The following is a 121896-nucleotide window of genomic DNA, read 5'->3' as shown; positions in this document are numbered from 1 at the left end:
ACTATCTGTTTATACATAAACACTATTTTTAGTTGCATAAACACTAGTTATAGTTACACGAACACAAGTTGTAATAGCATGAACATCATATATTAGCATCGAAATTTTCTGACAGTGCCCAATTTTCGATATTACTTTTTTGTTTGACTGACAACTTTTTTTCATGTATATTGACAATTTTACCCCTGCTAGATGTTTATAAACATCTAGTAGTTAGAGATTTATCATTTTTCTTCATAAACAGCAAAATCTCTCTTTCATAATATGCAAAATCTCCTATTATCTAAGGTTATTAAATATTTGCTTTTACATATATAAGGTGAAGAGAACACACTCTAGGTTACGGGAAATCGAACCTAACTCATGCTCCCATAACACAAGACTAAAAAGGAGTTTGTGCTAAAAAAAATTAGAAACTTGAAGAATTTGAATTGGAATTGGATCTGAAGAGACTGAAAGTGAAAATTCAAAGACACCCCAAAAAATACCCGCAGAAACCAAAAAGACCCAAAGAACACCCAATTTCAAATCAAACTTGTAGAAGAGAGAGAATTCCACCGAATCCAAAGAACAAGAATAGGAGAGAGAAAAAAAACAATGGCGTCTTCCACTGTACAACCTACAACAACTACTCCAATTACAACAACAACAACAACAACAACAACAACAACATTAAATCCTCACGAAAATCAAAATCAAATTCCAGTGGTACCAAATCTCCCGCCACAACCTCCTTCTTCTTCTTCACTTCCAAATAACAACAATTACAGTAGTAATTTCAACCCAAAGAAGAGAACTTTAGACTATGATTATCTTTTTCAGAGCTCTCCTTACTTCAAGATGCGTATTATTCTTAAAGATCTTCGTCCACTTTTTCTTGAGGTTTGCTTTATTTTACTTACTTTTTAAGTTTGTTTTATTTTCTGTCAATTTTTTTTTTTCTGGGTATGTGTTTTGATCTATTGTTTCTTTGTATAGTGTGGTTTTAGTTTCTGGGTATATTGTGTTAACAAATGGGTATTAGTTAATTTTTTTTGGGTTACTTTTGCTTTTCAGCTGTTGTTTAATTCAGTTGATTTTTTTTTGGGTTTTCTGGGTACTTTGTTGTACTACTTTATTTGCTTAAAAGTTGTGAAATTTAGGTTGTAGCAACTGTTTGTGGAAATGGGTTTTGGTGGGTTTCTTTCTTATTGCGTAAAAGTGAATGTGAGTGAAAAGTGGTGAAAATGCAATTCTAAGTTTACGTAATTTGGAGGTTTTTCACTTTATTATAACTGTTGAATATGTACACGATCATGTTGATCAATGGTCACATAGTATAACCTTGCTAGTTTTCTGTTTGTTATATTGGTTTGATTTAATTAGAACTGTCTTATTGCTATGTATTTGAGTGAGTGCTTGATATTGATATTGGTACTTTGCATATTGGAATTATTTCAAGGAACATGGCCTTTTGTTTTATCCTGAAATGGTACTTGACAAGTTGACACTCTACCTAAAAGATACAAGAATGCAGTTCTTGTCCGAGGATTTGGGGTTTGTTTGTTAGCCTAATCTCGTATCGAGGTTTCAGAGGGTTTTAATGTTGGTGCTTTGGGTTAAAAGGACTGATCTGAGTAATGTAGCTTGTATTTATTGGTATATCTTAGCTGACATAGTATCAATGAAATTCAAGAGTGCAGTTCTCTCCTCTGCCTGCCACCTCCTACTCAAGAGTCAAGTGTCAAGCGTCAAGACCTGATTTTAGTATTGCCATATTGACCATGTTCTAATGATACTTACTTAAGCTAACCCAATGATCCATGCTGTGGAAGCGGAAGTAATTAATAATGAATGCTAGTGAAATTCGAGTGGGGATGAGTTTTTGATCTGAGCTTTCTTTTTCATGAGTATACGTGTTTTGTTTTGGACGAGGTTTTGATATTTTGCTATCAGGTCTGTATATACCGACCTTCACTTTAATAGTTTTTAGTAACTTTCTACACAAGGACCGTTCTTAGGAGCTAATAAAAACATTGCCAATATACATCTTGCTTTCCTTAGTTGTTCACTAATTAATATTCGGCACTGAAGTTACCAAAACAAGGGAAGAAGCAACAGATATAGAGAGAGAACTAGATTTTTATCTGTATATGTTGACATATAAAACCGGATCAGTGTTACCTAATACGACTTAGCCTCCCGGGAACTGTGCTCCGAAAAGGAAAAGTGATATACTTTTGGGCTAATTAACAAATTATGTTGTGAATTGCGTTTCCATACTCATTGTTGTACCATATATAAGGTAATGAAAAATGGACGGTAATGGGTGCCTACGTAATTAAACCTTTCTTTGATGCTCATTACTGCTGTTTTGGCCTTCCCTCATGCTCATGCTTAGTTTTTTTTTATTTGCTGATCTGAAATTTGTCAAGTGTTACACCTTCTGAATATATTTATTATATTTGATTTTTGGTCCAACTACATGAAAAACTTAGCTCTAGGTATCGCTACAATAAAAATAATTCTTGATTCCTTCTACAACTCCAGATACTCTCTTTTTCTTCTTGTTACCTTGACAGAACACCTTTCTCTCTGTTTGGTAGCTTATCAGCATCCTGGTGCATATGCTGTATTCTGTTTGTTTTCACACCCTAATCCTCAATGATTCACTTGGTTAGAACAAATACACCTTTAAACCTGGATGTTCAGTCATCCATGTACTTCATAGAAAGCTATTGTATTGGTTGGAATTGTGATTTGCAGTTATCTTCAATAGGATGCCCTAAATGAACTAAATGACACTTGAACCAGCATTTTGGAAAACAATTCATAATATAACCATTCTCGAGACAAGTTTTATTACTCCACCGTGAAGATTTAATTAGTAGTTTAGTACTGCGTTACTTGACATAAATGGTTCTTGTTTTAGTGTGCCGCTAACTATGACTATGCCATGGCTCTGATGCTACTTCCTCTCCTTGTGTAAGGTTCTCCGTGCCCCTGATCTTCAGAAGTGTGAAGCATCCCGCAGTATTCTAGAGAGTATGATATTTTGTCTTCATCTTTAATTCGGATATTAAAAATCTAGCCTATTTGAAGGACTACTTGGTACTTGTAATGATTCTTATTTCCCCCTTTTAATTAAAAATTTGCAGAAATGAAGCTTATGGTGGATTTATGTAGACAGCAGACAACTGAAAATGTACCTCTAGCTAAAAGTTACAGCAGAGCAGGAAGTGCAGATTTGGCTAGCGAGAGACAGGGTGGCAATCAGAAGCCTGCAGATCAGCCACCTCAAGAAAAGCGCTTCCCAGTTGGAAATAGTCTCGAAAAGCCAATGCATGGCAGTAACCGAATCCCTGGAACATACATTGTTGGTGGTTCCGCATTTGGCTGGAATTTTATCACATTTCATGGAACTAAACCAGAGTATTATGGCAGAACTAAGGAGACATTTCGAGCTGGTAAATGAGTTGTATTCTCAACTGTTGGAAGGAAATTCTTTTTTAGCAAGCCAGCATATGTATCTTGAACAGTTATTTTTAGCCCTTTCACTTCATTTTTGGTGGGGCAAATTTTCGAAAGCTCCCTCCCCTACTTGTCTTTTTTCTTGGATGAATATCAGTCTCGTTGCTGCCCCCATCTCTTGTAAATTGGGTTGGTCTACTTTTGAAGTGAGACTTCCACTGGTAATCAAAGGATGCTGCATCCAATTCACTTGCTGTAGGTGTTTGATATGGTTTGCACTTGTTCTACAATGATCTGGTTTTGCTTTTTGTGTCTAAAATCCAACGCATATCCTAATTTAATTGGTACATGTTGAAATTGATCCAACCTAGCTGGTAATATTAGAAGGGGACTGATGCTTTTTACGTCAAACATAAGCACCTTATCCAATTTGAGAAATGATAAACATCTAATTGCTAGATGTTTGCCAAACATCTAACATTAATGTGGCAACATGTGAGTGGTACACATGTCACTATATTGTTTATTCAAACAAATTACTTTTTCCAATTTTTTAAACTTGTATATCTCAAAAAATATATTTTAGAAAAAAATAAAAAATATACCAATATTCATATATTTTATTCTCTACAAATAGACATCCATCTTGATATAATTTCATCATATTTTTATTTTACTCTTCTCTATCTCTTATTTAGATATGTAAAAAAAAAATACGAACACTATCTGTTTATACACAAACACTAGTGTGAGTTGCATAAACACTAGTTATAGTTACACGAACACTAGTTCTAGTAGCATGAACACTGTATATTAGCATCGGAATCTTCTGACAGTGTCCAATTAAAAAAATACGAACACTATCTGTTTATACATAAACACTATTTTTAGTTGCATAAACACTAGTTATAGTTACACGAACACAAGTTGTAGTAGCATGAACATCATATATTAGCATCGAAATTTTCTGACAGTGCCCAATTTTCGAGATTACTTTTTTGTTTGACTGATAACTTTTTTTCATGTATATTGACAATTTTACCCCTGCTAGATGTTTATAAACATCTAGCAATTAGATGTTTATCATTTCTCAATTTGGATAAGTAGAATCCTAGCAATGTGATTGTATTTTGCTAAGTGCTAGTTACATACTTACGTACAAGCTTGTTTGAGGAAAATGTGGTCCAATTAAATCAAGAAGGGAAATCAAGGAGAAAAAAAATAGAAGCCTCAATATTTTTCGAATGGCCAGTTTAGAACATTGGTGCGCTCCAAAAACTATTATGAACAAAATGTTACGTATTTTGGTATCCATCATAGTGTTGTCGAGTCTCATGCAACATTTAAAACTTTTATGGCCTCTGGGTGGGAAGGCCAGAGGATATTCATCTTATCACTGCTTTCCGAAAGGGGTTCAAAAAAAATAAATTTAGAAAAATTTTGCATCATGTGGAAGTGTCTTCTCCGAGCCAGATCAACAACACTTGAATGATAATATCTGAAGGTCAGATTTTTCTGACATATTTGCAACTATATAACAATATCTCATTTGCAACTACTCCCTTCGTCTTTTATTAGTTTACCTCTTTTGACTTTTGACACTATTCACATATATGACTTTGACTATCTTTTGTAATTTGTATTTAAGGAAAAATATAGTCATGTGAGATCTTGTTGGATTCGTCTCAATGTGTATTATCCAAATATCAACTTTTTGTAATTTTTGCTTATCGAAAATTAGAGATATTAAGGTTCAAATTAGTATCTCAACAAATGTGCCCCAAAGAAAGGGGTAAACTAATAAAAGACGGAGGGAGTATATAACAATATCTCATGTCAAGCAACGCCTTGGGACACTGCGATGGATCAACAACACTTGATGCACCCTCAAATAGAGCAAGTTTTTATGCAGAGAGAACCCTGCTACTCCTATAAAACAAAAAACAGTTTTGACAAATTTTCTTGCCCTAATGTTTCGCCTGAACTTCACTAATTCAGTGATCCGAATGTTTAATATGTTTGAGCTTATTCTTGGATTTCTGACGATTTTGGCTTTGTAGTATTGTGTAAGCATATCTGCTAATGAAGGAATTATGTTCCTTTGGCCTCTGCCACATGCGTGTTTTAGTACAACAGCAAAATATGATGATGTTTTTACATAAGATGATATTTTGAAATAAATCTAAAGATCACATTATAATGTTTTTTCTTATATACAAATTAAGAAATCAAAAATGACCACAAAGAACAAAACAGTATAAATGTGTACCTACGGAAAATTAACATACAACTGTATGTTGGAAAGAAACAAATACAGTCACTACATAGGAAAACCTAAAAAGAATTCCTATAATTAAGCAACTATCTTTAGTATCTTAGGAAATAAAATGTTACCTTCACGACTGGTACAAATCGCTATAGTCCACTCACGTCAACCAATAGTTTAAGAGTTCGCTATTTGGAGAACGATTCTTCACAAATATGCGAAAAGGGACATTTTGGTAAATCCACTTGGTATAACCCACTCGACCACACCCAATTCCACCAGAGAACAAGTTCTGCATATAACTTTTTCAATTTTAAGCATGGCCCCTGCTTTTAAACTGCAGCAAGAGAACATAACTGTACCTGTGAAAGAATATTGAGGCAAACCAGTAGTATTCTGGGAACTGCCTCCATTATACATGAACTTATAAATAAATGGAAATAAGCAAAATTTATCGTGAACTTTCAGTATCTAGATAGAATTAATCTTTATTCACTTAGTTCTTTTTATAACTCTGTGTGTAAGATCTACGAGTGCACGCCTTGACCTTCTAACATCCTCATCATCATTTTCGGGCAGAGACTCTATAGCTTCAGCCGCTAGGTTTGCATGCTTCAATGCTAAGTCCTTTGCTCTTTGTATTCCTTGACTTCTCCCAAGGTAATCCAGAGCCTAAATGCAAAAATAGGTCGTACAAATACATTTAAATATATTCCTCAAAGAATAAATAGAAGTCTACAACTGGCATTTTATCTAGTAACTGAGGACATGCAAGCAAACAAAATTCCTCTTACTGTAAAATCGTAGAGCAAAAAAGGCTACATGCATTGGGTTCTGATACTCTAATGCAAAAGCATTGTCTTTATCTATATGATCATGTGATTACTGAAATACCCAGAGTAAGGCAAATGGGTATAAATCTGCACAGATATTCACCAAACTTCCACACCCTTGTGAAGTTTGTGATAGAGCTAATACAACCCTAATATACCTGAGAGTTGAGACTGACTACTCCTGGACGTCAATTTAACCAAAGAAGACGCCAATAGAGCACAAGACATTGCACTTCAGCCTTTTTCCAAGAGATTGACCAATCAGTTTATTGAGCCAGAATTAAATTCTTTTCCTGAATTGTATAATTATGCTTCTCTGGCCAATTATGTAAACTAAATATACATTTCATCTTATGCAGAGATACCATTTCAAGCAAATCTTTCGCTTTCAGAATCCTATCAAATGTTGTACACTATCTTCTTGCACTGGGATTGGAGTTTTTCCTAGAACCTCATTACATTGCATATGATCTGGTGGGGATCAAAAAGCCATATGCATAAACACAAGTCACAAGATATAAGGAGAACAGTTCGATAATTCAGGGGTTTGGTCAATAGGATGCACGAAATCCAACAAAACGCTTCCTGCCCCTGGAAAGATTGTACTACTCACGAAAGAATACCCGACCGCCATTTAGGTGCAAGGTCCCAACCCCCGAAAATAGTACTTCATAAAGAGAATTTTAAATGTAAAGCTTTAACTACAAAACCAACATATATAAAAGCATTGATATATGCAAATGCACGAACAAGAAACAAAGACTTTGACATAAAGTTCATGCATAAACATACAAGATCTATATCTGCAGGATTGTCGAAGCCTCGCTGCACAACTTCACTTAATTGAGGAAATTCTTCTATAGCAAACAACAAAGGAGCTGTGACGATTCCCTGCAAAAAAATAGCAATATGTAGCACTTTGAGATTGACGAAATGAAAGACAGCAACAATATTCATATTACTCCTGCTGACACAGGGACTGTGGAGGTTCTGAAGCACTCCCACCCTCAAAGTCCAACCCAAAGTTACTAAGAACATTTGGCCTGTCTGGTCTACAGAAACTTTTGATATGTGTGAAAGCAATTCTCTAGAGAAGAACTTAAAGCAAACATCTATAACGCTTTATAATAGAACGAGGAAAAATCATTACATGACGAATATCAGAAAGTGAACCCTTTCCAAGTGATGCCGACGTCCCCGTGAAATCAAGAACATCGTCTATGAGTTGGTATGCCAATCCCTGCAGAAGGAACAAAAAAGATGTGATGAGCAATATCTACTGATATTTTAAAAATTCAAACCTGTTGTCCATCTCAATCCACTAAACTTTAGTATAAATATAATCATACTCAAAACAATTATTTGAGATGAAAAGTATAAATTCTGCTTGCAGCACATATGAATTTACAGATAGCCATCTTAAAACTACTACTGTCATTGAGATTTCCTTCGTGCACTGGTTATGTTTAGAAAGCTTCCACAAGGCTTCAGAGTAAATTATTTAGAAGGCAACATCATCCTCTCAAAAGCCACAATATGCAGCATACACAAACAACACTAGAGTGAAGAAGACATAAGGTTCATACAAATGAAGATTTTCGACATTTTTGCAACGGACTACAAGCTACAACTTAAAGCCAGATATCATTACAAAAAATTATCATTGTTCAACTGCAAATCTTCCATAAGACAGGTTTATTACTAAAAAACACATGGAAAAAAAAATAGCCAACATGCTGGAAGACCTGTCTCAGCTTCTTAACATACACATACACATTAGTTATTCCTGATACAAGCATCTCACTTTAAGAAATATCTATCCCAAAACTCTTCGCTAATATGAAAGGATATTTCTATTCTGTTCAAATCATAATGTACACGGAAAAAATCTCAGTTTTTCTATGATATAAAAGATACAGACAAAGGTATCACCTACCAGATTTTTCCCATAGTCATAAGCTAACGTAGCAGCTTCTGCAGATTGACCTGCAAGAAGAGCAATTGCCTTGCAGCTATTTGAGATCAATGATGCTGTCTTGAAGTAGGTCTTTTCCATGTAATACTCCATGCTGCAAGTTAATCAAAATGTCAGCCCTGCATATAAAGCACAGATCAACTACTTTATTTTTTTCCCCTCCCAACAGGTTGGTTATTAACTTATTATCCACTTCTTATTCTTATTTTGAGGACACTCCCAGAAAGTGGGAACAGAACCAGTGGAGTCAAATTTATTAAAAGGTGATCCTGGTCAAAACACAGAATAATACACGTGAAAAGCTGCCCCTAATTAATTTATTAGTTTTACGGCTTTTATAATAAAAAGGATAAGGAAAATTAAATACGTTAATAACTATTAGCTGCCTAATTTCTCGCCCTGCATCTGCAAAAGTACATCACTATCAATTAGCAATTGACTTTCCTAATTTTTTTAAAAAGAAATAAGTAAATTAATTTGTTTAACAAGAAGATATTGACACTTCAAAATCAAAATATTTTTCTAATTTAAATTGTACATTCTTTTATTATATGTTCTTTTCACAATGACCTTGTTCTTTTACGGATAGAGATTATACTCCCTATGTTTGTCTTAATCCTTCTCACTTTCCTGTATGCGTCTCCCATTTGAACTTAGATTGAATATTAATAAAGTACTAATTGAGACGAATCAAATAAGACCTCACATGACTATATTTTTTCTTATAAATTGAAAGAAATTGAGAAGATTCTAAGTATGAATAGTGCTAAGATTCCAAGTAAGGATAAAAAAAACAGAGGGAGTACATGTTATTAAATATGAACTATGTGTTCTTTTTACCATTAAAAAAATTGCATAAATAAGTTCATGTTCTTTTTAAATGAAAAATAGTATGTTCTTTTGGAGCACCCTCGTGGTGGATAAACCAACATTGGCTGGAAAAGGGGAGAAAAAACCCCAAGCACTACGTTAGCAGCAGCATTGTTCCTTAAATTTATGCCCTCCATATTACAATCGAACCACCAGAAAGGCACACCATAAATGGGAAAAGCCTAAACAAAGCAACATACTTGACGAAAATGCTCAAAGATCTGTCTCCTAAATATTTTCTTCTCTTGCATCATTCCTTTCTTTTTTTTTTTTGAGGGGATCTGTTACATCATTCCTTAAACTTCCTTAATCTTCAAAATTTTACACATGGAACGCAAGAAATAAGTTCGACCAAGAAATAAGAAAGACCACCCTAAGAATGACAACCAATTTTTGTAGACAAAGCATCACGTCAACCCATCCAAATAAAGCATGACTGCAAAAGGTGAACCAAAAAATAACTTCAAGTACAGAACATACTTTAAACGTTGCTCAGATGTCGTTGTCATCTGCATTGTCTCACCAGTAACAAGATGCTCTACGACTTTAGCTAGTAACGTTACGACCTGCACAGCCCATTCTTGTTTTAAAATTTTGCCACATACTTGACTTGCTTACATACCGCGAAACAACCAACAGGAAAGGGGAAAATACAATTTAAAGTCATGTTTTATAAAATATCTAGAAAAACCTAAAACGCTTACCTCGGTATTCTTCAGAGAGGCTAGGGCTACACAAGCCCTAGAGAGCAAGAAATCACCAGCTAGAACTGCCAACTGCACTGTATGGAATAGATGAAGTCAAGGAATATATGATCAAGAATTCATCATAAAGTTACGGAAACACAAACACGTAAAAATCCACATATAAAGAGAAAGAAAGAGTACTTCACCCCCTTCAATATCTCTAGGAAGAATGGAATGAATGGCCCTGTTTGGTAAAGAGAGGTTTGGGGTAAAGTTAGAAGTTTGAGGTCATATTAGAGGATTTGACTAGTCAATCCTCTAATTTGGGTGTTTGGTAAAAAGATGTTTGAAATAACTTTTTGGAATCAAAAAGCACTTTTTGAAAAAGCTGGAGGGAAGAGCTTTTCTATATTAGAGGTTTGAGAATGAAAGAATAATTTACATTTATGTCCTATGGTTCTCTAAAATTACTACCATTACCTAGAAATCCTTAAACCTAACATATTAAGCCAATGTCCTTATTGATCATTTTACACAATCAATTAACAATCAGCTATTAGTTGTCTACCAAATACCTTTATACAAACAGCTAGTCAAATCAGCTAGTCAAATCAGCTAATACAATCAGCTAGTCAAATCACCTAATACAATCAGCTAGTCAAATCACCTAATACAATCAGCTAGTCAAATCACCTAATACAATCAGCTAGTCAAATCAGCTATCCACTAATTGCTCAGCTATCCACTAATTGCCAAACAAGGTATATATCGTACAAGAAAACCCCATTAGATGCACATGATTTCTCCAAAGCAAATTATCATCCCAAATTTCTTGATACATAATTTATGACAAAATTGAAGATGTTCTCCATACTAGAATGGACCTATCCCCTATGATCATTGATCAAAACTATGGTGAGATTGTGATAGTGGGAAGATAACAAAATTTTACTTGGTGGAGTTCTATTGGTTGCCAAGATAATCATTTACTGAATACCCCCCAAAAAACGAGAAGAGTAACCTTTGCATTTGGATGAACTGATGAACAAGTTGAGCAACATCACATAATAGAAAGTGGACGAGACAAATCAATATGTCACTTCCTCATAAATTGAAAAACTTAACATTTGAATTAGGGAGAAGTGAGAACCTAAAGTCAGATAACACGTATGTAAAGTTTAGCAAGGAGACGGTGTCATATATTTCTTTATAGGGAAAAGTAGGCAACCAATCACTTCGCCCTTTTTCTTATGTCCATAAAGGATCCACTTCCTCTTTTTCAAGCCCCGAACCCTTCGTGGATGAAATGGATACCACCATCCACATTATTCTCTCTCCAAGTGTCTGACCGCTCAGTTTTTAACCTAGTTTCAAATCAGAATGCAGGGTAGATCTGATTCATCAGATCGATTCTTGGCCACCTCTGATTTTTCTCCTCCAATTAAGACCCATATCCTACATCCATAAATGGAGTAGAATTGTTTGACTCTAGAAACGGGTCAGATAGGGTAATTGCACCATACTAACATCATAGGCGTCAAATATAATGGTCTTTGGTTGATGTTTGATGTTTGCAAGTACAAATTCTCTTGTTGCCTTCAGCTGAGACCAGCAGAAAAAGAAGGCAGTAGCATTTTGCATATTTACCATTAGGCAGATAGTAAGACTCGCACACTAGGCACCCATTTTACGTATGCAAGAAAATGTCGTAACCATCAAAAAGAGCATAACAAAAGGTGCTGACTGCAGAGTCTATATGAATTTGAAGGGGAAAAAAACAGAGCAACTGATTTATATTATTTTTCAAAAAGCATATAATACATACTACCATCTACAATAACTGTAACCTACCGAATTTTGACATGCTGCACAAGAAGCTGAGAACGTTACCTTATTTCCCATCACTGAGTTCAATGAGCTAACACCACGTCTTGTATCAGCATCATCCAATACATCATCATGAAGAAGGCTTGCCACCTAAGACAACAAAAGAAGCTCACTTGAGACCACAGTAGAACACCAATTCCAACCACGAACCCCTGAAGCCTCTACACAGTGACAAAATTTGGTAATTCACCAGTTGTTAAAATAACAAAAGCATACATTATGTAGAAACGATAAAAAAAAAATTAAGGATAATCAAAGCTGCGTATTCAGAGCCAACCCCCCAATCTTTACATGCTAAAGTCTGAACTACCTGAATGCCAATAAAGCAACAGCTAAAACATAAGTGGATTGTGATGAAATCAAAACGAGCCAATCTCAAACATGTATTTAGATATTGTTAGTTATGATTAAACTTAAAACAACGTTCACTTATTCTTACATACAAAAAGAGATGAGAAAAAAAAAGGTAAAGTAAAGACAGCAGGCTATTACTCGTCAAGTTGCAACAAGAGAGAACCTAACTTGTGCATTTCTCGTCCTTTCTCCTGCAAAAAGCTCCATTTTCCAGAAACTAACCAAAATGTTGGGTAAAGTTCCTTAGACTGAAATTATCCAAAAGCTTTCATGGTTCACAAAGCTCTCATTAAATTGTGTCTTCTCCTAGGTCCCTAACTACATACAAAAGGCATCACAGGCTCCAAATTTTAAGTCCCAGCTAGCAACCACAATGCACAATCCCGTCTGGTTAACTTGGAACTTTGAGAATATAACAAATGAGCAACAATTAATATAAAAGCAGAGGATAAGAAAGGGTAGCAAAAAATAAGGATAACTATAAACCGACATGGATCATCTCTGTGATTTCAGCAATGCACTGCTGTCTTCTACGAAGCTCTGTTTCTACATTATCAAATACTTTAACAGGTGATAGTCTATCAGAAGAGGACATAGATACAGGCAAGTTCAAAGCTGTTGCCATCAACAATAGAACCTGCGCAATGAAGCAGTCAGAAGTCAATATCTTAAGAGAAACATATTTAACATGATAAGGAATCAAGACTACGAAGTCAAACATTGATATGCAAAGCTAGATCAAGTATCAAAAATCCACAATAAGTGAAGATGAAGAAATGACATCTTAAGTCACTCATTGACTTGCTTCATAACACCCACAGGCCACAAGCACACATGATGCTATAAGAACAGATAGTACAGTTTTAACCCTGATTATGAGTCCAATTGTTGGCAACAGATTTCAATTAAGTTAGCTCAGTAATGAAGACCACAAAGTTGACAAATATAACTCTAACCACCAGACTTCACATAACTACCAAAATAACTGGTAAAAAAAGGCAACCAACTTCAGTTTTCAGATTGGGAGATCTCCAGATGAACTCTCATTTGTCAAGCAATCTATGAGCATTAAGTTGCAAAACAGTTCATGGCACACAAATTAACACATACTGTGGGGCGAAAGCGCTTTCCTTCAACTCCCATTTTGAAGAAATATTCAGCAGCAGATGCCAACTTAGGGACCTGCAAGAAGCCAATAAAATAAAAATCACATATGTCCATCTTTTAGTAGACTACTCTCCGTCATAGTACAAATCATTCATCTGAAATACAAATTGAGAATAACAGATGCACCTCTGCGACCACCATTGACCTCAATCTTTCTGCTACAAGGGATAATTCATCAGCAACGAGGGAAAACGGATCTGATTGGTCCTGCAAAAGATATTCAGCAACTTTCAGCATATATGGAGCATCAATAACTAGAATAATTGCATCAGCAGAAAACAACAATCAGTGCCATGTTTTACCCCTTCCCCAAAAAGACCACCTTAGCTTACTCTCAAAAAATGTAATTATAGGGATGCAAGGGGTAGTGTCACCTGGTAAAACTCAATTTCCCAGAAGATTTGAGTTTTCAGTCCCCTCCACTTTGGATAGATCACCACCCTTACCCGACTATACAAGAGACTATAGGTAACCAACCAAAATGGGGCGGCACATAATTGTGGAAGATAGACCCATCTACTAATACTTTTACAAGACACATTTCTATCCATGGAAATATTGAAAAATATACTTGGATAAAGAAATCAGCAAAAGTCACACCTAACCTCAACAGTAGACGTTGCACTTTGATGAATCTGATGTTTGGATTCATGATGGAAACTGGAAGATGTGTTTACTATGGATCCCCAAACATGCTGCACAAGGAAAACCACATGAAGTCAACAAAAACACAATGAAATTTACAATATTTGGTAGTTGAAATTCGTGAAAATAATCGAGCCCATAAAAGATCCAGATTAAGGGACCAACAACCATTATAAGGATAGATATGCTATTTTAAAATACACATATATGTATTACAACGATATAAGTAGATATGGGCATGCAATTGACAGCTTTATCGCCATATACCCCTCTGAATTTGACAATCCAGTAGATACAGCAATGATAATACAAATCACAGGGAACGGCAACATAATATACTAGATATAGCTCCTAATCAAAATCATCAGAGGGGCCTCATGCAACACAAGTAACATTTGGAGATGGTAGCCTCATCCAAAATTCTCATGATGGCATAATGAAACACAAACAGCACATTGGATGCTGAACGCCTCCCTGAAAATCATCCACGAGGGAATAACAAAAATAAACATATTAACTGCAAACTAGAACAGCTCTCAAACTTTGTCAGTAATTCTAACTCATATAGGTGATTCCAAATTTAAGAAGTTGCATTTCTTTATACTCCCTCCTTTTCTTTTTAATTTACTAACTTCACTTTGGAGGGAACCAAGGAGAGAGTACGAAAGTATAAGAAAGAAACTAAAAAGTTAAGAGTGAAAAAACTAAAAAGTGGGTTAAGATATTAAAAAAGTGGATGATATGGGTGGAAAAAGAGGATAAAGTAGATGAAATATGTTACCAAAAATAGAAAAAGCAACAGTGTCTAGATTACAAAGAAACAAACCAAAAAGGAAAGAGTGTAGAATAAAAGAAACGGATGGAGTAACATGTTTCGTTTAAGTGCAAGTAAAATCTATCCTTTGTTTTGTACATTTCAATGTTTTCATTCACTCAAATCTTTTAGTTTCCTCAATCTTATATGAATACTTCTTTTATTTGGAAAAAAAGGAAGGAAGAGGATCTTCTTACAAAGAGCGCTCTTATTCATGTTGAGTCTACTCTAATGCTAAAGCACCATGAAGATAAATAAGGTCCACATACCGTGATACTGAGCCTAATTAACAAAAGCAAGTGAAATCCCCATCTGCTTCAAGAGCTAACAATACCAAATACTCCCTCTGTACCAAAAATATAGTTTCCATATTTCATTTTGGGTACCCCGAAATGTTCTTCAAATTTCCCTTGTTTCCATTTTAGAACATCACTTTTTACTCTCTCTCTCACCTCCTTTTTACATGGGTTTTGGCAGCCCAATATAATGCTCGCTCAATCTCATTGGTTGGATATAACAAAAAGCACTTGTATCTATCTCTCTCCTCCTCTCATGTGCCCACCCATATAATGTGCCCATTCTTTTTCATTTTTAATAATAATAATTCCAAAAAAAACAACTTCACATGCAAATACACCACAATCATTGCTTCCTTAACTCTTGTGGCTAAGACGAAATGAGAACTATATTTTAGGACGAAAAGATAGTATGCTAATACACCAATGCACAAGCAGAATGACCTTCCAATGTGTACTCCCTTGAAATTTTCCATTTATGTTTCTTCCTTTTTTGTTTCCTAGATTAGGTTCATAGAGAAAGCTCCTATCCTACGAGCAAGTTGGGGACAAATGGTATATGCAGATTCATAGACCATCAAACCCCCCATCACCTACCCAGTCCTTTATTTAGTAAGCTTACAAAAAATAAAGGAGTTTTCTTAAATAAAATCTAAGTGGACCTTCTTAAAAACGGAAATGGAAACAAAATAACAAGGGAAAAAAAAATGAAGAACTACAATGGTGGAGAGCCAAATTCCTCTTGCTTATAAAAGCAAAAACAAACAACACAAAAGTGCTTGGCAATCATCTATAAATCATTCAACACTCAATCACTTTAAAAAAGACCCCTATGACCATCTTTTGATATATTTAAAAGAAAAAAAGTTAGCTCATGTGGTGAGTGTTACTCAATTAGCGATTGAAAAATGGGTCCAAGAATATCTCGAATTCCATAGAATTTTAACTTGCAAACTGTAAGCGCTCGGTATTCAATTTTTGGGTTTATTAAACTAGGTGTCTTTTAGTATCAACAACGCGCACGTATTCTGTGTAATGAAAGATTAGTAATTCAACGGGTAGAAGTGTGCTTCAAGCCTATAATTCTATGAGCCCCACCGTTGTTTACAACCTTTTAGGGAAGTTTAGCTGTTTGGTTCACTCAGAGTAAGGAATCTATTACTAATAGAACTATAGAAGAGGTATGGGCATCTCAATCCACAAGGGGGTGGTGTGTATATTGAAAGAGTTTAGGGGATGATAAACCTATGGATATGAGGTTCTGTACCCAAATTGCCTCAACCAAACAGCATATCCATCATTAATAGTATCACCTCCAGTCCTCCATTCCAAAATCCTTCAACCAAACAGACTCTTAGTTCTAATACTGCTTTTCACTCATAAAAATTCCTTATTAACCATTAAGTAAAGCTCTAAAGTCTCAAAAGTTAACATGTACACGATCACCAGAATATACATTGCATCCCGCATTAGCACTGAGATTCACTATAACTACCCAAACAACCAATTATGTCAACCACATCAAAAGAGGAAAACCTCAAAAACTGATACGAGAACAACACGACAGAAACAACCCATCCTTAACATCATTTGACAAGTTATCATATCATGATACTATATAATAATAAAGTAAAACTTCAGATTAATTTGTAAACAATCAGAAATCAGCAAATAAAAATACAAACTATTATTAATATGAGGCAAAAACTACTATTAAAAACGATGCATCATTTCCAAAAACACAACAATAAGCTGAAAAAAAAAGCAGTAAAAGGATTGAAAATGGGTTACCATATACTTAGACGTAAAAGGAGGATTTATAACGACATTAGAGTTGCACAACAATTGATAAGAAGCGGATGAACAAGATTGACGATGTCGAAATGGACTCAACCCGGTCCTCAAAATCCGAGAAAACCCTCTGAAAAATGGCATCTCTCTGATAACAAAACAATCATGAAGAAGAAGTCGGAATGTAAAAAATCGAATCAATTTATCCAATTTATAATCAAACAATCAATAATAAGTCCCCATTATTTATATAATCAATCAATTTCCCCAAATTCGAATTGCAGAAAAATCAAAATCAGCCGACTACAACTTCAATTGAACAGTACAAAACAAAAATGGAGGTAAAAACTTAATCAGATTGTTGTTATGAGTGAAAACAGTGAAGAAAAATTGCAGCAATAAAATTTACCTGAAGATGTGAATCAAATTGTCGAACAATTAGAGAGGTTTCGGTGGAAAAAAAAATAGGAAGATGATTTCAATTAAAAAAAGAAATTGGGAGAAAAGATGAGAAATTGGGGTTTTAGGGGTTTCTTGGGTAAGCCGACACCATTGACATAAAGAGGTGACGACGGCCAAGCTATACCAGTAATTTAATTTCTAACACGAATGTAAGTTGCAATGAAACTCCCTAGTTTACGAATAGTAGTATTACCATGACAATTTGGCTAATTTTGAGGTTTTGTAACATGAGAGGTGAGTGAATGTTTTATTTTGCTAGTTGTCGTATACTCCTCCGTTTCATAATATAGTGTTTGTTTTTTTTTACACGGTTTTCAAGATGTAATTTTGACCTTTAATATTTTCAATTCCGTATTAACAAAAAAAATATCAAAAGTTGATATTATGAAACTACATATTGAGACGAATTTAACAAGATCCCACATGAATACGTTTTTATATATATACAAATGAGAACATTCGGTCAAAAAATTTAAAGTTTGACCCACCAAAAATGAAGTATGCACTATATTATGGGACGGAGGGACTACTATATACTTCCTCCGTTTCTTTTTACTTGCAACAGTTTGACTTTTACACTATTCACCAACTCTACTTAGTTTATGTTTGGTGATTTATAGTTAAGGAAAAACATATTCATGTGGGATCTTGTTAGATTCGTGTGAATGTATATTTTCTGAATATATATACTTTTTATAATTTTTATTTATCGGTAATTAAAGTTATTGATGGTTGAAATTATGCATTGGCAAGCGTGAAAGTCAAACTGTTGTAAGTAAAAAGAAACAGAGGAAGTATTAATCTGTGTGTTATTTGCAAGAATAATAAAGAAATTCTAGTGAGAGAAAATGCTTTAAAAGATGTTAGGGATTTCTAGAAAGAGAAATTGCTCCAAAAGATGCTGGGGATTTCTAAAGAAAGAAAAAAAACGTAAGAATCCTTCGATAACCAAATCCTAATTATTGCCCCACATCTGAATCTCCTTCGAAAACACACACATTTGTGCTTTGACCTCTCAATACTTTATGTGTAGTTGTCTATATAGATTTATCTCCGGTTTATTGATGAAATTTCGATGAACTTTTAAAATGTGTTCATATGTTTTTTATGGTTAGGATTCTTAAAGTACAGATCATCTTTTTCGAAGTAAGAAAGCATATTGTTGCATTAATTATCTTAGTTGCATACGTAAATTCGTCTTTTTTTTCGATTTTGTGTTGCACTCTTTTGTATTAGCCTAGAAAGATCTAGTGTATTGTTACATGCTTTATGAGTGAAAATTCTATTGTACTCCTAATATTATCATCATCACACGAGAGACGAGTTGTAGCACATTTGAGAAGAATCATGCTGTGTAAGTGTGTAACCATTGGACAACTAATTGAGGTATAAACTAAAACTATGTCTATACTGTCTGCCCTCATTACACTAACTTGCAGGTAGTACAGAGGACAATATGGTTGCCTAACTAGTAATACAACTAGAAAAGTTTCGTTTGTGGATCAATTGAATAACAATACTGTCTTACAATAATGAATGTTGTCATTGAAACATTCTATGAATATATGTTAAAAGGAAGGCATTACTCACACAATTCTAACAAGACTAGATAAAGAAAACGGAAGCCATATTTTTCTTCCGTAGATATGAGCTGAAAACACGAGTTTTTTACGTTCAAAACACCACCCAAACCGTGTTTTAACTGTACAAAAATTACAAGTTTATAGGATTTTGATGCCTTGCACTTGCAAACTCTCCAAGGAAAGCTTCTCGCGCTTAATCAATCAACCAGTTAAAAATCGACTGCTGAAAATTTCGGCTGAGTTGAGATGCTGCTGCAAAGTTAAACTTGAAGGCAAAATACTTTTGACAAAAGAATCGCTGCATATCTTTCTACTTTGCAGTTTCCAAAAGATCAGTTCCAGAGGAGAGGAACGAGACGCCTTTCAATCAAGTAACTAAGTGGTGGTATAGTTTGACAGATTATTTAGCATCTGTACCATCCCTTTTCGATTCGAGAGTGGTGCCCTCTTTTAGAGCCTCTTGAGCCTCGTTCTCCATTCCAAGGGCAAAAAGAGCAGATGTTTGAAGATATTGAGCAATGTGCCACACAGGTGAAATCACTTGAGCTTGCATTGCATCTTCCAAAGCTTCCTGTGGCATGTCGCTCATAAGATGTGATAGACTACGACGTGCAAGGACTGTAGGAGAAACCATCCCGCCATCAATGAACTGCGTATACAAAATGAAAAAGACCTCAGAATTGCAGTTGTTACCACGCAATTTCTCAATAGTAATATTTAATGTCAATTTTTAATGTCAATATTTCTTACCGATGCAAATATAACTTAATTTACAGAAATTTTGTTAACTATAGAAATCTTAATATGCGTAGAAGTGGTTGATATGCCTTGTATTTAGAAATGAAGGCAGTATCTCATAAGCTCAGCCTCATACCTAACATACTCTATTTTCGAATATATTTTTTCTTTTAAAATTTGGACCCATACCCACGCACCGACTTTTTTTTTTTTTACTCTGTACACCCTTTATATTCGTGTAACCTAAAACAATGTAACTTAGGTCTGGGACTAAGTGAGCATGAGACAAATAATTAACACATACTCAGGGTTCACTCCCAGAATTCTTATCTAATGCACCTAAGTCAGCTGACATCAATTGATGCAGCAGAACATGTAGGTCTCATCAAACATGCTATAAAGGAAAAACCCACCTGCGTGTATCGTTCTATTGCAGACTTGAAATCTTTCTGCTTGAAGCTACTGTCACCCTTCTTCTTCGATTCCAAAGATTGCTGCATTTGGTCAGTCCACATCTGAAAGGAGAGCTGCAGTATATGGAAATCTTTGATAAGCAACTCACCGTCCCCACCATCCATCAGAAAAGGAAATGTCATTTTTTAAAAAAATCAAAATATATAGTCCAAACATAGGCAGCCTCAATACAACTATACAAGCATTAAGCAGAGTTTTGCTGTATCATAGCAAGTGGAATCTAAGATGGAAAACGATCAAGAACATTGATTTGATCGGTTCGGCAGAATACTAGAACAAGCATGACTGCATGACATCAAACTCTGTGTCTTATTAGACCAGTTTTACACCCATCATTTGAGTCACTTAGGCAATCAAAGAAAACACCACGAGCTAAGAATTTCCATATTATTGCATAGACAAATCATGGAGTTAAACATTTGTAAAACATAATATACGTGCGCCACACCATATTTGACTAGGCATGTATATAATGAGAGCTCCAAGTGATCGAACAGGCCAAATAACAGAAAGGGTTCATTGGCGTGGTGTGGTATCTGTTATGAATGGCTAATAGCCTAATACCCCGCCACATTGTACTGTTTTAACAACCAGTAAATATCCTTTCCGATTTAATGTATATACTTTTCATATTGCATCAAATTAGAGTCACCACACATATTTTAAGATTCAATTTCCCTTCAATAAACTTAATTAAAACAACTGCTTGGATTTCCCCAGAAAACAAGTAGGCACTAAACGAGGATGTCATTTTGCCCACATCAACCCCAAATTCTCGTGTGCTAAGACTGAGGACAGACATGCAAAGAAGTAAAGAACAATCAAGTTAAATATCATCTTAAATGACACCTCAATCTTAAACATATACAAACCTCATTTGTCACTCCTTCATCATCCTTGTACCCAATTGTTTCCAAGATTTCATGAATTGCAGTCAAGTCTCTTCTTACGCATGCCTCACCCATAGCAGACAAAGGTAGGGACGATGCACTGTGAGGGATACCCATTAGAACATGAGAAGGAATCTGCACGTAAAGTGATAGGAAATTATTACTATTTACATGAAACTTGCAAAAGAAGGTGGGTACATTTAAATGGCGACAAGAAGACCTGCAGTATGTTGATATTTACTCATGCCAATGCCCTACTTTGACTGTTAATATTTTTAATTATTGAATAGTAAAACACTAAAGATTGTTAATAAACATTTGAAATAACTTTCACCAACAATATATTATATGATAACATTTGTATTTATATATTAGCTCTGAAATGCGGTCAAAATTAGTATTTGAATAGTACAAAGTTTCCAATGTTGCATATGTTCAGAAACAAAAGTAGTATATATCAGTCGTGAAATTATTTATTCCTGATTAAGCCTTTTCTCATCAGAAAAAGCACAAATCAACGCATTTGGCATGTTTCAAGAGACATTGAAAATTTTCACACTTGCCAAATCATATATATCCCAAGTCAAATTGTGAACATGGTTTCCTCCTACAGCAGTGTTAACTGACCTCAGTTTCCTTCTGAAGAGGGGTCAAAGCTGCAATCAGTGATCTAGTGTTTGGTCGCTCTTGTGGTTCATAATGTAAACATCGGGAAGCAAGCCGTACTAACTCAGTACCATCATCATTGGAAAATTGTCCTTCCAAGCAGGAATCAGTCAACATCTGAAGATTTCGATCCCTTATCAAGTCTAGGGCCTAAACATATAATTAAGCAGGAAATTCAATCAGTCTAACAGTTTAAACACATTTCTTATCACTCGTATCAGTGAATAAGTGATAGACAATATTTTAGCCAGAAGAACAATGTTTCTCCGCCTCAAATTTAAATTATGCAGACAAGGAAAAATATGTTCATCCGGCATATATCACAAAAAGATATAGACAACCATTTCGATAGGCGATAAGAAGATATCGGATAACTTGACAAGAATGAAGAGGAAAGAGATGTATACTTACATGACTTGGTGGGATATGCTTTCCACTAATAAGGTCAAGCAACAGAGTTCCAAAGCTATATATTACACTTTCTGGTGTTATTCTCCCTAAACCATAAGATAACACACATCAATAACTTGATTAGTGTACTCTAGAAAAATAGACAAGCTCAGAGTAGTATCTAAGGGGTAGACTACCTTCTGATCACATCTTTCTATCTTTAATCATAATAAATTAAAAATCCCAATTACTAAAAGATGGAGAAACAGAAAATAAAATTAGGAGGTGCAGGACAGAAAGATGGGGTAGGAGTACCAGGGTGGTCTCTACACCCTCTCCAACTCGGACAACATCCACTACAAGTCTACAACAACAAGACCAAGAATGGAATTTACAACAGACATGCAATCTTACACCTAGAACCAAAATTAGTAGAGAGGTTGTTTCCCATAATCCAGCGTTTTAGGAGGAAAGGGGAAGTACATGGTAGAGGTTCAAAGTTTAAACAGTGATCTAATTAGTATGTTCAGTTCACAACGAAAGGCCAGTAGCCCATGGACAATCCAGTTGACTGACGAAGTGTATATCATCAATAAGCTTTTTAAAGGTGAAAGATTATACTGCCTTTGTTTGGATTAGTTTTTTCATTTGACTTTTGCACTTTTTTTTTTGGCAGTCACTTTGACCTTTAAAAGAAACAAAATACTGAATCCAGTAGACCTTTCCATAGGTGTTAGGACATCAATTAGGGAACTTTCATCTTTGTATACAAACAAAAGAAGGGGGAAGGGAGAACAAAAGTACAGGACCTCCAGTTCTTCATCTTTGTCACTTGAAGCTATAAAGAACAAACTTAAATCTTTTATTTCTATTATCTATTCCCTGATCTTAGATAATAGTTAAAATGTTTGTATCTTGATTTTGTAGAAGAGGAACATCATGAAGGGGTTATGTTCATCCTTCCTTAGAGAATTAGATAAGCATCGTTTAAACTGCAAGTCATCAGTAGGAAGCTAGCAGGTACTAGGTAAATAATACTTGCATTGAAATAATCTTCCTCTCATAATTGCATTTCCATTGGAAGCTTAAATTTGCTCGAGTAAAATATGAGAGAGGAAAAATAATAAAGAAGATAAGAAGGGATATAACATCTCATTCTTTTCATCCATGTCCGAGTAGTCCAAGAAAACTGAAAGCAACAGATCATTCTTCACCTGCTGCTATATTAGCGAATGGGTACTTCACGAATTAAGCACCATCTTGTTCTCTAAATCAGATTCTACCTTCAGTCAATGCTTTACATCATCCTAAAGTAATTCAGTGCAAGAGGTTCAAGTCCATCTTCCCCTTCCAACCCACACTGTCTCTACTTCCAAGAATCTAGACTTGAGAGTACACAATTGATCTAAAAAAACAAAAGCAGAGGCACAACACAGTGAGCTCCATGTCCAAATAATGTATTCTAGCTAATAAAAGTTGCTGCAGGCGGACCATTATAGTTATTTAAAGTTTACTCCATATAGCACATGATTGCCTTATTCTTTCCTTTTTCTGGGAATAGGTAATGCTGTTCATTCTATTGTTATATGTTTATAAAGCTTAATAATTTCATACTTGGTATGTTTTAAATCTGAACACTTAATTGCTCAGTTTTTCAAGTACCCCATCAGCCAAAACATCTAACAGAGAAAACCAAAATCAGTCACAACTAGCAACCTTCTCAACCCTCGATTCCTCCACTTTCAATAAATAACTCGAACAGCCAACAGCTCTGCATACCAGAAACAACTCGACAAAAATAATGCCAGAGATTAATCGATTATACGCCCAATAAACCTATCAAAAGCATACTTCTTAGAGCACTTAAATTTCAACCTTAAACTTCTCAAGCACGACACAATAAGACCAGTAAGAACTAAAGTGAAGATTAGGTTTCCTATTCACCCCCATTCTCCCAGCATTTCTTCTCAAGTTTTAGCAGTTTGATAGAAAGCAAAAGGCAGGAAATAAAGCATGATTCAAAAATATATAAGATCAACAATATCCCTATATATTCAAAAGATTCTCCACAATAACAAACCCCATTGGAGAAAGGGACATGAATTGATTATTTCAGAAGCTAAGTGAAAGAAAAGAGTGAAAAGACAAGATTTACCAGTTCTCAAATACTCTGGAGGAGTAAATGCAAGATTTGTACTATAACTTTTCCCATCTCTGCTATTTTTCATCAAGCCAAAGCAAGAAAGTCTGGGAGTACAATCCTGCAAGTTTTCAGAAAAGGATATGGAAAAATTCCAAAGAAAAAATATCCATTACACAGAAAATCATGTAATAATTTACTTACCCCATCAAACAAAATTCTGTAAGCATTAAGGTCATGATAGAGGGATCGTCCTCTGCTTGTACAATATTCTAAAGCTTGAGCAAGATTTAGGACAACCCTCAACCGCATTGCCCACTTCATTGGCTGTGCATCCCCTGACAAGGTGCGTGGCAATGGACGTTTCAGAATACATATAAAAATATCTCAGACCCTAAAACTCATATAAGAAAGATTCTTGAAGGTGACATATTCCACACTAAGGGTCTTGATTTACCCTTGACAGTGAAGACAAGGAAAGCGATCAAACTTCATATGTAAATCATGTCAAATATGTAAGATGAGAAAAAGTTTCCACATAGCACAGTCTTGATTTCAGAAACACGTCCATTCTTGTCAGATTATGTGCCATCTAGTGTCCTCTGTTCATGACACTAAGGTTATCACAAATGACTAATTTATCGAAGTTTGATAAATTACCAAGCATGCATTTAACAAGCCTTTATGAAGCTGATACAACTAAGAGACACAAATTCGAAGAGTAGGGGGGAGAGGGGATAGCACAGGCCAGATGAGTTTACACCAGGAAACTGAAAGGCACACTTATCGATATCTATTGAAGCATCAAAATTTAAGAAACAAAGTAAGCATTTCGGAAAAATCACTAGAGCAACACAGGCCAAACACTTATACTTACAATGGAAAAGATGTTTTGCAAGGGTACTATTAGGCATGTACTCCGCCACAAGCAGCCTCTCATCATTCTCACAACAACAACCAAGCAGATTTGCCAGCTTCGGGTTCCGGAGCTGACCAACAGACCGTGCTTCATCCTGAATATGGGAAAGAATGATCAGGGAACAATAATTTAGCAAGAAAGAAAATTACCATAAATATGTTTTAGTTAATTAAAAGCACTGTTATGTGAATTATGAAGCATAATAATCAATACTCCCTTCGTTTTTTGTTAGTTTACCCATTTGCTTTTCCAAAGTCATAAGTTTATTAATTTTGACTCTATTTTAACACTGATATATAGCAAAAAAACATTATCATGTGTGATCTTTTTAGATTCGTTCCAAACAACTTTGCACAAATTTTATAGCATATTTAAAGATATTAGCGGTCAAAGGGATGTCTTGGAGACCGTGAAAAGGCAAAGGTGTAATATTAATAAAAAAGAAAGGGAGGGAGGGAGAATGTGCCAGTATCTGGTCACCAAGTAAATTAGCATTTAGAAACAGTATGAGAACTGAAATAAGAGAGGAACATTAAATCTCAACCAAAATTACCAAACATTTGCCATTTCTATTTCCCAAGAGGCTTGGGGAATGCAATTTAAGGAAAGCTGGAGAAAGGAATCTTTTGGAAAAAGGAGAGGACTGTCCATTACGTCCTAACAATTCTCCAGATATATAACCATATCAAAACGTGATTTAGATTCTTAGCTGGGGCCTGGGGGAGGGGAGTTACATTCTTAACAAAGTGAAGCTGCAAACATGGAAACTCAAATCACCAGGTCTTTAGTCTAGTCACTAGTGGTATGTATATCCACCAGCCTATTACTACACATTACATGTCATGAGGCCAGTATCTTCATGCACAAGGATGAATAACTATTTGATACTTCAAATGGTCCTCACAAACAAACAAGATACGATAATCAGCGGAAAGAACCTAACACAATAAGGAAATACAATTAGATAAACAGAGGAAATTATACATACACTGAAATTTTCATTTTGCGCATGTCAATATCATCTCGACTTCTTATTGCAGAAAAAATAGGAACAACAAGAATATAAACAGGTGACAATTCGAAAGATCAGTCAGGCTGACAGCAAAAAATACAATATAAGCCACTGTATGAGTACCCATGTTGAATTCTTGACATTCAAACATGGGTACTAACTACTAACACTTGAGATTTGGACCAATAATATCGAAAGTTTTCATAAAATAGCCAAGTTTGGAACTTAGGCACATACTGGCACAGCAGTGCCTAACACCAACACAAGCCGAGTAACAATCTATATGATGAGGCCAATCTCTAAATTGACTTGGATAAGATTGCCTTAAGACACTGTCATATTGTATCTATGTAGCTATTTCTGAGACACCATAGTGTAATGACAAGCAATTCAAATAATCTTCCTTTTTGAGAAGTAAACAATTTAACATAGGAAAAAGAAAGGTACATGAGATGCCAATCATCCACCATCTCTCATGGTGATGTTGAATAACAATAGTATCTATACAATCAGATTATATCAGTGAATCTAAAACAAATGTAAAGATTCCAAACATGATAACCTATTAAAGCATGATATTTGGAGTGAAGGGTGATAAGAGTGCATCTTTACCAAGAATTGACGAGCATCAGGCCACGCACTTCTATTGAAACGCTTAACGACAACTCTTGTCTGGTTATCTAGTTTCCCTTTATACACCACATTTGGAGCCTTCTCACCATGCTCAGACACAATGTTCTCAACAGCAAAGCCTAATGTGGCATTCTTAAGTTGCTCATATGTGAACTCACGGAACGCAAGTAAACCATGCCCATTATCCTCCTCGTTACCTATCAATAAACCATGACAACCAAAATAAGCATGAAGAAAAGATAAAAGTGAAGATGCTTATAAAATGAGAATCTGCTTGACCCACCAACATCAGGAGCCTCAAGCACTGCTGTCTTATTAGGTGAACCCAAGCAACATGTTCCAAGTTTTGATCCTTGGGATCCCATCTCTACAACAAAAGCTGAAGCACAAGCAGATAATTCACATTAAAATGAAAGCTCTAATCTAAGATGAAGGAATATTCAGAATTTCATCAAAAAAACAAAAAAAAAAGTTTTATTTTCTTCACTCATAAAAAGAAGAAACCCATGACAAACAAAAGGTCATTATGTAGAAAAGTAGACAAAAACTTGGCAAAATTCTTTTCTTCCTCATTCTAGTTTTGTCCCATCAAAGAAGCTTTTTATACTATCACCAAATCAACTCAAGCAACACACAATATCATATGATATGACCTAACTAAAGAAATTCTAAATAGATCAAACAAATTTAGCAATAAATATAGCAACCCAAAATCCATTTACAGTAAAATCCAAATTACATTCAAACAGATTGCTTTCCTATCAATCAAGAAGAGGGTTTCTACAAGTAAAGAGCTGCTCACCTTTTTACACACAATTAAATCCTCTTACTACTCACTTCAGTCCACAGATTTGCTCCCCACAATTCCAAAACCCTAAAAAATTGAAAATTTTGAACATATTATCACACCTAGATCCCCATTTTCCATACCCAGAAAACTTGATCACACTTAAAATCAAATTCAATCAAAAAACAGAAAATGGGTACCTGAGAATCAACAAGCACCCCACTTCAAATAAAGCAAGAACCTTGAAAACTGAACAAACCAAGTTGAATCAGATCAAGTAATCAAACAACTGGGTCATCTAATTTATAAGTGGGGCATTAAATTTGAAGATATACCCAACAAAAAAAATCAAACACAATCTACAGAAATTGGAAGGATTCTGAAACAGAAAAGAAAAAACAGAGAATTATGACTTGAAAATTGGAAGTATTGTCCAAATACAGAGAATTTGAAGAAAAAGTTTCAATCTTGGAGAGTAATTTAGACTAGACTAATATAGAACTAGACTGAATTTCTCTCTCTTATGTTGGTGTTACTCCATTATTATGATGATATGGGTATATGGGTGTTAAATAAAATTCTCTCTCTACTCTTTAAGCTGAAACTAGAAACCAATTGAAGGAAAAAAACACAGTGGTAGGACTAAAGAAAGTGGCTGTAATAATTTTGGGCGTTGATTTAACAGAACGGCGCCAGATAATAATTGAGAGTGGTAATTGGTCAAAACTCAAAAGAGAAGTAGTATTATAGTACTCCTCTAGTCCTCTAGTAGTGTAGGATTTAGGAAGAAGCACAAAAATGAGAATTATTATGAGTAGTAAAAGAAAACGACTTTATGGAGTTGCACGTGGGTTGTACTCAAACTTGAGATTCGGATCTTTACTTCTCAGCTTTTGCATTTTGCTATTATTACCTTTCCTCTAGCCAAAAGGCTAATAGGACATAGGACTATAGGACATTATTAGGATTTTGGAGTTAGGACACTATAGGGCATAGGCTATAGCTTCTATATGAGTAGAAAGTAGAAACACTTAAATGGACCCGATTCACGATAACTTATTGTGTATTGAATGTCGTATGATATAGTCATTTTTTTATATAATATAGTTAGTCTTTGTATGGTATAGTCAGTTTCTATTTGATATAATCGGTTTTTGTATGGTATAATCACTTATAGTCAGCTTCTGTATGATATAGTCGGTTTTTGTATAACATAGTTTTTTTTTTCTAAGATAATCATTTTTTTATGATATAGTCCGGTTGGGTTCATAATACAAGGCTTTCTACTATGGAGTAGTGAAAAAAATTAAAGATAGAAATCAAACTATTAATAGTTGACTAGTTGGTACGTTCTTTCCATCGGAAGAAAATAAGTTTATGCAATACCATCTGTAGTTTATGCAGGAGGGCTGATGAATCAGTGCATCATCTTTTCTTTCTATGTGATTATGCTAATGAAGTATGGCAGGGAGTGTGTAATGCTTTGAGGTTTACAAATGTGAGCAGCAACTTCCATAGCATATTGGAAACAACAAAAAGGAAAGCAAGGTAGAAGAATGGGAAGCTATTTGTTATGGCTGTTACTAAATGCTTTTATGCAATATGGAGGCAACGTAACAGTCAAATTTTCACTAATACTCTTCTTCCAGTTTCTAATGTAATAAGAGATGTGTTATTTAAAATTGCTGTAAGAAGCTCTGATGAGGATAGATGTAGCATGATCATGTAATCTTGTATGATGTAGGGTGGATTATAGCATGCTTGCTAGTGTGATTAGCGCTTGTAATCACCTTTCTTTTGGTAATATATCTCTTCATTTGCCAAAAAAAAAAAAAATAAGTTTTTGTAAAAAAAAATTCACTAAATTTTGACATTTCACTTGTAAACACAAGGTTTAATAAATTTAGATAAGTTTTGAAAAGGAAATGTGAAAATAGCCTATAGTCTAATAGTAGGTTATATTTTTTAAAAAATAAAAAATTTATTAGTGGTGGAGTCGTTTTCGACTCTTTGATGATGAAGTTGTTTGATAGAGAAGTCAAAGAAAAAACACAAGGAAGATGGTGGGGTGGAAACGAAAAAATATTCACTTGTTTTTTTTGTTCTTTGGTGAAAATATATGGTAGTTAATGGGACTATAATTCAAATAAGTTCATTAATATGTGTTCTATCGATTTAATGAAAATATAATACAATTTTCGACCTTTACTTTTTTACATAGGTTTTCTCGATGCTCAATTACAATTAATATTACCTTTTTTCAATCCAAAATATAACTTAAAAAATATGATAATTTGAAAATACATTCTAATGCAAACTAATCTTACAAAATCTAGTTTTTTTTCTTTTTTATCATGTCTGTCTAATTCTACTTTCTTTAGATCATTTGTGGGTGTGTGAAATGATTAGAGGGACTTCACACATCTTTGTAGTGGCTAGATCACGTGTGGGGGTGGAAAAATGACGTGGGAGTTCCAATGTGGTGGTGCCTGCCACGAAGGATTGTGGTGGATGAGAAAGCTAGATGGTGTTATGTTTAACATATTTCAATAGTGAGACAAATATTATTATTTTTCATTGGCTTGTAAATAAAGTCAAATGAATGCATAGGCGTATTAATAGTATATCTTCAGTGAGTCAAAGATGTGTTAATATTGCTAAAACTAATATTCATGCAGTTTTCTACTGCCCATGTGCATATAGCTAGTTAGTGTGGGGGAGTAGGAATAGTGGGATGAATATTTTGGTGGTATGAAATGGGATAATGTCTTGGAATGGGTATATCGGTGCATGAAGTTTTTGAAAGATAATGAGCTTGCAAAGGCTGTGAGTATAGCATGAAGTATGTAGAATGAGACTAATGCGGTTATTCACCACAACATACCTCGTCATTTGGATGAGATTGTTGCTAGTGCTGCTACTTATCTACAAATTTTATCGGCTGAGAAGAGCGTTGAGGTTAATAGGAATATAGGTAGGTGTAAGCAAAAGGAAACAATTGGTTGGAAACATCATGATGAAGCCTCGCTTAAGGTAAATGTTGATGGTGCTACCTTTGGGGATATTGAGGCGGAGTGGGGAGTGGTGATTAGATACAATCAAGGTGTAGCGGTGCGTCTTGGATTCTACAAGCTTAGGATCCAAGTATAACAAAAGCAAATGTAATATTTATAGGCCTTAAGTTGGCATTACAATGTAATGTCGACTCCATAGAAGTGGAATGATTGTCCACAAGTGGTGAAATTGTTCAAAACTAAAGAATACGATGGGTCTTACTTAGGAGTTATTATTACAAAGGTCTTATATTTTGCTTATTTTTTCCTTCACTTTTTGAAGAGGCTAACAAAGCAGCTCATGAGATGGCTCATCCAAGCCCATTAGTTTATTCTACTACAGTTTTAGACAGGAAGGTGTCCAAGTACCATTAATAACGCAATTGTTGCTAGTTTCTACTTAACCGTTTAAAAAACGCTCATAATCTTAGTATTTCCGATAAAGTAAAGGTCCGGACCAGGACCTTACGACTAGGGCGCGACTCCCGAGCATGATGCTCTTGCCAAGCAAGGGTTAATCCTTGGGTTGCCAAGAGGAGGAAGTAGACCATATGATATTGGTATCAAACTACCAATTAAGCTTAAGCTCTTTTGGTAGTTGGTACTGATTTGAAGTGATCATTTTGGCCCAACCCGTTTTTGGACAGAATTTTTCGGCCCGCGGGTCGGTCCCGGCCTGTCCCGTCCGCATTTTTTTGGCTTTGTGCGGGCTTTGGACAAGCCAAAAATGACTTTTTAGTCTATTTTTTTGCCCGGCCCGTTTTGGCTCGCAAAAGCCCGCTAATTCAGGCCCGAAATAGCGGGCTCTGGACATAAAATTTCAGCCCGAATTTCAGCCCTGCCCGGCCCGACTAATGGGTAAAATTTTTTGGCAAGCGGCCCGGCCCATGATCACCTCTAGTACTGATACAAACAAATTTATGGGGCCGTTCCCTCGTCAACTTTGGTTGGACAAGTTGTCTGGGCCGGGTTACTTAACGTCAACGTTCAAAACCCTAAAAAAAAAAAACATGTTTGGGTACCAATTAACCAAATCATAAGAAATTTGGGGGTTTAGGGTTTTTTTCTTCCAAACAACCGCTAATCAGACGAAGAAGAAGAAAATCGAAATTTGAACCGAGAAAATCTCAGAGAAAAGATGTCGAAGAAGAACAATCTTGCTACTCGCAAGAGACAGCATGATTTCGACCTCCGAAGTAATTATTATTATTCTCTCTCATTCTTTCTAACTCAATTTCATCGTTGTTTGAATTGGAATTTCGCCGATTGAAAATTGCGCTAATTTTCGTCGCATTTTTAGGAGAAAAAGAGGCGAAAGAGAAGAAAGCGATGAAGCTTCAAGCGAATAAGAGCAAAATGAAGGTAAATTTGTTACTTATTTGAGTGACATTTCTTTCAAAATAGAAATTTAAGCTTTTGATTATTCAATTTGTTGATATGAGTTTGGAAAATTGTTGTTTGAAGGTTGATGGAAGTGATAAGAAGAAAAAGAAAACAAGTCAATTTCAAGTGAAGAAGAAATTGAAGACAAAATTGACAGCATTGGCGAAAGCTAAAGCTAAACAAGCTATGGAGCTTGATGATTAAGGTTTAGTATTTTTTTTTAGTTATTAAAGAATTAGCAATGAGAAGTTTTGTATGAATTTATGGAGTTTCATATAGTTGAATTTGATAAAATCAAAGCTCAATTTCAATGAAGATAAGTTGATTCATACAAACAATTTTCTTTTTGAATTGCATGATACAATGTTATGTGATTGTGGTGTTGTTACTTGTTATTGTTTAAGTTGCTTCATTTGAGTGTTGGATGGGTATGAATGAGGGTAAGAAATTCAAAGGAAAACCTTCAATTTGTAGTTGCAAATTGATATTGTACTTGTGTGTGAAAGTGTAGCAATTGATATTGTACTTACTTCATTTGTGTGAAAGAGTCAAATAGAACAACAATGAGCTCGAGTAAATCGGTTTAGCGAAAAATAGTGCGTGTATTATGGGATGTTTCAGAAGTTATCTTTACAAAAATGCCGTTGATAGGTGCAAATAGTACATGTATCGGATATAAATTTGTAGTAAACAATCAAGCGAAAGTTATAACGTTTATTCTAGTATCATTGTTTCTAAATCTTATGATCGTTCAAGGCTCGTGGATCCTATTCCCACAACTCCGCAGGATGGAGATCTCAGATCTCCCATCGCGAGTAATAAGTTCTAAAATTCTTATCTTACGTGAACCAAACAATTGGAATATAGTACATCCGTGGCCTGTGGGATACTCGTACCTTGAACTAAAATCTCCTTGAGGAGATCATGCATTCATTCAATTGAGGAATTCTAAGATGCAATTATAAGATTTTACTTACTTCTGCGAGGGCTTTTACACATTCAAAAAGTAAAATAGAGTTCCGCACTTGGACAAGTAGATCAACACCACAACAGAGATTAGATCAGGCTAATTGCATAAAAGAACGAAAAAACTTAAACAAGCATTAGGACTGTGAAGATTCATGTTACGTCTCTAACATGCAAAAACACATCATTGACATACATAGAGCATTAGAGTGCGAAGCATGAAAGCAAATCTGAACAAGTAGGAGGGAGAAGAAGAAGAGACTTTCCATCGGATATTCAATCCAACACAAAAGTTGAAAATTTATTGAATTATTATTTTTCTTGCAATAAAAAATATGCCATCTTTATAGCCTAGGCAAAAGGTTGAGGGAGGCACATCTGATACAAGCTTCTTCACCAAAGAATAATGAACTACAATTAATAAAAAAAACATCTTCCTCGCAACATTTCCTAAATTCCTACCCAACATTTAGATCAAATCTCAAATGCCCAAACAAAAATCAGCTATGGCTACAAAGAGTCCCAGATCACCAACATCAATGCCTTCCCTTTGAAACCACTTGCACTTAAGTTATCATTTCTCCATAAGCCAGCCCTTCAGCTTTCACAAACTTCACATCAGTATTTAGAAAACAAGACAGACCAATGATGATCAAGTAGATCCTAGAAATCAAACTCAATACTTGAACCAATTTTGAAATATACAACAAAGGACTTCATCAACCTCGCTATCCTCAATAACTTCAACAGAACACCACAAACGAATACAGATGGTCAGAGTTAGCGATAAAGCAAAATAGTGCAATTAAAAAAATGAAGTGAGTAAAAAGACGCAAGGAGAACCATTTAAAACAGGCAATATCGAGACTGAAGCATCTCTAATTCAAGAATATAACTAAATAGATTAGATAATCCGCAAACATACCAAAGCTTCCCAGTGCTCTAATTATTGCTGCTGGTTCTGAGGTGGCTGTTGAGGATTTGGAGGAGGTGGCATCCCTGGACGAGGAGGTCCATAAACTGGCACCTGTCCATCAGGGGGTGGTGGCATGCCGGGGCAAGGAGGTGGAGCTTGCATTCCAGGCTTAGGCGGAGGAGGCAGGCCGCGCATCATGGGCGGAGGTGCAGGCATCCCGGGATGCTGGGAATAATGTGGAGGCGGCATCTGGAATGGCCCAGGAGGACCCGAACCAGGCCTTGACCCAGGGGGGTACTGGCCTGGGGGAGGCATCTGAGGTGGGTATCCAGGGATCTGTTAACCCGACGGCCGGATTACAGGAGCACCTGGGTAATTCATTGAAGGAGCGGAGAGTTGAGGGGCTGGAAGTGGTGGCCGAGAGATCTGAGGCTGCATCATGCCTGGGGCTGGACCACCAACACCACGAACTGGACCAGCCAAATCGGGCTAAGCATGAGTAAGAGGTGCCATCGGAATACCTCGTCCAGCAGCTCGGCCAAGACCTGGACCTGCCATGGCAGCAGCACCGATAGACTTGGCACGTGACTCTTCAGGAGGGGGAGGACCTTCAACCTTCATGGAAATGACCTCTTCACCTCTAATGAGGACAAGGCCAAGGGTTCGGCGTTCTTCTCTTCCCTCGTCAGGGTTTGTTTTGTTGGATTTGTTTGCCTTGATGGGAGGAAGCTCTCAAAATTCTTCACAATCGCCGAGAACAAGGTTCATGTGACGAAGTCCATGAATTTTCCATCGAGTTGACGCTCGTCCTGAATAGTGACCCGCATTCTATAGTTGATATACTGGAGCATCTTCGAACTCTTAGACTTCGACATGTTGATCGATTTGCCTTTTCAACTTCTAAATACCAATATGACCTGCACATATGCCTCAAAAGTCTTAAGAGTGCCACAAAGATGCTTCCTTCAAGCAGTTCCAGCAATTCAATCTACACAACTTATAATTTAATGCTTCCTAAGTGTTCATGAAACACACAAATAAATTTACTACCTTTTGCGCACAAACAAATATGAGCTTGTAAAGGATAACAATTGATCTCAAGCGGCTACCTTATCATACAAAAAAGAAAAAACATCACCTTCAACACAAATTCAGCATTGGAGGCAGACATTTATTATTTATGAAATTACATGTAAGCTACAACTTTTGATATCAAATTTCACTTCAAGAATAACCATCAGGCAGGGAGAGTATACCTAAGAATAGTGCAAATAACCAAATTACATCCCTCATTGCCTTCAAATCAAATCTATTCAACTCGAAACCGCTAAAACAGTTGATCTAAAGCAGCTCATTATCTAATTCCTATCGTAAATCACCTAGTACAGAGGTTGAAGGGAACGTCTGGCTCTTAAGCATATCAGTCATAACTAAGTTTCCTCAGCAAGAAAACTGCAGTAAAGTTGAACGCGAGGGAATACAATGATGCACAGCATAGCCGAACACTTAAATAATCCCCTTAAACAAACAAGAGGGCATTTTATTCCTATACAATAGTTCCAGAAACGCTTTGAATTACAAGTTACAACCAATTTTCTGTATCTTCCCCATTCTAGCATTTCACAACTCATTATGTTTATTAATTACCATTAAAAATCATACTTTTTTTTGTTTCACTAAAGCTCTATTTGGTTGGGTGTAAAACATTATCAGTGTTAAATGATTTTCATGAAAAACAATTTACAATAAAAACACAATTCCATAATTAGTTTTCAGTCGTTTAGTTCCATGTAAGAAAAATGATTAAACGAAAGGAAAATAAAACAGAAAATAAGGAGGTAACTAGTTATTAGGCCCGGGCTATGTCCCGGGTAAGAATAAATTTCATTTATTAATATTGTACTTTGATATGATAACACTAAATACAACTTGGTCTAGTGGTTAAAACTTTAGTACATGAACTTGAGGTCACGGGATCAAAACCTATACTATGCAATTTCTAATTTTTTTTATTGTACATGGATTACATGAACTAAAACTCCTTAGGGAGAGCGCCACGTGGCACCGTTCCTGGTTTATGCACGCCTTTTAATATATTAGTATAGATGAGAGGAGTATACAAAGAGAGATAAGGAATAGGAATGGTTTTTCATCATTGATAGATTAATCTTACGCCTAGTAAAAATGATTTTACACTCCTTTGCAAATCAAATAATGTAAAATTGCAGATAATTGTAATACTCCGTATTTTTTAATACTAATTAAGAAAATATAAAAGAATTAATAAAAAGGTATTTTTAATCTATTTACAAATTAATAGGAATAAATTATTGTTAGTATGAATTTGTTAGGAATTTTCGGAGTTTTAAAAGAATAACCTAATCTTCACTTGACCTAGGGTGACTATCTTTTGAAGGGAGTATAAAAAGAAAAGGAAGGGAATTTCAGAAAACCCTAAACCCTATTCTTCTCCCTCTCCCAGCCGACCTTCCCTTTCATTCTCTCTCCTCAGCCGATTTTTCATATCTCTCCTTCTCTCTCTTTCGAATTTTCTTCTCTCTCTTTCAGATTTCTATCTTTCTCTCTCGGATTCTCTCTCAAACCCTCGCTGAAGTTTCCTCTCGCCTCCTCCTTCTAGTCGCCTGCGGTTGTGCGAATTCAGGCGAGGGTGTGGTGCGAAGGGGTCGAAGGTTTTGTGCGGTTCGAGAGTTTGGTGCGAGCAACGAGGGTGTTCGTGTTTGTGGTTCGAGCGCGCGAAGGGTCGGGGTCGTGCGAGTGTAGCCGCGCGACAAAGCTGAGGGTGTGCGAGTGCGGGCGGTGTTCGAGAGGCTGCGAGAAATCGTCGTCGGTATTGTTCGTGGGTTGTGCGAGTTCCGTCGCACGAGGGTGTTCGAAATTTGTTCGTGGTTTGTGCGAGTTCCGTCGCACGAGGGTGTTCGAGAGTTGCGCGAGGATTGTGCGAACCAGCAAGGCTGGTGTGGGTGTCCGTGGGCGACGAGCGAAACCGGGCGAGGCTACTGTGCGCACGTGTGGCGTGGTGCTTCGGTCACCGGAGTTCTTTCGCCGGCGAATTTAGCGGTATACCCTATTATGTACCTAAATTATTATATCAGTTTTATTACTTATATTTACTGTTTTCATAATTAAGTAAGGTTTGTAATTTAATAATTAGTATTTTAGAGTGTTTAGTAAATTATTAGATTGTTTAACCAGTTAAGTTATTGTTCTGTTTTAAGTAAAAATTCTGGTTAGGTTTGTAATTGGAATAAGATAAAAGCAGGAGACGTGTGTATTATTATTAGTTACAATTATTACCGTTTCATGAGTAACCTGTTTCATGAAATCTGACTTTGGGACTTATGACTTACTTTTGGACATGGAACTTACTTTTGGACATGGAACCTACCTTTTTGGACATATGACTTACTTTTGGACATATGACTTACTTTTGGACATATGACTTGACTTTTGGACATAAGACAGGCTGAACTTATGACATTTTGGATGGGTAAAACAGTGGACTAATGTTACTAACTAACTTAGTTACTCACTAACTCTGACTTCTAAAAGACGTTAAATTCACTAGATTAGAATTATAACGAAAGTTCTGGAATAAGGTTTTAACTATTACGTAATTCGAATCGTTAGATCGTTATAGTCTTAGTACGTAGTAGTTGTTAGTGTTATTAAGGACGTAACACTAAAGCTTTGTTTTAACGATTTAGGTCCCAATTTCATAAGCGGCTCGTTCTATTAAGTCAGCGAAAATTCTCCGCTACAAGGTACGTACGCGTACCAGTTTACTTTCAAAGCTTAGTATCATGTTTAGGTTGCAGTTCATGTTATTGGAACCTAGTACCATGATAGGGAACATTTGATTGTGATTGTTTGGTTAGACGTTATAACGTGAAATCAATATGATGCATTGAAATATGTTGCATTGAAATGCGAAGTTCTATCGTAGTGTAACATCAGCATTATTAATCTGATCTATAGAGTAACAAGAGTGTTACTAGGGATAAGATTGAGTTTGGTAATTAAGAGAGTATGTAAATGACTCCTTAAAGTTATAAAAGAATGATTGGTAATAAGAAGATTATGGCGATACTTGTAGTTGGACTCCCTACAAGTATAGAACAATGGGGGAGTGTGGGACTTGTCCTACACTCCTACGCAGGCCTACTGTGACGACAGTAGTGTCCTTATATTTTGATAACTCAAGTAGGCGGAAGGTTCCGTTCGATCTTGGGGGTATGCATACTAAGGTGATGGGTGTGAGACGGAACAAAACCGTATTTGCATTTCATCTAATAGACCAAGTTGTCTATTAAGGATTCAGTAGCCCGTATGATTCTAGTAAGATGACGGTGCCCGTTCGATGCCAAATAATGAAAGATTAAAGGATGTGAGATAACGTAGGATCAATAACAGTTGTAATGTATGCATCATTTATATTCATATAGTTTCAATGGTTCATTACGTACTCAGCATAGCTGACTCTGTGTGTTATTATGTGTTTGTTGTCCTGTGATGATCTATTGACACTTCAATGGGGAGCAGACTAGGTGAGCTGGTGCTGCTGCATGACATCAAGCATAAGGGGGCTAGACTGTAGTTTGGAGTTAACTTTTGGTTTGATTATTACTGAATTTTATAGAACATTGTTACATGGTTTGAGTTTGAATAAAGAGGGGTCAACTATGATTCCGAGTTGTATTTACATTTTCTATTCCGCTGCAATTTGGTTTTGAGACAATGAATTTGAGTTACTGTATTTCTAATTATGCCTTGCGTTCCATCGCGGCGGTAACACTCCCAAAGTCGATGCGACGTAGCTTTAGACGTGTATGGATTTTGGGGGTGTTACAAAACTGGTATCAGAGCCAGAAGCTCCTATTTTCAAAGACGTTTTCGAAACGATTTCAAAATGGGTAGTATGGGCTAGGAGCATATAGATCATGTCATGTGCATTAAGTCATAGGCATGTTATCATTGCACCTTGTTTGTATCTCGAACTTGTATGTGCTCTCTGTGTAATTGAAATGGTGAAAGATTCTTGAAATCTTCAAATGTGACTAGATTAAGAGGGTGTACAAAGATAGGCCTAAATTGATTAGACTCAAAACTTATTTAAGTATAAAAAACTATTTTATTGATCGAAATGAGCATTTACCTCTTTACAAAAACTTAGACTATTCTATTTTGTTTTTACTTTCGCAGATGGTTCACGACATAGGTTGTAAGGACTTTTTGATGAAACAAGTAGGGGAAGACTGGGATATGTGGTTCTTTAAAATGAAGTCTGCTATGGATTACAGAATTATGCAAGGGGAACAGTGGTTACGATCTGAGGGCTCTAGGATACACTTCATGCTTCGTTATGTTCCAGACATAGAGCCATATAGATTTGTTCATCGTAGGTATGGGGATATGTGGACTACAGAGGGGTATTTCAATAGGAATAAGCATACCTACGGATACCAGAACCTCCCTTCCGAAAAGCACTTCCTCACTGACCTTAAATACTACAAGAATGAGTGGAGGGTTCGTGAAACCAGGGGTCAAAACCCTTCTACTTCATCTGAAGGGGAAAGTTCGAGCAATAGGGCCATAGATGGGAATTCTGAGAACCCAGGGGTCATACCTGAACCGCCATCAGCACCTGTGGCAAAGAGGCCAAGATACCAGCCATTTGAGGATGAGTTATTAGCTGATGACTTTCAGAATCTTAGGACAGTCACTTACGTCTCCGATGATGAAAGGAACAATAGGACCTTCATTATAGTGTTGGGTGGAGTCCAGGTTGTACCAGGGTTACATGGGGAGGATGATGATGATGAGCCACCTCCACTAGAGGATGTACCAGTTGAGGAAGAGGACCCTGCTGAGAATGAAGACCCTGTTGAGGATGAGAATCCTGTTCAGGAGGAGGATCCCATTGAGGAGGAGGATCCCATTGAGGAGGAGGATCCCATTGAGGAGGAGGATCCCATCGAGGAAGAGATCCCCGAGGAAGACCAAGGACCCATACTAGAGGATATATTCTTTGAGGACGGCGAGCCTGAGGCAGATGTGATTGACCTTGATGGAGGGATGGAGGATTCTGGATCAGAGGATGAAGCTCACCGCCTTAGCCCATAGTTCTTGTGAGCATATATGTAGGATTAGGATTTTTTTGTTTTATTTTGATCGTTTTTGTTCATTTGTTATGTTAGGGATAATAAGGCTTGCATGCCGATTAGGGAGTAACATTATTTGATTTATATATATATATATATATATATATATATATATATATATATATATATATATATATATATATATATATATATATATATATATATATATATATATATATATATATATATATATATATTGGTATTTCTTTACAAACATTACATTCCATTTTCAATAATAGCGCGTAGTGTTATCTTTTATTGTTAATTATGGCATCTTCTTTTGGATGATTGTAATGCAAGTCAGTACAGACTTAAAGGTGTTCGCAATATATGTTTATATGTTAAATGTGTATTCGTTGAATAAGTTAAAACAAATTATGTGTAAGTCACTGAAATAGCTACTATGTTAATTTCAGCGCAGAATGGTTCGATCGGGAGGCGCCCCTGACACCTCTCTTAACATCGAGCAATCGATACGTGACCTAGTACAGATTACTGCCAACTTAGCCCAAGGTCACAGCCGGGATGGGGACCTATCTGAAAAAGTGGCCCGTAGGAACCCACCTATACTAAATGGAAAAGGGGGACCTGAAGAGTTGGAAAACTGGGTTGGGGAATTTGATAAGCTTTTCTTCACCTTATCCTGTCCTGACGAGAAAACCGTGCCCTTAGCTAGTTACTATCTGCAGGGGGATGCCCATTTCTGGTGGACCCAGGCTAAGGACAACCTTCTCAGCCAACCGGGTTTCGGGTGGGAAACTTTAAAAAGGCCCTAAGAGACAAGTACTACCCTCTGTATCTTAAGAAACAAAAAGCCCAGGAGTTTATGATGCTGGAGCAAGGGAACATGTCTGTCGAGGAGTATTACCGAAAATTTATAGAACTAATGAGGTTTGCCCCAGAGATTGCCCCTACTGAGGAGGCTAAAGCCTCACGTTTTGAATTGGGACTTACCCTTGACCTGCAGGGTAGACTGGGGGGAGATACATTCACCTCTCTGGACCATGTGTTTGGCAAAGCTGCCCACCTTTATGCTATCAGGAAGAGGGAGGAAGGGGGTAAGCTTGGCGAGAAACGTAAGGATAACCCAAACCCTGAGGGCCAAAAGTTTGAGAAAAAGCACAACGGGAACCAGAATAATCAAAACCCTCAGAGAAATTTTGGTAAGGGACCCAACAATAACCCTAATCCCAACAACAACCGCAACAACAACACCAATAACCGCAGACCTGAGCGTGTATATCGGTGTAGAAAGTGCCCTAACAACCATCCTGGTAAGGATTGTGAGGGTAACAAGGTTGAATGCCGGGAATGTGGGAAGATGGGGCATAGAGCCTATGAATGCTATTCGAAAAACAAGCTAAACCCAATGGCCAAAGGAAGGGGAACTATGGGGACAAGCCCCGAAACGGAAATGGTAACGGGAATGGTAACGGGGGAGGAATTACAATGGGAATTCTAACTATTCCAAGCCCGCTACCAACACCAGCAACAAGTCTCTAATGTGAACAATGCAACTAGTTCCCAAGATAAGGGCAAAGGGAAGCTGTACATGATGACGGCTAGAGAAGAAGAGGCTCGTAGAGACGTTGTCACGGGTACATTTTCTATCAACTCCACTCCTGTTAAAGTTTTATTTGATTCTGGAGCATCCTTGTCATTTATTGCCCATGCAACTGTTAGAAATTTAACATTGGTCGAGTCTGAGTCGATTTCTATGCCTATAGTCATTCCATCTGGGGAGACTGTTAACTGTTCTAAAAGATTCCTAAAAGTGCCATTAAAGATAGGTGAGGGATACTTTCCCTCTGATCTGATAGAGTTTAACTTATCGAACCTAGATATCATTCTGGGGATGGATTGGCTTGGGAAGTACATGGCTAAGATAGATTGCGATGCGCAGAAAGTGGAACTAAAGGACCCTTCGGGAAAAGAGTGTCATATAGGAGAATACCTCGAGAACCAGGAATTAAAGTTATCAATGCGTTACAACTTAAGAACTACGTAGACAAGGGTTGGCCCCTATTTATGTGTTCAGTGAGAAGAATGGAGGATGATCCGTTAAGGCCTGAAGATGTGCCCATAGTCCGAGAATTCCAGGATGTCTTTCCTGAGGAAATACCTGGTATGCCTCCAAGGAGAGATGTAGAGTTCACCGTTGACCTAGTACCTGGGACTGGACCCATTTCGAAAGCCCCATATCGGATGGCTCCGGCAGAAATGAATGAGTTAAAGAACCAGTTAGAGGAACTACTAGACAAAGGGTATATTAGACCTAGCATGTCGCCATGGGGAGCACCCGTCTTATTTGTGAAAAAGAAGGATGGTAGCTTGAGGTTATGTATAGACTACCGGGAGTTGAACAATGTCACTGTGAAAAACAAGTATCCATTACCTAGGATTGATGATTTGTTCGACCAACTTCAGGGTGCGGGGATGTTCTCCAAAATGACTTAAGGTCTGGTTACCATCAGTTGAGGATTGTTGATCATGATATACCTAAGACTGCCTTTCGAACCAGATATGGCCACTACGAGTTTACGGTTATGCCTTTTGGGTTAACAATGCACCTGCAGTTTTCATGGACCTTATGAATAGAATTTTCCGACCCTACCTAGACAAATTCGTCGTGTATTCATAGACGATATCCTGATCTATTCTAAGAACAAGGAGGAACATGAGGATCATTTGAGGTCATTTTGCAGACACTTAGGGACAACCAACTTATGCAAAGTTTTCGAAATGTGAATTTTGGTTGGAAAGAGTGTCATTTTTGGGTCATTTTATCTCTAAGGAGGGTGTATCAGTCGATCCTGCGAAAATCAAAGCCGTGAGTGAATGGCCTACCCCAAAGAATGTCACGGATATAAGAAGTTTCTTGGGTTTAGCCGGTTACTATAGGAGATTTGTGAAAGACTTCTCCAAAATAGCAAACCTATGACAAACCTGATGAAGAAGGATTGTAGGTTTACCTGGAATGAGGACAGTGAGAAGGCCTTCCAAACACTCAAAGGAGGTTAACCTCAGCCCCTGTCCTAACCTTGCCTAATGGGAACGAGGATATGATGTGTATAGTGATGCTCCAAAAAGGGTTGGGTTGTGTTCTGATGCAAAACGGGAAAGTTATAGCTTATGCGTCCCGACAGTTGAAGCCATATGAAGTCAATTACCCAACACATGACCTAGAATTGGCCGCCATAGTATTTGCACTCAAAATCTGGAGACACTACCTCTATGGGGTAACCTGCCGTATCTTCACCGATCACAAAAGCCTTAAATATATCTTCACCCAGAAAGACCTCAACATGAGGCGGAGATGGTTAGAGCTCATCAAGGACTATGACTTAGACATCCAATACCATGAGGGTAAAGCCAACGTTGTTGCTGATGCGTTAAGTCGCAAGTCTAGCCATAGCCTGAATACATTAGTCGTTGCCGACAAACTTTGTGAGGAATTCTCTAGACTTCAGATAGAAGTTGTTCATGAAGGGGAGGTAGAAAGATTGCTGAGTGCCCTAACCATCGAACCTAACTTCCTAGAAGAGATAAGGGCGAGTCAACCTGGGGATGTGAAACTTGAGCGAGTCAAGGCAAAGCTTAAGGAGGGCAAAGCAGAGGGGTTTGCGATCCATGAGGATGGAAGCATACGATATAAGGGTAGGTGGTGCGTGCCACAAAAGTGTGAAGAGCTGAAACAAAAGATAATGAGCGAGGGTCATAACACGACGTATTCTGTCCACCCAGGGGGAGATAAGTTGTATAAGGACCTCAAGAAGATGTTTTGGTGGCCTGGTATGAAGAGAGCAGTAGCTGAGTTTGTTTCCAAATGCTTAACATGCCAGAAAGTCAAAAGTGAACACAAGAGACCTCAGGGAAAGATTCAACCCTTAGACATTCCGACATGGAAATGGGACTCGATATCCATGGACTTCGTTGTCGCCTTACCTAGGAGTCGGGGAGGCAATAATACCATTTGGGTGATAGTGGATAGACTAACCAAGACAGCAAGGTTCATACCTATGAAAGATACGTGGAGTATGGAAGCCTTAGCCAAGGCTTATGTGAAAAATGTCATTCGATTGCATGGAGTACCCACAAGTATATATCAGATCGAGATCTCGATTCCTGTCGAATTTCTGGAAAAAGGTCCAGGAAGCATTTGGTAGTGAGCTATTAATGAGTACAGCCTTTCACCCAGCTACCGATGGTCAAACCGAACGAACTATTCAGACCTTAGAGGACATGTTGCGAGCATGTGCTTTAGAATACCAAGGGTCATGGGAAGACCATTTGGACCTCATAGAATTCTCATACAACAACAGCTACCATGCTAGTATTAAGATGGCACCATTTGAAGCTTGTACGGGAGAAAGTGTCGTAGCCCTTTGTGTTGGAACGACATCAGTGAGACTGTAGTGTTAGGACCTGATATGATTCAAGAGACGATGGATCAAGTGCGAGTCATTCAAGAAAAGATTAAGCTGCACAGGACAGGCAAAAATCCTATGCGGACCAGAAGCGAAGGGAGAAAATTTCGAAGTTGGGGAAAAAGTGTTGCTTAAGGTGTTCCCAATGAAAGGAGTGATGCGATTCGGGAAAAAGGGGAAGCTAAGCCCTAAGTTCATAGGACCTATGAGATACTGGCGAGGGTAGGGAAAGTTGCTTATCGCCTGGATTTACCCAACGACTTAGAAAGGGTCCATAACGTGTTTCACGTATCCCAACTCCGGAGATACGTACCTGATGCGTCACATGTCCTTGAACCTGAAAACGTAGAGATAGACGAAACTTGTCCTATGAGGAGAAACCTGTCCAGATCCTAGACCGCAAAGTGCGAAGTACGAGGAATAAGGACGTCAGAATTGTCAAAGTGTTGTGGAGAAATCAAACTACCGAGGAAGCCACATGGGAAGCCGAAGATGCAATGCGTCTGAAGTACCCTGAGCTTTTCCAAGAGGTACGTGAGTTACGGGGACGTAACTTTTCTTTTAAGGGGGGAAGAATGCGATAGAATTTCGCGCTTTCACCCTAAAGTATGTTAATTATGTTGATTATGTTAGTTATATGCTAGTTATGTGTGAAAACTGCTTATCTATTGTGTGAACGTTAGAAAACGCTTGTGAAATTTGGGACTTAGAAGTGCAAAAGATCGTCGTTAAGACGGGCTACCTCAAAGTTTCGGGACGAAACTTCTTTTAAGGGGGAAGCCTGTAATACTCCGTATTTTTTAAAGTACTAATTAAGAAAATATAAAAGAATTAATAAAAAGGTATTTTAATTTATTTACAAATTAATAGGAATAAATTATTGTTAGTATGAATTTGTTAGGAATTTTCGGAGTTTTAAAAGAATAACCTAATCTTCACTTGACCTAGGGTGACTATCTTTTGAAGGGAGTATAAAAAAAAAGGAGGGAATTTCAGAAAACCCTAAACCCTCTTCTTCTCCCTCTCCCAGCCGACCTTCCTTTCATTCTCTCTCCTCAGCCGATTTTTATATCTCTCCTTTCTCTCTTTCGAATTTTCTTCTCTCTCTTTCAGATTTCTATCTTTCTCTTCGGATTCTCTCTCAAACCCTCGCTGAAGTTTCCTCTCGCCTCCTCCTTCTAGTCGCCTGCGGTTGTGCGAATTCAGGCGAGGGTGTGGTGCGAAGGGGTCGAAGGTTTTGTGCGGTTCGAGAGTTTGGTGCGAGCAACGAGGGTGTTCGTGTTTGTGGTTCGAGCGCGCGAAGGGTCGGGGTCGTGCGAGTGTAGCCGCGCGACAAAGCTGAGGGTGTGCGAGTGCTGGGCGGTGTTCGAGAGGCTGCGAGAAATCGTCGTCGGTATTGTTCGTGGGTTGTGCGAGTTCCGTCGCACGAGGGTGTTCGAAATTTGTTCGTGGTTTGTGCGAGTTCCGTCGCACGAGGGTGTTCGAGAGTTGCGCGAGGATTGTGCGAACCAGCAAGGCTGGTGTGGGTGTCCGTGGGACGAGCGAAACCGGGCGAGGCTACTGTGCGACGTGTGGCGTGGTGCTTCGGTCACCGGAGTTCTTTCGCCGGCGAATTTAGCGGTATTCCCTATTATGTACCTAAATTATTATATCAGTTTTATTACTTATATTTACTGTTTTCATAATTAAGTAAGGTTTGTAATTTAATAATTAGTATTTTAGAGTGTTTAGTAAATTATTAGATTGTTTAACCAGTTAAGTTATTGTTCTGTTTTAAGTAAAAATTCTGGTTAGGTTTGTAATTGGAATAAGATAAAAGCAGGAGACGTGTGTATTATTATTAGTTACAATTATTACCGTTTCATGAGTAACCTGTTTCATGAAATCTGACTTTGGGACTTATGACTTACTTTTGGACATGGAACTTACTTTTGGACATGGAACCTACTTTTTGGACATATGACTTACTTTTGGACATATGACTTACTTTTGGACATATGACTTGACTTTTGGACATAAGACAGGCTGAACTTATGACATTTTGGATGGGTAAAACAGTGGACTAATGTTACTAACTAACTTAGTTACTCACTAATCTGACTTCTAAAAGACGTTAAATTCACTAGATTAGAATTATAACGAAAGTTCTGGAATAAGGTTTTAACTATTACGTAATTCGAATCGTTAGATCGTTATGTCTTAGTACGTAGTAGTTGTTAGTGTTATAAGGACGTAACACTAAAGCTTTGTTTTAACGATTTAGGTCCCAATTTCATAAGCGGCTCGTTCTATTAAGTCAGCGAAAATTCTCCGCTACAAGGTACGTACGCGTACCAGTTTACTTTCAAAGCTTAGTATTCATGTTTAGGTTGCAGTTCATGTTATTGGAACCTAGTACCATGATAGGGAACATTTGATTGTGATTGTTTGGTTAGACGTTATAACGTGAAATCAATATGATGCATTGAAATATGTTGCATTGAAATGCGAAGTTCTATCGTAGTGTAACATCAGCATTATTAATCTGATCTATAGAGTAACAAGAGTGTTACTAGGGATAAGATTGAGTTTGGTAATTAAGAGAGTATGTAAATGACTCCTTAAAGTTATAAAAGAATGATTGGTAATAAAAGAAGATTATGGCGATACTTGTAGTTGGACTCCCTACAAGTATAGAACAATGGGGGAGTGTGGGACTTGTCCTACACTCCTACGCAGGCCTACTGTGACGACAGTAGTGTCCTTATATTTTGATAACTCAAGTAGGCGGAAGGTTCCGTTCGATCTTGGGGGTATGCATACTAAGGTGATGGGTGTGAGACGGAACAAAACCGTATTTGCATTTCATCTAATAGACCAAGTTGTCTATTAAGGATTCAGTAGCCCGTATGATTCTAGTAAGATGACGGTGCCCGTTCGATGCCAAATAATGAAAGATTAAAGGATGTGAGATAACGTAGGATCATATAACAGTTGTAATGTATGCATCATTTATATTCATATAGTTTCAATGGTTCATTACGTACTCAGCATAGCTGACTCTGTGTGTTATTATGTGTTTGTTGTCCTGTGATGAACTATTGACACTTCAATGGGGAGCAGACTAGGTGAGCTGGTGCTGCTGCATGACATCAAGCATAAGGGGGCTAGACTGTAGTTTGGAGTTAACTTTTGGTTTGATTATTACTGAATTTTATAGAACATTGTTACATGGTTTGAGTTTGAATAAAGAGGGGTCAACTATGATTCCCGAGTTGTATTTACATTTTCTATTCCGCTGCAATTTGGTTTTGAGACAATGAATTTGAGTTACCGTATTTCTAATTATGCCTTGCGTTCCATCGCGGCGGTAACACTCCCAAAGTCGATGCGACGTAGCTTTAGACGTGTATGGATTTTGGGGGTGTTACAATAATGGACACATGAAGCCAAAAGTAACCACTCCTTACACCCTTTATTTTTCTTTTAAAGAAAAGTTAGCCATAATGCATCAAGAACACAATATGAAGCATCTGATAAAGGACGAGAATTGTCGAAACTAGCATATTAGAAGATCAATCAACCAAAACACAAACGCCTTAAAATCACAAGTAAAGAGACTCTAATTCAAACATCTCCATCCAACCACTTCCAATCAAAGGTAATGCAATCAAGCAAACAAAACACACCCAAATGTCACAAAACTATCACAAAACAACTAGCTCACCAAATCACTCCAAATCGAATCAGCATTGATAAGTGTTAGCAAATTAGGGCAAAAATTTAGCACAAATATTTGTACACAACATAAATCATAGCTAATACAAGAACTAAATCCAAAATGTACGACTCAATAGTTGCAAAAGAGTTGAATTGAACGCAATTAACTTGAATTTTAGGTTTTAGAAGGGAAAAAAATGACGTACCGTTTTTTGAAGGAAAAAAAAAATCTTTGTAAGTCGCCTGGTGATGGGTGAATAGGGAGATGTGGTGAGATGATAGAGATTCAGAGAAACTGTGTCTGCCCTTTAATCTTCTAAACCCTAAACCCTGACTAAACAATGCGATACCAAATTACCAATACCATAAATTCTTTGTAACAAAAGACAATGATCTATTCTGCTCAAAAAGGAGAATGCTCCACAATTGAAAGTTTTTTTTTTTTTGGAGAAATTTGATAAGTTGCGTCACTTGGATGTAGTTAAGGGATTCCATCTTACCAAGGGTAGAAATCCGTTACAAACCTCTTGAATTAGAAGAGATTGTCTAACTACTAAGTTATTAATCATTCTTGATCTAAAAATGTAATTAGGAGGTGTCCATAACCGAATACTCGGTTTTTTGGGTATTTGGATATTCGCGTACCTACATATTTGGATACTTGAAAAGACAGTTCATGACCGGACCCGAAAAATTAGGTACTTCGGGCACTTGAAAAGGTAGTCTATGACCCGACCCGGGTTACATCATAGGGTACCCGACTTTTTTTTTTTTTTTTTTTTAAGCTAGTCACTGCCAAGTGCCAATTAAAGCCCAAAGTTCATAAAATGATGAAAGTGATAACTCTATCATGCCATGATGCCAAAGTGACACTGCCCACTACAATATTCATGCACTGCCAAGCCATATTGCCACTACAATATTCATTCAAATCCAAATATCTAATATATGTGTTAGAGATGGCTAATAGTGTGAGCTCATCCAGACCAGCTCACCTCTTAGGCTGCGCGGGTCGAGCACATCAAAAGCTCGATCCAATCCTGCTTGAACTGTGTGATTGGTGGGTGGGTGGTGGGCCAGATTTTTTGAGCTCAACCTACGAAAGCTCGCAACTAAAATCAACCAGGTTGGTCCACGAAACTGATCCAGCCCGACCCATGAACCAGGCCAGTTCAACCCAAGTAAATTATTCAACCAAATTGCTGATATTTTAATCAAATTATATATATTTTTATCAAATTACACATATTATAATTAAATCTAATTCAAAAATAATGAAATTATTCATTAAAATTAATAATTATATATTTAATTAATTTTAAAAGTTTTATGTAACAATAATGAATGATTTCAATGATTAAATAAATTTTAAAAAACAATTATCATGTTGGCCCGCCAATCCGGTGCAACCCGCTAATCCCATGAATCGCCAGAACCTCTACTCGAATTGTAAAAACAGTAATGGACTAGTGTGGGCTAAGATTTTTCAACCCGTGGACCTGCCCGACCAAACCGTGAATTTCACGGTCCGCTAGGGCGCGTGGGCCAGGCCGCATTAGTGGTCATCGATCTCTAACATGTGTGCGAGTGAGAACGGATTGTGGTCACATTTTAGGGTTTTCCAATTTTTTATGTTTCCTAAGTAAACTAGCAATATCAACATTCTGGAGTGTGAAGGACAGCTGTGGAGTTTGGACTTAAATTAGAAACCCAAAACTCAAAAGCAGCGCTGGTCCAAAAATAATTTATATAATCAGGTAACTGCGTGCATATTAGGTATCACCCAATACTCGACCCAGATTTTCTTGTTTTTACCGGATCAGATACGTGACCCGATAATAAGAAAAACATATTTTGACTCGTTTTTCTTTTTTTGACGAGTCATCAGGTTTTTGGGCCGGATTTTTTTGAACACCCCTAACTATTAGTGGTTCCTGTAATTCAAAGGGCGAAGCATGGACCCCGGTGCATAATAATGTAGATGCACTCGATATGAAAACTGCAATATGTATAAAATGAAACACAACTACGCAAGACTAGAGCAAAGACGCGTTAAATAAAATCAAACAACATAATAAATATGGAGAAAATTTTGGTATCAAATCTGGACAACAAATTTTAAAAATGATAAATCACATACAATTTTTAAAAAAAAAATTATTTACAAGAATTTGTCACATTCAGTATTTTTTTTGACTTGTCTCTCCACTTCTTTACATGCCAATTTTATTACTTATTTTTTTTAGTCAATTGTTGAAGAATACACTGAGTATTTTTTTTTGTTTTTCAAGTACATTTTTTTTTCTGGAGCTCTTATTGGGAATCCCTTAGTAAGAAAAAAGACTTTACTGGACGACCACCTCTCACAAATCACCAACCCAACTACAAAGGTCAGTGCTTGAAAGTAGAGGATTAGAGAATCTCTACTCCCAAACACAAGTAGGTGGGGAGGTTTGAACTTGTGACCTTGAGCCTTGAGGTAATAAGATGAGTTTCCCACCACCCCCACCAAGCTTGGTTGTTTCTCAAGTACATATGCACATGTTATTTTGATAGTGTTATTTGTAGGGCTGTTTAGAGTGCGCTATGAACTGCACCAAACCGCAACCCAAACTGTTTTTTCGTGCTTTTGGTTGGTTTACGGTGTATAAATTGTGGGTTGGTTTGAATGTTTGTAAATCAGGACTGCACCATAAATCATAAATTTATATGGTTTTTAAAAAAATCAAAGTTTGTTTATTTTGAATTTTTTTCTTTTAAAAAATACACACTTGATAAACGCACATGCATACGAGTACACGAGATAATATGACTATACAAGACTACAAGTTAATATGATTATTGAACATTAGGTTAGGATGTTAGGTCTTTGCACTCGTCTATCATCTGCTCCTCTTTGCAATCACTTATCTGCTCCTTTTTTTTGGCTCTCCTTTGTTTATTGTTTGCCAGTTATCTTCTAATTTTGCCTCCCAACAGGAGCTTGTGAATTGTGAAGTCTTTTTTATTTTATTTGAACTCTTTGTATATATTAGTTAGTTTTAGAGAATTATGTATTGGTTTATCAATAACTTTGTACAATTTTTTTAATTCTTAGATTACAAAACTCATGTCGCGGAGGAAAACATGGTTGAACCACACATCAGACTTCATTAAACCGTTATGTGTGGTCAGGTTTAAGCACACGTGCGGTGCGGTTTGGGTTGAAAAAATGTCAAACCGTATATTTGCGTTTTGGATTACATCCCAAACCGCACTAATTCAACCCACGAACACTCCTAGTTATTTGTTTGATTCGTTCATCTCCTTTTCATTTTTATCTCAAGTGTTATATGCACATGTTCTTTTATAATTATTGTAATGTTTTTTGTTTGTTACAATCATGTTCTTTTTATGTTAATTTCATTTTTTTTATAATCTTATATAGTTTTTTTTCTCAGCTCTTATATGTATATGTTATCTATACAAATATATTAAAAGGCGTGCGAAAGAAAGCTTATGTGCCACATGGCACTCTTCTTAAATTCCTTAGGCGAATGCTTTATGTCTATGTGTACTCCTCACTTTAAAAAACATGTGTACGTACACATGACCTTTGAAATGAAAATTAAGAGTTTAACCATCAATACACTATAACTTTGTTGTCTAATTTTTCAAATAAAATATGATAAAGTCTTGTAATAATTATACTTAACTAAAAAGACTTAAACAAGTGTATACATCTATAACACATTAATTGCGTAACTTACAAGAGAATTTTGATGTCATGTTCTCTTACCACAATTCATTTTAAGGTATTATATTCAAATTCAAATCATTCAATTTTTTTACTTATCACGTCGTGACGTAAATATTTCAATTTTTAATGGACAAAAAATACGAAAAGTAGCAAAATAAATTATGAAATTTAATAATAATAACATATTTGTTTATTGTAACCGACCCGATGCATCATCTGAAAAAAAAAACTAGTTATATAATTCGTATGGTGTTCCTTGTTTGATAGCTTTCTGTTGCTTTTATGTTTCTACTCATTTTTTTATTTTCATAATAATTTATTGTTCTTCAAGTATTATACACACGTGTTCTTTTAATATTATATTGATGTTCTTTTTTTTATACGTTCATGTTCTTTTTACGGTTTTATTCATTTTTGATAGTTTTTGTTTCTAACGTATTATATGCACATGTTCTTGTATAATTAGTTTGGTGTTTCTTGTTTTACACATTCATGTTATCTTAATTGTGGTTGCGCCGCGTGCAAAACAATTGCTGACGCAAAAAAGGAAGCTTATTTAATCATCCTACGAAATCAGATTTTTTGATGCTTATTCTTTATCTCATTCGTAAATAACTTACACTTATTCTTTATTATTTTATACGTTTTTTAAATTGTCATCAATTATAAGAGTATTTGGTACCAATCTAGAATGTTAAACTTAGGATTATTGATAGACGCCTATCCAGCCACGTTAGGCCAACAATTAGCAATAGTGGGACAAGTCAAGTAGGAGACCCGACCTATTTGGGCTAGGATGGGTCATCTAGGTTTGGCACACTATTTATATATTATGAAAAAAAAAGGTTTGTCGGACAATAGAAATGAAAACTGTACCACTTAAGTAGGAGACCCGCTCTACTTAACAAAGGATAAGATTTTTAGTCAGATGCGAATATGAAGGGACCATTCTCCACACTCTTCCGATACTCCAATTGACATCAAGAAGTGGATATGTGATATTTGTTGAGATGGGGACTGTGGTGGAGCACGGGGCAAGGTCCTTAAAAGAAAGAAGTGGATGATGAATTGATGATGGTCGATGGATGGATAAAGCTTAAAAAGAAGAGGTGTTTTATCCACGAGCAAAGGAGAAGCCCTTTTCAAATATTTGGATAGACAGACAAGAGTAGACTGGTGTGTGTGTGTTGTGTGAGTCCAATTCTTCTCTTCTCTTCTCTCATATTTCCCCGCCCTTTGTGAAAGTGAAGTGTCATCTTCAGCCTCACACAAATTCACAGTCACATAAACTCTAATTACATCTTCACTGTTAAAGATAGTATAGATAGACTTCCACTTCTTTTAAGCAAAACCACCTACATTCTACCCACTTCAAACAAACAAAAAAAAACCCCCAAAAACAAGAGAACTTGTTAATGGCACTTAATTGATCATTCATAATTCTCAAACCCAGAATTTTTCTTCCTTTTCCTCTAATTTTTAACTCCCTTAAAACCAAAAGCTTTAGTCTTTCTCTGTTTCTTTTGAAAAAACAAAAAAAATTGGTGCTTTTTTCTCTCATTTATGAAATGTTTATATAATACTTAAGTTTTTGTTCTTCTTAATGTGTTTTCATTGATTAATGGAGTTATTAATGTTTGGAATAATTGGTGATGGAGTTGTTAATGGAGCTTCCTGTGCCATTTCCAGGGTTTGCTAACTGGTATGTTCTAGAAACCTTTTGCATTTTTCTTTCCTTTGTTTCTACCTTTGGAATTTAGTGTAGTTTATTTGATTTTTATTTGTGTTGGTTAGAAATAACATACATGCATATCTTGTTTTTTTTGTAATTTTTATTTATTTGTATATTTGAAGTGCTTAGTTTTTCTGTGATTGAGTAGAAGTTTATGTTTGTATTGGTTTTCCTGTACTCATGATACTGTTATATTCTTTTTATTAAAAATTTCATGGCCCAACTCATAAGTCTCTGTAATTTGCAGTATTTGCTCCTCTGCATCAAAAGTCCACTTTCTATCACCCATGAAGGCCAAGGAATATAAGAATTTATTGCTGTTATCTAGGGTTCATTATGCTAATTGTGATTTATATACATGCAGGAGTCTGAACTGAAGATTCAATCAATTTTGCTCTAGAGGCTTGCTTCATAGTATCCAAGCCTTCTTAGAGCAAAGAAGAGAGGGGATTACTGGAGTTCTGAAAATTGTGAAGTTAATTGAGCTTGTGTGAGTGTGTTTTGAATTTCCTTGAACTAAATGCATGGAGAGGGAACCTATGCCAATGTCAGGATCAGGTGGTTATTATATGTCGAGAGGAATGGCCGAGTTACATGGGCCACAAGGTGTTCACTCATTGCCTAATTCTGGCTTGTCTTACCAGTCAAATATTGGGGGTAGCTCAACAGGACAAGGTATGATGATGGAGCCCACTTCGAGCATTATGTCTGATGGTCGTGGTGTAGGTGCACCCTCAATGCAGCCATCTGCTACACCTACACCCATGCGAAGGAAAAGAGGAAGGCCTCGGAAATATGGACTTGATGGAAAGATGTCACTAAATCTCTCCTCGCTATCAGCTGCTCCTAGGGTTATGAACACCTCAACTGAGAAGCGGGGTAGAGGCCGGCCTCCTGGTAGTGGAAGAAAGCAACCATTGGCTCCCTTTGGTAAGATTTTGCTTTTACCAAGAAATCAACTGTCATGTTGTGCTGTTGCTCTTTTTCAAGCAATCTGATCTTAGATGGACTATAGATGATCTCATGATAGTTTTATGTTTGAATGCATTATATTGTTGTTATCTTGTGTTACAGTTTAGTTATTCATTTGCCATGTGATCCACTATAGGTGCCTTAAGAGCTAGGTTCATTGGTTGGTACCTAAGTTTTCGTATTATAGACATGTGGTTCTTTGAGTTGTTAGAGTAAGTCTTGTCGTAACATCGAACATGAGGAATGAAATATCGAGTTTAATTTTAAGCATATGGTAGCTAGAGGACTGTACTTTATGATTAAGAGTTCACCTCATGAGATTCAAAGTGCTCAGAAAGTTGTATGCTAACACTAAATTATGGAGACAACCAATGGACTATGCTACTCGGGGTTTTAGACTCTTTATCATTGCACTTCAATTACCCATGTCGGGTGCTTGACACTCCAATATAGGCACTTGACACTTCATTAACATATTTTTATTACCTTTTTTTTTAAAAAAAATAGTCGTGTCTAACATGAGTTTGCAAAGTCCATGCAGCACCGCTTGTGCTTGATGGTTTCATGAAGTACCAATTGGGTGCCTATTCCAATCCAAGTTCTTTGATTCTGCTATTTTCCATGCAGCAGAAAGTCTGATAGCACCAGAGACCTCGTTTCCAACTCTTGTACTTTGCTTGTCTTGCATCTTGTTGATATCTGTTCTTAAAGCTTATTTCACTTATAAGATTACTAAACAGTTAGTGGTCTTTTGTTCCAGTTGGTAATCTGACAAGAATTTGTCCCATGTAATATATACTAAATGAGTTTTGGCCTTGTTTTGTATGGTGTTGCCTTGTCCATGAAACTACTTAATAGTATTGATGTTTGGCTGCTGTTTCATTTTCTTACCAGGCAAATTGGTGTCTGGTTCAGCTGGTGTGGGTTTTACTCCTCATGTCATCACAGTTGCAACAGGGGAAGTATGCGATCTGCAACTATTATAGTATTATGCATTAGTCATACTCTTTTTCCTGACCAATTATAGTTCAACAAAGGATTTTAATCACAATTTTGCTTCAGTAGTATCAAACCTTTGGTGTAAATTTACAAAATATATATTAATTTTTTTTAACCTGATCTGAAATCAGAGATATTGGTTCACATAAAAGATTGATCTTTATTTTTATTGGAGAAAATTTCAGCTTCTACAAAATGTACATACTCTGATTGCTCTCTCATATCTCACCATCGCTCTCCATATTATGCAGGACATTGCATCAAAACTTTTGGCATTTGCACAACAAGGGCCTAGAGCTGTATGCATATTGTCAGCAAATGGTGCAATCTCCACAGCGGCCCTACGCCAGCCCTCAACTTCCGGTGGCACTATCACATATGAGGTCTTTATCTCATGGTTTAGCTGCTATATTTTGAATTTATTTCAAACCTTTGGGGATATTTTAAAGCACTTAAGATTCTCAGCCATTAGAGCTTCTTACCGAAAGAAGCTTGGAATCATTAGATATGTTACCGTCCTTCCAATAAATGACATCTTGAGATTGTTAATCATGGTGCTTTATATTAGATTGATTTGAACTTGCTTGAAGTCTACTTCATGTCTTAATGTTTTACCGGGTACTAAAAGTTGGCTTGTGTAGGGGCGATTCGACATATTATGCATGTCAGGATCTTTCTTGCTTCTTGGTAATGATGGTTCTCGTGACCGCAGCGGTGGTCTGAGCATTTCACTTGCAAGTCCTGATGGTCGTGTCATTGGTGGAGCCGTTGGTGGAATGCTTATTGCAGCCAGCCCTGTTCAGGTGAGTCTATGATCTTCATTCTCTTGACAAAGCAAACACTGTGATTTTCGTTTCATCCCATTAATGATTAACCTATGTTGCACGAAGCGTGTGAGTTTTAAAAACGGGGCAACCTCAATACCTTGCCATTTTCAGGCTTCATTAGCACATAAATGGCGGGGTTTAAAAACGGGGAAACCTTAGGTCCCAGCCATTTCTAGGCTTCATTAGCATGGAAATGGCTCGGATTATGGAAACGGTGAAACCTCATGCTCTAGGCATTTCCATGCTTTATAGCTGTTGACAGCAGTTAAGCTCTACTTATACAATGGAAATCGGGGACTAATTCCATTTGACAAATTTAGGTAATAGTTGGGAGCTTTTTATGGACTACTACTTCAAAGACGAATCCAAAGGTCAAAGAAGGAAATGAAGGTGGTGAAGATTCAGAGCATTATGCAGTTGACAGTACGATGATGGGCCCGCCAAGCGGTCGGCAAAGCCAAAATCTATCATCTCCTACCAATTCGATGGGTGGCTGGGCTAGTCCACAGACGCTGGACTTGAGAAACTCTCATATGGACATTGATCTGATGCGTGGATGAAAGGGGCAATTACCTTTGTAAATATCTCCTCTTTTGAAGCTACACTAAGTAATGTCTAATCTAACTAGTGTATATCAGAAGCTCAACCCAAGGAAAGGAGTAGGGCTCATTTTAGGCTTGATACTCCCGTTATTTTGACATGAAAATCTTTGTTTCTGTCATTTTCTGAAGACACTGAATATATGTTAGGCTTGCATAATTTACTCATTTACTCATTTACTCATTTACTCATTTACTCATCTTTTAACTGCCAAGTACTCATGTCAGATACCAGATAGTATTATAATTAGAAGCTTGGATTTTGTGCCTCATACAACATACATGCATACATCAACCATTACATGATTAGTACTGCTAATACTAGTAGTCTAGTACTAACTACTACTAATTATTTAACGTAAATGGACCGACTTGTGCACTAAGGGGGAATGGCTACAGTGATACACACAAACTCAAGCGTCAGACCAAGTAATTTGCATAAGGCCGTAACGATGCATGTTAGGGGACACCCCTAGGGCCTTCCAAACAGCCTTAGACGCGTCCACAACATTGTTCTTACAAGGCACTTGGTAGCCATGTTGTTTATCACACCCGCGCGCGCATAGTCACACTGATCCACAACCTTTGCCCTTGTCGTCTTCCCATTGCCGCTGATGACAATCTCCTTGCCACAGCGGAACTTGTGGAACGGGGCTTGTACCACCCTGCTGACAATGCCACCACATGGGTGTCGTTCGAGTGGTAGTTATCATCACACGCTGATTTCCCACATTATCTAAGGAAAAATTTCTTTTTTTATTATTACATTAATTATGAGGACCATTTTACTAGAATTCCTAATTTTCTTTTATTTTGTATCTCTACTATAACTCTATAAGTACGATTGGGTTATCAGGGGTTATAGCCCTCTTAGACCCCTTAATAGCCTCGCTTCTACCCCTCTTAGACCCCTTAATAGCCTTGCTTCTACGTCGAATATATGCTAGCTAGGCTTGCATAATTTACTCATCTTTCAATTGCCAAGTATCGTGTCAGATACAGCTAGTATTAATAAATTCAATCCATTGATTCTGTGCCTCATACATGATACATGCATATATCAACCATATAAATCAGTACTGCTAATACTTAGTAGTCTAGTACTAATAATTATTATTAACATACGTAAAATGGACCAACATATGCACTTAGGAGTATACACAAACTCAAGCATCAGTCCAAGTAATTGGCATCATGCCATAAAGATCTGAGTTACGGGACACCCCTAGGGCCTTCCAAACAGCCTTAGATGCATCCACAATATTGTTCTTACAAGGCAATTGGTAACCATGTTCTTCATCACACCCATTCATAGAGTCACATTCATCCACAACTTTTGCTCTTGTTGTCTTCCCATTTCCTGTGATTACAATCTCCTTGCCACAGCGTGACCTGCCATTGTACCACCCTGTTGACAATGCCACCACAGGAGTGTTGTCCGAGTGGAATTTCTCGTCGCACGCCGATGCGCCGCCTCCGTCTCCACCCTCTTCAAAGCTGTTAAGAGTGAGTGTAGCTTGGGTGCGCTTGGTCACTGGGGGAGAGCACTTGTAGGTGGTGTACGAGCGCCCGGCTTTGCAGCAGTCGGCGCCATTGGGGTCACATTGGTCTGCTGGGGCTTGTATGCCGATCAATGGTTTGCTGGGGTTGCAAGTCTGGGCATTGGTGGTGTGCAGGATGTTAGTAGAGATTGTGAGCAACACTATTATGAAAGCGTAGTAACTCATGATTTTGGTAAAATGTGGTAAGTCAATACTCAATATTGGTTGTGGTGAGTAATGACTGGTGTTTTTGATGCTTGATTGTGCGCCTACTTTGGAGGTATATATAGAGATTTTAGTCACATAATTAATGTCTAATGACACTAGGTGTATCTATTATTTTATTTCACTTGGGCCACTTGGGTTTTTGCGTGGTTTTTGGGTTGGCTGATAAATCAATCAAAACATATTGAGTGGAGCGGGTTCGAAATAATTTATTGTGCATCTAAATTAACTTTATCATATAAAAATTGATTATATTAGAAAAATTGACTATATCACATGAAAATGACTATATTAGAAAATTAACTACCATACAAAAACTGACTATACAAAAGGTGATTATATCAAATGAAAAATGGCTATATCATATGATTTTCGAAGCAGTCCATTCAAGTGTTTTATAAGTCAATAATCAATGTCTCCCTTCATAATAATTGATGTAGGGTGCGTTGTCTTTCCTTATTCCACTCATGTACTTTTATACTTCCTTCGTTTTGTAGGGCGTGTTGTCTTTCCTTATTCCACTCATGTACTTTTATACTCCTCCGTTTTTTAATAGATGTATCATATTGACTTTTTACACTGTTTAGATATCAACTTTGACTATGTTTAGTTACTAACTTAAACAGATAAATGTCATAATTTAATTGTTCATATGTAAATCTTGTATATTATTTTTTTTTACAATTTTTTATAATATAAAATTAAAGTTGTCAGGGATCAAAGATGTGCATCGACAAATATATTCAATCAATATGATGCACTTATTAAGAAAAAGAGGATGTAATATTTAGTGATGACCCATGACCCATAAAATATTTAAAACTCACTAACACTCATGATAAAATATGTTATGAAAGTTTGTGATACACAAACCATAGAATATGTCATGGGATGACAAGTCCCATGACTTAGTCATGAGCTAGCAAATCAATAGTAATTTGACATGTGGAATTAAGTGTGAGAAGACCATACCTCTAGAAATTTACACATTTTTTCTTGAGGGGCTAGAAATTTACACATAGTTAAATGAAATTTATAAGCTATTTTTAGCAACTTACATAACTTTTTTATTAAAAAAAAATCAAATGAGGAATCAACCTCTAAAAGGACAAGAAAAAAATAAATAAAATCAAACAAATATAACCGATGAGGAATTAAGGTGGGAAAACTTGTAAAGTGACGAAACTGCTCCACCACCTTAAGGTGATATTTAGTATTGTACTAACAATTAAAAGAACAATATACAGAGATTTATTGTTATTGATCAATGTCATACATTGACTTTCTAGTGTAGACACTAGACAAGGGGGGGTAACTTACGAGTCACAGACACCTAGACTTTTATTGCGAGAGTTTCTATCTATTCTATACTCCATCGTTTCATTTTAATTGTTACACTATACTCCATCTGTTTTAAATTATAAGGCATATAAATCACTTTTATGCATATTAAGAATTTAGTTAGTTTTAGTTAGATTTGCATAGATAATGAGAATTGACATTAAATACTGTATTGATAATAAAAAATAACCTATAATATTATCTTGATAGTATAAAGTTGTATTTAATTTTACATTGGTAATCGAAAATGCCTTATATTTTGAAACAAAAACTTTTGGCTAAAATGACTTATAATTTGAAACAGAGGGAGTAATATTTTACACTGTTTACAAATTTCACTTTGACCATCCTTTGTGATACATACGCGGATGGAAATATAGTCATGTAGAATCTTATTAGATTCATCATAATATGTATTTTATTAATATGTACTTTTTATAATTTTTACAAATACAAAACTAAAAATATATGTCCTCAAAATTTTACATTGACATACATAAAAAATATAAGTGTATAGATTAAAATGAAAATGAGAGAATACAAGTCAAAAGTCTACGAGTTAGTTACAATGACGTGAAGATGGAAACTTGGGGGGTGCAATGTCAGTCTTGATGGCTTTCTATGACTTTGATTTGTTCTTGGGCCATACTGTCCGGGATGTTTGGTTCACTAGTTTTAGGTATGAGGTATGGGTTTGGAATGAACAAAACCCATACCTAGTGTATGTTTAACTTGTTTCTAAATTTTAAACTCATACCTCAAACCCATAAGGTATGGGGTTTAGAAACCCATGAGGGGAGGTGGGTATGGCTCATACCTTACCTCTAGGTATCAAATAAAAGAAGATTTTTCATTCCTAAATGAAACCAAACACAAGGTATTAAGTATCAAGTTCCAAACCCATACCACCTTGGTTTCATTCCTGATTCCAAACCCATACCATAATATGAACCAAACACCCCCTAACAGCTTTTAACTATGGAAAAAATATAAATGTCGGCATTGCAATTTGCAGGTTTGCTATCAGAGATTTTCTTTTATAGATTTATAGAGAAAGTGGATAATAAATAATTTTCGAACGGTTTTAGACATGTTTTTCAAAATCACGACTCAAGAGTTAAGAGCGAGTGATAATCTAGAAATCTTAGATTATCTTTCATTCTCTTTTCCAATTCGCCTTATTTCACATCCTATATATATGTGTCATAGGTAAAATCAAGTTTGCTTGATGGAGGTGGTGGGAATTCACCTTTATAATCACATATTCGAACCTCACTATCTACATCTACATATGCTTGGAAGTAGGGATTCCCTTATATCCCTTACATGTAGCGTTGACCTGTGTGGAAAAAATCATAAGTAGATGCATTTACTCAATACAGGATTTATTAAATAATATTAAAATCATCAAAATGATTTTAATGCCCTTCTTTTAATATACGGTTTTTTCACCATATACCCCTGACAAATTTTTTTTTGCACCGTATACCCTTTCAACTTTCAAAATTCATCATATACCCCTCACATTTCGAAAAATACATCAACTTACCCTTTTGACTAACGGTGTTAGACTTCCGTTAGTCATTAATCCCTAATCCCCTCTAACCCTAATTAACTAACCTAAATTAAACCCTAATCCCCACCCCTTACCCCACTGCCACATCACCAACACCCCTTCCCCCCACTGCCACATCACCCCCACTGCCACATCACCCCACCCCTTACCCCCACCCCTTACCCACTGCCACATCACCCCCTCCACCCTTACCCACTACCACATCACCCCTCCACCCCACCCCACCCCTTACCCCACCGCCACACTGCCACAACCTCTGAAACCGGCGCACCACCCTAGCACAACCTCTGAGAAACCGGCACACCACCCTCGCACACTCGCACCACCTCGGAAACCCTTTGCACCACCCCGAAAACCCTTCGCACCACCCCAAAAACCCTTCGAACCACCATCGCAACACTCCTTAAACCTCGCACCACCTCGGAAACCCTTTGCACCACCCAACAAAACCCTTTGCACCACCCCAGAAACCCTTCGCACCTCCTCGGAACCCTTCGCACCACCCAACAAAACCCTTCGTACCACCCCAGAAACCCTTCGCACCACCCTCGCAGCACCCCTAAAACCTCTTACCTCCCCGAAAAACTCTTACAATTATTCTCGCACCTCCCAGCCCGATTTCATCCCATAGCCACCAATTGACAGAATACAACTTGACAGGGGGGAGGGGGTTGCGCGATTTTACAGGGGGAGGGTGCGCGAGTTTGCAAGGGAGGTGATGGAAATGGCGGCGGAAGGGGGAAGGGGTTGCGTTGTTGCAGGCGACGGAAGGGGGAAGGGGGTTGCGGCGCTGCGGGTAGCGGAGAGGGAGGGTTCGGCGGTGGTGGGGAGGGGGACTGCAGTGGTGGAGTTGGGGGTGGGGTTGAGGGTGGGGGTAGGGTAGGGGATGGGGTTAGGGTTAGGGTTAGGGTATTAGGGTTAGGGTTAGAGTTAGATTTAGGTTATTTAATTAGGATTAGAGGGTGATTAGGGGTTGAGGACTAACGGAGTTTAACGCCGTTAGTCATTAAGGGTAACTGGATGTATTTTTTCAAAAGTGAGGGGTATATGGTGAATTTGAAAAGTCGAAAGGGTATATGGTGCAAAAAAAAATTTGTCAGGGGTATATGGTGAAAAAACCGTTTAATATATCACCCGTAATTTCTCTCTCCCCACTACCAAAATTTAATAACATTGACTCATAAATATTACCATCCACTCTACTGGTAGTAGATGAACACTGCTACAAATTTTATTCTATCCACCCAGTTTTACCATGTTTATATTCCAATAAGAAACATAAATAACCTTGAAAAAACCCTCGTCATGTGGTTCTTTTCCATAGTCAATTAGTCATACAATGTATAGTGCAGATACTTTACCCATTCTAGCTTTGTATGTGTTAAATTGGAAGTACCGAGAAGAAAAGGGAGGATATTTTTTCGATATCGAGAAAATTTATATTAATTAAAAACTGGAATATAGCCTAATGTTAATATAACCAAATAGAAACAAAAACACTAACAAAAACTACAGTCAACTCATACAAACGTTAAAGAAAATACTAACTATTAGAAGTCCAGTCCGAAGGAAGTTTGTCTTGAACGATGGTGGGTGAGAAAGGGAGGATATCGAAGTTACAGTAAATGAGTAAAGATGATTAAAGGATACACATTATTTTATTTTTTTATGTTTCCTGCACTTGGACAAATTTCTTTTGGTCTTTAGGAACCCCCTAAATGCTTTTAATTTTTATTCACCCTAAGAGAATAAACACCTCACATTGAATTCTTTTAAAGTTCTTCATTGAGGAAAACATGAAACGATTAATCTTAAGTGCAAAGTTTATCTTTATATACAAAATTATAGATCGATCAAGAATATTATAGATAGAAATATGTTGTGAATTTATGGAAAACTTTATGAATCAATCAATGCAATAAATGAGCAATTAATGAATATTTTTTCTAGTTTTAGCTTCATATGCAACCCTAAAGACTGTATATAGTTTTTCCGTTCCTTTTTTTTTGTGGGAAAGATCCAAGCTTGCTGCCTCCTTATTTTTCAGACTCATAGAATTTATCAAGACTGACAATCTAGCACTAAAAATATGATTATATCAGGTGTTCTTATTCCTCGAAAATGAATGAGAAATAGATTTCCTGAAATTCTTGTCATATCATAGCAAGTAATTTTGTACAATTGAGAATGCAGCCACTCGCTTTGTAAATCAGATTCATGCAACAAATGATGTTATACTTAGAAAAGCATTAATCATACAAAATGGTTGTTTGGTTACATACATTGATTACAACAAGAAGTTAAAGCTGCACATACAAATTTTGTAGATATAAAACATGGTAGAATTTACTTGCTTCAACACCAACAAACATAAAGAAGCTACCAATGCACACTCAACTGTCCCTCATTAGCAGAGATCTGTGTTCAAAAATTTTGCACATCAGTAAATCATAGATCTAGTTTAACCTTCAGTTTTCGAGTGATAATGGAGCTTCGGTTCTTTGGTTAATCTTGGAGAAAAAGCTCGTGCAACTCCATGGAAAACACAGCAGCAACGTACCTTTTTGTCGCACGATCAATGAATTTTGTTGGGGCACTTGACACATGACCCAACTTCCTTAGATATTCAGACTTCATCAGACACTGGGAACATTCAAAGACTTGGACTAGAATTCTGCTTTTGCAAATCATAGGCATCGAGTCATAGAAACGCTTCTGAAGTGATTCGAGAAACTCCAGGATCTTAAGGCCGACAGAAAGTAACTCAGAACACCAGTAACATCGGATAGCAGTTACTAGCTGATTAGTTCTGATGGTTTGGTTTGATCTTCGGGAAGAAGCAACCCATTCGGCATCAGGATAGAGCAAAAAGTAGTCTGACTCTATTTTTCGTACCCCGAAATAATGATGACAAAAGTCCCAGTAAATCCTTACATTGTGAGGAGCACTTTACTAGAATTCCTAATTTACATATATCTGGAGGGTCATAATAGTGGTCATTGAAGAGCATTCACCAACACCATAAACAAAAGGAACGACCATCTAACAGGTAGAAAGTAAGGAGGGTTCCATTAGAAGGAAAATGGGCTAACGTGGAGGTCTTTGAGATGGTTCTTTGGACAAATTTAGCAACCAATAATGTTACGCGGACTCAAGTATCCGTGTTGGATCCTCGAGACTTGGACATGGATGGAAATGTGGGATACTTGGACACTTTATTTTGGTCCAAAATCATGAAAAAGTTTTACATAATAGCTAGCCAAGTCAGACACTTGAACATGTAAGGGAAAGAGAGAGTTATTGCTGTTGAAAAATGCAAATTCTTTCCTAGAATATATATGACTATCTATAAAAGCTACTACTAACAATTGTTAGAAGTTAAACTTACAATTGTTAAACGGAATCCAAAATCTATACAGTAATGTTGCAACATAAAAAGAGAGTTATTGGTAGTACTTTTGAGTTTTGTATCACAAGAAGCTCCCTATATTTCTTCCACCATTCACTATAATATCGGGTTTTCTAACCTATGCACCTAGTTGAATGTGGACTGGACAGTTATTGTACAAAAATTACGTATCTTCAGTAAATTTCTCCTGTCAATCCTACTGGTACCATATTATATCATGCTAAAGACTCTTTTTTCCCTCGTTCCATGACCTATAACCTTTTCAAGAAAAATCTTACAGTAATTAGTAATTGAATCACAGAAATCATGCATTCATCCAATTGTTTGGTCATTGATAAGCCGAAAAACTTGAATGTTATTTCACAAAAAAAAAACTTTCACATGATTTCCAGATCCATATACAGAAAATGTGAAAGCATAACACATTCTAGAGTCATTCACTGAGATGGAAACATTTTTTCCAAAAGAGTATCTCTGCTACAGTTGAAGACATTCAGAAAAACAGCTCGTTTTGCATGCACCATCGAACATACTTCTGCATTTCTTATAACCACTAGAGGATCCTTGATACTCTGCAATGCTTCAGAGAGCACATTGCAAAAAGTGCTACCATCTCTTTGAATAAACACTCTTGAAAATGAGTTTGGCAACAATGACAATATATCTGACCTGTTAAAGACGTCGTTGAGTAGCTCCAAATACTTTCCTGAGTTGAGATGAATTAAGCACATCAAAACCAACAATTTCTGTATCAGCAACCCATAACTGTTCTTCACATCAAACCCAACTTGCTTAATCCATTCTTCAGTAACCTGTTTGTTCATCAGAAGCCCATGTATGGTGTAAGCCAAAAAGTCATAAATAGGCTTCAATTCAAAATCACTGAACACGAAGGTTTTTCTGTCGACTTTCCAGTTCAGGTGCACAAGCCATTCAATGACGGACGACCTTGTTGCATATAAGCATCCATTAAAGCAAGGTATCAACACTAGAAGGCGGTCAAGAATGTATACAAAACAAGAAGGCGATACAAAATTAGAACCTTGCACCGGGCTGGATATTGAGTTGTATGCTTCACGTAAAGCATCACAAAGATTCCAAACAAGCTGCATGTGGCCATCTAATGTTTGTGGGCCTGTGCCTGTCACGAGTTCCTTAATCAATTTATTCCAAGAAGAACCAATCTTGAACAAGATTGTAATTTCCTTGAATGTTTTGTTAGTTATCCAACTTGATCCAAGCAATATTATTGCCACCTGAATGACTTGTGAAAATGCTGGTGAAGCTCCCTCTACAGCTACTACCTCGACCATGAGATTCTTTAGTATTGCTTCTTTCAGTCGGTTTCTTGAAGAATTGCTTTGCATAGCAAGGTCTTTTGACAGAAACACCCTCCAAGATAGAGAAAATACATGGCGAAAGTGTTCAGCTAAGAGATCAATGTAATTCATCAGAGAAGGGAAATCATCATTCCTCTGCTCCCGATATCCATCAAGAAACTCTGCAACTTCAATAATGCACATAAAAGTTCTATCGATGCAGTACAAGTCCAAGGAATTTCTGACAGGTAATTTATGGAAGGATTCAAGAGTCTTCAACAACTTCATGCCAACAGAAAGAATCTCGCGACACCAATACCTGTTTGCAGCGTGATCCAGCTGATGAGCATTGATACTTTCCATCTTATCAGATCTTCTGGGTACAACTTCCAACCATTTAGCATCTCGATAGAGAAGAAAATAATCAGCATCCAAGCCATCAAACCGTTTTCTCAGACCAAAGTATTCCAGGCAAAACTTTTCATGATCAGAAAATTCACAATTTGCTGGGGCATTAAGAGAGTCCAGGAACTTTTTCTTTTCTTTGACGTGAAAGTCAAGGAACTTTTTCTTTGTTTTGACGTGAGAGTCAAAGAAATTTTTCTTGTTTTCAACGTGAGAGTCAAGCAACTTCAATAATTTTTCAATCTCCTCTTTCCAAAAGTCCCAGTAGTAAATCATTTTCTCCACAATCCAAATCAATGAAGTCCTTTTTCCAGTAGAAACCTCTAAATTTCTCACTATATCCCCTGCCGATTTATACATTGAAACATCTGTTGCAAGAAGCATGTCCAAAATTCTACGAGCACACAAAATTTCCCCCCGTAAATTATCATGTTCTCGTGACAGCGCAAACTGATTTTGCAACTGAATTAAGCTGAACTCCTCAGTCGACAAGAGCTGGATGTTAGCACAGACCACCTCATAGAAATGGTCTGAACAATTACGAGCATGAGATTTTGCTTTTGATAAAAAATCATTCTTTAATGGAAACTCTTTCAAAGGCCATCCTTTATTACCATCTGCCCACAGACTGCCGGCAAACACAGAGGCGAGATAGAGCTGAGCTGCATCATCATGTTTACCACCTTTCCCTAACATATCTGCCTCAAGTAAGATATTTCCCAATTGCCTTGCGTTTTTTGCAGCTTCTAGAAAATTACCATAATCTGCCTCTAACTCAGTAAGTTTCCCAATGCAACCCAACTTCTTCAGAAAAGTTCGCATTGATATCAGAGAGTTGAAATCTCTAACATAATTCATCATTGCTCGACTATCATGCAGCTTATGGGATTCAAGAGCACAATTGAGAAGAAACTGTTGCTCCCTTGCCTTTAGAGGCTTACTGAGATCTGACAGTTGTTTCCAACTTCGTATGTAATGCAAACCCAGCTTATATAACTTACCCTCTGAGCAAGAATACAAGCATTCATGGTAATAATCTCCCTTAGCGTACACATTAGCAGCAAGTTCATAACATCCAGCCAAGGTGTAACACTGACCAGATCTTTGCAGATCAGATTCTTCGTAATATAATCTGCCTGCGATGCGCAGAGCGGTTGTAACTTGTAAGTAATCAGATAACAAACGTAGTGGCAAAGATAATAAAATTGACAGCCAGAAAAAATATCTTCGAGCAAATTTTTTGAATTTTGTTCAACATCTCAAATATCTTTCTTTCCCTTTCCCTATTTTCCCAAGTTTGTAATGAACTCGATTCTGGACATTTTAATTAATGGAATATAAAGATTTTAATAGTAAACAACGGAAATTTACAGAAATATGTAAAGATAACTATGATGTTTTCGAGTGACTTGACACACTCACAAGCCTAAAAACTAAAAGAACAAATTTTCAGATCGACATGCTTCTCTCCAAGCAAAACTAATTATGTTGTATTTCCAGCATTATCCCTTGCCCTACACCCAATGCATAACAAGTTTTGCGTCATCTCGGATTCTTAATAGGCAACAGCAATATCTGGATCCCAAGATAAGAGATGCTATATGTTTCCATTATTCTGTGTTTTTGTAACAAGTGTTGCTTTAGCTTGTCGAAGGTTTAATTTTGGCTGTAAATCGCTCTTTCAGTGTCAAAACCTCAACAAGCTACAACAAGTAAACAAGACTTTCTTAGAAGGCTAGAAGCAAATAGATCATCAACATATCTTCTTTAGAATTAACCCACTAATCAAACATGGAAACAGGAACAAACACACATTTTCATAATGGAAATTGGAAAGTATTTTCACAGGTTACCAACTTATACCACATATCTCTCTTTCTCTCTCTCTCTCTACACACACACACACACACACACTTGAGAATAGGCTGGAGGAGAGCTAAAAGTTTTACCTGCTCTCTCATAATCTCCAGCATCAAAGTAACAATCAGCTGCTTTATTGATGTTTCTAATGCTTTCAAAAATTTTAGCAGCTTCTCGGAACATTTCCAAAGAGAGCTCCAATCTCCAGCCTTGCAAGTTGTCAGCTTCTGCCTTAAGATGAGAAGCCCTGGCAAAACTATTCCAGTAAAAATCTCCAGCATGTTCAAAACACAATCTTGCGGCCTTGTAGTTGTGCACCTCAAGCATCTGGCAATAGGAATAGTCCCCATCAAAGAGGAACCGAAGAGGGAATATACAAATACGCAAGCCATAAAATCTGGACTACTATTAAATATGCAGAGGCGGCCAGACTTGTTTGCTAAATCAAACCAATCAAAGATAATATGAAACATTGAGAACTGCAAATCTGCAATCATGAGGGACTAAGGTACTTTCTCTAAACAAGCATTTGATCATTCCAGGGGATAATTTTAGGAAAATGATCAGAAGTATTATAGGCTTCCTAAAGAAGGAATCATCAGATCAGACACTCTAAAAAAAGAGGGTTATATAATACAGCATTGCGTCTTCTCAATATGTAAGAGGGGATAATTTAAAAAACAGAAGAAAGAAATTCTAATTGCATAGTTTAAATAATATAACAAACCTTCATACCCCGGCTTCTCCAGTCCTCTAAACTACTTGCAACTATCATAGATCTTGCAAATAAATCATCCAACTTTTCAGATTGAATTAGATTCAACTTTTGCCAGTAGTCAGCCATAGGAGATATAATACCATCTGTGTCTTCACAGATCCATAGCCTTTGCCTTGTACGAGTTATGGCTACATATAATTGTTTCAGCTCATAGCACAAAATATCGTGTCTTGCATTTGTAAAACTTGGATAAGTTTCTGAAATTGATAAGCAGAGCTGTTTCTCCATGTATTCGTATATTATTCTCCATTGTTCTTTTAGTGGTGAAGAACCAAAGAAGTTGTATAATAGCACATCCTGCAACAAGCATAGAGAAGAGTGGTATTCACGGGTCACATTTTCTAATTGCAATAATGAGCAGGTAACTAGAGAAAACATTTAAGTTTGGCTACAGCAGATGACTCATCCAGGTTAAAACTAAAAAGTATCATTACCTCAAATTCCAAGCCTTTGCATTCGAAAATTGTTAGCACAAGGGCCTGTCCTCTGACTTTTTCTACAATTTTGTCCCGAGTATAATCATCTCTTACCATTATCACTTGATCAGATCCAAAGCCAATGCAATTGTTAGTGTGACTTCCTTTGTCTTGAAAGATCCATAGGATGGCATCTTCATGAGTTCCACAATCCAGTAAAATCGGAAGTTCCCCACGTAAGAGACTACTTTCAGGCTTTAACCTATCAATAGATCTGGGAAAGAAATGCTGAATAAGATCAACAACACTCTGAGCTAAATTTACAACTCCAGCATGAGTCCTGAAATTTTGATTTAGATGAAAGATAGGTGATATTGTCCCCTTCTCTTCTCCACATAGAAACTCGGCGTAAAAAAGGCATTTTATATCCTCGAATCTAAAATTAACACCTCTGGCAATTGTCTGCGCAGTGTCACCTGCAAAAACAAAACCTTCTTCAACATTATTACAAATGTATTTAAAGAGAGCGAGCTGCTTCAGGGTTAGATCCTGGACTTCATCAATGTACACAAAATCCATGATCTCGCCCTCATATTTTTCACACTTCAATCGACAATGAAGATCATTCACCAGATCAGCCAAATCAAATTCTCCTCGTACAACCTTCTTTTTCTCATAATCCTCAAATATCTGGTATATCATCTCTCTCTCATCCTCACTAAAATTTGATACCCGGCTCTTAGATAATTGCAGATAACTCTGCAAACTAAGTTTAGCGTCATCACTCTCCCCAAAATGCAGACTACCTTTGATGCAAGAATTTATCTCAGTAAAAACTCTTGAAGGATCAAGCTTTCTTGTGAGCTGTGAGTTGAAATGGGACCAATAAGATGTTCTGAATTTATCATAGGTAACCTCTTTTCTCCTTACTGTCTGAGCAACCAGTCTGGAGTTTGCAATAGACAGGGAGTGGATTTTCCTTATATCTGGAAATCTGTCAAAATATGACAAACCTAAGGTTCTATCAAGCATAAGCAAGAACCTATTCAATGTTAAAACAAGAGGGTAGACATTTGGAGGAATCTCTTCAAAAGAATCTGGTACATCCTTGAAGTTCTCGAATTCATCCAAATCATTCACATCAATAGGGATGAATCCCTCACCAAAGTTCTCACCATTAACAAACCTGTCCAACAACACAGTTAAAAGTATCAGTGATTGCTACACGAGATTCTAGAATATAAGAGAAAATATATTTCTAAAGCTGATTTACGTATGATTTTTCTGGATGAAGGACCAAAACTTGTGTGGACTTCTATCAATTTAGGTATACACTGAAAATCTAAAGCAAGTTCGGCCCATTTTACATGAGACGCAACAGCAAGTTAAGAACATTTTGCATGAAATGTACACCAATATAAAGAGGAAATAAAGCCTAAAAAAGGGGAGAAAGAAAATGAAAAGAATCACGGATCTTCGAAGATTATAGATATGATGTTTGACTGCAAAGCAAAGTTTTGGATTGACTGTCACAAAAAGTTGGCAGAGAGAAGCCCCACTTTTATCAGGATCATTGCAGGAAGAGCCACAGACTAAACCCTCAATCACATCAAGTCCTTCTGAAGCCATATCATGTTGTTGTTCTTTCTGAAATAGTTTCATCACCAACACAGTTGTTTTACCTGTGCCAGATCTTCCTAAAATAAAGGTGCTTCTTTGGTTCAAAATCACCTCCTTCTCTTGATCCGAAACTTCAAACGGGACATTCAACATCGTCCCATCCGATGCAGAGAGCAAGTGACTCAAGACACCCGCAGATAAACAATAGAACTTTGTTAGCAGCAAACTCTCCTTAACTTTCGCAGTCTCAGTATAGCTTCTTCCATCTTTATCAGGATCCAGAGAACTTGTCGGTCCAGTATTGTTAATACCTTTGTGCTGAGCAACATTAAACGACAAGCAGCATCTTGGGACTTCCAAACACCTATATAAAAATTGTCTAATATTAGGATCTGGCCAACGGCAGTCTTTTGTCATTATTGTCAATTTATGCATACATGAAGCAATGCATGTTATGGATATACAAATGTCTCTATCTATGATAACTTAGCACTGTAGTATAAGATCTTGAGATTTCTCACTGCATTAAACTTGTAAAAAGAACGATATATATATATATATATATATAAACAACGTACCCCTCGAGACATTTTTCTCTGCAACATATCAAGAAATCATCACTGAATGCACCATATATTTTGTCAAGTTTATAGACTAGTTCCTGTACACCTTCCAAATGCAAAATATCCCAGACCTTCAAAATCTGAGTGGCATATCCTCGTACCTTTGAAATATCATTTGTGCAAATTATATATCGACCCTCAACCTTGAATTGCTTAGCAATTCTGACAGAGTTATCACAGACTACATCAGTTTTCTTGTTTTTAGGCCGCCAGCCATTAGCTAATTTCAGAAGGAATTTCACCACTAGCTTCTTAGAGTAGGTTGAGGGTAATTTTGAAAAAGATTTGACAAAAATCTCACTGAAGACAACCTGCAGAAAAAATATCAAGAAGGAAGTCTAATGATGCATGGTATTAAAATTATTCAACATTAAGAAACTCTACTAATGGACATAAAAGAATACTAACAAGTTGCAGGTCAGACAAACACAAGAAAAAGCAAATATTTTGGAAAATAAACTAATCTATATATAGTCTATACCTTCCACCTTGCAGATTTGAAAATAAAACTCTCCTTGTCAAGCAACTCTTCAAGTTCATCCAGCTTACTTTTAACATTTATGACGACTTGAGCAATTTCCTCATCTTCTTCAGCATTATAAAAACACTTGCGCTCCTTGGCATCAGAAATTATTTCTTTCCAGAGGGAATCCACTTCAGTAAGGGTTTTCCCATCCCCCAATATCCAGAAGCATTGCCTACATTTGTACAGAACAAAAGGGTTCGCTTAATTCAAGAATCTCGAACAGAAACTATATACTCCCTCCGTTTCGTTTTGATCTACACGCTTTGACATTTTACACTATTCACACATTTCACTTTAACCATCATTTGTGATTTATACGCAAATGAAAATATAGTCATGTGAGATCTTGTTAGATTCATCATAACATGTATTTTATTAATATGTATTTTTTATAATTTTTACAAATACGAAACTAAAGATATATGTCCTCAAAGTTTTACATTGACATGCGTGAAAAATGTAAGTGTGTAGATTAAAATAAAACGGAGGGAGTATTGTCTAAAGACATGACTCCAAAGTCATACCTCACCGTAGTAGAAGCAAGATTACTCCTTTGACGATCAGACATAAACCCTACAGATCCAACAGGATTGGATCTTACAGTAGATATTATAACAACATCTGCTTCACCACCTCGAAATCCTTCAACCGCTTCCACCTTCAACTCAAAGCTATCCAATTCTTCATATATCTTCCCCAGTCTTCTCTCAATTTCCTTCACTTGTCCTACATATGGAGATAACACATACACAGAAAGCTTTTGCCCGTAACACTGCCATTCTGTGTACAATGGCAAAATTTTCAGATAGCATGAAAAACATCATAATAAAACACATTTTTCATCACTCTTCTACCTCTTTTAAGCAGATAAAATAGACTAATAAAGGTCCACTTTTCCAATCTGTGTATAAAATTTTGATCAGATTTTGTAATGAACCGGTTCAATAATCATCCCGAGATGAAAAACACAAGTTGAAAAAGCACAAAATAATACCTTTTGTTTTTTTGAAAGAGCACAAAATGTTAACCAATCACAATTCACAGCTACTCCATATGAGAATAATCAGATAAACCCAAAGAAACCGTTGTTCGAAATGATGATATTATTAAGTCACAATTTACAGCCATTTAAGAACAATTAAGATACACCCAAAAGCATATGATCACTCCTTCCAAATTTACAAGAAGAATATACACCTTTATGCAGACGCTTCACAACATTAATCAAGACAGCAACTTCAACCATATTTCTTCTGCTATTTCCGGCATCATCAACTTCTTCTCGTCCCTCCGAAATATTTATGAATGAATATGGACCAAATTTTCCCAGAAGATTATGTTTTTGCTTCGAATTTCTACTCTTAACACTAGGTGTGCTCAAAATCCGGTTAAATTTTATAGCTGATAAAACTTGATCACTGAATGTTGAATCACCATCATCATCTCCACTGTTTTCCTTATCCATAATTCTCTCTCTTCCCTGCACCAAAAATCAAATTTTGTTAAAAAAAATGATGGAACAAATTCAACATTTTAAAGTGAACACTGACCTAGAACAAAAATCGACCGTAATTTTCAGGAAATCGAGAGAACCCAATGCAGCGAAATTATAATTGTAGAGAAGGACAACAACAGAATTCAATAAGAACAATGATTTAACTTCTGGGTATTTAATACTAGGGATTTCACGAGCCATTTTGATAATTTTTTTGAGTGGGATTCTCGAAAACTAGGGTTTGTTTCGAAATTGAGACGATTCAGATTTCTAGAAATTTAATTAGTGCACTCTCTGCTACCAATTGAATGATTGATAGTATGAGAGAGAATTAGAGAAAGAGGGATGTGAAATGAAACCGCAACTGAATAAGGTGGTTGTAGCACGGGGTACAACGCAAAATGTTTCCCGCCATTTCTTATAACGTCTATTTTATGATCTTTACTACCAAATACCAAATTATGTTGCGTTTTCTTTACTTTAAAAACACGTTCTTTCCCCATTCAAAAAAAAAAAAAAAAAAAAACAAGTTATTTACGCTCATCCCTACCCTTACCTACCCCCCTCCCCATACCCTTACCTACCCCCCTCCTCCTACCCCTACCTACCCCCCTCCTCATACCCTACCTACCCCCTCCTCCTACCCGACCTACCCCTCCTCATACCTCTACCTACCCCCCACCCCTACCCCTACCTACCCCCTCCCCATACCCTTACCTACCCCCTCCTCCTACCCCTACCTACCCCCCACCCCTACCCTACCTACCCCCTCCCATACCCTTACCTACCCCCTCCTCCTACCCCTACCTACCCCCACCCCCTACCCTACCTACTCCCTCTCCTACCCCTACCTACCCCCCACCCACCCCTACCTACCCCCCACCCCTACCCCTACCTACCCCCCTCCTCATACCCCTACCTACCCCACCCCCTACCCTACCTACCCCCCTCCTCCTACCCCGACCTACCCCCAGTAACACCCCCAAAATCCATACACGTCTAATGCTACGTCGCATCGACTTTGGGAGTGTTACCGCCGCGATGGAACGCAAGGCATAATTAGAAATACGGTAACTCAAATTCATTGTCTCAAAACCAAATTGCAGCGGAATAGAAAATGTAAATACAACTCGGGAATCATAGATGACCCCTCTTTATTCAAACTCAAACCAGTAACAATGTTCTATAAAATTCAGTAATACTAAACCAAAAGTTAACTTCAAACTACAGACTAGCCCCCTATGCTTGATTCATGCAGCAGCACCAGCTCACCTAGTCTGCTCCCCATTGAAGTGTCAATAGTTCATCACAGGACAACAAACACATAATAACACACAGTCAGCTATGCTGAGTACGTAATGAACCATTGAAACTATATGAACATAAATGATGCATACATTACAACTGCTATATGAACCTACGTTATCTCACATCCTTTAATCTTTCATTATTTGGCATCGAACGGGCACCGTCATCTTACTAGAATCATACGGGCTACTGAATCCTTAATAGACAACTTGGTCTATTAGATGAAATGCAAATACGGTTTTGTTCCGTCTCACACCCATCACCTTAGTATGCATACCCCCAAGATCGAACGGAACCTTCCGCCTACTTGAGTTATCAAAATATAAGGACACTACTGTCGTCACAGTAGGCCTGCGTAGGAGTGTAGGACAAGTCCCACACTCCCCCCATTGTTCTATACTTGTAGGGAATCCAACTACAAGTATCGCCATAATCTTCTTTTATTACCAACATTCTTTTATAACTTTAAGGAGTCATTTACATACTCTCTTAATTACCAAACTCAATCTTATCCTAGTAACACTCTTGTTACTCTATAGATCAGATTAATAATGCTGATGTTCACTACGATAGAACTTCGCATTTCAATGCAACATATTTCAATGCATCATATTGATTTCACGTTATAAACGTCTAACCAAACAATCACAATCAAATGTTCCCTATCATGGTACTAGGTTCCAATAACATGAACTGCAACCTAATCATGATACTAAGCTTTGAAAGTAAACTGGTACGCGTACGTACCTTGTAGCGGAGAATTTTCGCTGACTTAATAGAACGAGCCGCTTATGAAATTGGGACCTAAATCGTTAAACAAAGCTTTAGTGTTACGTCCTTGATAACACTAACAACTACTACGTACTAAGACCATAACGATCTAACGATTCGAATTAACGAATAGTTAAAACCTTATTCCAGAACTTTCGTTATAATTCTAATCTAGTGAATTTAACGTCTTTTAGAAGTCAGAGTTAGTGAGTAACTAAGTTAGTTAGTAACATTAGTCCACTATTTTACCAATCCAAAAATGTCATAAGTCCAACCTGTCTTATGTCCAGAAGTTAAGTCATATGTCCAAAAGTAAGTCATATGTCCAAGAGTAAGTCATATGTCCAAAAGGTAAGTTCCATGTCCAAAAGTAAGTTCCATGTCCAAAAGGTAAGTCATATGTCCCAAAGTCAGATTTCATGAAACAGGTCACCCATGAAACGATAACCACTGTAACTAATAATAGGCCACACTTTTCCTACTTTCAACTTATTCCAATTACAAACCTAACCAGAATTTTCACTTAAAACAGAACAATAACTTAACTAGTTAACAATCTAATAAATTATTACACAACTTTACTTACTAATTATTAATTACTAATTACTAAAATACAACGTACGTAATTATGAAAAACAGTAAATATAAAAATAATTAATAAACTGACATACTAAGTTAAGTACAAAAATTATACCGCTAGAACTCGCCGGCGAAAGAATTCCGGCGACCAAAAACCAACCACACACGCGCACAACACCGAAACCGGTTTCCGTCGCCCAAACCCCCTTGCGCGACCCAGATCCGTCGCGCCACCACGCTCGCACGACGCGGAACCACGCTCGCACAAACCTTCTCGCAATCTGTCGCGCAGCTACACTCGCACGACCCCGATTCCTCGCGCACCCTCACCGCAGCTTGGCGCACTACCCTCGAACACCGCGACCCTCGTCGCAGCACTCGAACCCCGAACAGCGCACACCCTCGCGCACCTTTCGCACCAAAACCCTCGAACACCTTCGCGCACCTTTCACACCAAAAACTCTCGACAATTCGCACGAAGCCCTCGTCTGAACTCGCACAACACCGGCGACGAGAGGGAGGAGGGAGAGGAAAGTCAGCGAGAGTTTGAGAGAATCCGAGAAGAGAGATCTGAGAGAGGGAGAAAAATTCGAAGAGAGAGAAGGAGGGAGAGTCGGCTGAGGAGAGAGAGAGAAAGGCAAATGTCGGCTGAGGAGAGGGAGAAGAAAGAGTTTAGGGTTTTTCTGAAATTCCCTCTCCTTTTCTTTTTATACTCCTTTCAAAAGGTAGTAACCCTAGGTCAAGTGAAGATTAGGTTACTCTTTTAAAACCCGAAAATTCCTAAAACATTCATATTAATATAATTTATTCCTATTAATTTGTAAATAAATTAAAATACCTTTTTATTAATTCTTTATATTTTCTTAATTAGTACGAAATTGCTACTAAAAATACGGAGTATTACAGGCTTCCCCCCTTAAAAGAAGTTTCGTCCCGAAACTTTGAGGTAGCCCGTCTTAACGACGATCTTTTGCACTTCTAAGTCCCAAATTTCACAAGCGTTTTCTAACGTTCACACAATAGATAAGCAGTTTTCACACATAACTAGCATATAACTAACTAATACAAATAACATAATTAACATACTTTAGGGTGAAAGCGCGAAATTCTATCGCATTCTTCCCCCCTTAAAAGAAAAGTTACGTCCCCGTAACTCACGTACCTCTTGGAAAAGCTCAGGGTACTTCAGACGCATTGCATCTTCGGCTTCCCATGTGGCTTCCTCGGTAGTTTGATTTCTCCACAACACTTGACAATTCTGACGTCCTTATTCCTCGTACTTCGCACTTTGCGGTCTAGGATCTGGACAGGTTTCTCCTCATAGGACAAAGTTTCGTCTATCTCTACGTTTTCAGGTTCAAGGACATGTGACGCATCAGGTACGTATCTCCGGAGTTGGGATACGTGAAACACGTTATGGACCCTTTCTAGGTCGTTGGGTAAATCCAGGCGATAAGCAACTTTCCCTACCCTCGCCAGTATCTCATAGGGTCCTATGAACTTAGGGCTTAGCTTCCCCTTTTTCCCGAATCGCATCACTCCTTTCATTGGGGACACCTTAAGCAACACTTTTTCCCCAACTTCGAAATTTTCGTCCCTTCGCTTCTGGTCCGCATAGGATTTTTGCCTGTCCTGTGCAGTCTTAATCTTTTCTTGAATGACTCGCACTTGATCCATCGTCTCTTGAATCATATCAGGTCCTAACACTACAGTCTCACTGATGTCGTTCCAACACAAAGGGCTACGACACTTTCTCCCGTACAACGCTTCAAATGGTGCCATCTTAATACTAGCATGGTAGCTGTTGTTGTATGAGAATTCTATGAGGTCCAAATGGTCTTCCCATGACCCTTGGTATTCTAAAGCACATGCTCGCAACATGTCCTCTAAGGTCTGAATAGTTCGTTCTGTTTGACCATCGGTAGCTGGGTGAAAGGCTGTACTCATTAATAGCTCACTACCAAATGCTTCCTGGACCTTTTTCCAGAAATTCGACAGGAATCGAGAGTCTCGATCTGATACTATACTTGTGGGTACTCCATGCAATCGAATGACATTTTTCACATAAGCCTTGGCTAAGGCTTCCATACTCCACGTATCTTTCATAGGTATGAACCTTGCTGTCTTGGTTAGTCTATCCACTATCACCCAAATGGTATTATTGCCTCCCCGACTCCTAGGTAAGGCGACAACGAAGTCCATGGATATCGAGTCCCATTTCCATGTCGGAATGTCTAAGGGTTGAATCTTTCCCTGAGGTCTCTTGTGTTCACTTTTGACTTTCTGGCATGTTAAGCATTTGGAAACAAACTCAGCTACTGCTCTCTTCATACCAGGCCACCAAAACATCTTCTTGAGGTCCTTATACAACTTATCTCCCCCTGGGTGGACAGAATACGTCGTGTTATGACCCTCGCTCATTATCTTTTGTTTCAGCTCTTCACACTTTTGTGGCACGCACCACCTACCCTTATATCGTATGCTCCATCCTCATGGATCGCAAACCCCTCTTCTTTGCCCTCCTTAAGCTTTGCCTTGACTCGCTCAAGTTTCACATCCCCAGGTTGACTCGCCTTTATCTCTTCTAGGAAGTTAGGTTCGATGGTTAGGGCACTCAGCAATCTTTCTACCTCCCCTTCATGAACAACTTCTATCTGAAGTCTAGAGAATTCCTCACAAAGTTTGTCGGCAACGACTAATGTATTCAGGCTATGGCTAGACTTGCGACTTAACGCATCAGCAACAACGTTGGCTTTACCCTCATGGTATTGGATGTCTAAGTCATAGTCCTTGATGAGCTCTAACCATCTGCGCTGCCTCATGTTGAGGTCTTTCTGGGTGAAGATATATTTAAGGCTTTTGTGATCGGTGAAGATACGGCAGGTTACCCCATAGAGGTAGTGTCTCCAGATTTTGAGTGCAAATACTATGGCGGCCAATTCTAGGTCATGTGTTGGGTAATTGACTTCATATGGCTTCAACTGTCGGGACGCATAAGCTATAACTTTCCCGTTTTGCATCAGAACACAACCCAACCCATTTTTGGATGCATCACTATACACATCATATCCTTCGTTCCCATTAGGCAAGGTTAGGACAGGGGCTGAGGTTAACTCTCTTTGAGGTTTGGAAGGCCTTCTCACTGTCCTCATTCCAGGTAAACCTACAATCCTTCTTCATCAGGTTTGTCATAGGTTTTGCTATTTTGGAGAAGTCTTTCACAAATCTCCTATAGTAACCGGCTAAACCCAAGAAACTTCGTTATCCGTGACATTCTTTGGGGTAGGCCATTCACTCACGGCTTTGATTTTCGCAGGATCGACTGATACACCCTCCTTAGAGATAAAATGACCCAAAAATGACACTCTTTCCAACCAAAATTCACATTTCGAAAACTTTGCATATAGTTGGTTGTCCCTAAGTGTCTGCAAAATGACCCTCAAATGATCCTCATGTTCCTCCTTGTTCTTAGAATAGATCAGGATATCGTCTATGAATACCACGACGAATTTGTCTAGGTAGGGTCGGAAAATTCTATTCATAAGGTCCATGAAAACTGCAGGTGCATTGGTTAACCCAAAAGGCATAACCGTAAACTCATAGTGGCCATATCTGGTTCGAAAGGCAGTCTTAGGTATATCATGATCAACAATCCTCAACTGATGGTAACCAGACCTTAAGTCGATTTTGGAGAACATCCCCGCACCCTGAAGTTGGTCGAACAAATCATCAATCCTAGGTAATGGATACTTGTTTTTCACAGTGACATTGTTCAACTCCCGGTAGTCTATACATAACCTCAAGCTACCATCCTTCTTTTTCACAAATAAGACGGGTGCTCCCCATGGCGACATGCTAGGTCTAATATACCCTTTTCTAGAAGTTCCTCTAACTGGTTCTTTAACTCATTCATTTCTGCCGGAGCCATCCGATACGGGGCTTTCGAAATGGGTCCAGTCCCAGGTACTAGGTCAACGGTGAACTCTACATCTCTCCTTGGAGGCATACCAGGTATTTCCTCAGGAAAGACATCCTGGAATTCTCGGACTATGGGCACATCTTCAGGCCTTAACGGATCATCCTCCACTCTTCTCACTGAACACATAAATAGGGGCCAACCCTTGTCTACGTAGTTCTTAAGTTGTAACGCATTGATAACTTTAATTCCTGGTTCTCGAGGTATCCTCCTATATGACACTCTTTTCCCCGAAGGGTCCTTTAGTTCCACTTTTTGCGCATCGCAATCTATCTTAGCCCTGTACTTCCCAAGCCAATCCATCCCCAGAATGATATCTAGGTTTGATAAGTTAAACTCTATCAGATCAGAGGGAAAGTATCCCTCACCTATCTTTAATGGCACTTTTAGGAATCTTTTAGAACAATTAACAGTCTCCCCAGATGGAATGACTATAGGCATAGAAATCGACTCAGACTCGACCAATGTTAAATTTCTAACAGTTGCATGGGCAATAAATGACAAGGATGCTCCAGAATCAAATAAAACTTTAACAGGAGTGGAGTTGATAGAAAATGTACCCGTGACAACGTCTCTACGAGCCTCTTCTTCTCTAGCCGTCATCATGTACAGCTTCCCTTTGCCCTTATCTTGGGAACTAGTTGCATTGTTACATTAGAGACTTGGTTGCTGGTTTGGTAGCGGGCTTGGAATAGTTAGAATTCCCATTGTAATTACCTCCCCCGTTACCATTCCCGTTACCATTTCCGTTTCGGGGCTTGTCCCCATAGTTCCCCTTCCTTTGGCCATTGGGGTTTAGCTTGTTTTTCGAATAGCATTCATAGGCTCTATGCCCCATCTTCCCACATTCCCGGCATTCAACCTTGTTACCCTCACAATCCTTACCAGGTGGTTGTTCGGGCACTTTCTACACCGATATACACGCTCAGGTCTGCGGTTATTGGTGTTATTGTTGCGGTTGGTGTTGGGATTAGGGTTATTGTTGGGTCCCTTACCAAAATTTCTCTGAGGGTTTTGATTTTCTGGTTCCCGTTGTGCTTTTTCTCAAACTTTTGACCCTCAGGGTTTGGGTTATCCTTACGTTTCTCGCCCAGCTTACCCCCTTCCTCCCTTTTCCTGATAGCATAAAGGTGGGCAGCTTTGCCAAACACATGGTCCAGAGAGGTGAATGTATCTCCCCCCAGTCTACCCTGCAGGTCAAGGGTAAGTCCCAATTCAAAACGTGAGGCTTTAGCCTCCTCAGTAGGGGCATCTTTCTGGGGCAAACCTCATCAGTTCAATAAATTTTCGGTAATATTCCTCTACCGACATGGTCCCTTGTTCCAGCATCATGAACTCTTGGGCTTTTTGTTTCTTAAGATACGGAGGGTAGTACTTGTCTCTTAGGGCCTTTTTAAAAGTTTCCCACCCGAAACCCGGTTGGCTGAGAAGGTTGTCCTTAGCCTGGGTCCACCAGAAATGGGCATCCCCCTGCAGATAGTAACTAGCTAAGGGCACTGTTTTCTCGTCAGGACAGGTTAGGGTGAAGAAAAGCTTATCAAATTCCCCAACCCAGTTTTCCAACTCTTCAGGTCCCCCTTTTCCATTTAGTATAGGTGGGTTCCTACGGGCCACTTTTTCAGATAGGTCCCCATCCCGGCTGTGACCTTGGGCTAAGTTGGCTGTAATCTGTACTAGGTCACGTATCGATTGCTCGATGTTAAGAGAGGTGTCAGGGGCGCCTCCCGATCGAACCATTCTGCGCTGAAATTAACATAGTAGCTATTTCAGTGACTTACACATAATTTTTGTTTTAACTTATTCAACGAATACACATTTAACATATAAACATATATTGCGAACACCTTTAAGTCTGTACTGACTTGCATTACAATCATCCAAAATAAGATGCCAAATTAACAATAAAAGATAATACTATGCACTATTATTGAAAATGGGAATGTAATATTTGTAAAGAAATACTATATATATATATATAATCAAATAATGTTACTCCCTAATCGGCATGCAAGCCTTATTATCCCACATAACAAATGAACAAAAACGATCAAAATAAAACAAAAATCCTAATCCTACATATATGTTCAAAAGAACTATGGGCAAGACGGTGAGCTTCATCCTCTGATCCAGAATCCTCCATCCCTCCATCAAGGTCAATCTCATCTGCCTCAGGCTCGCCGTCCTCAAAGAATATATCCTCTAGTATGGGCCCATGGTCTTCCTCGGGGTCTTCTTCCTCGATGGGATCCTCCTCCTCAATGGGATCCTCCTCCTCAATGGGATCCTCCTCCTCAATGGGATCCTCCGCCTCAATGGGATCCTCTCCCTGAACAGGATTCTCATCCTCAACAGGGTCTTCATTCTCAGCAGGGTCCTCTTCCTCAACTGGTATATCCTCTAGTGGAGGTGGCTCATCATCATCATCCTCCCCATGTAACCCTGGTACAACCTGGACCCCACCCAACACTATAATGAAGGTCCTATTGTTCCTTTCATCATCAGAGACGTAAGTGACTGTCCTAAGATTCTGAAAGTCATCGGCTAATAACTCATCCTCAAATGGCTGGTATCTTGGCCTTTTGCCACAGGTGCTGATGGCGGTTCAGGTATGACCCCTGGGTTCTCAGAATTCCCATCTATGGCCCTATTGCTCGAACTTTCCCTTTCAGATGAAGTAGAAGGGTTTTGACCCCTGGTCTCACGAACCCTCCACTCATTCTCGCAGTATTTAAGGTCAGTGAGGAAGTGCTTTTCGGAAGGAAGTTCTGGTATCCGTAGGTATGCTTATTCCTATTGAAATACCCTCTGTAGTCCACATATCCCCATACCTACGATGAACAAATCTATATGGCTCTATTCTGGAACATAACGAAGCATGAAGTGTATCCTAGAGCCCTCAGATCGTAACCACTGTTCCCCTTGCATAATTCTGTAATCCATAGCAGACTTCATTTTAAAGAACCACATATCCCAGTCTTCCCTACTTGTTTCATCAAAAGTCCTTACAACCTATGTCGTGAACCATCTGCGAAATTAAAACAAAATAGAATAGTCTAAGTTTTTGTAAAGAGGTAAATGCTCATTTTAACTTTGAAATCCACAAGTGAAATCAAGCTCATTTCGATCAATAAAATAGTTTTTATACTTAAATAAGTTTTGAGTCTAATCAATTTAGACCTATCTTTGTACACTCTCTTAATCTAGTCACATTTGAAGATTTCAAGAATCTTTCACCATTTCAATTACACAGAGAGCACATACAAGTTCGAGATACAAACAAAGTGCAATGATAACATGCCTATGACTTAATGCACATGACATGATCTATATGCTCCTAGCCCATACTACCCGTTTTGAAATCGTTTCGAAAACGTCTTTGAAAATAGGAGCTTCTGGCTCTGAATCCAGTTTTGTAACACCCCCAAAATCCATACACGTCTAATGCTACGTCGCATCGACTTTGGGAGTGTTACCGCCGCGATGGAACGCAAGGCATAATTAGAAATACGGTAACTCAAATTCATTGTCTCAAAACCAAATTGCAGCGGAATAGAAAATGTAATTACAACTCGGGAATCATAGATGACCCCTCTTTATTCAAACTCAAACCATGTAACAATGTTCTATAAAATTCATTAATACAAACCAAAAGTTAACTTCAAACTACAGTCTAGCCCCCTATGCTTGATGCATGCAGCAGCACCAGCTCACCTAGTCTGCTCCCCATTGAAGTATCAATAGTTCATCACAGGACAACAAACACATAATAACACACAGTCAGCTATGCTGAGTACGTAATGAACCATTGAAACTATATGAACATAAATGATGCATACATTACAACTGTATATGAACCTACGTTATCTCACATCCTTTAATCTTTCATTATTTGGCATCGAACGGGCACCGTCATCTTACTAGAATCATACGGGCTACTGAATCCTTAATAGACAACTTGGTCTATTAGATGAAATGCAAATACGGTTTTGTTCCGTCTCACACCCATCACCTTAGTATGCATACCCCCAAGATCGAACGGAACCTTCCGCCTACTTGAGTTATCAAAATATAAGGACACTACTGTCGTCACAGTAGGCCTGCGTAGGAGTGTAGGACAAGTCCTACACTCCCCCCATTGTTCTATACTTGTAGGGATCCAACTACAAGTATCGCCATAATCTTCTTTTTACACAACATTCTTTTATAACTTTAAGGAGTCATTTACATACTCTCTTAATTACCAAACTCAATCTTATCCCTAGTAACACTCTTGTTACTCTATAGATCAGATTAATAATGCTGATGTTACACTACGATAGAACTTCGCATTTCAATGCAACATATTTCAATGCATCATATTGATTTCACGTTATAAACGTCTAACCAAACAATCACAATCAAATGTTCCCTATCATGGTACTAGGTTCCAATAACATGAACTGCAACCTAAACATGATACTAAGCTTTGAAAGTAAACTGGTACGCGTACGTACCTTGTAGCGGAGAATTTTCGCTGACTTAATAGAACGAGCCGCTTATGAAATTGGGACCTAAATCGTTAAAACAAAGCTTTAGTGTTACGTCCTTGATAACACTAACAACTACTACGTACTAAGACCATAACGATCTAACGATTCGAATTACGCAATAGTTAAAACCTTATTCCAGAACTTTCGTTATAATTCTAATCTAGTGAATTTAACGTCTTTTAGAAGTCAGAGTTAGTGAGTAACTAAGTTAGTTAGTAACATTAGTCCACTATTTTACCAATCCAAAAGTCATAAGTCCACCTGTCTTATGTCCAAAGTAAGTCATATGTCCAAAAGGTAAGTCATATGTCCAAGAGTAAGTATATGTCCAAAAGTAAGTTCCATGTCCAAAAGTAAGTTCCATGTCCAAAGGTAAGTCATAGTCCCAAAGTCAGATTTCATGAAACAGGTTACCATGAAACGATAACTGTAACTAATAATAGCACACTTTTCCTACTTTCAACTTATTCCAATTACAAACCTAACCAGAATTTTACTTAAAACAGAACAATAACTTAACTAGTTAACAATCTAATAAATTATTACACAACTTACTTACTAATTATTAATTACTAATTACTAAAATACAACTTACGTAATTAGAAAAACAGTAAATATAAAATAATTAATAAACTGACATACTAAGTTAAGTACAAAAATTATACCGCTAGACTCGCCGGCGAAAGAATTCCGGCGACCGAAAACCATACCACACACGCGCACAACACCGAAACCGGTTTCCGTCGCCCAAACCCCTTGCGCGACCCAGATCCGTCGCGCCACACGCTCGCACGACGCGGAACCACGCTCGCACAAACCTTCTCGCAATCTGTCGCGCAGCTACACTCGCACGACCCCGATTCCTCGCGCACCCTCACCGCAGCTTGGCGCACTACCCTCGAACACCGCGACCCTCGTCGCAGCACTCGAACCCGAACAGCGCACACCCTCGCGCACCTTTCGCACCAAAACCCTCGAACACCTTCGCGCACCTTTCACACCAAAAACTCTCGACAATTCGCACGAAGCCCTCGTCTGAACTCGCACAACCACCGGCGACGAGAGGGAGGAGGCGAGAGGAAAGTCAGCGAGAGTTTGAGAGAATCCGAGAGAGAGATCTGAGAGAGGGAGAAAAATTCGAGAGAGAGAGAAGGAGGGAGAGGTCGGCTGAGGAGAGAGAGAGAAAGGCAAATGTCGGCTGAGGAGAGGGAGAAGAAAGAGTTTAGGGTTTTTCTGAAATTCCCTCTCCTTTTCTTTTTATACTCCTTTCAAAAGGTAGTAACCCTAGGTCAAGTGAAGATTAGGTTACTCTTTTAAAACTCCGAAAATGTCTAACAATTTCATATTAATTATAATTTATTCCTATTAATTTGTAAATAAATTAAAATACCTTTTTATTAATTCTTTATATTTTCTTAATTAGTACGAAATTGCTACTAAAAATACGGAGTATTACATCCTCATACCCCTACCTACCCCCCACCCCCTACCCCTACCTACCCCCCTCCCCATACCCTTACCTACCCCCCTCCTCCTACCCCTACCTACCCCCCTCCTCATACCCCTACCTACCCCCACCCATTTCTTATAACGTCTATTTTATGATCTTTACTACCAAATACCAAATTATGTTGCGTTTTCTTTACTTTAAAAACACGTTCTTTCCCCATTCAAAAAAAAAAAAAAAAAAAAAAAACAAGTTATTTACGCTCATCCCTACCCCCCACCTACCCCCCTCCCCATACCCTTACCTACCCCCCTCCTCCTACCCCTACCTACCCCCCTCCTCATACCCCTACCTACCCCCCACCCCCTACCCCTACCTACCCCCCTCCTCCTACCCCGACCTACCCCCATCCTCATACCTCTACCTACCCCCACCCCTACCCCTACCTACCCCCTCCTCCTACCCCTACCTACCCCCCACCCCTAACCCTACCTACCCCCCACCCCTACCCCGACCTACCCCCTCCTCATACCCCGACCTACCCCCTCCTCATACCCCTACCTACCCCTCCTCATACCCTACCTACCCCCCCCCCTACCCCTACCTACCCCCTCCCCATACCCCTACTACCCCCACCCCTACCCCTACCTACCCCCCTCCTCATACCCCTACCTACCCCCCACCCCCTACCCCTACCTACCCCCCTCCCCTACCCTACCTACCCCCTCTTCATACCCCTACCTACCCCCACCCCCTACCCAACCTACCCCCACCCCCTACCCCTACCTACCCCCCTCCCCTACCCTACCTACCACCCACCCCCTACCCCTACCTACCCCCTCCCATACCCTTACCTACCCCCCTCCTCCTACCCCTACCTACCCCCACCCCTACCCCTACCTACCCCCTCCCATACCTTACCTACCCCCTCCTCCTACCCCTACCTACCCCCACCCCCTACCCCTACCTACCCCCTCCCCATACCCTTACCTACCCCCCTCCTCCTACCCCTACCTACCCCCACCCCTACCCTACCTACCCCCCTCCTCATACCCCTACCTACCCCCCACCCCTACCCCTTCTACCCCCTCCTCCTACCCCGACCTACCCCCATCCTCATACCCCTACCTACCCCCACCCCTACCCCTACTACCCCTCCCCATACCCTTACCTACCCCCTCCTCCTACCCCTACCTACCCCCTCCTCATACCCTACCTACCCCCCACCCATTTCTTATAACGTCTATTTTATGATCTTTACTACCAAATACCAAATTATGTTGCGTTTTCTTTACTTTAAAAACACGTTCTTTCCCCATTCAAAAAAAAAAAAAAAAAAAAAAACAAGTTATTTACGCTCATCCTACCCCCCACCTACCCCCCTCCCATACCCTTACCTACCCCCTCCTCCTACCCCTACCTACCCCCCTCCTCATACCCCTACCTACCCCCCACCCCTACCCTATCCCCCCTCCTCCTACCCGACCTACCCCATCCTCATACCTCTACCTACCCCCACCCCCTACCCTACCTACCCCCCTCCTCCTACCCTACCTACCCCACCCCTACCCTACCTACCCCCCCCCTACCCCGACCTACCCCCTCCTCATACCCCTACCTACCCCCTCCTCATACCCTACCTACCCCCCACCCCGACCTACCTACCCCTCCCATACCTTACCTACCCCCCACCCCTACCCCTACCTACCCCCCACCCCTACCCCTACCTACCCCCACCCATACCCTACCTACCCCACCCCCTACCCCTACCTACCCCCCTCTTCATACCCCTACCTACCCCCACCCCTACCCCAACCTACCCCCCACCCCCTACCCCTACCTACCCCCCTCCCCTACCCCTACTACCACCACCCCTACCCCTACCTACCCCCTCCCCATACCCTTACCTACCCCCTCCCCCTACCCCTACCTCCCCCACCCCTACCCTACCTACCCCCCTACCTACCCCTATCTACCCCCCTCCTCATACCCCCACCTACCCCACCCTACCCCCCCCTCTACTCCCACCTACCCCCCCACCCCTACCCCTTGTTACCCCCTCCTCATACCCCCACCTACCCCCACCCCTACTCCTAACTACCCCCCCTCCTCATACCCCCACCTACCCCCCTCCTCATACCCCCCTACCCCCACCACCTTACCCCTATCTACCCCCTCCTCATACCCCCACCTACCCCCTCCTCACACCCCCACCTACCCCCACCTACCCCCAACCCCAACCCCCTACCCTAGTTTACCCCCCACCCCCTACCCCCACCTACCCCACCTACCCCACCACCCCCCCACCAACCCCTACCCCACCAACCCCCACCTACCCCCACCTACCCCCCCCCTACCCTACTTACCCCCACCTCATACCCCCACCCCTACCCCACCTACCCCCCACCCCTACCCCTATCTACCCCCCTCCTCATACCCCTACCTACCCCCTTCCCCGTACCCCCACCTACCCCCCACCCTACCTACCCCACCCCTACCCCTACCTACCCCCTCCTTTTACCCCTATCTACCCCCACCCTACCCATACCTACCCCCACCCCTACCCCTACCTACCCCTTTCCTCATACCCCTACCGACCCCCACCCCTACCCCCTACCCCCTACCCCCTACCCCTACCCCTAACTACCCCCTTCCCTATACCCCTACCTACCCCCTACCCCATACCCCTACCTACCCCCTACCCTATACCCCACCCCATCTACCCCCTACCCCTATCCCTACCTACCCCTTCCTCATACCCCCACCTAAAAACATATAAAGTGTTTTCAACTTGTTATGACTTATTCATATTATATTTTTTTCGTTCCAATTTAATTGCAACACTTTCTATTTTAGTAAGTTTCAAATTGGATGTTACACTTTCATTTTGAGTAATAATTCTCTCTATATCTGTCATATCACATGAGGCTCTTTTGTTTTCTTTCTCTATCTCTCTCCTCTTCATAAATTGCATAGAAGTCCGTAATTTTAAAAGTCTCACGACTAATTTGAAACGAATAAAGTAGCTTAATTCACAACTACAATTAATTTCCTTAGTAATACAAATTCTATTACTCATTGTTTTGTAAATTCTCAATTTATATTATTTTAAATAGAACAAAAATGTAGTACCTTATATTAAAGATGATAAATTAATATATGGTGTTGTCTTCTACAATCCAATCCACTATAACCCATGAAAGAAAATTTTGCAGTTCATCGGAAATTAAATAACTTGATCAGTTGCATATGAAAAGATTATTGAAAATAGCATTTATCCAGCTTAAGGTCTTTGTGCTTTTTCACACTTGTAGGCTGTGGGAATTAGTTTCGGGAACTAAATTCTTGATTTTCAGACGAAACGATACTTGAACATGCAAGCATTTCATCATTTCTGCAACAAAGAGGGAAGATTTTTCAAGATAAATAAGGTAATAAATGTACCTCAACTAAGAAAGGAAAGAACGAGGATTAATCTACCAATTAGCCTAAGGGCCTATTCTTCCCAGCTTATTTTTTGTTCAGTTCAGTTTAGCTTTGGACAATACTTATACTCTCACATATCACTATTCATTTCAGTTCATCAGTTCAATTCAATTCTTTTCAGTTCAGTTTAGTACATTTCAGTTGTTTAATGCCGAAAAGAACAATACCTAATTTTCATTTAGTTAAGAGGATTTACCCGCTAAGCATTTCTGGCAGATACTCTTCGAAGGGTTCAATATTCGGCTCAACTAGTGTCTGATTTGCCCGCTTTCCTTGCTTGATTATTTCTTTCTATCACACAACAAAGTCCAAATCGAAATTATAATTAGGCAAAAGCTAATGAGCGTCCCTGGACTGCTACATAAGGTAGACATAATATATGATTTCTTTCTTATATTTAATAACTTTACTAAAAAAAAGTGCACCTAGTTCCCAAATAATCTGCATTGTAAATAGGAAACTCAATTACATGCTAATTACCATTTACAAGACACATACAAAAATCTTTACAAAATTATACTTCCTTCATTCCAAAAACTAATGCAGCACTCTGCACTTCTTAGGTCAAATTATATACTTTCACCATTATATAGGGAAAAAAAATCATGTGAAATCTTGTTAGACGGACTTCGATGTGTAATTTTAGAATATCAAATTTTTATAACATAATTAATACTCACGCTAACCTTAATTAGTAGGGAATGTAATTATGTAAATCCTTTTTTTTTTTTACGGAAAAAACTAGCTTATTCATTTAACAAAATCACATAATTGAGTACTAATGTCATAATCTCAACATGAACTTCCTCAATCCAAACTCTCAAGTCTCAACTCTTCATAAGTATGACTTGTCTGAGCTAAGTTATGTGCTACCTTATTGCTCGGTAAGGAATATAAATCTAGTTACACATGAATTATGACATCAATTCTAAGATGAGTTGGAATTTGGAAAGCTTCGAAAATCTATTACTCCCTCCGTCCCATAATATAGCGTCTACTTCATTTTTGGTGGGTTAAACTTTGAAACCTTTGACCAAATATTCTCATTTGTATATATATAAAAACATATTTATGTGGGATCTTGTTAGATTTGTCTTAATGTGTAGTTCATAATATCAACTTTTTATATTTTTTATTAATACGGAATTGAAGATATATATTAAAGGTCAAAGTTACGTCTTGGAGACCGTATAAAAAATAAACAAGCACTATAGTTTATATTATGAGACGGAGGGAGTACATTTTTTTTTTACCAAAAGAGATAATGGACAACAATAATACTTCTACAAACTTTCTATTTGATTTTGTGACTGCTTACCTTGCGTTGACGAACTCTTTGAAGGGATTTCTGTAGACTTTCTTCCATCTCCTTTATCTTTTCAATGCTTTCAACATTTTGTGGATTCTCCCAATAACTTATAAGCCAAAAATAAAAGCTGTCAAACTATTAAACTTTACATTTCTCCAAGACACCAACATAACATCATATTTTTGACATGTCAACAGAACTCAACAATTAGTAGGAGTATATTAGAAGTACATTCTAAAACAATAAGAACTACCTTTTCTTTAGTTTGAGATTAGCAAGTTCATTCTTTAGCTTATCTAGTTCTTGTTGCATCTCCTGTTTCATAATCTCGCAAATTAAAATCAAACAATTTGATCATGTGTAGCTCCAAACATAGATATCTAAAGCGAGGTGGTGGGGAGATACAGATACTAATTACATATCATGAGAATAGTGATTTCAATAAAATCGAGAAGGTCTTTTGAGATTCGGATTTATACGACATATTGTCTAAAAAAATTTATCAAACTGTAAAATAGAGGTATTGAACATCATGCCTTGATACGACATATACAACTTGTTTTTTCTGATCTGATCTGAATAGATCTGAAATAAGCAAAAATAAGGTGAACTGAACATAGTCTTATTCTAGCTAGCATAGCCTAATATTATGTACAACTATCTTTTATTGATCCTAGGATTTTTTGTATAGGTGTATTTTGTTTTGTCTTTTTGTACACATATTCCTAGGTTTTGTTTTCCTTCTCTAGTATATATAGGCCTTGTTTGGTTGTATAAATTATTTTTTTCAATGTATTTGAAATTCCTAGGAAGTGTAAAATTGTTTTTGGTTGATATTGGGAAGTATGGGAAGTTCTAATTACCTAGGGGGACCTAGGTAACTAACTTCCTCCATTTTGGACGAAGTAGAACTTCCTAGAAAGTGCAAATTCCCATGGTTTTGCCAACCAAACAACTTCATATACTTCTACTTCCCATGATTTGTTTTGTCAACCAAACAAGGCCTATGTGTGATGTATACTGTAGCGTCGTGAGAAATTGATTATGAACTTTCCCTGTAAAGAGAAAATACACATAAATAGAGAAAGAGGTGTAGCATAATTTGTGCTCACAGCAAACCAAGCTCGAGTCTTTGTGAAATTCTTTAAGAGGATTACTCCATAAAGACACTCCTAAAATTTGCGACTATTTCAAATTAGTCAATAGTCTGTAAATTTTAAAGAGGGCCATGCATATGGTAAGGCTAACATCCTATGCAACTATTGTGTATTCTATCAATGTAGTGCAACTAATTAACGGTTAACCAATCAAATAATTTTAGAATCGTCCTCTTTTTAAAACAACTAAATCCTTATAATCTTCCCTATATTTTTCGGGTTATGAGAGGGTTACATCGTGTAAAGAAAATCTTTGCCGTGGCACCTGTAGTTGTTTTGCTTCCTAATTCACCATTTTAAGGGGGAAAAGGCTCTAAATTCAAGTAGCTTGCAGCAGCAAAAATTTTATGCAAAATTTGGCATGGGAGGGAGTATACGATGTATAGGACTACATGAGAATAAGTACTTCTGTGAAGGGGGTTGTATACTGACCTCGGATCTCTTGACCTTCCTGCGATTATAAGAAATAAACATAGTATGATATAAATAATCATGATACCATACGAGTTAAGTTGTTTATAAAATGTACATGTGCATGGACTGCATGCAGTCCTGCATTATTGCGTAAATAGAGGAACATTTGATTATGGCTATGTTTGGCAACATATTTTAAGTCACCTTAAATAAGTAGGTGTTAAAAGTTTACGTCGCCTAAAATAAATAGCCGTGTTTGAGATAAGAGTTTAAATAAAATTTAAGCTCTGAAATTGAGCTGCTATTAAATATAGCATCTCAATTTAAGGTGTTTAAATTTTCAGCAATGACCTTATCAGTTCAGCTCTTTTCAACTACCTTGTCAGTTTTAGCTGTATTTCAGTTTATGTTCCCAAACATAGCCTATAATGGTAAAGAGAGTAGGAAAACATACCATGCCTGAGCAAGGCTTTGTACGTCGATATTGTATCCTTCCTTTTGATAATTAGTTTTCATTGTCTAATTGCAATAAAAGAAGTAAATACATTTATTCAGATATAATGAGTCGATATGGCACAACTATAAAAAAAAAGTAGGAAGTAGTACATCATCCCACAAAATTGTATAGTAAATCAATTGTGATGTTAATAAACATTATTTTACAAGTCCCTTTTGGGTTAAGCGGATAAAGTTTAGATTTTTACCTGAATGTTGTCATGCCTCCTGAATTCATTCATAATACAAAGAGTTGAGTAAACGATCAATAATCAACGGAGGGACTCAAAGCAAGATGAGTGTGTAAGAGAGAGTAAATATAAATTCATCTATGACAAGTAGTCGTTAATAAAACTAACCTCTTTTCTTTATCAGCAAAAGGTATCTGGGAAAATCTCTTCATAATATTCACAAGATTGCTGAAATTTACACAACAAATAACAAAAATTAGAGTTATTGAAATACAAAGGGGTTGAAAAAGGAGCAAAAAGTATTTTGTAAGAAAAAATTAAGAATGAAATTGAATACTTGAAAGGTTTATTAATATGAATATGAACTATTCTTTCTACCATGCACACTTTTTTTATAGAGTACGACAAACGTACATAATATATTCCCTTTTCTTGAGACTAAGGGCCTGTTCTCTTCGGCATAAAATAGCTGAACTGAACTGAACTGAAATGAAATGAATAGTGATATGTGAGAGTAAAAGTATTGTCAAGAGCTGAACTGAACTGGTCTGAACTGAACTGATCTGAACTGAACTGAATTGAACTGAACTGAACTGAACTGAATTGAAAATAAGCTGGGGAGAACAGGCCCTAAGGGCCTGTTCTATTCGGCATAAAACAGCTGAACTGAACTGAACTGAACTTATTGGAGCTGAACTGAACTGAACTGAACTGAAATGAATTAAATTAAATTAAATTAAATTAAACTGGATGTTATAAATATATAAATAATATTTTGAACAATAATAATATAAATATTAAATAATAATTATAATGATAAGTAATAATAATGAATAATAATAATAATAGTATTTTGGATATTTTTAAATGATAGTTATAAATATATATATTAATAATCATAAATTATTAATAATAATAATTAATGATAATAATGATAATTAATAATTATTATTTTATATTATTTGTATTAATATATTAATACTTGAAGATGATATATAATAACAATAATATCTAAGAAGTAAATTAATAATACTATTTTAATAATTATATTTAATAATATAAAAATATTTAGTAATAAAAATAATGATTGGGTTGGACCGCGAAAATTACATTATAAACCATCTTGATGCGATTTGATTGGTTTATGGGCTAAAAAAAGTGGGTTTATTTGTGCTTTGACCTATACCATGTTCCTCCTAATAATAATAGTAATAATAATGAGTAAAGCTATAATAAACAAAGTAATATATAGAAACAACAATAATAATAATACTACTTAATAGTAATGATATATATTTAAATAGTAATAATAATAATATTATTAATTATAATCATAATAATAATGATAATAATAATAATAATAATAATAATAATAATAATAAGAGTGGACTAATAACACTATTAATAGCGGAAAAAAATTCAGATAGAAAAGATGTCCTTTAAGGTACTCAGGTAAACTCTCATATGAGATTAGTCCACTCGTCGAATGCGATGGAAAACTCAAAAAAAATAGCTTTCTTTTCTTCAATTCCATAGCAACTTAAATTCTCACAGCCACTTGCACCAAATCAAACAAGAACTCATGATCATGATTCAAGAACATGTTGACAAAGTAAATTATTTCATTATATTGCAATGACAAGAACTTTACTCTCTAAAGTCAATTTCCATGTTCAATCAAGTCAATAATAAACTAATTACAATGCATCTCACTACTATACTATGGTGCAATTTAAATCCTCAATTATCAAATTGTATATCAATCTAATATAAGTACAAGAAGTTAATATAAATTTTGAGATGATACAAAATTTCTTGCCTGTGTTGTCCCAAATGAAGGGTAGGGATGCCAGAAGGAGAAAATCCAAGGAAGAAGATATCAGTTTTTGTAAGAACACTCATTTCTCTCACTTTCTTGGACACTATTGATTTATTGTGTAAGTAGTAGTCTTCTCTTGATAGATCTCCATCCAACTTCTCCAGTTGCATCCTTGGTCTCACCATTTTGCTTAGATTTGTTTTTTGTTTTTTTTTTTTTTTTTTTGGTTGAGGAAAAGATTAATAACAATTTATATATATATACTTTGTTCTGAAAACAATGGGAGTATATATATAATAGCACAAGACTTTATTTTATGGTTAAAAGGTGTTGAATGCAAACTTGAAGACATAAAAAGGGACTCAATATATATAAGAATCAAAAGTAATTTTTTGAAGGGTGAACCAAAATCATATTGGGATCAATACAAGATTGAAAAAAAATTTATTGTACTTTAATTATTGGAATTGCTTTATATCATCTATTTTCCTAAGTTGGCTTCCAGTATTTTATTATGTCTATCTCTAATAGATGTATAGAAAAAGTTTATTCTGACCAGTCACATATAGGATCCCATCATATCACCTTTCATAAATTGAGAAAAGAACGTGTAGAGCACAGAAAATGTTTCAGTAATCCTTAAGGTTGCTAACCCTATTAGATACATTAGAATAAAAATATAAAATATTGATATGTATATAATAAAAGAGGAGAAAAGAGATATAAAAAAATAATATTTTAATGTATTTCTAACCAATAAAAATTTAATAATAAGAAGGTTGACAACTCTTAAAATCACTTAATCAATGTCCGTAGAGCACTTTACAAGTTTACAAGTAATTGAATAGTGTGAACCAATGATGCGCATCAATGAAAATCCATTAATCTTTTGCCATAAATTTGGCAGTAAATCCAAAGTGATATTTTTACTTTTTAAAAAAGAAACAGAGGTGTGAATGGGTGTTTTTTTTTTATTAAGAAACTGGTTTGAATTAGTACATACTCATCCCTTGATTTTAACATGTATGGTTCGGATGCAACTCTACCTTGTAGAGTTTCACTAAAACTCTAAAGGATCCGGACTCCCATCTTATAGTATAAATCCTATTTTTCTTATAAGGTATTCTAAAATATAAGTTATATTTCTATTTTTTCAATCAATAATTATGTCCAAAATATCCTCATAAAAATAATATATCTTCAAATTGTTCTTATATTTCAGCTCCCAATCCACCATTATTAGGGCATGTTCTCTTCGGCATAAAACAGTTTAACTGAACTGAACTAAAGTGAACTGAACTGAACTAAACTGAATTGAATTGAATCAAGTTGAATTGCATTGAATTAAAATGAATTGAATTAAATTAAATGTAATAAATATATAAATAATATTTGAAAAATAATAATATGAATATTAAATAAATTCCAAATTAAGTTTTACTATTATGAGTTACAATTTTTTACAAAAATGGAAACTTTTAGCAATTGTAATGACCATATATAGCTTTCATTCTTGATTACGTCATCAAAAAAATCTAATTAATTACTTGCAGTAATAAAGCACTATCAATTTCTTGTTATATAGTACAGAGTTATACAAAACTACGAATCGAGAATCAATTATTAAGAGATTTTTTATTCAATCAAGTTATTAATTAAGTGTTAAAAGTTAAAACTAAATATGACATGAAATGATGAAACAAATTATGAAACTTGAACAAGAAGTTAATATAAAGTTTGAGATGATACAAAATTTCTTGCTTGTGTTGTCCAAATGAAGAGTAGGGATGCCAGGAAGAGTCAAAGGAAGACGATATCAGTTTCCGTAAGCATGTGGAACCCGCAATGCTACACCTACAATGGTCAATGATACACTAGGTGTATGTGGGTCATACATACACTAGGTATATGTATTACTACTAAAATTTATATTTTGTGTATGTGTTATTACTAGAATGTATATTATTACTAAAAATATTACAAACAAATAATTTTGTTTTTAATGATTTGTTTTTTTTATCTTTGTTTAAAAAAAATTATTATATGACTGTAGATGGAAGACACCAAAAAATAAAAAAAAAAGGAAAAAAAAAGAAAAAAAATAAGGGGATAATTAACTCTTCATTTAAACGAAAAAGGGGGAAAAAGAAAAAATTAGCACAACTAAATTAAACAATGGTTTATTTGAAAAAACAAAATGAAAAGACAGTGTATATAAGTCTGGTACTCCCTTCGTTCAATATATACTAGCATTTTTTGCACGCTATGCGTGCGTGTTGTATTAATATTTTTGTTTTTCTCAATTAGTTATTCAACAGTGTTATGAAAAAATTGATTCGAGAATACATTTATAATTATTGTTAACTTTTTACTATATTTTTCTTAAATCAATGTTTCATTGGTTTTATTAGTTATTTGTTCATCATTATTCAAATATACTATCAAGAGAAAGAAATACATTAGAAAAAAGTTTGTGCTCAAATAAAGTAGATGAATTTATGTATCGTGTCAATCAAGTTATATTATCAATTCAATTTTTTAATATTTTTTTTTCACACGTAGGTAATAAGAGGAAATCATTCTCCTTAATTTAATATTTAATTGAAATTTCAAATTCAATTACATTATTAGCTTGTTCAATACATATGACAAGTAAGAAGAAGAAAAGATTTATATGATAATTTAATTTCATTAAGGGTATATTAGACTTTTTATGAGAGGACACCATCTTCCTCCCCCCTTCACTTATATAATAGAGATATAAAGCATTCACGCTTTACGAAAATTTATTTTGACCACAAATATCTCTCAGAATATGATATATAAAAATTATACCGTTGGATTCATCGTTAAAAATACTATGGTAACATTAATTTTTTAAATTTTTTATCCACGTAAATTGAGAGTAATTAACGGTCAAATTTCGACCTCGAACATCGTGCGTACCTTATATTTTGAAACGGATGGAGTATATAATTAATAATACTTCATCAGTTACATTTTAGTAGTAGCTATAAAAAGTTTATAACATTAGATCAAAAATGTAAAACCTGAGTTTTGAAACAAAAATCAAACAATTAAGGGCCTGTTCTCCCTGGGTTATTTTTAGTTCAGTCAGTTAATTCTCTGATAATAAAATAATGATAATTATTATTATTATTATTACTACAGTTACTATTACTATTATAAATATTAATATTATGATTACAATATTATTATACTCCCTCTATTTTCTAAAGATCTTCCTTGTTACTGTTCCTACAGATACCAAGGAGGATCCATTTGTGTGGGGAATGGGTTGGGTAAGGTAGGAGAGAGAAAGGGATTAAGATAAATAATCAAATAAAAATGGGTTAAAATAGAAGAGAAAAAGGGAGTAAAATTTAATTAATAATATAATGGTAGACCATATGATAGGCAAAGCGTAGATTATGCACTAGGGTGCACAATGCTTATTGTGCACCAAAAAAGAACATACCATTTGTATAAAAGAACACGAACTTTTTTCAACAACTTTTCTACTGTAAAAAAGAACACATGACTTTAAATTAAAGAACGTGTAAATTTATATTTATAAAAGAACAAAGGTTATAAGGAAAAGAACATATAGTAAATGAACATCTACAGTTAAGTAAAATAACATATACTTTTTAAATTTAAATTTGAAAAAAAGGAATCTTTAGTTGCAAAATTTAAGGAAGCAAATAACAATAATTTTTTAAAATTTATTAGTTATAAATGATAAAAACGACGTAATTTAGAAAAGGGTGCACCATCCTCTACATGCACTTGGGTGCGTGTACTTATTTGCGTATGATAGGGACATTAGAGGGTAAAAAGGAAAAAAATTTCAAATAAGGAATTAAGTAAAAGAGGGAAGATCTTTTGAAAACGCACTTAAAAAGAAAGAGGGAATATCTTTAGGAAACGGATGGGGTACTATTATTGTTATTATTACCCCTATTACTATTGTTTATAATATTATTATTATTTTAATATTGCTAATTATTATTTTGCTAATACTTTTTAATATATGACAAAGATAATACTATCAATAATAACAACAATAATACTTGTCATTGTTGAAATGAAAAAAATATTTGAAAATTGTTAAAAATAATGTACACATCCTATTAAATATTTAACATTCTTTTTAAGCGTTGGGTGATAAAGTATATATTCTATATTTCGATATTCTAATTTTGTTCGTCAAGTTATTAGTTTATTTGTTTATTACGGACTACTCCATCTATCTCACAATAATTTATTACTCTATTAATTTAATAATTTATTATTATTTTATTTGATAACTTATTATTAATAGATCATTATTATTAATAAATCATTATTTATGAATTTATTATTAATTGAATAACATTGTATTATATTATTATCACTGCTATTAGTTATAATTTATTTCAACTCAGTTCAGTTCAGTTTAGTTGCAATCAGTTCAATAGAGTTAAGTTGTTTTATGTCGAAGAGAACAGACCCTAAAAAAACAATAAGAAAAGCTCTAATAAACATATGGTTTAGTACTATAGTTGACGTCAATAAAATTTATGAGGTAATCGGCCATTTATTACAAAAAATGATTAAATAAAGAAGAAGAAAGAACAAATTTTCGGCTATACTATTCTCAGTACTCAGTAGCATCATCAGTATTTCCTCGGGATTGCTTCCTACCTTAATAGCATTTACTGCTCTCTCTCTCTCTCCACTTCGTAATCTATATAATACTATAAAGCAATAAGGATTTGCTTATGTGTCATGTCTATGTTAAAAATGTTGAGGTGTCAAGCTTTTGTATAAACTTCAAACTTAAATATTAATGATGTGTCATGCCTTTGGTAAAATACATAAATCTTGGAGTTTCTCACAATAAAACTCTCAATGAGAGTGTCCACGTGGCAATATAAAATATTTTGGCCGAAAATTATATGAAAAATGCAAAAAAAAATCGTGATTTGTGTTTGATTGATTTTTTAAATTAGGCAATTAATATCATGGTATCATATGAGATTTCCGGAAATCAAGCACATTCCATTTATAAATTAATGTGATTGATGTTAATTATGGGTACAATTACATAATTCAAAATTCAAATTAATATTGGTGTTGGCCGAAAATTTTAATTGTCATGCATATAGGGTATTTACGAAAATTTTACTAACCAACTAAATACGGAAAGTAATTTAAATTATCAATCAATCTTAATTATTGCCTCCCTTAATGGTAATTGTCAATCAATAAGTTAATTTAAATTGATACTATCCGAAATTATGTTACCAATCAATCAATCAATAGTTAGTTATTCTGATTGTCAATCAACCATAATTTTGGATACTAATTACCTAAATAACGTAAATATGCAAAATAGACGTATCATTTTTTTGTATAAATAGTGTCGTTTTCTCTTCAAACATCCCAACTCATTTTCGGATTTTCAATTTGCATATTGATGTCAACTTCTTCCCCTATCTCTACATCAATATTATGTTCTCCTCCAAACATAATAGAAACAGAAAATCCATCCAAAAAATTGTCCGCTAAAGTTGAATATTCGAATTTTTAGATATTGAATCTATGGTTTTAACTCTTTTTCGTGGAGGCCATTTTTATTTCCACAACATGTCCAGTATGTTTACATATCATTTTAATAAACGCAATGAAGTTTGGGCTTATGTTGAAGACGTTAAGACAACAATACATGGTTATCGTCCGTATTTTGATTTTTCGAACATGATGTTATATGATCTACAATGCATTCCATCAAGAGCTTACAAGATTGATGATGAGTATTTTCAAGATTTTGATTAAACAATACGGAATGTTGTGGCGTTAACAACAAAGTATTGGTTGATTATCTTTCAATTGATTAAAACGTAGTAATTAAAGTCACTATGTAGTTGTCATATAACATTTTTATTATCGATAACGTTTTTAATTTATTTTGTTTCATATTTATTTTTAGTATGTAGTTGTAAAGTCACTGTGTCTGAATGATATAGTGAGTTTCTGTATGATATAACATGTGTGTTTGAATGATATAGTAAGTGTGTCTAAATAATATACTTCCTCCGTTTTTTTTAGATGTTACACTTTCTATTTTAGGAAATTTTAAATTAGATGTTACACTTTAGTTTTGGGTAATAATTTCTCTCTATCTCTCTCCTATCACATGTTCACATGAGACCCTTTTGTTTTTTTTTTTCTATCTATCTCTCTCCTCTCCAAAAATTACCTAGGAGTCCGTGATTTGAAAAGTGTAACATCTAAAAAAACGGAGGAAGTAGTAAGTTTCTGCATATAGTGTGGGTCTGAATGATATAGTGAATTTCTGTATAATATAGTGGGTTTTCGCATAATATAGTGATTGTTTAGTAATGATATGTTGTTTTGCCTGGTGCACACTAATGTTAACGTGAACCAGATCCATACAAGTCAGATTGTTAGATAGGGTAATGCAAGGAATATCTTTGAAACTTTCTTTGCTCAAGTTGACTATGATTGCATGGCAAAAATTGTAACAAACGAGTACATGGATAACTAGAGTTTAATTGGAGGATGAGTGGTGAAAAAGCTTTATCATATGCTCCTGAATATCAATTATCATGACAAGTTATCGAAGGGTGTCACAAAGGAGGCCAACAAGCAGTCGTGGAGTCCCCCACCATCGGCAGTGGTAAAACTGGATGGGGAGCTGTTGTTTGTGATATTACGAGGAACGTTGTGGCTGTTGGGAGTAAGGTGAATGAGAAATGGCGTGGGGCTAAAATAGAGGTAGCAGCTGCACTATTTTTGATTTGAAGATGGAATGGAAGAGTGGCTATAGAAAAGTGATAATTGTTTATCCATTTTGTCAAAGAGGAGCATCCCAAAAACTCCTTATTCTTGTATTCGTCTCTAGTTTTGATTTTTATTGTTTTACACATGTTAGAAGGGACGGGAATGCCATTGCCCACTCTATTTGATAAGTCATCATAAATTATGTACACGAATGCTTTTGGCTTGTGAACATTGAAACAATAGAAACATAATAATGGAATCTAAAGCAGAACGAACATAAGTTATAACACCTAAATAACTTGGTACACGGCCAATGCAGTTATGCAGGTTTACAAGTGTACAACTATTTGAGTTCAGCTTCAGCCCCAAGCATTAGTAGTGGTTCAGTTGTACTACAGGAGGCAGTCAGCCAGTAAAAAGAGAATACGTCAGCTTGAACTATAGACCTTGCAGGAGCCAACATGCATCCATATTTCCGAACATCCATCCTAGCAATAGCATCACCGATGTCATGGATAATAAATTATTTCCTTCCAAAACCCTTGGATATCTCATCATAGTGCCGCTTTTGCTGCTCCTCGAAATTAAGAAAAAATAAAATTGAGATAATCAGACATGACCTTCTATCAACGTCTTTCTTCAAAATATGATCATGAACAATTATACCTCTTCAGACACAGACGGAGAAACTCTACTCCGTGCTAGCTCAAAATGGGCACGCTTGATAGTATATTTTGTGGCAGCAAAAACACTTCGATCCGCTTCATAAGAAGGCCGTGTCTCTTCCATTAGAGCCAGAGCAGCTTTTTCCATCTGTCAACCATAGAAACTATGCTCACTTTGTATGCCTTTTCATCATGAATACATTCAATGAAATTAAGTTGACAAAAAGCAACTACATAGGAACTCGCATAGACTAACCAGATCGGCAAGGTCTGCACCACTCAGATTTTCACAAATCTCGCTCTTCCCCAGGTCAAGTAAATTCACACTCGCATCTACTGGTTTACTCCTGGCCAGAGTTTTTAGTATTAGACCACGTTCATCTGGTTTTGGTAGAGGGACATACAATGGTTTTCCAAATCTCCCGGGCCTCAAAAGTGCACGATCCACCACCTCAGGCCTAGCACAAAGACAAAATATGATGTTAAATTCAACCAATCTATATGGAATATGGTAAGTCATTCAATCAGCATGGATCCATTCTGATATATAGCAAATTATATTATACCGATTTGTAGCACCAATTACATAAACACCCCGACGATGTTCACCACCATCTAGCTCAATCAAAAGCTGTAGTAAATTTCAAAGCTTATCAGAAGTTATAGATCCAAATAACAATAATATATTCAGACTCTTCAATCATAATTAAAATCACAACCTGGTTCAGAAGTCGTTCAGCAACCTGTCCCCCTTCTGTTCCACGCTCCCTTGTCAAAGCGTCAACCTAGCAGATAAGTAAAGTTCAGGTTAAAAGAACATCAATAGCCCAGAAAAGAATATCACACTAAATGAATATAAGCACTTGACATGTGAGACTTATATGATGCCACTCTACAACTGAATATATATACACACTACAGAGTATAGCATATACTAGCTGTATGGGTAATACCCAAGTGTGCTAACGGACAAGTACAATGGCCGATAGCAGAAGTCAAAGACGTGAGCTCGCAGCAAACAAGTTAAATATCCTCTACTTAAGGGTCGGGACTGCCGTCGTGGCCACCAAAGAGGACAAATCAAAGGGAATCTTCCCTCTGACAGATTCATTACAGCCATACACGTGTCAAAGGATCACCTATCCTGTCAGATGAATAGTACGCCTATAAATAGCTGAATAGTACTATTCTTGCAGATACATTCTCTTTCATACTAAAAATAGCTTCTCACTCTCTCTCTACACTTTCTCTCTCTATATTCTTATCGGACACTAGCTGACTTGAGCGTCGGAGGGGGTTTCCTCACAACCACCCCGAGGGTAGCTCACGTTTGTTCTCTTGCAAATCATCACTCCCAAACATCCCTTTTCACTATCAGACACTCCTTGAGTCCAACACTGTTTCCAATACCGGAACACTAGCCGTCTAGCCTTACAAGACAAAACCCATCTCTAGACTCTAATTAATGCTAGAACAATCCAGCTGATTGTACGCATAATGGGACTACAAACAAGCAGCAAAATAAGACTAAACTCCTTAACATGACAAACAATGCTGCTACGTTCCTTTAGTGCCCCCAAACCAAAAATCACGGGGATTGCTGCTGCTGTTATTCCATATTGATTTTTTCTCAATGCAGTGAAACCAATCTAATTAGAAATGTTACCACCTCCACCCTCATTAATTTCCAACAGCACCATATGATTTAGTAATAAAAAATGATTTACCTAAACACTAATGATAACACTTCCAATCAAATTCTTTCACATAAAACATTGACCAAATAGAAAAAAGTCGAGCACGAAAAGATATATACCTCATCAAAGAAGAGTATGCATGGAGAACAACTTCTTGCACGATGAAATAAAATCCTTACATGCAATTCACTCTCACCAACATATTTGCTTAAAAGTTCAGGGCCCTGATTTTAAAAAAAAAAAAAAAAAAAAAATAGTGGACTTATGAGAGCAGAGAAAGCACATATGAAGGGTCTACTTGAAGCATTGCTTTTGTTATTTTTGTTGGGTTCGGGAGGGGGGTGGGTGTTGTTTGGAACGATTGTTGACAGTTGGGGAGGAGGGTGGAGATTGTTTAAAACGGAAAAAACTTTATCTACCCAGTGGGTCAACAACCCACTACTAATAGAAATAAATAAATAGTGGGGTCCAACTCATCAGTTTTAATAGTTTTTTAATGCTCTATTTCTAGTGGGTTAACTACCCACCGGGTAGATGTAGCATTGCCCGTTAGAAACGGGTGTTGACAAATAAATAAGGCCAATGGGAAAACCTTAATGTGCATAAAATTTGCTCCAGCCTCATTAGCAACAGCCTTGGCAATCAAAGTCTTGCCACAGCCAGGAGGGCCAAAAAGCAAGTAGCCTGTCGCCGATGTCACTCCAACTTTCTACAAAAATACAACATAGCAACATTAAAAGATGAGAAATTAATTGTCGTAGATTACCTCGTTCGGGTGGAAAAAAAATCTAAAAGTAAAACCACGTGAGAGAACTTTGATCACCACATACAGTGAAAACAAGAACATGAAGGCAGAAATGATGTCAAGATGAGCAGAAGATCCAAAGAAAACCTCACAAATTAAGCATGAAGAATTTTCAGTAAACTCGATCGACTACCTTTTATATAGGAAACAAAAAAATTGAATTTAAACAAACAGGAGCATCAACCCTAGCTATATGTTTGCCAATATTAGCGAAAGTCATGCACTAACAACTAGATAACCACAAATAATTTAGAGATCAAATATGCTAAGTAACACAGTCCTTCAAAGGCTTCCAAGCTAAGTATTGGATATACAAGTAATCCTACATCCACCAGTCATCTATGATCTATGCATGAGACATAGTACATCTTTTAATTTTTGTCATCCTTGGCTGAATCCTATATACATAGATAAGTGTCCTTTTTATGTAACAAAAAAGGGCAATCCTCTCTTTCTCACTTGAGAGAGATCTGCTAGAAATTTAGGGGTCACTTGACAACAGAGCGAGGAAGGTAGTAGTTTAACGAAACAAAAACATGGTCAAATTCTTAAAATACTTCAAATCAATAAGAAGCGACCCTCTAAAGACCCCATGTAGTGAGCTGAAGCCCAATGCAAAACAAATATGTTAAGGATATAATAAGATAACCTCATAAAGTTCAGGGTATTTTACACGCCCAACAATATGACGTTCAAAATCCTTTCTCAACTCGTTCAGCCCTCCAACATCTTCCCATGTCTCAGTTGGGATTTCAGAGAAGCCTTCTCTTCGTAAAGAGGGTTGCACCGCTTTAGTTGCCTCCTGTTGAAGACGCATAGTGCAAGTAAATACTGTATTATTTTCACAACAATCTTGCCAACAAAAAAGGAAAGAAAAATGCAAGAATTACTAGTACTTGATTAAAGCTATCACATAGGAGAAAGCTGGCATAGATGGTGAAAGCACAGCTACAAATAGAACGAGAAACTATACTAAAGAACCATCAGGCAATCTTATATACAAGTTATAATAAGTTGAGAGACAATGGCTATCAAGAATTCTGTACAAGTATACGTCTAGATAAGTTCAGGTCTACTATGTTGAAAAAAGTTCAATTCGCAAATGCGAACACTAGAACACGGAAGCCTAGCCTCTGCATTGGAATTCATATTACCTCAAAATCCACCATTGAAATTCTTAGTTTTTCCATATCTTCATGCGATTCAAACCGCTGATCCTCCAAGTGATTACAAATCCCCAACTTTCTTTGATCAATGAGCCTATTCATGGCAATAATCCCGGCCTTGTTAACCAAATATGCTAAATCGGCACCAACAAAACCTGGAGTTTCCCTGGCTATTTTTGTCACATCAACTTGACTTTCAAGCTTTGTATTCTTCGTCAATAAGGAGAGTATCTCAGCCCTGGCATCTTCATCGGGAATATCTAGTAAAATCTCGTTATCAAATCTCCCAGGCCTCCTCAATGCAGGGTCAAGAGCATCTGGTCTGTTGGTAGCTCCGATAACAAGAACATAGCAGCCTAATCTCTCAAGAGGTTCAGAATTAGCAGGTCCCCTATCACACTTTACAAGCCTACGGGATTTATCCATGCATGTCAATAATTGAGTTACAATCCGTCGCTCCATCCCACTATGTGTGCTTTCTCGTTTAGAACCAATTGCGTCAAACTCATCAATGAAAACAATTGAGGGAGCAGTTTTGTATGCTTTAGAGAAGAGCTCCCGAATCTTCTCCTCCGATGCACCTAAATGTTCATATTGAATAGCATGTCAATCTCAATAAACACCAACAAAGACAAAAATGAGATGATACCTGAGACACCAGACACAAGTTCGGAGGCAGAAATCTGAAAAAGAGGCAAGCCAGACTCATAGGCAATGGCTTGAGCTAAGCGAGTCTTTCCACAACCGGGAGGACCATGAAGCAAAATGCCGGAAACAGGCTTCACGTTAAGCCATTGCAGTAGCTTGGGGTTTTGTAAAGGCAGAATCACTTCACGCTCCAATTCTTGTAGCTCTTTCTTAATCCCTCCAAAATCACTAAACCTAGGAGGAGGCTCATCACTATAATTAGTACTATTAGTACTATTAGCTTGGGGTTCTGTCGAATTCTCATCGCTTTTCTCCTTCTTTAAGACCTTCATATCCAAATTCATCTCTTTCGATTTTGATTCATGTATTTTATCTCTGTAATATCCAGCCCTAAGCATAGATTTCATCACATCGTCACCATCACTACCACTGACGGACGAAATTTCAGAAGCCGAAGCATCAGCGACACGCTTTCGCTTCTTCTTTGGCTGCTTCGGAACACATACGTCAGTGTCATGAAGGTGTTGGTGTTTGAGGATTTGTGTAATTTTGAGGACGAAGGGGTTGCGTTTGAATTTCTTGTAATCGACGTAAGCATTGTGGAGATGGTTGGCAATGTCCTCGGGAGAGAGATGGCCGACTCCACAGCTTGCGATTCGGGCGTTAACTACTGCCGCCGAAAGCGTCGAAGATGGATATCTTCCTCTTCTTCTGCCCATTCGTACAGTTTTAGGGTTCCAACTTCAGCAGATCTCTATTCTATATCTCCAGGAGTAGGAGTGTTCAACGGGCTGGGGCCCTATTTTTAGCCCTTATCCAGCCCGTTTATAAAAGGGCTGGGTTCAAAATGAGTTATAAGTATTAAATATTAAAAATGAAAAGGATTGGTTTTAAATGGGTTGTAATAAAAATAAAAGGGATGGGTTTAATCTTTCTATCTCCTCTCTCCCCTTTGATTACCGTTTTATAATTTATATCCTGTGTTTTTTCTCCCAAATTAAACCCTAAAAACTTTTCCTTCCAATTTTCCCCAAATCATAAATCCTAAATTCTCTCTCCTCTCTACTAATGTTATGTTAAATCTACATTAGCCTTCATATGCACGCGATGCGTGCGTTAATTTCAAAATTTGTTATTCTATTAGATACTCCATTCGTACTTTATTTATGATTAAACTTAAATGTGAAAAATTCAACAGTTAGATGAATTTAGATATATTAATTCGCTAATGTAAAAAATAAAAAGGTTGTGAGTGATTGTTAACATTATTTTTTTGTGAATGAATATTGAACAGAAAGAACAAAAATAATGAGTTGGTTTAACTGAATTAAAGAGTATCAAAGGTAGTGTATTCAGACTTTTTATGTGCACGTTATGTATGCCATCTTTTTTTATAAGGTATAAATATTTTGTCCATTTAATTTTTGATTGAAGTATTTGATGCATATACCATTTTAAACTTGTTTTAAATGGCAAGTTGGAATGAGAATTTTTAAATGATTTGCTTTTGTAATTTTTTTCATTCCATTAATTAGATCATTAAGGGTATTTTAGTCACTTCAAAAGAGGACACCACACCTCCTCCCTTGGCTTATATAATAGAGATATATATCTGTTTTAATCACTTTTCTCTCTCCTGGTACGATCAAAGTTGAGCGGCAATCAGTATTGATTTTAACATTTTTCTTTCATAACTGAGCATTGATTGATTTGCTTCTAGGCCTCCTTTTCTTCCCTTTATTGCTGCTAATTTTTGCTGCTGGAATAGCAAAGAATTTATTTTGGGAATACGCGGTTTTTTTTTGTTGTTTTCTTACCTCATCTTTTTCTGCCTACGTAGTGTTTTTTTGTTGTGCAATTTTAATTCATGTTCTGTATGTTTTTGTAATTAATTGAATGCTCGAGAAATTGCACAATAACAATAACAAGGGAGGGGGTTATGACTTATGGTACAATGGTACTTAGGGTCTGTTCTCTTCGGCATAAAACAACTGAACTGAACTGAACTTATTGGAGCTGAACTAATATGAACTGAACTGAAATAAATTAAATTGAAATAAACTGAATATAATAAATATATTAATAATATTTTAAACAATAATAATATGAATATTAAATAATAATTAATATAAAGTAATAATAATGAATAATAATGATAATAGTATTTTGGATATTTTTAAATGAGAGTTATAAATAAATAATTTTAGTAATCATAAATTAATAATAATAATAATTAATGATAATAATGATAATTAATAATTATTATTTTATATTTTTTGTATTAATATATTAATACTTGATGATGATATATAATAACAATAATAATATAAGAAGTAAATTTATATTACTATTTTAATAATTAGATTTAATAATATAAAAATATTTAGTAATAAAAATAATGATTGGGTTGGACCGCAAAAATTACATCATAAACCGTCTTGATGCGATTTGATGGTTTATGGGCTACAAAAAGAGGGTTTATTTGTGCTTTGACCTAAACCATATTCCTCCTAATAATAATAATAATCATAATAATAATGAGTAAAGCTATTATAAACAAAATAATATATAGAAACAACAACAACAATAATAATAATAATACTTAATAGTAATGATATATATTTAAATAATAATAATAATAATTGTAAGAGTAATTAGTAAAATAAATTATACCAATATAATAATAATATTTAACAAAATGGTTATAAAAGAATGGAGCTGAACTGATCTGAACTGATCTGAACTGAACTGAACTGATTGGAGCTGAACTGAAGAAAGCTGAACTGAAAAAAAGCTGGGGAGAACAGACCCTTATTTTACTATACTAAATTATAGAAGGAAGATGAGGGAAGCAAAAAATTGACAAGAATTTTATAATATCAAGATTGTAATGGGCCGGGCTGGGTTTAAAGGACCTTGATCCAGTCCGGCTTGTTTATTTTATGCAATGAGCCCGGCCTCGCCCAGCCCAGCCCGAGTTAGTGAGGCTCGGCTCGGCCTGGCCCGAACTCGGCCCGTCGAGCACCTCTAGTCAGGAGGGGTAGGGCACCAAAAAATAGAAAAAAGAAAAAGAAAGAAAAGAATAACTACTTACATTAATTAAAAAATAAAAAAATAAAATAGATAAGGGAACTACCTATTAATTAAAAATGTAAAAAAAGATAATAAAAAAACATACAAAAAGAAAACTGTCAACAATTCGAAAATTTCTAATTTACTATATATAATTAACAATTAATTTAATTTTCTACATCCCCTAAAAAAAATAACTTTCTACACATTTTCACACACATCGTGTGCATATAAAACTAGTTTCATATATGGGATGAGGGATAGAACGCCAAAATATTAGAAACCCCATTTTATCCTTATTATATCAGTATTCTAACTATTAACTTTAATTAAAAAATATATAATATCTCTATTACAAAAGGGAAGGGGGAGAGCAACGGTGTCCTCTTTTGAACTGACTATTTTGCCCCCTTCCCTTCCTTTCTAAATTACAAAAGGAATCTCAATACCAAAATGGGGGTCAAACAAAGCCACCGGAAATTAATTTTCAACAATCACTCAGAAATCACTTATATGAGGAAACTTTACAAATCACTCGTAGAATTGAGAAAATCACATTGTAAAAATCACGCAAACCACTCAAATGATCAGGACACTTTACAAAAACTAAAAATTAACTTACAAACTAAAACTAATATACTATGACGTCAATACGTACAAAAACATTCACAAAATTCACTTACAAATCATTGTTCTTAATAACCATTCACAATTACATACTCACAAAAATTACCTGTAAACACAAATTTGAGAAAAAACATAAGATTTTGACAGTTATATCACACATTCGTCCATCGGCAATTTGCGAACTTTCAAATAGGTACACATTCGTCCATCGACACATTCTCACTTTTCTGTACGCGTCTTCCAATGCACGTTTTAAAACTTAAATATCTTTCATTATATATTAGTAAAAATTATAACGATTGAATATTAATAAAGTACTAATTGAGACGAATCTAACAAGACCCCACATGACTATGTTTTTTCTTATAAATTGAGAACATTTGAGAAGATTCTCTCTATGCATGAATAGTGTCAAGATTCCAAGTGAGAAAGATAAAAAAAACAGAGGGAGTATTTCACATTAGTCGACTGTTATGTAGTTGAAAAATGGAGATAATATCAATTAGTTGAAAATGGCATTTATATAATTAGACTTAAATTTGTTTCATTTTCATATAAAATTAGAAAACAAGATGTGTATGAAATTTGATTCATTTATGACACTAATGAAAAGGTTATAAATTTAGTTCTTTTTTTAAAATTTCAATATAAATTTTTTGCCCAGAACTTTTGCAGAATATCCATGTTCAAAAATAAATTTTGAAAAACAAAACAATATCAAACCTTTTTGCGAAAAACTTTCGCAAAAATCCATTTTCAGGAAAAATAATTTTACATTATTTTGCGAAAACCATTTCATGCGAAATCAGATTGTGTATGAAAATTTTGAAATTTTATTTCACCTATAATTGAAACTCGAAGTGTTCAAATTTAGAAAAAGAGAAAATTTAAAAATGACCATTTCATGCGAAATCAGATTGTGTATGAAAAACTTAAAATTCCTTTCAAATATTATTGAAACTCAAAGTGTGAACATTATAAAATGACGAAAGGAGAAAAAATTAAAATGACGAAAATTCTTCAATATCAATTTGTGAAATCAGAATTTAGAAGTTAGACAAGGAAAAAAATCTGAAATTATATTATACTTTTCGGTTACAATTTTGGGATCATAGAGAAATTACTGAAATCCATATCAAAAACTATTATAAATTACAAAAATGAATAAAACCAAAAAAAAGAACATAGTAAAGAACATCATACTGATTATAAAAGAACATGCGCATATAAGACTTAGAAACTATTCAAAAATATCACAAAAATGAATAACAACATAAAAAAACATGGAAAAATCTTATTCACAAAATGGAGGTGAACTTAAATACTAACTTGCATTTTCAGTTTATTTACTACTTAGTATTAGGCCTAAAAATATCATCGCACGCATCGCGTGCACAAAAGCCTAGTAAAAATAAAAAAGAAACTACCTAATTAATTTAAAAAATAAAAAAAGGCATTACAAAAACAATACCATATATCAACAATTTAAATATTCCTAATTTATTAGATATAATTAACAATTAATTTAATTTTATACGTCTCCTAAAAAAGTTAATTTTCTACGTATTTTCGCACGCATTGCGAGCATATAAAACTAGTTACTCGTATATCATGTTCGGGTTCGAGTTCGCTTCGAACTATAAATCTATGCTCAAGCTCAGTTCGAATTATATATTTTGTGCTCAAGTTCGAGCTCGATTTGATAAACAAACAATCCGAACTTTTAATCGAGCCTAGTTCATAATTTCAACAATTCATAATAATTTACCAATTTATAGCTAACTTCACAATTGCCCTAGAATCTTCTAAATTTTTTGCTCACTGTTTTCTTTTTCAATGACTAGTTGTTGCACCGCGCGTCTACGCGCACGGCACCCCAAAATAGTGTATTTGCGATATTCGAATTACGTTGGATTTAGTTAGCAAGATGATTGTGAAATTGATATGGAAGCAAAAAATCTTGTCTAAGTTGTTGTCCGGTTAGTTGAGTTTCTAGTTTCTACTTCTTGATTGGATTTATTGATGGACTTTCATGAAGTGTGGTTGTTAGTTGGGTTTGAAATGTGTTTGGGCTGAATTAACAGAGGTTTCTCCAAATAAACGATATTGTTGGATTGTTGTGCGAGGTGATTGTTGCGAGTAATGTTTGATAGTTTGATGCTAATGGTAATTGTTTGTGGTTCGTTGTTGTTGTTGATGATGATGATGTCCTGCTGTGCACAAATTTCCTGCCATTGTTGTTCCATATCACACAAATTCTTTGTGATCCCATACAAAATCTGTCCATCTTCCCAAATTACATTTTTTTGTGACCCATGCAAATTCTTTCCTTAGAGATTCTTTTTTGACCATAGAGGCATGTTTTGTGACCTATAGTTGGTCAACTTTGTCCATAGAGGCTTCTTTCTAAGACCCATAGTTGGTCGTTTTGCCCATAGTGGCTTGTTGCCCATAGAGGCTTATTTTGTGCCCATAGAGCCTTGTTGTCCATAGAGGCTTATTTTGTGCCCATAGAGGCCTTTGTTGTGATCCATAGTGATCTTTTGTGACCCATTAGAGGTCTTCTTTGATGATCGATCGTGATCTTATTTTGACACACATAAATGTGGTTCTTTCAAGACCCAAAGTGATCCACATTTATTTTTGTTTCTTTCTTTCTATCTCCCTTCCATATTCACTCTTTCTTCTTTTCCTATCATTTCTATCTTCATTCCTTTTTTTCTTTTTTTTTTTAATCTCTTCTTCTTCCCTTTTCTTGGTTCTACAAACATCTTACATTGGAGTTGTGGTGTATATGATTTTGATTGGTGGTTGCTGCAGAGGACAAGAAGTTGCAAAGTATATTGGATTTCTATTTTAGAGGTGCATTGTGGTATTTCGGAGTATATTTTTGATGGACTGAACTAGTTGTGGTGATGAAATTGGTACATTGACCACACATATTTCCTGTTGGTATATTACTACCTAGTGGTATATGGTGCAGCACCTGAAGCAATATTACAACAATAAATAAAGTTCCTATTCTACTTTTTCATTCTAGCAGATGACTGCAAGTTCCCAAGCCCACAAGTGCAAGGTTCCTTCTTCAATTGCATACAGCAACAACATCCTCTGGTTGTCCAGTTTGAAGTTCACTTTGAAAGTTCAAACTGAAAATGGTTATTCAACCATTTCTAGTCTGCGGGGATGTTGAAGTATAGATATTAGGTTGCTAGAGATTGTTAGTAACTCTCTTAATTCAAGTGATTCAAGAATAGTTTGTTAAGTGTTGTAGTTAGTATAAATAGGTTGATATTGTAATTGTTCAGAATAACTTTAATTCTAATACAAGGTAGTTTTAGATATGCTTCGGTTCTCTCTCTTCCTCTCTCCACTTCTCTTTCTTCTTCATTCATATCACTTCTTCCTCTCTTAATCAGCTCCATCAATGGAGTCCAATACTCAAATTCTAACAAGGATTACTTCATAAAGACACTCCTAAAATTTGCAACTATTTCAAATTAGTCAATAGTTTGTAAATTTTAAAGAGGAGGGCCATGCATATGGTAAGGCTAACATCCTATGCAACTGTTGTGTATTAGTCAATAGTTGTTTTGCTTCCTAGCTAATTCATCATTTTATGGGGAAAAAGGCTCTGGACTTGCACCAGCAAAATTATTTACTTATGCAAAATTATTTACTTTTGCAAAATTTCGCATGGGAGCCTGGGAGGGAGTATACGATGTATAGGACTACATGAGAATAAGTACTTCTGTGAAGGGGGTTGTATACTGACCTCGGATTTCTTGACCTTCCTGCGATTATAAGAACAAACATAGTATCATATTATTGCCAATTTAACCGTATAAATAAATCATGACACCATACGAGTTGTTTATAAAATGTACATGTGCATGGATTGCATGCAGTCATGCGCTGCGTAAATAAAGGAACACTTGATATAGGCTATGTTCGGCAACACATTTAAGTCACCTTAAATGAGTAGGTGCTAAAAGTATAAGTCACCTAAAATAAATAGTTGTGTTTGAGGTAAGAGAAATAAATTTTAAGCTCAGAAATTGAGTTGTTATAAGAATATAGCATCTCAATTTAAGGTGAATTTCAGCACCTTATCAGTTTAGCTCATTTCAACTACCTTCTCAATTTCAGCTATATTTCAGTTTATGTTCACAAACATAGCATATAATGGTAAAGAGAGAAAGAAAACATACCATGCCTGAGCAAGGCTTTGTACGTCGATATTGTATCCTTCCTTTTGATAATTAGTTTTCATTGTCTAAATGCAATAAAAGAAGTAAATACATTTCAAATATAATGAGTTGAAATTTATTAAAAAACATTGCCTTTCTTTTTTTTAGTTGTACCCAAAGTCTTTTTTGGCACATTTATCGACGCGTAACTTAAAAAATCAACATCTCTAATTACGTATGAGTAAAAGTTATAAAACGTTGATATTATGAAACTATATAAGCGAGATGAATCGAATAAAATGTCATATGAATTATGATCACTTTGTTTTTTCTGTATGTATAGATGATAAAACAAGATCAAAGTGAATCTATGAATAGGGTTTAAAAATTTAAAATCGATATGGCACAACTAGAAAGTAGGTAGTATAGTACATCATCCCACCAAATTGTATAGTAAATCAATTGTGATGTTGATATTTGATAAACATTATTTTACAAGTCCTTTTTGGGTTAAGCAGATAAAGTTTAGATTTTTACCTGAAGGTTGTCCTGTGTTAAGTTATTACATAACAGAATTAGTTGTAACTAATTCTGTAATAACTACTTTCTGTTAGTAGTTAGTTCACTGAGCTATAAATAGCAATCTAAGCTTCTGTAATCATTGAGCAATTGAGTAATAAATTTCTTCTTCTTTCTCTCTCTATATTTTCTCTCCTCATTACATCAGATTGATGTTGTTAAATTGTTCATGGTATCAGAGCTTACGGTAGCTCAATTATCTTCCGCAATCTTCTTCCGCAATCTTCTATCTCTTTCTTGTTCAAATTCTTTTTCTCTTCTGTAAATTCTTCAATTATTACAATGACTTCTGCAAATTCGAATGACAGTTCTACTCAGAACACTAATCTGAGTTTTGATGATCATTATTTCCTCCATGGAAGTGATAATCCATCTCTTTCTTTGACTGCTCATTCCTTTAATGGCAGTAATTTCCTCAATTGGAGTAGGAATATACGAATGTCATTGATTGCTCGCAACAAATTATGTTTCATTGATGGAACCTTATTACAGCCAGAATCAACTTCAAAGGATTTTCAGAAATGGATACGAAATGACTATATGGTGATGACTTGGATCTTTAATTCAATTGAGAAGTCCATTGCTGAAAACTTTCTGTTTGTGGTTTCATCTCGTCAGTTATGGCTTGAAATCACTGAAAGGTATGGATCTACAAATATTCCTCAAATTTTTCAATTACATCGATCAATTGCTTTATTACAGCAAGATAATCATACAATTGCTGAACATTATGGTAAATTGAAACGTTCTTGGGATGAACTCAATGCATTGGAAGGATTACCTGATTGCACTTGTGGTGCTATCTCTAAATGTTCCTGTGGTATATTGAAGAAGATCTTTGATGCTGGTCAAAGACTCAAGTTGATTCAATTTCTTGCTGGCTTAAATGATTCCTATGATCAGGTGAAGACTAATATACTTAGTACTGATCCTTTACCACCTGTAAACAAGGTTTATTATACCTTGCAACAAGTTGAAAAACAACTTCAACTTAGGAATCCTACTTCTTTTCCTTCATCTGAATCAAGTGCTTTTTATGCTGGGAAGAATATTTCTAAACCTTCTTATCATGCTTTATCTGGTAAGAAAGATTTCAAGAAAATGAAGTTTGATAAGTCTGAGAGGTTTTGTGACCACTGTAAAGTGAAGGGACATACTATTGATGCTTGTTTCAAGTTGGTAGGTTACCCTGAGTGGTACACAAGTTTGAAGAATAAAGGTAAAATGGCTGCAAATGTTCTTATAACTGATTCATCATCTGGCATACTTGGAAATTCACCACTGGAAGTTTCTTCTTCCCCTGGATCTTCTTCGAATCTTATGATTGATCCACAAATGGTGAATTTCTGTCAACAATACATCAAATTGGCACAGCAAGGCATAGCTGGAGGTTCTCACAATTCACCTACTGAGTTACACTCTTCAGTCAATTTTGCAGGTATCTCATTTGCAGCACATTACTCCTTCTTATTCTCCTACTACTTGGATAATTGATACTGGTGCTGCTGATCACATGGCTTGTTCTATTACTATGTTCACACATCTTACCTCATTGAACAAACCAGTTAAAATAGGTTTACCAAATGGCACAGTTATTCTAGTTCATAAAACAGGCTCCATACAGTTAACACCAAACATTATTCTTCATGATGTCTTATATGTGCCAGATTTCCATCATAATCTACTTTCTGTAGGCAAATTGCTTGATCGGAATCATCTTATGGCATGTTTTAAACAAGATTTTTGCCTATTTCAGGACCTTTTGACTAATGAAGTCAAGGCTCTTGGCACAAGACATCTTGGTCTCTACACTTTTAAAGTTGTTTCTTCTTCTGCTAAGTCAATACCAAATGTAATCTCTACTGAGAAATTCTCTTCTGTTAATACTTCTCATGTACAACCTAATCTGTGTATTTTCCATGCCGGATTAGGGCACATTTCTATCAATAATATGAAACATTTGGTTACTCCTTTTGATATTCATAGTCAAGATGTGATTGATTGTGAGGCTTGTGTATTAGCTAAACATCACAAATTGCCCTATTCTCTTTCTGTTTCCCATGCACACAAACCATTTGATTTAGTGCATATAGATCTTTGGGGACCCTATAGGCAACCTTGTCTTTCAGGTGCCACTTATTTTCTTACTATCCTAGATGACTGCACAAGAACAACTTGGACTCATTTGATTTCAAACAAATTACAAGTAGCTCCTGTTGTGAGTGCTTTCTTGGCTTATGTGTCAAACCATTTCCAAACCACTGTCAAAACCATTAGGACAGATAATGGGACTGAAATTGTTAAAGATTGTTGTCTTACCTTGTTTGCTGCAAAGGGCATTATTCATCATAAATCTATCCCTGGAAACCCACAACAAAATGGGAGGGTAGAGAGGAAACACAAGCATGTGTTAGAAACTGCAAGAGCTATTCAGTTTCATGCTAATTTGCCAATCAAATTTTGGGGAGATTGTTTACTCACTGCTACTTTTCTTATCAATCTTATGCCTAGTTCTGTTTTAAAATGGAAAACACCATATGAATCACTTATGGGAAAACCAGCTGATTATTCTCAACTTAGAGTCATAGGTTGCCTATGTTATCCTCTTTCTAAATCCACTGATAAGTTTGCACCTAGAGCTAAAAGATGTATCTTGCTTGGTTATCCTTTTGGTCAAAAAGGATACAAATTATATGATCTTGAACAGCACAAAATCATCCTTAGTAGAGATGTCTTATTCAAAGAGAATGTATTTCCTTTTCACACAACATCACATCTTGATCTCTCACAAAAATCTGTTTCTTCCTCTTTTCCTTGTTATGGCAATTCAAATTCTTCTCCTACACTCATTCCTACTACAGATTTATCTTCACCTTCTTCTCCTATTCCTAATGCTATATCTGATACATCTTCTTCTCATACACATGATTCTACTCAGTCTGTTCATAACATACCTCCTTTGTCTACTAATACATCTAATGCTGAATCTTCTTCTAATTCTTCTCATCCTTCTATTTCTTCTCCATCTATTTCTACTGATCACATTCTTACTTCTTCTCCTATTTCTATACCACAACCTAGACAGTCTACAAGAATTCACAAATTACCTTCTAAACTTCAAGATTTTGTCATTCCTACTTATTTGAAAACTGCTGACACTTCACACTCTTTATCATTCAATGTTCATACTGAACCTAGTCTATCTCATCTTGATTCTACTTCATTACATAATCTACACACAATGCTTTGTGTTAAGGAGCCTGTCTCTTATGAACAAGCCAAAACTGAACCACAATGGATACAAGCTATGCAACTTAAACTGGATGCTTTGGAAAACAATGAAACTTGGGATTTGGTTCCTTTACCTTCTGATAAGCATGTTATAGACTCCAAATGGGTTTATAAGGTTAAATATCGAGCTGATGGAACTGTAGAAAGGTGTAAGGCAAGGTTAGTTGCCAGGGGTGACAAGCAGATTGCAGGCAAGGATTTTAAATCAACATATAGTCCAGTGGCTAAGTTCAGCACAGTCAGGGTGTTGATTGCTTTAGCTGCAGCAAAGGGATGGTTTTTACATCAGTTAGACATCAATAATGCTTTTCTTCATGGCTTTATTGATGAGGAGGTGTACATGTTACCACCAAAAGGTTACACAAAAGATTGTACAGGTTTGGTTTGTAAACTTAAAAGATCCTTATATGGTTTGAGGCAAGCAAGCAGACAATGGATATAGAACTTAGCAAGTTTTTGTTACAACAAGGATACTACAATCTGCCAGTGATACTTCTTTGTTTACAAAAACTATTGATACATCCTTCATAGCAGTAGTAGCCTATGTAGATGATCTATTAATCACAGGAAATGATATTGTCTCATTTCTCAGTTGAAAAACTGATCTACATTCAGCCTTCACTATCAAAGATTTAGGGGAATTGAAGTATTTTCTTGGTATTGAAATTACCAGAAATGAATCTGGAATTATGTTGAATCAGAGGAAGTATATCTTAGATTTGCTCAAAGATACCTCAAATGGAAGATGCTCTTGTTTCAGCTTTTCCACTTCCTAGAGGTTTGAGACTTTCTCTTGAAGAAGGTGAGTTACTTGAAGATGCAGAGGTAACAGAAGAATTATAGGGAAGTTGTTGTACTTGAACATGACAAGGCCAGACATTTCTTATTCAGTACAGCAACTAAGTCAGTTTCTACATGCCCCTAGACAACCACACTACAAGGCTGCATTACATGTGTTGAGATATCTCAAAGGATCCTTAAATTATGGTTTGTTCTATTCTTCTAAAACAGACTTCAATGTTACTGGTTATAGTGATGCAGACTGGGGCACATGTGCATTCACTGGAAGATCTTTGACTGGATGGTGTATATTTGTAGGCAGTTCTCTTGTTTCATGGAAAACAAAGAAACAAAAAGTTGTTTCCAAAAGCTCAGCAGAAGCAGAATATCGAAGTCATTAGTCAAACAACCAGTGAAATTGCTTGGTTAGATGGTATTTTACAAGATTTGTGCATCAAAACCTTCACAGCCTATTCCTGTCTTCTGTGATAACAAGGCTGTTAAACACATTGCTGAGAACAAATGTGTGAATGAAAGGACTAAACATCTCAAGTTGGATGTTTGTTATGTCAGAGAAAATGTGCAATCAGGATTCATTCAGCTCTTTTATGTCAGATCAGCTCTTCAATTAGCTGACATTATGACCAAGGCTTTAGGTGCTGAGCAACACCACTTCCTAAGTTCCAAGATTGGTCTTGTTACAACACCAAGTCCATCTTGAAGGGGGGATGTTAAGTTATTACATAACAGAATTAGTTGTAACTAATTCTGTAATAACTACTTTCTGTTAGTAGTTAGTTCACTGAGCTATAAATAGCAATCTAAGCTTCTGTAATCATTGAGCAATTGAGTAATAAATTTCTTCTTCTTTCTCTCTCTATATTTTCTCTCCTCATTACATCAGATTGATGTTGTTAAATTGTTCATCCTGCCTCCTGAATTCATTCATATACAAAGAGTTGAGTAAACGATCAATAATCAACGTAGGGACTCAAAGCAAGATGAGTGTGTAAGAGAGAGTAAATTCATCCATGACAAATACTTAGTAGTTAATAAAACTAACCTCTTTTCTCTATCAGCAAAAGGTATCTGGGAAAATCTCTTCATAATATTCACAAGATTGCTGAAATTCACACAACAAATAACAAAAATTAGAGTTATTGAAATACAAAGGGGATGAGAAAGGAGCAGAAAGTATTTTGTAAGAAAAAATTCAGAATGAAAGTGAATACTTGAAAGGTTTATTAATATGAACTATTCTTTCTACCATGCACACTTTTCTTATTATAGAGTACGACAAACGTACATAATATATCCCCTTTTCTTGAGAGTAATACCTAATAGCTCAAAATCAATTTCCTTTTTTAATGACAATAAGAGGAGTCGTTTTTCCTTTGTCGGCTTGTTTTTAAAAAAAATCTCTATAGTAATATACAATTAATTCATGATTGTTATTATACGCGTTATATATGAACTCATCTATTGCCTACAACGCGCGAAATTTCAAATGAAATTCACAAAGTGAAACTTTCTCAAATGGGAAAAAAAATTACACATAGTTGGAATCAAATTTCTTGTTGATTGTGTCTAGCTCAATGAGATATATTTCCTAAATCTAAAATTAATAAAGTATATAATTCCAACAACTATTTTACCAAGTAGTATATATATTCTCTTTGTTCGTTTACATAAAACTTCCATGAAGAATATGTGTAAGAGGGCAACATTTTCTCCTTTATATTCCTAATATTCT

General features: G+C 36.6%; 10 protein-coding genes and 1 pseudogene across 21 annotated transcripts; 3 read left to right on the top strand and 8 right to left on the bottom strand.

The window, feature by feature from the left end:
• The first annotated feature begins 340 nt into the window (after positions 1–340).
• LOC104887612 (hypothetical protein) lies at positions 341–3699 on the top strand. The gene is made up of 3 exons (XM_010672285.4): positions 341–882; positions 2970–3024; positions 3138–3699. Exons 1-3 carry the CDS (start codon positions 598–600, stop codon positions 3452–3454), a joined length of 657 nt encoding a protein of 218 aa, XP_010670587.2. The 5' UTR covers positions 341–597; the 3' UTR covers positions 3455–3699.
• A 1920-nt stretch (positions 3700–5619) lies between these two features.
• LOC104887619 (solanesyl-diphosphate synthase 1, mitochondrial) lies at positions 5620–17692 on the bottom strand. 2 transcript variants are annotated; one of them, XM_010672292.3, is made up of 13 exons: positions 17444–17692; positions 17035–17182; positions 14094–14183; positions 13615–13695; positions 13432–13503; positions 12812–12958; positions 11971–12057; positions 10099–10170; positions 9875–9960; positions 8486–8618; positions 7700–7789; positions 7342–7440; positions 5620–6388 (listed from the first exon to the last, which is right to left on the bottom strand). In XM_010672292.3, the coding sequence occupies exons 2-13, from the start codon at positions 17176–17178 to the stop codon at positions 6209–6211; spliced, it is 1281 nt and encodes a 426-aa protein (XP_010670594.1). In that variant the 5' UTR covers positions 17179–17182; positions 17444–17692; the 3' UTR covers positions 5620–6208. The 2 variants fall into 2 exon arrangements, with proteins under 2 accessions (XP_010670594.1, XP_010670597.1); XM_010672295.3 differs by lacking the exon at positions 17444–17692 and having other exon boundaries at positions 14089–14183; positions 17035–17053.
• A 1279-nt stretch (positions 17693–18971) lies between these two features.
• LOC104887637 (serine/threonine-protein kinase BSK3) lies at positions 18972–28449 on the bottom strand. Of its 2 annotated transcripts, XM_010672312.4 has the most exons (12): positions 27929–28449; positions 27744–27815; positions 27225–27320; positions 26921–27138; positions 25255–25390; positions 24582–24715; positions 24393–24498; positions 22259–22344; positions 21809–21997; positions 21164–21316; positions 20231–20344; positions 18972–19728 (listed from the first exon to the last, which is right to left on the bottom strand). In XM_010672312.4, the coding sequence occupies exons 3-12, from the start codon at positions 27304–27306 to the stop codon at positions 19480–19482; spliced, it is 1467 nt and encodes a 488-aa protein (XP_010670614.2). In that variant the 5' UTR covers positions 27307–27320; positions 27744–27815; positions 27929–28449; the 3' UTR covers positions 18972–19479. The 2 variants fall into 2 exon arrangements, with proteins under 2 accessions (XP_010670614.2, XP_019103736.2); XM_019248191.3 differs by lacking the exon at positions 27744–27815.
• Positions 28450–31765: 3316 nt separating this feature from the next.
• Positions 31766–47979, top strand: LOC104887641 (hypothetical protein). 4 transcript variants are annotated; one of them, XR_008969653.1, is made up of 6 exons: positions 31766–31977; positions 32082–32143; positions 32246–32369; positions 37772–37828; positions 46916–46972; positions 47755–47979. XR_008969653.1 is itself a non-coding variant. In XM_010672325.4 (3 exons), exons 1-3 carry the CDS (start codon positions 31920–31922, stop codon positions 32366–32368), a joined length of 243 nt encoding a protein of 80 aa, XP_010670627.1. In that variant the 5' UTR covers positions 31767–31919; the 3' UTR covers positions 32369–32538. The 4 variants fall into 4 exon arrangements, 2 of the variants coding, with proteins under 2 accessions (XP_010670627.1, XP_057251298.1); XR_008969652.1 differs by lacking the exons at positions 46916–46972; positions 47755–47979 and adding an exon at positions 38607–38727; XM_010672325.4 differs by lacking the exons at positions 37772–37828; positions 46916–46972; positions 47755–47979 and having other exon boundaries at positions 31767–31977; positions 32246–32538.
• Positions 33778–34946, bottom strand: LOC104887649 (uncharacterized; annotated as a pseudogene).
• Positions 47980–53172: 5193 nt separating the features above from the next.
• Positions 53173–57387, top strand: LOC104887657 (AT-hook motif nuclear-localized protein 9). 2 transcript variants are annotated; one of them, XM_010672348.4, is made up of 6 exons: positions 53173–53792; positions 54187–54752; positions 55689–55756; positions 56045–56176; positions 56435–56596; positions 56941–57387. In XM_010672348.4, the coding sequence occupies exons 2-6, from the start codon at positions 54347–54349 to the stop codon at positions 57178–57180; spliced, it is 1008 nt and encodes a 335-aa protein (XP_010670650.1). In that variant the 5' UTR covers positions 53173–53792; positions 54187–54346; the 3' UTR covers positions 57181–57387. The 2 variants fall into 2 exon arrangements, with proteins under 2 accessions (XP_010670650.1, XP_048494471.1); XM_048638514.2 differs by having other exon boundaries at positions 54070–54752.
• Positions 57388–58222: 835 nt separating this feature from the next.
• Positions 58223–59975, bottom strand: LOC104887667 (putative ripening-related protein 1). Its single transcript, XM_010672359.4, has 2 exons — positions 59958–59975; positions 58223–59093 (listed from the first exon to the last, which is right to left on the bottom strand). The coding sequence occupies exons 1-2, from the start codon at positions 59973–59975 to the stop codon at positions 58386–58388; spliced, it is 726 nt and encodes a 241-aa protein (XP_010670661.2). The 3' UTR covers positions 58223–58385.
• A 5671-nt stretch (positions 59976–65646) lies between these two features.
• Positions 65647–71121, bottom strand: LOC130589375 (uncharacterized). Its single transcript, XM_057395311.1, has 4 exons — positions 70108–71121; positions 69623–69970; positions 68985–69222; positions 65647–68171 (listed from the first exon to the last, which is right to left on the bottom strand). Exons 1-4 carry the CDS (start codon positions 71119–71121, stop codon positions 65749–65751), a joined length of 4023 nt encoding a protein of 1340 aa, XP_057251294.1. The 3' UTR covers positions 65647–65748.
• Positions 71122–71160: 39 nt separating this feature from the next.
• LOC104887675 (uncharacterized) lies at positions 71161–74967 on the bottom strand. 3 transcript variants are annotated; one of them, XM_057395313.1, is made up of 7 exons: positions 74426–74967; positions 74056–74338; positions 73383–73638; positions 72814–73030; positions 72288–72643; positions 71772–72073; positions 71161–71275 (listed from the first exon to the last, which is right to left on the bottom strand). In XM_057395313.1, the coding sequence occupies exons 1-7, from the start codon at positions 74552–74554 to the stop codon at positions 71226–71228; spliced, it is 1593 nt and encodes a 530-aa protein (XP_057251296.1). In that variant the 5' UTR covers positions 74555–74967; the 3' UTR covers positions 71161–71225. The 3 variants fall into 3 exon arrangements, with proteins under 3 accessions (XP_057251296.1, XP_048494484.2, XP_048494482.2); XM_048638527.2 differs by lacking the exon at positions 71161–71275 and having other exon boundaries at positions 71410–72073; positions 74409–74967; XM_048638525.2 differs by lacking the exon at positions 71161–71275 and having other exon boundaries at positions 71410–72073.
• Positions 74968–90054: 15087 nt separating this feature from the next.
• LOC109135812 (uncharacterized) lies at positions 90055–94240 on the bottom strand. The gene is made up of 8 exons (XM_019251394.3): positions 94184–94240; positions 94034–94052; positions 93784–93848; positions 93348–93366; positions 92012–92073; positions 91768–91864; positions 90646–90740; positions 90055–90357 (listed from the first exon to the last, which is right to left on the bottom strand). Exons 1-8 carry the CDS (start codon positions 94225–94227, stop codon positions 90288–90290), a joined length of 471 nt encoding a protein of 156 aa, XP_019106939.2. The 5' UTR covers positions 94228–94240; the 3' UTR covers positions 90055–90287.
• An 8644-nt stretch (positions 94241–102884) lies between these two features.
• LOC104887680 (cell division control protein 48 homolog C) lies at positions 102885–108393 on the bottom strand. 4 transcript variants are annotated; one of them, XM_048638534.2, is made up of 10 exons: positions 107606–108390; positions 106945–107537; positions 106440–106592; positions 105578–105694; positions 105105–105209; positions 104008–104073; positions 103855–103919; positions 103545–103746; positions 103290–103436; positions 102885–103200 (listed from the first exon to the last, which is right to left on the bottom strand). In XM_048638534.2, the coding sequence occupies exons 1-10, from the start codon at positions 108321–108323 to the stop codon at positions 103147–103149; spliced, it is 2220 nt and encodes a 739-aa protein (XP_048494491.1). In that variant the 5' UTR covers positions 108324–108390; the 3' UTR covers positions 102885–103146. The 4 variants fall into 4 exon arrangements, with proteins under 4 accessions (XP_048494491.1, XP_010670688.2, XP_048494497.1 ...); XM_010672386.4 differs by having other exon boundaries at positions 102885–103194; positions 107606–108387; XM_048638540.2 differs by lacking the exon at positions 105105–105209 and having other exon boundaries at positions 107606–108391.
• Between the last annotated feature and the right edge of the window lie 13503 nt (positions 108394–121896).

This window comes from Beta vulgaris, chromosome 1 (assembly GCF_026745355.1).
Source record: "Beta vulgaris subsp. vulgaris cultivar EL10 chromosome 1, EL10.2, whole genome shotgun sequence".
Lineage (NCBI taxonomy): Eukaryota > Viridiplantae > Streptophyta > Magnoliopsida > Caryophyllales > Amaranthaceae > Beta > Beta vulgaris.
Note: the sequence above shows the minus strand (reverse complement) of the source record. Positions and strands in the feature narration are given on the sequence as shown.

Coding starts and splice junctions, on each gene's coding strand:
- LOC104887612 (XM_010672285.4), top strand. CDS start 598: ATGGCGTCTTCCACTGTACAACCTACAACAACTACTCCAATTACAACA. Junction 883..2,969: donor TTCGTCCACTTTTTCTTGAG/GTTTGCTTTATT, acceptor TCCTTGTGTAAG/GTTCTCCGTGCCCCTGATCT. Junction 3,025..3,137: donor ATCCCGCAGTATTCTAGAGA/GTATGATATTTT, acceptor AAAAATTTGCAG/AAATGAAGCTTATGGTGGAT.
- LOC104887619 (XM_010672292.3), bottom strand. CDS start 17,178: ATGCCATTTTTCAGAGGGTTTTCTCGGATTTTGAGGACCGGGTTGAGT. Junction 14,184..17,034: donor CTTTTACGTCTAAGTATATG/GTAACCCATTTT, acceptor TTCCTTGTGCAG/CATGTTTGGGGATCCATAGT. Junction 10,171..11,970: donor ACTCAGTGATGGGAAATAAG/GTAACGTTCTCA, acceptor CATACAGTGCAG/TTGGCAGTTCTAGCTGGTGA.
- LOC104887637 (XM_010672312.4), bottom strand. CDS start 27,306: ATGGGATCCCAAGGATCAAAACTTGGAACATGTTGCTTGGGTTCACCT. Junction 20,345..21,163: donor ATGAAGGAGTGACAAATGAG/GTTTGTATATGT, acceptor CATATACTGCAG/CTCTCCTTTCAGATGTGGAC. Junction 19,729..20,230: donor CAATAGAACGATACACGCAG/GTGGGTTTTTCC, acceptor TTGTATACGCAG/TTCATTGATGGCGGGATGGT.
- LOC104887641 (XM_057395315.1), top strand. CDS start 39,267: ATGGTTCACGACATAGGTTGTAAGGACTTTTTGATGAAACAAGTAGGG.
- LOC104887657 (XM_010672348.4), top strand. CDS start 54,347: ATGGAGAGGGAACCTATGCCAATGTCAGGATCAGGTGGTTATTATATG. Junction 54,753..55,688: donor GCAACCATTGGCTCCCTTTG/GTAAGATTTTGC, acceptor TTTTCTTACCAG/GCAAATTGGTGTCTGGTTCA. Junction 56,177..56,434: donor GTGGCACTATCACATATGAG/GTCTTTATCTCA, acceptor TGGCTTGTGTAG/GGGCGATTCGACATATTATG.
- LOC130589375 (XM_057395311.1), bottom strand. CDS start 71,121: ATGCTTGATAGAACCTTAGGTTTGTCATATTTTGACAGATTTCCAGAT. Junction 69,223..69,622: donor GGAGAAGCCGGGGTATGAAG/GTTTGTTATATT, acceptor TCCTATTGCCAG/ATGCTTGAGGTGCACAACTA. Junction 68,172..68,984: donor TGGAGATTATGAGAGAGCAG/GTAAAACTTTTA, acceptor TGCGCATCGCAG/GCAGATTATATTACGAAGAA.
- LOC104887675 (XM_048638525.2), bottom strand. CDS start 74,554: ATGGCTCGTGAAATCCCTAGTATTAAATACCCAGAAGTTAAATCATTG. Junction 74,339..74,425: donor TCGATTTCCTGAAAATTACG/GTCGATTTTTGT, acceptor TTTTTGGTGCAG/GGAAGAGAGAGAATTATGGA. Junction 73,639..74,055: donor TGTGAAGCGTCTGCATAAAG/GTGTATATTCTT, acceptor CATTGTACACAG/AATGGCAGTGTTACGGGCAA.
- LOC109135812 (XM_019251394.3), bottom strand. CDS start 94,227: ATGAAGAGATTTTCCCAGATACCTTTTGCTGATAAAGAAAAGAG. Junction 91,865..92,011: donor AATCTCAAACTAAAGAAAAG/GTAGTTCTTATT, acceptor TTGGCTTATAAG/TTATTGGGAGAATCCACAAA. Junction 90,741..91,767: donor AAAGAGTTCGTCAACGCAAG/GTAAGCAGTCAC, acceptor GTTGTGTGATAG/AAAGAAATAATCAAGCAAGG.
- LOC104887680 (XM_048638534.2), bottom strand. CDS start 108,323: ATGGGCAGAAGAAGAGGAAGATATCCATCTTCGACGCTTTCGGCGGCA. Junction 105,695..106,439: donor AATACCCTGAACTTTATGAG/GTTATCTTATTA, acceptor GTATTTTTGTAG/AAAGTTGGAGTGACATCGGC. Junction 103,920..104,007: donor CTGAACGACTTCTGAACCAG/GTTGTGATTTTA, acceptor AATTTACTACAG/CTTTTGATTGAGCTAGATGG.